This window comes from Punica granatum, chromosome 4 (assembly GCF_007655135.1).
Source record: "Punica granatum isolate Tunisia-2019 chromosome 4, ASM765513v2, whole genome shotgun sequence".
NCBI classification, from domain to species: Eukaryota; Viridiplantae; Streptophyta; class Magnoliopsida; order Myrtales; family Lythraceae; genus Punica; species Punica granatum.
In genome coordinates, this window is record NC_045130.1 from 4,153,679 (window position 1) to 4,288,482 (window position 134,804).

Sequence of the window (134,804 nt, forward strand, 5' to 3'; positions counted from 1 at the left end):
TAAACTTTAATTGATTTTATCATATTTACTTAGTTGAAAGTTAAATAATGTATAAATTTCAAGTTATTTTACACAAATATGTTTTATTTTTGTTGCTTACCAAGTACATATTAACTCTGACATTATTCAAAGTGAAGGATTACAAACTTCATTAATTGAGCTATTTCATGCGATATCGGGGAGAGTAAAATTCGAATTTCGTATTTGTACGACTGTGATTCGTTTTCGTTTATTTATTAATATATTTTAATTATAATATATATTCTATTAGACTTTCGATGAATAAATAAATAAAAGAAATAAATGCGATCACATTAGACGACAATTACATTTTCGTTTATTTTTTAGTGCATTTTAATAAATTTATATTACTTAGAATATATTATATTCGCCTTTCAATAAATAAAGAATGGAATAAATAAATGTGGTCACATTGCTATTTTGTTTTATTATGCAAATTATATATTTTTTACAATATATAATTAATAATTTCCACCTAAATTTTTAGATAAAAATATACATTACTTAACGAGAAAGTAAATAATATAATATAAAATAATATAAGAATATATGTGTTTACTTCATGTTTTGTCTTTCTTTATCCATTTTCATTATTATTTTTTTCTGTTAACATAATTTTCTCTCACGGACCATGAACAATGATGTTCCTTCTACAGAGAGCTTTATGAAAAAGATATCTAAGAGTTTGGAATAAACTACAATCGTATACAGAAAAAAAGTCATGCAGTTCAAAGAATTATTACGGTATGTCAACATCAAATAAGTAAAGTAAATATTTCTTTCTTTTTAAATATAATATGTAATCACTATTTCAATGAATATATTTCAATTATATGAATTTTCATATAAACTTTGATGACCCGCCATTACTTAATAATAACTAAAAAATATCATTCATATTTATATTTTACGATATATAATTAGCAGGTATTGATGACCGTTCATAGTATGGGCCATCTCCCTAGTATATGTATATACATATATATATTTCTTTTTTCCCCCTTTTCTACTTCCATGAATGGATTATATATTATCTATACATGAATGGTATAGTCCTCTTTGATTTATTCCATTAGAAACTGAAATATTCCTCATTAATGTCTATTTTTTGTTTACAAGTTTTTTTCCGGTAAGATTTTTCTTTGGGTAGGATGTACAAGTTTACTTTATTACTACCTATTAATTCTTATACAGCCCAAGGTACCTTTTCTCTTTATCATGTCAGATTTTCCTAGCGTGGACCGGTTGAGAATTGTTCGTGGTTGTATACCGAGGTAATCTCTAACTTCAAGATCCCCTGAGATCTATGGTCCACATTTCACGGACTGACCAAATAAGTAAATCTTTAGAGTAAATTTTAAATTATCGGACTCATTTTCAAATTATTTAAGTTCTTAATCCTATAATATATGATCTATAGAATATCAATAGTTCAAGAGCACAACCACCGTCTTAATTAATTATTATTAATTATCCACGAACTGCTTGGTGGTTGGGTTGGGTTGCGAACAATGAAATTTTGCTTTTTGGCTAAGTTTCTTAAAACATGGCATTTTCCGTTTAATTACAAAATTTATTTCATCCTATTACCTCTAGATAAAAATGCATAGGGCAACATGCAGGGATTGACTAGAGGGGGGTGAGCGGGTATGTGACCCCCCTACCCCAGAAAAATAATTACGACTTCTTAATAAAATTTACATATAATTCTTCAAATTTTAATAAAATTCTTTATATTTGTTCTCCTGATTCGAGTATTTATCTTCTCATCCTTCCCTTTGAGGACCTCGGCCCCCACTCAATTCAAATCATGCATTTGTCCCTGGCAATGTGCATTTAAAAGTAAGCATTAACATTTTTTTATTACAACGGAAACCTATGAATCTAATATATGAAAATAAAAATTTAAATAATGGAGGACGGGTAATCTCACTCTCACTAATGAGATTTGAACTTGAAATCTCTTGATTTTGAGATAAGAATATGTCGTAATATACCGTGTCTCTTTCTTGATACTTTTCATTTTTTATCGTTTCCATTCAATTCCATTTTTACTGATTTTCGATGCCATTGGTCCTCCTACTCACATGGTGAAATTGAAATATTTATAAATTCGAAATGACTGATGATTCTAAAGAGTGCATAATCAGTACTTCAAATTATCCATAACACATGATACATTTCTCATAGGAATGAATAGCGTGTTACAAGTTGACAGATTTGATATAACGCAATTAATATATGTATGTGTATATGTGTGTATGTATGCTGCTGCATGCATAGAGAGTAGGTGAGAAATGACTTTTCTTGATCTGGATATACATATCCATCTATATATATATATATATATATAATTTAAACTCTTTTTAATTAGAGTTTGACAGATAAACATTTGAGTTGTTCCTTAACTCCTTATCGACCTTTTAAATCTCTCCTCCTTATTAATGATTTTTGTCAACTTAAATTCTCATTATTAATGGATTCTTAGATTCATGCAATATTTTTTTATTAAATTGGGCATTCCCAGGTCAAAAGTTTAATCATTCTAATTAATAAATATATTGATTATTTATTGAAAATAAATATATTAATTAATATAAAACAAAGGTAATTGACTAATGTAATTTTTATTCTCCACTTTCATTCTCATGTCATTTTATATATTGAACTCTCACATTTTCGAAATGTTTTATTTCAAGGCAGATCAATTTTGTTACACCTAAATTTAAAAACTAATTTTTGGAAATTTAATTTATAAAAAATTAACTAAAATAAATATAAAAAAAATTGCAGTTGCGCGCGGGCTACAGTGTAGATCAACTTTGCCCACCTCACCGAAACCAAGACCAACATGCATGCTTCTTCACACCCCCGCGCGCGCGTATATATATATATATATGATCATTTTATAGTATAGTGTCTACATATAATTTTCTTTTGAGGATAAATATCGATAAAGATATCCTACGATAACATTAGAAAGTCGAACAAATTAGAGGGGAAAGTCGGACATCAATTAAGGTTAGTCGGCCACTGTTGAGATGGTGCATCGAGATGATCGACTGGGAGATGAAGGCAGAACCAAACTTGGAGTTGGAGAAGACATATTTCGGAGATGGTCGTCAGTGAAGAACACAAACTCTAACTCTAACAATGGACTTCCAGATGCATATGTCACTTTTCAAAAAGAATCACTCGTTTCTCGAAGTTACTAGAGGATTAAGACTAAGGTTCTCTCGGAATACAATAATATCTTGTGAGTTATTGAATTAGCAAACTCGAATAATTTCATAATTATTTTTTTGAAAATATTTTGAATACATTCAGTATAATGACTTATGGCACCAAGAGCCTCTATATCATTGTGCTCAACGGACTCTACGGAAGAAATTCTTTCTACTTTCTCTTCATCCCAAAACGTGTTCCTTTTTGCGTCAAACATGTAGGGATGGCACTAGGAAGGGTTTGGGACGGTTATATCCATCATATACCATACCCGTTAAGAAATGTCAATCATAAATCCTTCCCAAACCCATTAAGATCCCCCAAATACAAACTCAATGAATTTGCAATCTAATTATTCAACTGTCACATCATCAATTATTTTATATACAATAAAGTGAACTTATAAATGGTAAATTTTGGTATATTTGAGGATGTCTTTTTTAAAATAAATAATTGACAGGGCATGTATGGTCTTTTTCTCCATGAATTAAAATTATTCTAAAAAGAAGTTGTAACGCAAAGCGTATGATCTGGTCTGTTAATCAAAAGATTTTATATTCGATTATCGTCGTGAGATTACATGTGCTTCTTTATTAGCTGTTAGTATTTCTATTTCATTATGCTAAAATTATAAACCTCTCTTATAACTGGAAAAATAAAATAAAATTATTCCAAGTAAATATATATGCTATATATCCATTTACTCTGACCAAACTCCCTATATAAAAATGGTTGGGATTTATTGAATTTTTTTAACAAAAATAAATTTATTATCCTATACGTAAAAGAATGGTTGGGATTCTATTAAATATTTGCAAATATAAATAGTATATCATATGAATGAAGGACGTGTTTGGTGAGAGAGGGACTTCAACGCCACCCTTACCAACCTCTTTAAGGATCAAACGCTCTCACCTACCGCCATCCCCATCAAACCTCTGCATATTACGCCATGCCACGTCACGCCACTTGTATTAAAAAATTAGCAAGAGATGGTATATAACAGTGATACACCCCTCATCTGTTGACAAAGAGGCTCCGGATTCGATACCTAGTGAGACAATTTGTACCAATTTATTAGATGTTTAGGATTTTTATTTCAATATATTAGGTCAATAGGTCTCCCTTATAACCGAAAAAAATTATAATAAAAATTATTTTTTCATAAAAAAATTTTAATTAGTCAAAGTATCAATAAATGAAATTAATGTTAAAAAGAAATGGTTGGATGAGAGAGAAGAAAATGAAAGAGGGAATTGAAAATTGAACGGCAATGGAGATTGGAGAGAGATGACAAAAAGAAAAGCATGAGAAAAATAAATGAAAGAGTTAAGAGTTTAACAATTAGGAAAGATTTAAATTTGCTATATATTTTTAATTTAGTTATTAATTAATTTTTTTACTTTGTTAAGGATAACTTTGGAAAAAAAAAAGTTATACAAATTATTTTAATTCTGCCGTGTAAGTAATATATAATTATATAGATATATCAAAAACAAGAAGCTTGTTCCATGCATGGCCATCAATCGATTGCTATAAACATAAAATTTGACATATCATATCATATACTTTTTATTTTTCACTATTATTTTGAATATATAGAGAACTTGAAAAAGAAAACAATTATTCAAGAAAACTTCATTGAGCATATTATGCATCGAGAAAATACCAAACGTGTCCCATTATTGATTTTCATTTGGTATACATAGACACACATTTTAAAATTACTTACACCATGCATACGAGTAAATTACTTAAAATTATAATAAAGTAGCTTGATTTTAATTAAATTGTATGTCTTTTGAGTAAATTATACGTATTTTGATGAATTAATTAGGGTAAATTACTTAGTTTTTCTATGAATTCTTATATCTGAAGTAAATTACACGTTTTTCAAAGAATATTTACTTACTTGGTTAGTAATTAACGGATATATACTTAAACTTTTAGTAAAATATTAAGTGCATCATGTCATCAATGTTGGTGATTACACCTTATAATTTCCACAAATATACGCATATAATGCAAATGTTCTACTAGTAACTACTAACTAACTAAACAATTGACTATTAAATATTAACTACTAATGATGTGTTTGTTTCAACTTAATCAAATAAGTGTTTAAAAAATTATTGACAAGTTAATTATAAGGTAAAATAAACGGGAGAAAGAAAGATGAGAGATGAAGGTCTAAACTACTTAATCATTAAGCCAAAAATCAATTAATGAATAAGTAAAAAATTGACTTAATCTAATAAGTTAATTTTCACTTATTAATCCCTTAACCCTTCACAAATATATTATGATCCTTATCATTTCTCATCTCTTTTTATATATTTTTATTCTTAACTAATTAAGTGCTTAAATTTTAATAACTTAATTTATTAAACGTCTCCTAACTATTAACTATTAACTAACTAAACATTAACTATTAACTCACTAAACAATTAAAGCTCCTAAGTGTTAATGAGAGCTCGACACTTGTCCCTCCATTCTTTTCAAAAGAAAAAAACAGAATAGAAAAAATGAATTTATTTGTGTGGTAGGCTTATTGAATTCCAAGCTTAGAAACCTGGTTTAGATCCCCTTAGTTGCAATTACGGACCTTCATAGTTTCTTTTGTTTCTTTTATTTTTCACGAATTGCATCTTTTTTTTAGCGAACAAATTAATCTTTTTTTATTTTTGCATCAACTATTTATTTGCGATGATTTTTACTTATTCTATAAATAAATACATTAAACATGTATTTTATATAAAGATAAAATAATTTTTTTCTCTCATTATCAACGATGTTCAATATTATCATACGAAATTTTTTATCCTTTCCTTTCCCATAAACTTTTTCAAAAATTTTGTCAAAATCAATTAAACACGTGCAAGCCATGGACTGGAAAAAAAGAAAATTAGAACTTTCCTATACAAGAATTATTTATAGAAACCTTCTAACCTAAAAAAGTAATGTTACAGTCCTTTAAAAAGATCTTGCAACAAAGTGCAGGCTTTTTCACTAGTATATAATATATTAATGTTTCTTTAATTCAAATGTGTGTGTGTGTATATATATATATATGTATATATGCGAAGTTGTTTTCATTTGCAAAACGATGGTAAAAGTAAAAACATGAAATCCTTTTCATGCCTTAGAAAAATGGCTTAGAAATATTCATGGAGAACTAAAATAATTTTTCAGCATCTAATATAATCATTTAACATAATATAAATTTGTTAAAAAAGTGAATATTTTACAAATTAAAGGAAAGAAAAACCTACGGTAATTGGTAATGCCCATCCCGTTTTCTTGACTGGAAAGAAGGGGGGGAAGAACTAATTAATTATCATGTTATCGCATGCATGCTCTTGAAAAGTCCTTTGACGGGCGCACCTTTTTTTCTTAATTATTATTAAAATCACTTAATGATTACTAAGTTAAAGAAAAACAAAATATTTTATAATATCCAGTAAGTAATTAGGTTAGGTATATAATCGCAGAGTTGAGCAAGAATAAACCAGCTCTAATTAGTCTTGCATGAGGTTGGTGGCACGTTCTTATTATTTGCTGGTCATAGTGAGAGATGGAGACATCCCAACACAATATATATATGGACCGAGGGGTTGGGGAGGCAGCTTCTGTCGTTTGGTAATTAAGAGATTTCAGTTACGATATTCGGGACATGAGACTACACATGTCCCTTCATTAGTTATTAAGATTTATATTTCATTATATTAAACCCACGAATCTCCTTTGTAACAAAAAAAATTATATATTTTCGTTCAACTCTTAATTTCTAATGGTTTATATAGTTTTGGGTTCATTTCCAACTCAAAAGATCGAGTTAGTGGTGTAACCCAGCCTTATATTATATACCCATGGATTTTGTGTTCTTAACTAGCGACTAATATGAGCGGGACTTCCTCTTCCATGCAGCTTGGGCGAGGGGAGCCTAATATGAGTCACACTTAAGCTACTCTCGTCCTATGGGACTGGCATGATGAGAGCACACACAGGCATGTAGGGACATGTGTTAAACCTGCTTTGATATTATCTTAAATTTTCAATGGACTCATATGGGTTTAACCCATGTTCAACCGAAAAACTCAAGCTTTTAGGCGGTAGAACTCAACTCTGTATTAACCTATGGATTTTGTGTTCTCCAATTGGCGTTGGATATTTCTTTTTCTATATTCACTCTCAACATCAACTTTGATGATATTAGGGGTGCAAATGGGTGGGCAAGTTCGGTTTTTAAAAAAAATTTTTGGCCACATTTTTTTTACCGGCTTTTTAAGCACTAAAAATACCAAAAGACCATTCGTGGATAAGTAAAAATCAACCACCTGCCATTTCGGTTTTCTCGAATGATTTTTTGAGATCCCGGATACAACAAAAGAACATGTTACACCTTTAAATTCAATTATATAAATAGTCTTAATAAACATGAATAAAATGGGCAAAACAAAAAAAATAAGTTCAAAACAATTTAATAGATAACAAATCAAACAATCTAATTAAGACTAAGGGTTGTAACCATTATTGATAACAAGTCGAAAACAAATAAGTATGAGGCATAAACTAAGAAATATAAAATATTATGCGAGAATATTAATTTCGGATGGGTTCAAGTACCACTTCATTATTTTGGCTGGGAATCGTTATTTTCGGTTAGTTTTCTTTGCCCTTAAAAACCATCCGAAAACCATTTAAGAAGAGGAAAAACTCAAATTTTAGGGTCGGGTAGGTTTAAATTTTTCAGCTTTTTGGATTTTCACCTTTTCTTCCTAGTTGCAATTCCATATATTCACCCCCAGTTTGAGCAAACTTACTTTCTTATTCGCCCCTCGTGTACGAGAAAGTCTTGTATGCAATAGTAGTACCATGTGATAATGCCATAAACCGATAAGAATTTGTCATTTTGATTTTTAGTATGTAAACAAAAATAGAAAAAATTTATAGTTAAAAAAATAATTTATTGTTAGCAAAAATAATCATTTTTTTTATGTATCTCGTGACATATTCCTACGTGATATTGCCGTTGCACACAAGACCTTCTCCTCGTGTAGCATGTTTCCTTAGTCCAAATCTTGAATTCGTTTATTTTATACACACACACATATATATATATATGCATGTATATATACATATGTAAACACTTGGCTTTCTTTGGCAATAATTAATAGAAGTAAAGGAATAAATAAGCAAATAAATGGATAAATAATCAATCCTTCTTAGAGAAACTTGGGGAAGTCATTTTGTTTAAAGCTCCTTAAATTATGAACACATACCGTGTGATTTGTGTTCCTGATCGATCTCTGAAACATAGAATCCGGGGACAAAACTATTAAATATCATGTTTATAAGAGAGTTGGGCACATCACTTTTTAGTTCACACACTTATAAATTGGACATGAGTTCAACAACATATAAACCCAGTGAAACTTTAAGGAAACTTACGATCTTGATCTTTGAAAAGTTAATCTGCATGCTAGCAGGTTTTCGCAGAACATTCACCTTCGATGTGACTTTATATGTGATCGAATCTACATACTCTCATCATATTAATTAGGATGAACCCGCGATACTAGATCAAGGTGATGAGATCCTCACGACACGTCGAGGGGAACAAATCGAAGGCGGTGTGGCAATATATCATGATTCATGGATCAACACATAGCATTATTTGGAGATACTAGTGACGGAAGCTGAAAATTAAACGAGAAATGGTGTCCGGTGCAGCCTATTTTCCAAAGATAAGTATAGGCGTCAAATCATTGGCGGATCAAACCTCCCACTTTGGAATTTAGCAAAATTGTCTGATAATATATATTTTTTTCCGCTATCTAATAAAATGCTAAATAAAAAATGTCAAATTCTTCTTAAAATGTGTTTAGTAAAACCTTCTAGCACACACACAGATCTATATATACATATATTTAGAAGCCCTTGAATGTTGTATAAATTATAATTCATACCATTGTGAATAAATTTTTTTAATAAAAAGAACTTTTAGATTAATTATTAAAAAATATATATAGTAACGGCATACGAAATTCAGCGAAATCTTACTTAAGACTCACAAGAGGTGGCAGGTGAGGTTGAGAGCAGAGGTGTGTTGGTGGTGGTAGGTAGGATTTTTTTTTCTTTTTTTCCTTTCGTTTATTTATTTATTTATTTTGTTGAGCAAAGCATGGCGGTAGATATTTGAATTGGTAAGAGTCCAAGAGAGGTCTATAAGATACAAACTTTAGCCAAAATAATAACCAACTCTGCATCAATACATTACACGCATTGCTACCATTTTGGAAGGCATCAAATTTCCCAACTTATTTTATGGCATGCATCACCTGGCATCGAAATATAAACCAAATCGGCTCGTTAAAGAATAAAACTTTTGTAATCGCGGACTTTCTCCATTCACAATATTCAAACCCGAACATTAGTTATGAGAAGCTCGGTAGATTTTTCGGCTTGTAGGTTTCACATTTCGAAGCTACGCCTTCTTCTGCTCCAAGAACAGAAGATTTTGTCGTCTAAGGGATGCAAATCCGAAACCAAAGTAGAAGGCCGAATAAAATAGTTGGATGCTCAAAATTTATGGAACATACAGATGTACTATCATTTGACAATTGATTGAATAGTTATAGCCTGACGTATTATGAGCTCGCTACATTTTCAGGCAGCTGATGAGAACGAGAGCTTGCCCATAATGTCCAATGCGTGCGATCTATCAGATCTGAACAGATTCGATCCGCGTCACATGAATCAAAGTATCACTTATTGAACCTTAGCTGATAGAAGTCATATATCCCTCGATGCGCACTTTGTCCCCGTCCCCACGTTGTCCTCTATTCTGATACCAGCCTTGCACTGCAGCTGAATGGATCATCAATATGGGGTCCGCCTGTTGTATGGCCAATTCAACACGTTACACAGTTAGAACCCAAGCCGGCCCAACGAAATAAAGATTGGAAAAATCAATTAAACGACTTACTCTATCTTAGAGGATCCAGTTTCATTCTAGTAGCGGATTCATAATTCGAGAAAGCCCAGCACCATAGCCTTAAATTATTAATATAAAACAGGCCAAATACTCATGTAGACATGTTCATGTTCGACACAGAAGTTTCATGGACTTACTTTACTGTTGGTTCCCGACAAGCATTCTATTTAATCATCTGCACGTACTTGAAGAAACCGTATTCCTCGTGCAAGTTTCCCGGCATTCTGTGGGTAGCAGCCATCCCTTGGAGTCGAAAGGATTCGCTCGATGCATTTTGGGAACCCATAATTATCTTTGACAATCTGCAAAAATAGAAAGGATGCAAGTTAAAATTTCTTCGGTAGGTTTTAGGAGGGAAATTCAGCAAGTCTGGAGACATCGGGACAAATGGGTAGAGAAGCATACACACAATAATTGTGTACTGAAATAGTTATTTGAAGGATCCGCATCGAGGAAAAATAGGCAGGAACTTTGATCTCCTTGGTGCTATGAGCAGGAATTTTAAGGCATGATTAGGGCATGGAAAATCAAGCCGAATGCCGATCATTGCACCTGTTCCTTGGATCCCTAAGGAAAATGTTTACATATCACCTCCCCAATATTGTTATGGAAGTATATGCTATAAGAATACTTTGTCACCAGTAGTCTCTGCAAGAACAAGAACCAGCACTAAATCTGTGAAACCGAGTTCGGTCCCTCACAATGATTTCCCGATTGTATATCTTAGAGACTAGCTTAATCACAGCATGGCAATCTCCACATATCCTCAGGTTCTTAATCACTCTGATGGGATTACCCTCAGGAACGCTTATCAAACCAAAAGCAACAGCCAATTTCTCGCTATGATAATATATAGCGTTCTCCTTCTCCTCTTGTCCAATGTCATGCAGGACAAAATCAGTTCCAGCAACACATCCATACTCCCCAACCTTGGCCTTAATCTCATCGAGCTTCCTGTAAATTTCCCGATAGTTTTCGTGCCTCTGATCTCCATTGTTGAACTTGTGTATGAGGCCACCCACTTCAATGTAGCTGAACCCAGGAATCTTCTTCACGTCCTGGTCCTTCATTGCCTCCCTCACCCTCCCTACATCATTCCACCTTGCACGAGCTGCATAAATGTTCGACAATAGCACGAAATCCCCACAGCTCTTTGAACCCATTTCCACCAAGTAGCGAGAAGCAATCTCTGCCATCTCCACATTCCCGTAAGTCTTGCATGCACCCAGAAGGCTCTGCCAAAGAACTGTATCAGGCATCATCGGCATGGAGACGATGATATCATAAGCTTCCTGAATTCTCCCTGCTCGGCCTAATAAATCAACTATGGTACCATAATGCTTGACGTTTGGCACAAGTCCGGAGTCAGAAATAGAGTAGAACAGCCTAAGACCCTCGTCCACTAATCCCGCATGGTTACATGCACATAGTACGGCAAGGTATGACACTGCATCGGGTTTAGCTCCACCCTGACCCATTTGCTTGAAAAGCTCGATGGCCTTATACCCGTCTCCCTGCATAGCGAACCCCATTATCATTGTGTTCCACGTTACCAGTTCCTTCCTACATGGCATAGAATTGAAGACCTCAAATGCCCTATCGACAAACCCGCATTTCGAGTACATATCGATGACCACATTACAGACTTGGACGTGGGCATCGAGATTCTCGTTCCTGATGTACTCATGGACCCTCTCGCCCTCTCCTACCGCACCCAACTGGGAGCAAGCAGAGAGGGCCCCGAGGACGGAGACTTCATTGGGCTTCAACCCTTCATCTGTCATCCTCTTGAACAGGGCCACCGCTTCATGGGGTTGGCTCCCCTGGGCCAACCCGGTGATCAGCGCATTCCAGGACGCGATATCTCGCCTCGGCATTTCATCGAACACCTTCCACGCAGCGTCCAGGTCGCCCATCTTCGCGTACCCATCGAGCAGGGTGGTGAGCAGCAGCACGTCAGCGTAGAACCCGAAGCCCAGCGCATGGGAATGAAGCTGAGCGGCCTCGGCGCGTGCAAGAGCACGGGCGCAGGCCTTGAGGGCAAAGGAGCAGGAGAGCGCGTCAACCCCGCGGGGGGAGGTCCGGAGGGCGGCGACATACCAGTGGAGGGAGCGGAGGGGGTGGGGGCTGAGGGCAGTGCCGCGGATGAGGGCGTTGAAGTCGTTGGTGGAGGGATAAGGGGTGTGTTGGAATATGAGGGAGGCGAGATGGAGGTCGCCGAAGGTGGAGGCGGCGCAGAGGTCAAGGATGCGGGCGCGGGCGGCGGGGTTGGAGAGGAAGAGGCCGGTGGTGAGGAGGTGGGAGTGGAGCTGCTTGACGTGGGAGAGGGACGCGCACTTCTTCAGCACAGCATCAAAATGCATCTCCTCTCTCCTTTCCTTCCGTTAACGTTGGACTGAAGAGAATATTAACTATGTTCCTTGTGGCCGCAATATCTACAAGGCTGAGATTAAAATTCGAACCGAACGTGACATGAACTTACTAAAACTAATCAGAGGGTGAGACAGGTGCATGGATATATCGCGACATGAACTTACTAAAACTAATCAGAGGGTGAGACAGGTGCATGGATATATTATTCTTGTATCCTGAGGCATGGGTCAGTTCGGTGAGTAAATCAATTCAACGTGCCGACTATTTAGAAATAATTCAATACATGTCACTTTATTAACTATTAAAATTTATATTTTATTCGTTCACGAACCCCTCTTGTAATTAAAAAGAAAAAATAATCCATAAAAATGTATTTCAAAATGATATGAAATCCCACATTTCCATTATCGAGCTCATTGAAAAAGCAGCATCACCATACCGAGCATTACTTCTATGACTGAGATGACCAATGTGTCATGTCCGTGAATTCATTCCCATGAAAAATTTACAGTACAAGCTTGAACAAAGATTTTACGATCCCATAGTAAGGATAATTTTTAGGAGGATAATTAGGAAAAATTAGCAAAACTTAAGCTTGCAGTTTAACCGAGACGTCATCGGAAGAAACATAGATCGAGCAAAATTGTCCAGTCACAAGTTCTTTAGGTTCGTTCAGCTGGCTTTTCAGAAGAACAGAAATGGAGTTTGATATCACTATGGAGGAATGAAGCCGGCATCTACAGTGAGCGATTGATGGACTAGTACAAGAGAAGCAACGTATTTCTATAGAAGAAAAATTACACAAAATTTTCTCCCTCTACCCAGATAACCTACAGACAGATCTCTGAAGAGTTGCACAAACAAGATGATCCTCATGAGAACTGCAGGCCGGATCCCAATCTTCATGATTAGTTCTCCCAGGCATAAAAAAATATGATCTTGAGCCTGCATAATGATGAATGACAACGGCGTGATTTTTGCTGCATCATAGATTGGCATTTCTAAGAGGGCTGCCACTGATCTCTTCGGAGCTTCTGCTGAAGCTGGAGCACTTGCTGCTGCTGCTCGGGTGGCAGAGAACTCAGCTGGTCGGATGTCAAGCTCATCACTTGCTGCAGTAACGCGGATTCTACATCGGGTGGGAGCTGTGGCTGGACAAAAGAGACCAACAACCACAAGTCGAAAGATTCAGGATGGTGTTCGAATTCTATTAATCAGCATTTACACAGTAGAAAAGAAGGCAGTAGGTTCGAGTATCATGGTAATTTATACTGCTATTCTTGGGTTCACTCTCGCAAGCTGATACAACATCATGTAATTTGCACAGTTCACTACCTACATCCTTCATAACTAAAAGCTAGAATCATCTGACATGTTGAGCACATGCCCCAGGGTAATGCTACTCTAGGTTCGACATTTGAGCCTTCCTCTCTCTTTTGCTTAATCATCCACCAACAAGACAAAATTCATTCAAGTAAATCTGTAAACCCTCACTCATTGGAGTGGGCTCAAATGGCCTTTTATAAAGATTAAAGATTAACATTTTCACAACTTAACCAAACGACCTCCCAAGCAATAAATCTTTTGGTTAAATGCTAATAATGGTGGACATGTGCAACCAATTGATTACATCAACAAAAGCAAACCAATTAATACCTGAGGTATCTGTTCTTCAAGATACTGCCCTTCTGGCTTGGGAACCGGCGTGAAGGATGGTGGGCCCACTGGAGGGGCTCTAGCTCCAGCAGCAGTATCTGGCCCTCCATTCGGAAAAGCAGCTCCTCTTCCATCTTCCAATTTCATCAGCTTAGAGGGACGGCTACTTTGACCATTCATGTTAAAAGAGGAGCCCTGTGGTATTTGAGATGATCTGGCAGCAGCATCATTAATGATTCTCCCTGGAATGCCTGATGATATCAAGGAACCAGGCTATAGATATAAAAGAACTTTAGTCAGTGACAAATTGCCATGATACAAAAAAGTCAGCATGAAAAGAAGAAGAAAAATCACGCAAAAATATTGATAACCAGCCAAGCTGGGGAAGATGCTAATAATGTTTAATGAATTGGGTTTGATTTGAATAGAAATTCATATTTTTTCCATCAATGCCCGGGCATGTGGCAACAAATAATCGGAGGGGCAGCTAAGGCATGCCAGCTTGTTATGCATACAATGAAGAACGTATTGCTATTAAAAAAAGAAAAAACAATCAAGGAAATATAAATCTCCCTAAAAATAAAAATATTTCCCCTCGAATTTTCCTAGCCAAATGAACAGTGAGTGCTTCTCACCAGTTGTATTAACCACCTAATACATTTAAAGGACTCTACTCAAGATAATCTAACAGCACATTCTGCCACAGATATTGATAATTTCTATGAGGTACCAGTGGCACTTCTTAAGATTTATGATAGGACTTCAAAATCACGGCTAGAAGCGGAAACGGCAGGAAACAAATTTCTTGGTCTGCCCTGCCTTGTCATGCATGCATATGGGGCCAAGATTAGAGTTCTGACTAACTGGCAATGACCAAAATAAGGCAACACAACACCTCCTTTCCATACTCTCAAGAAGAAAAAAGATAGAATATAATTGCAAATAACAACTATTGTGAGGGAAATCAGTTTAATTTTGGCACCTGAAAGGCTGCGTCCGATGTGGAAGGACGAGGAGGAATAAGAGAAAGGGCCCGGTTGCTTGCAGCAGCAAGCCCCATCGAAGGATTATACCCCAAATCTGCAGCTCCGACCGGTCTTGGATGTTGAACTGAAGATGATTGCGTCTGCAGGTTTGCTGAAGAGACAGTTGCCACAGGACCCACCGGTCTGACAGGTATACTACTCAACGCTCCTGAAGGACCAGGTAATGTTCCCTGTTGAAAGGTGGGTGGTTGTGGCAGCTGCACCTGTGGTTGCATTGGAGCTTGTGAGGACCCAGAAAACTGGTTAAGCCCAAAGGAATTTTGAGGCACACTAGGAATTGGTTGGACTTTGGGCATCAGACCAGGCTGGGTCCTCTGCGCAAGTGGGGGGAGTGCAGACAGAGTCGGGAAAGCTTGCTGCTGACTCAGCTGAGCATCTCTATGAGCAGGTTGTGAAGGTTGAATAGGAGCCTGCCTAAGATTTGGCATCTCCAACTGCAGGTATTTGGAGAAGAACATAAGTCATTTTCTTCACAAAATAAACTGTGAAAAGAACAAAAACCAGGTACAGAACACTTGACATGAGACTAACCACTTGTGGAGGCACCAAACCTAGCATTATCTCTGCCTGCAAAGAGAGGAAAAGTTGTAAAATCCCATTTAAGGAGCCAGAATTTTCTTTCAGGACAAGTTATTGGTGTCAAATGGTGACAACAAATAGATTCTGAATGACAAACAGAATGTGAGCTAAAACACAAGATGAAGGAGCTCATCAACTAATTGACAAGCACCTGAAACAGAGCTTTGGACAACTGTGGTCTTGCAAGTAACAGCTGCCGGGCTGATTCTTTATTTTGCATAGCCATGCCCTGACATCGCAGATTTGGAAGAAAATAAGAGGTGGAATTGCATATTAATCTATCAAGAAAGTTGAGAAAATCTCCAGCTATACACTTACTTTTAGCTCCGTCAAAAGTTCAGTCAGTTGGTTCCTAGATAATTTTGCTAACCGAAGTGTCAACGGGTCATTGGCCAGTGCTGACTGCTGAAGACCATTTTGATTCGGTAGCATACTCGCCTGAGGACCACCAAGAGCTCCGGTCATAACAGCTGCAGCAGTTATAGCTATGTGGAGACCGATGGGCTGGTTATGAACAGATTCCCCATGACCTGTGAGACCACCAATTTGTTTTTGAGGATCTATGTGCATCCATCACCACAAAAAGAAGCAAGTCCAAGATTATGTCCCTTCAACATTAGACATAGGGAAAAAAAAGAATCATAAATTGCTTGGCAATGCTTAGGAAATTTACCAGAATTTGCTGCCAGTCCAGGTCCTCCACGTCCCTGCAACAGGAGCATAGCAATTTTAGTTCCTAATCTTTGCAAATACAGTAAACAGAGAAGCCAGCAGCTACCATCGTGCCTTACGACCATCCAGAAAGATAACAGATGGCCTATGCAACTTCAATGCATGTAATTTACCTGCTCACGATTCCTATCGGAACCTTTGTCATTTTCAGCAAAATCAACCCGTAACTGCCTGCCATTAATCTCATACCCCTGAAGATTACGGCGAGCACTCAATGCCGTCTCTTCATCCTTGTACTCGCAGAAACCATAACCTTTGGGTTTACCAGTTTCTCTATCAATGACCAATCTGAAACAAAACCAAGTGAAGACGAATTTACAGATCATTTTCTGTTGAAAGACAGTGGCAAATTGCTTATGACAGAAAATTTGAAATGTATTCCTATAGTGATCTTCCGGGTTAAATATTGTATTAACCATTGAGAGTGCTGCAAAATTTTGATTCTCAAAAGAGACTACAATGAACAGACTTCAGACATGCAAAAGTTATTCTATCATCTGCAATGTAAGGCTCATCAACAACTTGGAGAACCCAAATATGCTTATCAATTCCCTTGAGGAGTGATACAATCTACAGGTATCAATGCCCATTAAAGACCATCATCCATGACGAAGACAATTATGCAGGACCAATGATTAAACAACTTAACGTTGAGAAAATCAAGATATAGAGTCTTCATCCGCCTCCAAGTCTACCCTATATATTGTGTTATCCTTTTTCCCCCCTTTAGTCCTCATTAGGAAGTCTGACCTATTTCTCTCCGGCGACCAAAGTCGACAAATTCTTCCTGGCTTAGTTACTGTTACTGACACAGCACGAAAGATGGCAAACAGGATCAGGCTTAGAAGAAGGCCATATTTAACGTACTTGTCAATCATAAGAAATATCCTTGAGATGAAAGTTACAGTGCATGAGGATCGATTGGGTTACTAGCATGAAGGATTTTGAGGCTAAAACAAGTTTTGTGGCCAAAGGCACTAATTTTAAGTCCAAATTACAAAAGGGCTACACAAACAAGCAATAGAAACAGTAGGTAACGTTGCATAACTCCAAATGAAACACACGGACCTGAAGGATACAACAGGACCAACCTCCTGGCAGATTTCTATGAGCTGCTCCTCTGTGGCATCATAGGGAATGTTTCCAACTGAAAGCAAAACAAGACAGTTAAAAATGTACAAGCATCATCTTGAAATCCAAAACAGTGAAAAGCAAGAATCTTTATCAATTTTCAGAACTTCATGTTCAACCCCACCAGCTCTATCAATCGGAACAACGTCTCAACACGACCAGAATCTCTAACAGAATCCCAATCTAAATTAAAGGGCACGTCAAAAGATTCAAACTTTAGACTGGAAGAACAGTTGGAAAGTCCAAATTTCCGAGCTAAACCCAATCAAAAACAGCAGAAGGAGTACCGGAACCAATAGAGAGAGGGAGTACCAAAAACGCAGCGGTGCTGGGAAGAGGCCATGAGGTCAACAGGAGCAGGAGCAGAAGGTGAAGCCCAGCTTCATCTTCTTCCTTCTCCACATCGCCGCCCGGTCACTATCACCTGTCCCCGCCCAATTCAATCCCCTTCGATGCTTCTATGCTCAGAACTGCTACCGCCCCGTATACGACAGATTGTAGAAGAAGAAGAAGAAGAGAAAATCCAGCTGGGTCGGAATATGTGAATCCGTCTTTGAGCTCAGAGCTCAGCGGAATCGCGGGAGACAGCGACTTCTCTCGACCCGTGTCGAGCTGAAGGATTTGCAGAGAAGAGAAGCTCGGCCCCTCTATCTCTCTCCCTCTCCCTGTAATTTTCTTCTGTTCCTGTTTTTTTTTTTTTCCTTTTACTTACGTTTTTTGGGTATTGAATGATAATTATGATTTTCAAGCGTTCATAAAAATGTTATATTGATCCGAAATGAAGAACCCCTTTTGGACATAAAAAGTTTCATTTTGCTTGTTGCTCAATTTATTGAATTATGTTATTTTTCTTATAATGGAGATTAATAGATCAAATGCGATGCATTGGTTTAAGAAAAAAATAATAATATGCAAAACAGAAGAAAGAAAAATCTCACAGATAAGATTTGTATTCGAAATTTCTATATGAACTTCTTCGTATATTTGTCAAGGTCAAGCTCATTGAAAGTGTATGCATTCGGTTCTTTTAACATTTCACCAATGATACCAACAAAAGTGTTGGTTGAGTGGTAAGTAACTCACTCCGTAAGGAGGAGCCAGGAAGCGCACTTGTTGAGAGGAAGAATAATCATTAATACTCGACCTCCCGACTGGATTAGTCAGATCCCATTGGGCTCTGGATATCAGAGTACACACCGAAAAAAAAACATTTCGCCAATGGTTCTTGGTATACCTTAAAGACATTGATCCTTCGGAATTTCGCATTAAACAACAGCTAATCTTAACTTGATAGATCTATATTGCATCTGAACTGAAAATTTGCACTGTCGAGTCAGTTGCCCAACTCTTGGAGAATGAATCGATCAATATGGTAGAGGAGCTAATAAAGTGGCCTACCGTGTTGGAGAGCTAGTTAGATATCGACTTTGCACATCAAAGTCATTGGATCTAAACCATTCGACTCGATAGTACTGCATCAAACCTCAACTGTCTATTTTGGACTGGCTCGACCATCTTCATCAATTGGTGCATAATAGGAGTTCTGATTCCCTGGCACGAATAGATTGCCAGCTCCTCCATTGAACCAGTATGATCATACCGTACAATCTACGTGAAACAACGAACCTATAACTTTAATTTTCGTCTTGCGATATCTTGAATAATGTTTTTAGACATGTATTGCAGTTTATTTGACATTCAAGCGATCTTGCGCTTGAGAAGCACAAACATCTCGACACCGGGCTTGTACTTTGGGTCCGTGAAGATGGAAGACTCCTCAAGTTTCTTGCTGAACCGCTCAAACACCTGATCGACCAAACCGTCCCCAAACTGCTCCCTGATCAGTCCCTCCAATGTAGCCCGGAAGTGCCGGACCATCATACGGAAACAGATAGACTTGTCGATGACCTCAGGCATCGGCGGGCGGTCGAGTACCTCCATCATCTCGATGCTGAAATTGCCACTCCTCTCAATTATCGCGGTTAACTCCTTCGGGCTTGTGTGGTACCTCGGGAGGTTGAATGAGTCCACCTTGTCTTCGGTGATCATGCCCTGAGGCAAGATTAAGAAAAATTATGAAGTCGGTACTCAGGAAAAACAAGACTGAGAATGCTATTTAAACTCGTGGCCAGGGCCAACCTGATGACCGACCAAGGATTAGCCTCAACCAATAAGTCTAGTACAATTAGTAATCTCAACGGAGAAAAAGTGCCATCTAGAGTATACTAATACCTGATGGACCATGTCCATGAGGGCTGACCCCAAGACGTCTCCAATGGCAGGGAGGGAGCACTGAGAAGGAGGAAGTCCATCTGAAAGACAGGGGATGATAAAGGCCAACAACCCTCCCCCAACTACCTCCTCTCCCCTGGCATTCAGAAACCTCTCCATATCCTCGGAGAACTTCGCGACAAACGCTTCGTATACCTCCACTGGGGCCGTAGCATAGCCGATCCTCCCCTTGTTATAGAATGGTGATCCAGGGTCCACCACCTCCTTCGGGACCTCAGAGAGCCAGTGGAGGGCGTAAGACGAGTGCACAAAGTGGAGGGACCTGCTTGGGAACAGCCTCCCGTGAAAGCCGCCAGGCACACCGGCTGCAAAGTAGCCCCTCTCGCTAGGGAGGGACTTGAAGAGGAGGTTGAAGTCGTTGGAGACGAGGTCATTGAAGAAGACTTGGAATTCAATACATTCTAAGCTGAGGCTGGCGGGGTTCAGCTTCAGCTTGATGGAGTCGACTATGTTTTCAACCGCGATGAAGGTGTTAAGCCCCACTGAGCAGCCTAGGTCCGCTATGGAGAATGTGGTTCTGCCGCCGGGACAAGAAGCAGTACCAGTACCTACGAGTTGCTTCACATTGAGATTCTCGGCAATTGCTCGGGCAATCAGTTCCTTGGCCTTCTCCACTCCCCATCTCTGCAAAATCATGTTCGTCGTAAGAAAGTGAACGGAACGTAAACTGGCATATCTCACGTTAAAAATGGCAGACGAAAGACGGTTTCCTAGAACTAGCAGAGCCTGAGTTTTGTAACCGTGCCTGCAAAGATGAATTATGATGGTAGCTGTATAGGCCATCTCCTCCATTCGTTGGAACTGGTCGGGTCGGCATCTGGGCCATCTCAGCTCCTTTTCCTTCTCTCTGCAGGCTGACAAATTGCCCCGGACTGAAGTAAAGGATATGGAGCTTATTGCAAGGTCCAAAATGAGGTTGCTTCATGGGATTTGATGTCAGGCTTCAGTAGGGACAACAACATAATGTCAGATTTATTTAGAATATTGTTTTGCTCGTAGAATTATTGGAATATTGAATATGAAATCAGTTTCTGTTGGCTTGTAGAAATATTAGAATATTGAATAAAACCAAGGCTATTCTAAAATTGACAAACAACATGTTGCAACAAGGTGAAATGGATGTTTAACTCTTGATTGCTATGATATTTCGATATGAATAAGGTCCTCTGAGATCTGCAGACTAATGTGAGTGTCCTACAGCCATGCCGGAGTTGTCTGATTACTAGAAGTTGCCGGTTCCCCGTTCAATGAGGAATAATCTTCTAGGTCCTGTGCCAGGGGCATATACGCACATGTGAATACCAGAAGAACAGTTGCGCATGATCCGTTGAAGCAAAAACAAGGAGAAGTGGTTACCGGTGATGTACCTGTAAGATTGTTTCACTGGTTATGACCTGCTATATATAAGTGTGCGTGTGTGAATTTCATCGAGTAGCTTAATTAGAAATCGAATGAGTTTGATTCCATTACAAGGAAGAAAGGTTATGTCTTGCCGTTGGAATCAAGAGACATCTTCATTGACCTTCCCGCCAACTTCTACCTATAAACTTGGCCCCTTTCGTCTGCCCCGACTCTTTTAAAGCTCTTCTCACAACCTGACTATGCATTGACGGGAGTCGGTTTCAATTTCCTTTGTTCAATCGTCAGCATGACACATCAGGATAGCCAGATTCAGAGTGGGGAGATGTCTTACGATTTTGATATGCAGCTCATAGGGAACTTCCTGAGCTTTGCGTCGAGAGGGGATCGGGTGGGACTTAGTCAGATGCTGAGGGAGGGGATTTCCCCGAATGTGCAGGACTATGACAAGCGGACTGCCTTGCACTTGGCTGCGAGCGAGGGCCATGCCCCTATCGTCGAGCTTCTTGTCCTCTACAAAGCCAATGTCAACCCCAAAGACCGCTGGCGCCACACGGTAACCTCAAAAGATCCACCTGATCCCTAGTCCTTTATACCATACTTGAACAGGATCAGTCGTATATGACTTGTTTAGTTGCTGATATTATGTGTTGTATTATATATCATGAAGCCCTTAACTGATGCGAGACACTACGAACACCGAGACATATGCAGGATTCTTGAAGTGAATGGTGGCATCGACTTTATCAACGATCAACCAATGGTATTCGATTCTACAAAAGGAAATTGACCGATTGACAGTGATCTGCTTATAGGATAACTGGTTTGTGTTTCTATAGACAGTTAGAAACGAAAAGGACTCGAATGAGGTGAAAATCGATATCTCAGAACTAAATATGCAGCAGTCTTCCATCATAGATCAGGTACAAAAGAATCTTCTAAAAAAAAAAAATCTCGTCCTTCTCCATCCTCTGGTCGATCATCCACTGAGGTTTCGGTTTCAATGTTTTTCTTTCCAGGGTAAGTATGGAGAATCCGAGAAGGTGAAGTGGCGGGGAACGTGGGTCGTGAAGACTGTTATCAAGAGACAAATCCAGCATCGCGTTACAGTGTGCGTAATGATCACCGGCAGCTTTTCTTATTTGCTCAAGTTGCGTCTCGTATTTTTAAAGAAGATGTACAATTGAAAGACAAGGTTCTGCCTGATCTAGAAGCTCAGGCTTGTTTGAAGTCGTAGTGATGTATCTATTATTCGACGGCTTCAATAGGATGAAGCCCGCAAGTGAGCAGACTGAGATTTCGAGTCCAATTTAGCATGGTGCAGGATATTGTCTGCTAAGGACAACACCCTCCTAAGAGAACTCAGACACCCCAACATACTGCAGTTCCTCGGTTCGATCATTCATGGGGAGGAAATGATCCTCATCTCGGAATATCTACCAAAGGTATGCGCCAGAAAGATTAGCGGTAATGTTTGTTTTCCTAATGGCTCTTTGTCGATAAATAGTTAAATCTTCCATGGGATGAGCCGCGTGGGTTGTTCTATTCGCATCATCATGTATAAGCAGAAAATAGGAGGCCAATTTAGGATTTACTTATGGAATGCTACTCGTTCTGAGATGTCTTCAGGGGAACCTCGATGATATCATGAGCAAGAAAACTAGACTCGACCTACAGACTGCTCTGCGTTATGCACTCGATATCGCTCGGTGAGTCTAATCTAGGTTTTTTTTCCTTCACCAATTATACCTTGGAGCCTGCATCTTGAATATAGCAATATGTGATTCGATAGTGATGACCACATATACTTCCGGATTTAACCTTATAAGTGAGAAATAATTTGCAGGGGAATGAATTACCTGCACCAGCACAAGCCATTCCCCATAGTTCACAATCATCTCAATCCCAGGCAAGCCTTAATTTTGGATAGTTAATGCTCCTCGAAATGATACTATAAGATAATTTCTCGCTCACGCGTGTCCAATCGGATAAATTTCTCTACATCCTTTTCCGAATGCAGGAACTTGTTGCAGGATGAAGGCGGACATTTGAAAATCGGGGAATACTGGGTCCATATGCTGTGCGAGCAGATCCATCCGAATCAAGACAACGGTATTCTATTGTACTCTCCTTGGTTTCATCATTTCCCAAAAGAATCTATGAGTTTTTACTAAATCAAATCAAACCGAATTTTTCATCTCAAAGGCCAAAGAAAGATTAAATCAGGCAGCAGGAGCAGCCCTTCTAGCGACACCAAAAGAGATATCCATTCGTTCGGGTTCATACTCTATCAGGTACACATTACCAATCCCTTCTCATGAGATAAGATTCTCGGTATTATGCGGTTTTGAGATATTGGATTCTGGTAAAAGAGCAGATGCTTGAAGGCGGGCATGAATTTCCCGACTCGAACTTCGACTGCACACACGCAGTGCTGGTCGACTTCCAACCAAAGTTTCAGCATAGCAAATGTCCCCTTAGAATTCAACAGTGAGCAAAATCATTGTCCCTTCTTATTGCTTAATCCAGAACCGAACAAGCAAATCTGAATTAATCAGCTTATTCTCTCAATCGGTTCGTATGCTGCAGATTGATCGAGCAATGCACGAGCAGAACCCCAGTCAAAGAACCTTCTTTTACGTCTGTCATACAAATCCTCGAGGAAGTGTCCGAGACTGCTCAAATGCAGGGAAGGGCTCCGTGCCCAGTTTGCTGAGCCACTTCGAATACACAGTTGTTCCCTCTTCTTCCGATGGTACGATGAATGTCTATCTGTCTAAACTACGTGCATAATAGTCAAGGACCATTTCTCAGACATCCTCGATGTCTCGGTCACCTAGATAAGTTCGCGATAAAACGATGTCCTAGATCATTTTCCTAGACACTTCTCGGCACCTCGACGGGCATGCCCACTAAGACATTGTTAATTTGGTAAGTGGCGTGCCTGCAACTGTCGATATATTACAAGTTCCAGAAGATAAATGTATGTTATGAGAAGAAATTGACAGGAAGTAGAGAGGAATGTCAGGACGAAATAAATAAATAAATAAATAGAAGTGCACCGACGATCCCGTGACGGCAGCGGGGTCAGGCTATTCTATATTTCAGCGGAGACACGGGAACCGACGTCGCCCAGCTCTTCGTCCTCTCCGAACTTAACGGTGGAATTCATGAAGCTTTCTTATCCTAAAGTAACCCCACCGAAAAAAAAAAGTCAATGTTCTTATATTATATATAGATATAGATATAGATATATATTTTTCCTCCATTTTAATTTTCGGGTCAATGCCAAATTTTTTAAAAAAAGAAATTTAATTAATGCTTATATCAGTGATCGAAGTCTATCACGTATTAATAAATACTTCACAAGTTATTATTATTATTATTATTATTTTCTAGACAATGAAATTTGGCTCGACGATAAGACGGTCATGTCTTTCCAAGGTGGAAGCTCGATGAGCTCTGTCATAATTGTTGAATATATAACAGAGATCATAAACTAATATGTATAAGGGAAGTACGGTTAATATCCTACGCATTCTTCCCATCAATAGATAGGCAAATCATTGAATGGGCATTATTAGACTTTTTGATTAAGTTATTATATAAGTTATTATTACGTGCTAATCGACATCCTTTAATTTCATGTACTCAAATCCCAAACCTTATGTTTTAAGGTAGAGAACCCTTTACTTTTACATAAATATATATATATATATATATATATATATTACACGTATATATTATGCTTATATGACCATAAATCACATGCATTTATATTCGCATAAGTTGCCAAAACAAGAGTAAAAGAAAATAGAATAAAATCAGATATATCAGCCACATAATTAACGGCAGAACCGTGACTCCCACTCCATGAAATATCGCATGAAATTTTATTGCCATACCAAAACAATCGAGAAAAAGTATTTCACACTATAAAGGGGTCCCACACGCATTTGTCAGATAACTGTATCTTTATTCCTTGACAGCGTCAATTGATCAAACCATATATACATATATTGTATAAATATATTGAGTTGTGATAACAACTGGAAATTGGTATCACAACGAACCTTTTTTTGCTTCATCCCCAATTATTTTATTTCCTTTTCATTTGAATATTCTCTTTACTTCCAAACTCTCTCTTTTTTTTCCTTATATACAATGCCATTAATTCGAAAATTCAATAGAAACTAACTTTTTAAGTATCGAGTTGAATCGGTCCATAAATTAAAAGAAAACTTTCACAGCGTGAATTTTCTTAACTGATAAAATTCGGACTTAAAATCATATTTTAAAATAACAAACGTCGAGCTGCTTAAATTAATGACGGTGTTCTTTTTTTCCAAACTTTACACTACGCGGAGTACTACCGCAATATTTGTCATAACTGTAAACTATATATATTCTCCTAACTGGCCCGTCACTAAATCTTAATATTTTTTCATATTTCCTCAATTATGATATGCACTTTTACATTATTGCCCCTTTGATTCTTCATCCTCTACATATATATATATATATATGAATGTCTACCCAACTTCTCCAAACCATTGACAGCTCCTCTCTCCGTTAATCTTCAATCACGCCTCAACACAAGCCCCCCTTCCCATCTATATAAACCTTTCTCGAACTTCCGATCGAAACCGGAGTCTGTTAGGTAGCTCGAGCACAAACCCGAGTTGTGTGTGTACGTTTGATATCCTATACTATGGGAAACTACATCTCTTGCACGCTCTCGACTCAGACAGCTTCCGGGAACTTGAGATCCGCAGCGAAGGTGATACTTCCGACGGGCGAGGTGCAGCAGTTCTTCACGCCGACTAATGCAGCCGAGCTCATGCTCGAGACGCCGAACCACTTCCTCGTGAACTCCCAATCCCTACGCATTGGCCGGAAATTCTCGGCCCTGAACGCGGACGAGGACCTCGAGATGGGTAACGTGTACGTGATGTTCCCGATGAACAGGCTCAGTTCCACGATCACTGCCTCCGACCTGGGGCCGTTGTTCCTCAAAGCATCTTCATCCTCTAAGAAGGCGCCTTCCAATATCGGTTCGGGGGCCGGAAGAGTGAGGGTCTCGCCTGAATCTGACGAGGTGCCCCTGCGGGGACCTGACAGGATCAGTTCGGAGGCGCCGAAGCTCAGCCTGGAAGGGATCGAGGAGTTCTCATTGCCGGAGTTTATGCACAGGATGTCAATGAGCCGGTCGAAGAAGCCTTTGCTCGAAACAATAGCCGAAGATGATCAAATTTATTCGAGATGAGCACGAGCAAGTGGAAGCTCGGTTAGAAGACATTTTGTGATATTTTAGTTTTCAATTGTATGAATATATCAAGATGTAAATGTAAATTAATTATCCTATCATTAATTGTTCATATAGGTTTTTTTTCCAGCTTTTTTTTGGGGAAAAATTGATGCGTGTTATTAATTAAAACCTTTCCTGTGTAGCTGCTTAACCAATTTATACATATCTTAATTTGAGCTGATTATATATTTATGTGTGTACTGGGTATCACAATGTTGTTTCGAGTTATTAAAAAATTGTGCAGTCAAATTCACTTGGCATGAAATTCGCTCAATCAACAAATCTCGAATGAGATCCGACTTAATAAGATAAATAAAGAGTAAATTCGTCCGTTAATTTGCATATATTCCGGCGATGTTCCGACGATCTCATCGTGCAGCACTATGACACGATCAAGAAGAAGCGCTGGTTGAGCTTCCTCGGTCACTCCTGAAAATCGAAAACTAAACAAGTCTAGTATCACGAAAAATGGGAAAACAAGGAAAATGTTTTCACAAATTTCCCAGAGGAAAAGGAAAACCTTTTTTTCCACACAATCGGCCGTTGCTCGATTGGGCCCAAAACAGGCCCAATGGATAAATTAAACTCAGCCTCGCATGACATATATTTCTGCTTCAATACAAAATGGGCTTGAGGCAGTCTGATCCGAAGTCCCCAGAACCGAATTTGTTTTCCTCTTTTTTTCCTTTTCATAGAAAAATAATTATTAGTTTTCTTTAATGAAAATGAGGAAGCAAAGTTCGTTTCTTTTTCCCTTTTCCTATAATAGTATAGACAAGTGATGATCAAATTGTTAATTATTATATGATAAATCAAATGACTATACACGTTCGAGCGCTACAGTCACGAAAAGCGCACTAGTGAAACGAATTATTGTCATCAACCAGGGCGGATTAAATTGACGATAAATCTAATCTTGACAATCCCATTTTGGTACACATCTTGAAAGGAGCAAAAAATGGGAAAAGATTAAAAAGGCGAAGCCGTGAACTCGCGAGGATTCACTTCCCGCCCATCGGCAGTTTTGAGAGAGAGATCGACTCTCCCGCCATAATGCTTTCCACCGGCTACAGCCGGTGGCCTTGCGCATAAAAGCCTTGGCCTCACAGATCCTCCGAGCCGTACCCAAACCGGAGCCACCGGAATCAACTTTCTCCCTCTTCGCGCCTTCGCCTTTACGGGCTTCGTCTCTTCAACCTGACGGAGGAGAAAGTGAAAATTAGGGTTCCGAGCTCCCGATTGGCTTGAAGCTCAGAGTAGGTTGATTGCCGAGCAGAGTGGTGGTCTGCCTCCGCGGTGTTAGTTATGAGTGCCGTGAACATCACAAACGTCACCGTGCTGGACAACCCGGCGCCGTTCCTGACCCCGTTCCAGTTCGAGATCTCGTACGAGTGCCTGTCTCCGCTCAACGACGGTACCTTTTCAGTGCCCTGAGCTATTTTTGAGCAGTTATGTTGTTCAATGGAAGCTAGGTCTTTTCGCTAAGCGAGCAAGTGGCTGTGTTTGTTAATGGAGAAAAGGTGCGGAAGAGTATACAAATTGATTGTTCAAGAAAATACATCATGTTGAAGTCCGATGTAAAGAATTTCGAGATTTTGTGTATGAAGCGATTTCGATGTGAATCACTGTCGATTGTATGGTTTTGATGAGAAAAAATTATAATTTTTGAGAGGATATGCTTAATACCTGCTGGGCCTTTGATTTATCTGTGGAGGTTGAAGCATGAAGATTACATCTGTAGTGGTCCTGTTCTCGTTCATTAGCTTTGTTCTGTCACTAATTCCATGTTAATTGGCCTTTCATGAGAAAACCTCTGATGGGAAACGAGGAAATGGTGTTACAGCAGTTCAGGCTGTCGATCATGTTCATTTTATCTTGTTGTAGCATGAATATGCGGAAACCTACCGAATGCTGGCTTGATTTTCTTTTCTTCTGCAGTATCCTTTACATTTATTTTGTGCACATAATTCCCGTACCTGAGATTTACTGGTCAGGCTATGACTTTGTGCAAAGAGGTGAATTTTGAATATTTCCGATATTCAATTTTACCTCAGGAGTAATCTGGAATTGCAGCTTCTTCATGAATATTCCAAGATTTAGTGTTCCACCTTGTTTGGGATTTCGAGTGGAAGATTCTGATAGTTAATATGTTTGATTGTAACGTGCTTCAATTTTCATCAATACTCGTATCTATTCGTATCCAAGGAACCATTATCTGAACCCTGTTTGGGTTTCCTCTGTTTCAGATTTAGAATGGAAGCTTATCTATGTGGGATCTGCTGAGGATGAGACCTATGACCAACTATTAGAGAGTGTACTCGTCGGGCCTGTTAATGTTGGGAACTATCGCTTTGTACTGCAGGTGCTCATACTCTTTATCTGCTTACCCTCTCATTGATGTAAAATTTGCATTTATCACGATTTCATGTTCCTAAACAAGGTTCATTAATTTGCAGGCAGACCCACCGGATCCATCAAAGATCCGTGAAGAAGACATCATCGGTGTTACTGTACTTCTCTTAACTTGCTCTTACCTGGGGCAAGAATTTATACGTGTAGGCTACTACGTGAATAATGATTATGAAGACGAGCAGCTGAAAGAGGAACCTCCCCAGAAGGTGTTGATAGATAAAGTACAAAGGAACATCTTATCTGATAAGCCTCGGGTCACAAAGTTCCCAATCAATTTCCACCCTGAGAATGGTGAAAAAGGAGAAGAACTACAGGCGCCTCCACCAGATCAGCCTACTGAAATTGTTGGAGATGGTGAGCAACCAGCTGATTCAGGAACACTAATTTCCGGGCAGGAAGCTTAGGAACCGCAATACTCTTTGATCAGTCTTTCTGTATTTAATAGAGTGGTTTTAGTCTACAATGTAGGAGACGGTTTTGCAAGATATTGATCAAGAAAATTCATCACAGCAGCATGTTTTTGGCTGTCGAAGCAGTGCAATAACTAGGACGAATCAAGGCTTTTTATGTCTCCCATGGTTGGCTGCTTATCGTCTGTTTATTTGCAGTTTCGAGACATTTGGTACGAAGCAACAATGATTAACTGAAGTAGGTTTGCCTTAGATAATGAATTTATACCGAACTCTTTCTGTCCAATCTTTCGTGTCAATGATGTTTCCAGATTATTCGAGTCCTATACACTAAGCAAGTATACATAAGTTTATGTCACTAACATGATTATCTCTTGTGAAAGCAATATGTGCTCTCGAGTGATTACTGGCTGCTACTATGTACAGTTTCTATATCTTCTCGATCTCTTTGGTAGGCACAACATTTACTTAAATTCTGACTTTGGAATAATTCTATCTCGGTGGCTTCGCCATAAGAAGAGCAGTAACAACCAAGCTCTAGCTCGGCATAATATCAGAATCAATGGCTGTTTGATACGCGACATAATGAGGAAATTGCCTCTACTTATTTCAACATCATAGATAAACCGTTGATTACGGTCAAGTCAACGATGAGAGTTAATTCATTGACTATCCAGCTTGAAGAGACGAAAAACAATTCTACAATTTCACATAGAAAAAGAAAAAAAAATTGGAGTCTTAAAATGAGAGATAACATCAACTTTTACCCAAATTGCGAGCATAAAACAACTATGGCCGCTTGTTGTTTTTGAAGTTAAAATCATTTTGATTTTAAATTTAACTTTAACTCAACACACTACGTAACAAAAATACACATTTCCCAAGTGAAAAATTTTAACTTTAATTTTAACTCAACACACTACATAACAAAAACACGCGTTTCCCAAGTCAAATTTATAATTCCAACTCATTTGTCCTTTCCACAATCAAAATCAAAATTACTTTAACTATGAATCCAAACGCATCGCTAATGTTCCATTTCAATGGGCTTTAGTCATTTCAACAAGGTCTAGATCACGAATTACATGTTAATTTATTGGTAATAAATCAACAAGTACTAATTAATAATAGTATTAAAAGATGGGATGTTGAAGTTTGATTCGTGCTTTGGTCCCAAATCTAATTATTTACTAAATAATTGCTTGTAAGATAACTGCAGGAAGCAGCCATATCTCTAGTCACATTAATCAATAATCGTATTAAAAGATGGGATCTTGAAGTTTGATTCATGCTCTGGTCCCAACTCTAATTATTTACTAAATAATTGCTTGTAAGATAACTGCAGGAACCAGCCATATCTTTAGTCACATGACTTGGACGATCCAAATATAAGCATCACTTCCAAGACCAACGTCAGAGCGATTTCAACGAGAAGCGTTCGATGATTTACATTTCAATAAATAACACCTGAAATATACGAATAATTGTATAATGCCTACATGTACAATATTATATAATTGTTTTGCACAAAACAGGATAAATGGGGAAGTACCTTTCGTTTTCTTAAAAAATAAAATAAAATAAAAATTAGTATAAGATATGTTAAGGAAGGATATCACCGGGGTCGGCCCTATGGCTTGGCAAAAAAAGCAATTGCTTTAGGCCTTCAATTCTAAGCAATATATCCATCGTAGACTAAGGCTCCTAAAATTAATTTGCCTTGTTTAGTTTATGTCAGATTTACTTGTTTCCCCAATAGATTAAAGCCTCTAACATTAAATTGCCTAACTATAATAAATTTACCTTGTCAAACTAATTTCTAATAAATCTTATTTTCCTTATTTGTATTAATTAGCCTACTCTAACATAATTAATTTCATACACTCGCCCATATTTAAAATTAGAGATTTTACAGAGGTTGGCTAGTAAAAGCAACCACCAGAGTTATTTTTATTTCAATCATTAGATTTCAATAGGAAAGATCTCAATTGTACATGTATTTGAAATCTTTTTATTTGAAAATTCACCGCTCGTACTTGATTTTTTATACTTTTGACTATGCATTTCTCGACGAAGCTTAGTCATGTCCGTGAACGAGCCGAATCGGATTCAACACTAGACCGAACTAAATCAACTGATTAGATAAATTAAATAACAATTTTATACTTTTTAGGAAAAATAAAATAATTTAAGTCTATCGTCCTCCTTTTCGACTTTCTCCTCCCATAAACACAAAAAAAAAAATCTGAAAATTGCAAATCAAATCTAAGGCCTAAAATAAAAATTTCAACGTTCAATCGATTCCACCTGAGATCGCCTCGCCTCCAATGGCTTCAATCGATTCAAGCTGTCGCCGACCAGCGCCACTCCTCCCCCACAGCCACGCATCCCATCTCGGATCTTGAATTGTTACAATAGAACTTCCGACTGATCTTTCCTCAAGACTGATTAAAAACTTAGTAATAATTTGGCTTAGTTGACCGGAGTTGGACTCTATTAGTTTAGCCGAATGGGATTAAAGTTGCATTTGAATGGCTAAGAGGCTAAATTGGTTGAGTTGACTTCAGATTGTCGGGGGGTTTAATCAGTTTGATTAATCAATTAGGAGGCTGAATTGAATTGGTGCCCGAACGGCTTTTGAGGGTTTTAGGGCTAGATTTTTAATTTTTAGGATTTAATTGAATAATGGATAGTTAATGGGAGGTGTTGTCGCGGGAAGGAGAGTCGCGGTCGGAGAAGGCTTGATGAGAAGGAATTAGAGAGCCGGAGATGGGAGGCGTGGCCGCGGGGAGGAGAGGTGCGGATCAACAACGGCTTGGATCGATTGAACGTTGAATCGATTGAAGGCGTCGGAGGCGATCCTAGACGTAATTAATTGACTATTGAATTTTCTATTTGATTTGCAATTTTGCAAGGCGTTCTATGTTTTTGGGAGCGGAAAGTTGAACAAGAGGACGAATTTGGAGCTAAATTATTATTTTTTTTTCATTTTTTTTAAAAGTATAAACTTATCGTTATTTATTAATGTATTGAACCGATGGATTGGGTGGTCTGGTTTAATGTCGAACCAGATTTGGCCCGTTTACAGGTGCGATTAGGCCTCCTCGAGAATATGTGTGGTAAAAAATATAGAAAGTCAAAGATTAATGGATAAATCTTTATATAAAATGAATTTGAACACTTGTACAGTCTGAATTTTACCTAATCCTATCTAACGGTTGAAAATAAAAGCAACCATGGTAGTTATATTTTGATCTAAACGTGATAGCATCACCCTATTTAAAATAGTTATTTTCATAAATTTTAGTTTTCTCACTATAAACCATTAACTTATTTCTTCCGTCAACTATCCACAAATTCAACAAAAATGCTAAATTCATATCAATATAAGTGTGATTTTTAAATTGGGAGAATTTTAATATTGTTTATTAGTGGGATTTCTAATTCTCTTTGTTCTGCAGGAATTTGTTTTATCCTTTATGATGTTCAATTAAACTAATTTTGTTTTCTAGTCATCAATTTGAGTAACTTGTCAAGTTTTCTCTTCATTTCTCCACTTGACTTTCATTTTTTGGTGATTTTTCTGATAATTTGTATTCTTAACCTTTTATTTGGTTACCGACAATCATTCGATAATTTGCAAGGTGGCAACTTTGTAAATCCCTCCTTCGGCTCCTGATGGAAGTTTAATCCTTTTTCTTATATATGGACGTTCACTGCGCGTTCTGTATACACCTGCAATTGAAACAACCAACAGAACAAGAAGAGAACCTGAAGGGCAGAGCAGAAGGTGAGATGGAAGCTGAGGAAACGGGTGAACAGTGCCGGGGGAAATGGGTGATAACCAAGGGAGTGTTCGTGGAGGAGCTGAAGAAGTCGAGCTCCATCGCGGCTCCAATGGTGGCGGTGTCGGTGGCGCAGTATACGCTGCAGGTGGTTTCGATGATAATGGTGGGCCACTTGGGACAGCTCCCCCTCTCCGGTGTCGCCATTGCCACCGCCGTCACCAATGTAACCGGCTTCAGCCTTCTCGTAAGCCATCTACTATGACTTTGAACCTCTTTTTAATTCAATCCGTCCTACACTCATTTGCTTCTCTCCTCACTTCCTGAGCAAACTACAAAAACATCGTTGCTGTTCCTGATGAGGTGAATGTGTATTATGCACGGTTCCTATATTTTCTGCATATTGAGATACAGCTTAGTTGTTCACAAGTACAAAATTGACCGACCGAATGTTTTCTTTGTTCTTCCTTTTCATTCCAGTCAGGATTATCAGGCGGATTGGAAACTCTATGCGGGCAGGCTTATGGAGCTCAACAGTACAAGAAGCTCGGAATCTACGCGCAAAGTGCGATCCTCTCGCTCAACCTTGTCTGCGTCCCGATCTCTATCTTCTGGCTCTTCATGGACAGGTTCCTCACCCTCATAGGCCAAGATCCTCAAATCTCACATGAAGCCCAAAAGTACTCAGTCTGCCTCATCCCGGCCCTGTTTGGTGCTGCAGTCCTCAAACCGACAGTTCGGTTCCTCCAGACACAGAGCCTTACGCAACCGATGCTCTTCAGCTCTGTCTCAGTTCTCTGTTTCCATGTTCCTCTGTGTTGGATTCTGGTGTATAAGTTCAAGCTTGGCATAGTCGGGGCAGCACTGGGTTGCGGTGTATCAACATGGTTGAATGTTCTGCTGCTCGGGTTGTACGTGATGTTATCCTCAGATTGTGAGAAGACACGGGTTCAATTGTCTAGGGATGCAGTTCTCAGGGTCCGGGAGTTCTTTCGATATGCTATCCCTTCTGCCGTGATGGTCTGGTATTAGTCTGTACTCTTCCATCAATAAAAACTTGAGGACTCGGAATACTATCATTTTCAGCATTGAAAACCGGTCGTTCTTTCACGTTCCTTTCTTATCCTCTCCATTTTATCGGTCATTGTCATTACTCGCAGTCTTAAGTGGTGGTCGTGCGAGCTGCTAACACTACTGTCTGGGCTGTTACCGAACCCGAAGCTGGAGACTTCAGTGCTTTCAATATGGTATAGGATGAACCATTGATGTTAATTACGTGCTATTATCAGTACAATTACTCAACTGAGAACTGACCACATAAGGCTCTCCGAACAGTCTTACGATCTCCACATTGCACTTTACCATTCCATATGGTTTCGGAGCTGCTGCAAGGTCCGCACTCTTCTATACTTCTCGTTTATTGAACTACTGCATTTGCACAGAGGACTGGATACACACCGTACACGAACCGATGAAAAACATTTTGAATTTTGACAGCACACGTGTTTCAAATGAACTCGGGGCCGGGAATCCTCAAGGAGCGAGAAGGGCAGTTTGGGCAACCATGTTTCTTGCAATCATGGAGGCTCTTCTGATAGGAACGACCCTCTTCTGCTGTCGATACGTGTTGGGATACACTTACAGCAGCGAAAAGGAAGTGGTGCATTATGTTGCAGTCATGACTCCTTTCCTTTGCCTCTCCATTGTCATGGACAGTTTGCAAGCAGTCCTCTCCGGTCAGCGAGCTCTCTTTCCATCTTTATGACAAATTCATTTGTTTTACTTCATTTTGATAGTTGGCATGTTGATGGCCCGTACGGCTTGATTAAATGACTTGGACCGGATTAGGTAACCGAGAGGAAACTTGAACCACTTGAAATCGATGTTAAATGATGCCAATTTTTCCAAAACAGTAAGCTCACAGGAAGGTCTCGAACATAATGCGATTTGAGCATTATTGACGCTTCCCTTACGTGAATCTTGATTGGCCAAGTTCAGACAGATGAAACAACCTGGATAAGCAGCAGACATACCAATTCATAAAGAATAGAGAACAAAAAAACCAGGACCTAAATTGTTTTTCAACAATTTACCTCAAACACTTTATTATTATTATTATTATTATTTTGGATAAGTAAAACACGATTTAACAATAGCGGATAAACACGATTTGATCGTTTGCTATTTCACCACACTGCCACATGGACTTGGCATATCTAGCATCAAAGGAAAGCCGGCATGAACCAGACACGATAACTCTAATTTCCAGCCCTTTTGATTCATGTATGGATTGTCCTTTAAAAAGCTATACGACCTTGACAGCATTCTGCTCAAAAAATGGAAGGCCAAACTCATCACAGGACTACTTTTCGTTGATGTTTGCATTACTTAACAGGGGTTGCCAGAGGAAGCGGGTGCAGCACATCGGAGCATATATCAATCTCGGGGCATTCTATCTGGTCGGACTTCCACTGGGACTAATGTTAGGTTTCGTTGCCCAATTACGGGCTAAGGGATTTTGGATTGGAATCGTGTCCGGAACTGCTGTGCAGTCTGCTCTTCTTGCCCTCATCACAGCTTTCACAGATTGGAGAAAACAGGTACCAAGAAAAGAAAGCGCTTCTACTTATATTCATACATACATCTGACATAGAAATGGTGATTTTTTTGGTTGATCAGGAAAACGTGATGTGATATTATGTAACTACAAAATTTGATTGATTTAGTAACATGCTATTCTAAGACATCAAACATGCATATCCATTTCATTCAATTCAGCGTGCCGAATTAACGCGACCTTAAGATGAGAGATTATATAATTTTGTAATTTTGCAGGCGAATAAGGCAAAGCACAGAATATTTCTCGGGAATTCCCCTCAAGAACAAGGTTAAATTGTAGCCATAGATTTTTATCTCATTATATTATTATTATTATTATTATTGAACCTTTTAATTGCTGTCATTGTGAACTACCTTTGCATATGTATATTTTCTAATACATCTGAGAAAATTAATGAAATAATCAACCTTTTACTCGTTCTTATTATTTCATCATCACATGGAACATAACAATTACAAAGAACAGAACATAAATAATTAGATTTTCTCAATAGATCTACAAAAGTAGCACTCCGACCACATTTAGTAAATACCAGTAACACACTACATACCCTTCTCCTTTATTAATTTCCACATCTGGCGGATCGATGTTGGAGCTGACCCTGTTATGGCATATATCAATCGATCATGGACATACGAACTCAGAGAGTAGCATAACTTAGGCGATCTATAACTGCCATAAGCTGATCGATCTTGCTTCAAACTCCTAGTAAGGCGGAGGAGGGCGTCTCCAAGGCGGAGGTGGGGGCCTGTAGGGATCGTAGTAGGGGGGTGGAGGGGGGCCGGGGGGTGGCGGATGAGGGTGGTGATGCGGGGGAGGAGGCGGCGGGTGGTGATGATGGTGGTGTGGGGGCGGTGGCGGATGAGGGTGGTGATGCGGGGGAGGAGGCGGCGGGGGCCCGTACAGGTACGGCGGGGGGCCGTGCGGCGGGGGGCCTGGCGGGGGCGGTGCATAGGGGTCGTGGGGTGGTGGAGGAGGTGGATGATGGTGGTGCCCGTGGAAAGCCATCTTGTTCCTTTGTTGGTAATTGTAGAGGGTATAATATATATAACCTTTTGAGGGATTGACAATGAGGATGAGATTTGGAGTTCACACATTGGGATGTTATTGTCAAAGACTGTTAGTTGGTGACACGAAACATGTTGGACCATTAGATGTCCCATAAATTGATCTCGTACCGCAGAACTACTGTAATATCTAAAGTTAATAAGAGCAAAGAAAAATTTTGAAGACTACATAAATCATAATATGATTGGCTTGATCTACTGAAATCAGACAAGTTTACGCGGATGTCAGAAAAAAGACAAAAGGTTTCCTTAGCAAAGAAGGGTCTAGTTTTGAGTCCACATATATATATATATATATATATATATATATAAAAGGAGAGAGAGATGTCAATGCTCCAAAGGAGACGTGAATGATTTGATGATGCTGTGGTCTTATTAAAATCAAACAAATTTTACTCTTTTATTAACATAAAAAAGAAGAAGAAAATCTTTAATGGTAGTTCCGACTAGATTAATATGGACTAAATGAGTTTTTGAATATGTAGATGCACACATAAAAATATCGAACAGATTTTGATCTATTTAATTATTTTATGTTTAGAAGAATCAATTCTTCGGATAATTCAAATTGTTTACCCAAAAAAGAAAAATAAATAAATTCCAAATCTAAATGAGGTTTCTGACATAGTATCTTCTGTGGATCTAGAATCTGAACCCATGTGAAGTGCTTCATTTTGGTTATGATATTGATGATCTTGATATTGATGGTCTCCCATTAAATTATTCTGCTAAGATTATGGATCTTCTGAGCTTAAGGAAGAAGAATTTCCCTAAGATTTATAAATCCTTCAATTAGGGAAGTTTGAACAATGGAACTATCCTAAACTTCTTTAAAAATTATTTCAATCTCTCATATATTATCTTTTTCCTTATTTCTACATACAAATTGTGATCAAATATCTCGCAGTCAAAGCCAAATCGATATCATAGTAGAATTAGTATGTGCCAATAATTTAATATATCATGATCTAATTGATAAAAAGAAAATGCGATCAAGTAATTCTTCTATCAAATAATATTCATTTATCGATTTGTGTTTCCCAACTTTTTTTTACAACCTTATGAAATAAAAAAAAATAGAGAGAATAAACTTTAAGGTACGGTAACCGCGAGAATATCCTATTATAAGCTGTCTCTATTTGTATTGATTCGATAACAGATTGCAATTACACAATAAAGATTGCAATCAAAGATCTCTCACTATAGACCACCCAACACAGGCATGATCTAATAGGAAATAAGTGGCAACTACAAATCATACTTATTCATGGTAAGATTGATCATAGGACACACAACTTCAAGTACGCTAGCTGGCTGGCCAGTACGCTAGAAGGGCGGCGGAGGGCGAGGGCGAGGGCCGGGCGGGCCTGGTGGAGGAGGGTGCCCAAAGGGTGGCCCTGGCGGAGGAGGACCGGGTGGTGGAGGCCCCGGTGGTGGCGGGTGGTGGAATGGTGGAGGAGGCGGCCCGGGAGGTCCTGGAGGTGGCGGTGCGAAAGGGTCGTATGGAGGCGGTGGACCAGGTGGTGGAGGCCCCGGTGGTGGCGGGTGGTGGAATGGTGGAGGAGGCGGCCCTGGAGGTGGTGGTGCGAAAGGGTCATATGGAGGCGGTGGACCGGGTGGCGGAGGACCAGGTGGCGGAGGATCCGGCGGAGGGGGATGGTGGTGGGGGTGATGAGGCATTGTTTGTATTGAACTGTGATGACAGAGAGGGTACTGAATGTGGAGAAGGAAGGGACCCTCTGGTCATATAAAGAGGGGATAGAAGTTTGTAGAAATCACGATAAGATTTTTGAGCAAGGATTGGAATGGTAGATGTAGATTGGAAGTTGAATAACTTTTCTTACAACCTAATAAATAACGAAATTTTCGCGTGTCATGACACCCTCCGATCGATGCAACCGACTTATAACGAAAATAAATACGCTATTGAAAGAGCATAAACTCTAACACGTAGATGGTTAAAAACGAAGATACAATCGAATTCGCCATTTCCTATGGGTCCATCTCCATTTTCTCAGTTCCTTCATAAGAGGGAAAAGAAAAACTAAAATTTATATAATTTTTGGAAGATGATTAATCATGCGAAAAAGATTCCTCCGAATGTGCCGAAGCAGGAGGTGCCAATTAATTGCCCATAATCTTGCTAAAATTTACACAACCTGCCATTGTGTCTGCTCGGAGGACTTTTCGCAGGATATAGCAACTGATGATATAAACTTTGGGGACCAAAAGGAAAAAAGTAAAACTTCAGGGTCCAAAAGAATTGAAACTTCCCGCGTACATTCTTATCCACCTAACGGCAACGTCTCCGAGGCGCTCCGCCCGCAGTCTCCCAGAAAGAGGAAAAGAAGCTGTCCCTCTCCCTTATTCTCTCTCAGGACTTTCCACAAACACCATGAGCTCTAAGTCCCGAGCTGGCAAAGCCCAGAACGAGCCGTTCTGGGCATTGAAGACGACGGCCGGGAGGCGGAGGAAGAATGGTAAGGAGCATTTCCCCATCGTCGAGTACCTCCGGGAGAAGCATCAGCAGCTCGCGGAGCTCGTGGCTGGACCTGGCGCCGGAGCCGGGGTGGGATGCGGCGCGGGATTCGGCCTCGGCATTGCCGGTGGGCTCGGGCTGGGCGAATGGCCTTGGGAAGACCAGCTGAAGGTAGTTTTCGGGGTCGGGATTGGGTGCGGGCTTGGCGTCGGGGTTGGGTATGGGATCGGGATCGGATACGGGTTAAGTGTTCAATCTCTGTCCAGCAAAAAACCGGTTTCCGACGTAGGGATATTAAACCTGTGAGTGGAATCGTAGTTTTCGGCGATTTTGATTTCATTTTCCGTTTTCTGTTATCCTATTTTCCCTTTTTTGTACTGTCTGAATTTTTGGCCACATTTTTTACTCCATTTCTTGCAATTATCATGTGCGGATTCGGTGATCTTTTATGGGCAACATTTCACTATGCGGGATGTAGCGCAATTGCCATATTACGGCACCGGTGAAACCGCTTTGTGGCAGCTAAACCGATGTTCGGGCGCAAATTAGACTGAGCCTACATTGTGATGTAACTGAAAAGAAAGTAGATAATAAATTTACCCGACGAAAACAAAGGAAGTCACGCAACAAATAATGGGAAAACACAAAAGATAACGGGTCTAATACAGTTATTGAAGCTCCTAGGGAAACAATTGTCAAGTCTGAAATGTAAATATTAACGATGTAAGGCGATCTGACTAATGGTTTCCGCCATGGGAAGGAAAGAATTGATTGTTACTATTGCCATTGTCGTGGAACTGCAGCCCTTGATCGGGAGATGCGAATGGAGGCGAATTCGTATTACCTTGCTGCATCATTGGGTATTGCAGCATCAGCGGCTGTTGCTGCGGAGGCATCATCATCATCATCATCGAAGATGTATTTCCGAGCATGCCCTGCCCCGAGCTGTCGAACATGGTGTTCTCTGGGACTTGGTGGGAGCCACGCATCTGGTCATACTTATCCATGGCATCCATCCCGCTGTGGTGGATCGAGAATGACGTAGACTGAGGGAAGCTCCTGTTATAAGCCGGGACAGTGAGCGGGTAGTTGTAGTAGTAGTTGTTGTTGGTGTTATGATTGTTTGCAAGGATGCTGCTGCTGTTGTTGGTGTTGGTTGAAGAGTCCCCGACCTGGGACCACATCATCGAGCTGTTCATCATCATGTTCGAGTCCATTAGTGGAGGCAAGTAAGGGATCATCAGCTGTTGGAACTCTAGAGGCTTTATCCCGTCCAAGGGCATGTAATCGTTAATATGTGAATGGACCGAAGTGTTGAACTTGAACTCATCCATCTGCATTGGGACCATACCCGATGCATTCATGACAGCGCTCTCCTTGGCTGCTAAGAGCCTCTTCTTTGCATTCTCAAGCTTCATCCCCAACATGGACAGAACAGTTTGGAGCTGATCCAGAGAGAGGCCATTGAGCGGCTCCTCAGAGTAAGGGTACTTGGCAGCCCAGTTAGCAGACCTGATCTTGGCTAGCTCGTTGTCTGCTTTCCGCTTCCGGCCCATGTAGAATTCAGTGAGGCCCATGGCACGTCTGTTGCGCCGATCCACACCCTCATTTAAGTATCGATCGATGACCTGCTTGACCCTCTCGGGATCCTGGGGCCAGATCGTGATCCCCCGGCCTGAGGAGTCATCCGGGTTGTAAATGATCATGCAAGTGTCGACTCCACAAAGGATCGAAAACTCCTCCGCCTTCTTCACCAGCCCCTTCTTCCGCTTCTCGAAGGTTGTCTTGCGCGACCTATCCTTGGTGATAAATTCAAGCGCTAATTTCCCGCGCCCCATCTTCAAACAAGATAATCTTTAAAAAAAAGGGAAAAAGAAAAAAGAAAAAAGAAAAAAGAGGGAGAGATTAAAGTGGGATGGGGATGAATGAACAATAATTACGCGAAATTCCATCCAAGAAAGTCAACAGATAGTAGATTGTTGACTCATAGAGCAGTAAAAACATGACCGCTATGCTGTGCTTTCGAAATCCAACAGCGTCATGATAAGGAAAAGAAAAACAGAGACCAAAAGAATATCGGACTACCGACTTCACGACATCTCGTGCTCATCCGTCTCATGCGACACATTAATTGTATCCACATCCATGTCCTCTCGCTTTCTAAGAAACGAACACGGGAGACAGCCAAACCGATTTGCTCTAAACAAGGCACTAACGTCTTTGCCGATTCAAAAAGGGTGAGAAAACAAAGGAAACGGATTAAAGAACAGAGGAGGAACATTAACTTTCGTTGATTAATATTAATAGCAAACAGATTAATTAAAAGAAACCCAATAAAGAAACTGGAAGTCTTCATTAACAGAACATAGAAATTCAATAATGGCAGAAGCAATTGCCGAACCTTATCGGGACTGTTTTCCCTTTTGGAGAGCGGAGAGTTAATGCAATGAACAGCCCCACTGAGGGCTTTACATCTAATTTTATATAAGGGGGTGAGACCCTCAATTCATCGTCAAGCAAAGATGAAGAGATTCCATCAAGATTTCTCAATTTTCTCGATGGGTGAATTTGGCAAGTGTATATTTACGTCATTATTACACAGAATCACTGGTAAGATTTATTTCTTGATTGATATGTCAAAATGATAGTCGAATTTTTATTCATTACCTTAATTGTTTCTTTTATTACGATATGAATCGATAGGAAATATCGAGGAGGAGGAAAATCAGTAATTAAATGCACGATCATGAATTCACCCAAAAAAATGCATGATTATGAGATTAGATAAATGATACTCTCATATTGGATAATTGTGTAATATAATCATCAAATTAATCGATATTTAGTCGTAAAAAATATTTGTTTGGATTTATGTTTTCGTAGACTTATGATGTCGCATGAACTTGACTCTTTCCGGTCATCAGCTTTCATTAATTTCGACCGAATAATCGAGAACGAGAATCGGACTAAGCAAATAGCCCAAGGCCAGAGTGTTTCTATATGGAGTGACCCGTCTCGTCATTGTGCAGCACACTGATCATCAATGTCAAAACTCGATCCTCGCATACCTGCTCGAAGCAGAAAGCGCTCAACATGACCTTCCTGGAGTATCCTATAATCACATGAAAAATGTATACATGTACACATATGTGCAAGATATAAGTTGATCATCTTCCGCCCGACTCCATTTCTTCCAAGGTCTGACTGGAAGTGCGCGATGTGGACAACCCGATGCATCCATTGCCAGTACCCTCATTTTCTTGGCTTTCGACTCCGTTTCGAGTTCTCTCCTCATTGTTGGGCGAGTCTCTCGCATTGGTTCGCAATCCCTCAGAATCTTGGGAGCAAGTGTGGGGAATCCGCCCTTCAAACAGATGAGCAGAGAAATCTCAGACTGAAATTCTAAATTGCAACTTATTCTCACTTGAAATACTCACGTGGTTGGTTACTTGTAAACCAAGTTATTTTTTTCCGGTGGAATAAAACAAGTCATTACCACTGAGAGAACTGTAATTTCATTTGTAATATTTAGTCTCTTTTTTGAACATCTCTAGACAAATTATCAGCCTGATTCCAGATGTTGCTTACAAGCATACCTTCAGGATGATATGGAGGGGGAAAAAACTGCATGTAGCAAAATGTGGCAACCGCAAGCCCTGCAGGGAAAAGATGAAAAATCCAACTGTCACTGAGCTGAAGATCTTTGGAAGTAACTACATTTTTATAATCTTACAGAAATGAGAATGGCGTTAAATGGACAGACCTAGGAGACCTCCTGCAAAGACGTCTTGCCAGTGATGCCAGTAATCGTCTACTCGGGAAATCCCGATGAGAGATGCAACGAGAAGTGGAAGGAACACAATGCATAATTTGGCAACATGGCCTCTGCGATCGAATGCTTCTATCTTACCGGCCAAGTAAAGCGATAAAAAGCCCAAACCCGCAAAGGACCCTGCGCAGAAATATATGTCCCTGAAAGTGTTATGTAAATAGTATCCTCTACACTTCATCAGGTTCAAAATCCCCCGTCTTTTCATTTAGCATGATGTTGCCATCCACATGTTTTCAAAAGGATGCTTCGACTATATCTTCTGGGTGGCTAAGGCAGAAAGAGCATGCGTGTTATTGAGTATATAGAAGGGACCGCTTACATGAAGTATGGCCGCTTGGGAAACTTCTATGCCCTTCGTCTACTACTTTATTTTCACCGTGACAGATGACATTCCCAAACTGATCATAAACCTGAGAAATAGGAAAACATGTTGTCAGTGAACATAATTTCATCAAACAATTTTGTTTTAGGAGAAGAGAGCAGGTACATACATCTTTCCCATCAGGAAAGCAACGCCAGAAGAAATCAGGTCGGGGCCGACCAACTGCATTCTTAACCGTATTAGTTATCACTGAAGTAACTAAAGCTGAGTATAAAAGCCCTGCAGGAATCAACTAAAATTATTAATAGTCTAGTTTCAAGGAAAAAAAGGACTCCTACTGATGATCATAACTTATGGTGCCAAAATGTAGTTTTACCTAGAACAGCATGATGAAGGTCACAGACATCTCTCTTTCGAAGATAAACAATTATGAATACACCGATAGGTAATCCAACTGCAATCATCTAATATTAAGCAAAAAAGAACCGTAATGTTAAAACTAAAGGATCTTTTGGACTTAAGTGTCAATCTGGGGGAATAATAGTATAATTATAGCTCAAAATTGTTCTATACCGGAACAGCCCAAAAGGGCACTGTGTTGTCCTTCAGTGGATACTTGAGATCTGTCATCATGTCTTTCCCAACATATCGATAAAACGGATGTATGAGATGGATAACGACCAGAGCAAGCCCAAGAAGCATGAGGATCAACCAGTCATATAAGTAGGTCTGTGCGACTTTGGCTCCATGGGACCGAATCAGGTGGGGCCCATTGTTACACTGGTTCTGCCTCATTTTGAGCTGCAAAGGTTTGGTGCATTTCAGAACATACAGTGAACTTCCCATGAACAAATGGGATAACTTGTCTAGCCAATGTAGAAGATTTAGCAACATAGCCAAATGAACAGAAAATGTACGTAGTTCTTTTATCTCAACTTTGCCGTGACTCATCGCTAACCTAAGAAACTTCCCAAGTTTCCCGAATCTTTGGAAGTGGAGGCTAGAGAGAGAGAGAGAGAGAGATTGTACCTCTGAGTTCGTGTATTCTACTAGGGGAGTCTTAGCAGATGAATCAGACTGATCTCTGGTTAATGAAGAATACCCCAATCTTGGGATTGACACATCCTGCAAAACTCAAGTTATTGAGGATAAGTGATTTTAAGTTGAAATTCTCCACTTCTAATTTCCGGAAGCTGAATCCCTTAATCGATCCTTTTCCTCCCTAATCAGTTCGAAGAATTGCCGGAAATGGAACTCAATCTTACCAGGCGGCAAACTATTAATGCAATTGCTGACCCTTTATTATCTAGAACCCTTTTGATGCCAATTCAGCCACGGGACATGGCTTTTTCAGCATTCTCAATGCATTATATTTGAATAACTACGGACTAAGCGAAATCTCTGTAGTTTTTCGAACTTCAGATCCTCTAAGCCCCTCAAGCATCAGATATCTTGGACTTCTTCGACTCTTATGAGATTTGTAAAAAAGGCAGAATCGAAAAACATAAAGCTCCCTCCTTCAACTCTCCCACATTCAATTTCTTCGAACAACTGAGGCATCATACCAAAGACAGAAGAAAGCCCATCACTGACCTGAAGAAAGAAGCCACTGAGGTTCCTCAGAAGAGCAAGAGATTCCCAATCCCTGTTGGACATTTTCAGAAATTAGACAGAGCAATGTCAAATGATATTCCAATTGCCGAAGTGCTTGAACATGCTAATTATTAATATAACCCCCACCCGAAACGGAAGGACTGCAAAAGGAAGCTTCCAATTTTGTCGGGGTCCGACAACTTGGGACGTGGGAAGGCCCCATCATATCATATCCACAGAAAATTCATAAGATAAAGAAACAAACGGTGAGGAAGCATTTTCATGAAGGGTTTGGAATGCATTGGGAGGTTCATTCAAATATTGCTCTGTTACCTGAAAGCATGGATTTTTCCATCGAAATGGAGGTGGAGGTGGAGGTGGGGACGGGGAAGGGTTTAAGGTACTCTGACGACAATGACAGATGTCACGTTTGCCTTATCTGTGTATGGTGACGTGGATTTTGCATGTTGACCGCCACCTTTTTGTTCTTCTTCCACCCCGACTTCACCATTAAATTTTTTTTTCGGTGGAATATTTTTATTTAGTTTTTCTTTCTATTAAAAATAAAATGTTACAAAATTGGCAAAATACTTACCGAAAAGAAATCCTATCCGGGATACCCACTTTTCACATTAAAAAAATGTTTTGCTTAGATAAAACAACATATAGCAATTTTTTGGGTGAAAAATAATATATTTAATATTTTATCTGTTATTTAATGTTTCGATATTTTCCCAATTCGATATAAGTTCATATTCAAAATAGTTATTTTATGAAAATTTAACGGCATTGAAAAGATTAGATTAAATAACAACACGCTTCAAAATCTGCATGTTGATATTGATACCGTTATCATCATTATTGGCGAAACGTAAGCAAGAAAAGTGCTCGCTCATGCTTTCATGTTGGTTAGCTTGTCCTATTAATAAAAGAAAGGTAAGCAATATTTTTTAATTTCATAACAATTAGCAAAAGAGACTTATTTTTTACATTTTACTTAAGTTTTTTTATTTTTTATTAAAAATTTAATAATTGTAAGCTCAATCTTTCACGTTTTCTTTCCGAAGAGGAGTAGCAGTTCAAAAAAAAAAAAAAAAAGGGTCGACCAGAGCACGACACACAACCTTTCTTTTTCCCTTATTAAACTTCTTTCCATCCTTCCTTCCTTCCTTCAGCTCCCATCCCAAAGCTTTTAGCTGAGCTTAGCTCTCCCTTCACCTGCAGATCCCACCGCCGCCGATGGAACCTCCGCTCCCGGTGGCGCCGCCAGCCGCCTCTTCCTCCCCCAAGCTCCGCCTAATGTGCAGCTACGGCGGCCACATCGCCCACCGCCCCCACACCAAGTCCCTCTTCTACTCCGGCGGCGACACCCGCATCATCTCCATCCCCGCTGCCGGCGCCGCCACTCTCTCCTCCTTCACCGCCGCCGTCTCCTCCGCGCTCTCCGTACCTGGCCCCTTCACCCTCAAGTACCAGCTCCCCGGCCACGACCTCGACTCCCTGATCTCCATCTCCTCCTCCGACGACCTCCTCATCCTGCTTGACGAGCTCCCCCGCCTCCCGCCCCCCTCCCGCATCAGGCTCTTCCTCTTCTCCCCGAAGCCAGCTCACCCCGAGTCCCGCCAAGCAGAGCTGACTAAGTCCGTGCTGTGCCACCCCAAAACCGAGACTTGGTTCATTGACGCGCTCAATAGCGCGAGGATGATGCAGAAGGCTGAGAACTGCGCGGCGGGTTTCGGCCAAAATGAGTGCTTGAGCGGCGGCGGGATGATTTCCGGGGCCGAGTCCATTGTGTTGGAGACGAACTCGTCATTCGGGTCAACATCTTCTTCGGTTTCCCTGACGAATTTGCCCTCCGGCAGGCCTCAGGACGAGGACAGTGGGACTAATTTTCCGGAAAATCAAGCTAGATTGCCAGTACCAGATCCAGCACCAAGGTGTCTTATGTGTTTTTTTATGTTTGGGCAAGTGCAGCCCTGTTGACTTTCATTGCTATGCTCATATTGTTGCCAACTTGCCGTTGACTGCAAAATGTTACTTCATAGCGAAACGGTTATCATGAGGACATGAACATATTAAGATTTCGAGATGGAGAGTTGATTTGTCCCAATGTGGTATAATGTAAAGTGCCAGCATTGGATGATTCGGGTTCGGATCCATTTGCAAGGTTTTCATCTTCCTGTAAATGTGCCTTGGATTTTTGTTGTTTGAGTCTATTAAGCAACTACTCTCAAGCTGATGGCTAAATGCTTTGGTTAGACCATCTAGTGCCCTGTCGAGTGTTTGGTGAGGTGACTGGATTATGAGGCCAAGTAGATTGAAATCGAGTTAGGGGGTGTAATTGAAACGTTCATACCTGGGACAGCTCTTGCTTGCTCTATTTCATTTTTTTACATTACTAAGTCGTGTGAAAGATGATTAATGGAAGCATGGTTCTATATGTTTATCGCACGAATGCTGTGTTTACAATGTTAAGGGGCTTTAGTGCCACGGCTTCTGTTAATTAATGGATTTACTGTTTTTTGCAGCGATAACTGGGGGATGAATGCTGTTCCTCACCCACACAGCGGGATATATCATGAACAAGTTGTTAAAGCCGCGGCCTTTGAGAACAGAGCTGCTCTGTCAACAGCTCTTGATCCCGAAAATAATACCGCCCCTTTCCCGTCTTTCGCTTCCTCCCACCAAACAGTCCCACTTTCAGGTTTTCCAGTACAGCCGTTTCCTCACCTTGTTCCCACAGGCACCATGTACTTGTCGCAACGGCAACACTCTGTTTGTCTACTTCCTGTCCCATCAACCCAACCTGTGTATCATCTGCAGCCTCCGCTCTATCATCCTCCAAACCCTCCGCATCCACTCTACGTCTTGCCCTCTAACCCGACCGTTACTCAACCTTACGGCTTGCCGGTCCAGTGCGGGCTAGCAGGACCCACTGGTCACCCGCATTCTGCAATTTCTCCGATGCCTTCTTCACAGGAGGTCACTGAATCTTCTAATCCTGGACCTCAGTGTACACAACAGCATGCTGGTCTTCATCAAGGGCAGCAAATAGTTCATCCTGTAGATTTCGATCAGCGGGAGTGTTCGAGCCCAAAGGATGAGTTCGATGATGATCCAGCTCGGCTCCAAATATACAAATCTCAGCCTCCGCTTCCAACTTTGCCCTCCCAATACCAAACAATGACGAAAGCTACGACTCTATTGTTGTCAGAAGCTTTAGCCCAGCTTCACACTGATGGGGTCAGGCAACCGATAAAACCTTCACAACCATAGTAAGGTATCCAAATAGAAAAAGCTAATGTTTCAATGTAATTGTTCCTGTTGTTTTGTTCTCTCAATTCGAAGGAAGTGAGGATGATGTTTCGTTCGTATTTTAATGTATCACCTCTCCCTGTTTAGGTGTTCGATTTTATTTAATGCAAAAAGCTTTGTGACTCTTGCCCAAACTCAGACCAGTGCACAACAGAGTTTGCCATCTCTAACTTTACTTGATTCCCCATTGTTTCATTCAATGGCGAAGGGAGAAATAAATGATGAACTCTTGTTTAGGAAAGTTAAAAAGCATCATGCACTTTGTTCTAGCCTAGTTCATTTGTCACTTACAGCCGTATTGAGCGAAACTGGAAAGGAACATCAAATGGCAAAATGTTGGAAACATTTGGAAAGTTACATGAGCAATATCGGTTGTTGCTGTGTACAGGGAAGATGACATGAAGTTATAAGACTGATTTACTTCTATTAGCATTTACTGATGTTCAATCGAGATATATTATGTCGACTATTTAGTTGATCTGCCCGATTTTGTCCAAACTATTCAAGGCGTGCCTTGCGGAAGGTCTCCTGTCTGGGCTCCTATTAACACAAGCAAGGGCTATTCTAAGCACACTTCCCATCTCTTCTCCCTTGTCTAGATCATGAGTCAAGATTGGGTCTACTATATCTGAAAGCGGGACCCTCTCCCTGATGCCGGACTCCACCCACTGGATCAGGTCGAATCTAAGAGGGCCCACTTCAATCACAGGCAGCTTTCCGGTTATTGTCTCGAGTAAGATCATCCCAAAAGAGTAGATGTCCCATTTCTGCGACGGCTTTGAGGAATTGGCTGCTTCGGGGGCTTGGTAGTATGACCTCAGGTTCTCTGCCGAGCTTATCATGGCAAGCTCATAGGGTGAGCTCTGCAGCTCTGGTGTGGTCATCACAACCTGCTCCAACTGCACCCTCGAGGATTCCCCTGTAATACTGGCAAGTCGGGCCAGCCCAAAATCTGAGATGTAGGGCTGCATATTGTTTCCGAGGAGGATGTTACTCGGTTTCAGGTCTCCGTGGATGTACCGCTTGGGACTGAACTCGTGAAGATAAGCCAATCCCTTCGCTATTCCTTTTATGATTCTCAAACGAGCTGCCCAGGAAAGCGGATTATAGGAGGCTGTCCCTGCTTTCCCTGTTATCAGGTAAAAAGGAAAATGAGAAAACGTTTCAATAGGAAAAGAAGCAGAACAACGCTTATGCAAGTGGTTATCGAAATGCGCCTGCAGAGTCAATGCGTGATAGTTAAGTAATTTTCCGAGATACTATCGCGAGCAAAGAATCGGAGGTTACCGTGAATCGCTGTGGCAAGGTCTCTGTTGGGGATGAAAGCATAGATAAGCAGCTTCTCATCTTCAGACCAGCAGTAAGCCTTGAGAGGCACAACATTTGGGTGCTTTATCTTAGCAATTGCCTCAACTTCAGTCTGGAAGTCCCTCAGCCTCTGAGTCCCTCCCCCTTCCCCCAATCTTCTGACTGCTAAGCTCTGCCCGTCTTCGAGAACGACTCGGTAGACCATCCCGATCCCGCTCTTCCCCAGAAGAAAGGCTGACGCTCTCAGAAGCTTCTCGAGATCGAAGCTTGATCGAGGGTCCAATGAGACAAAGTTGTACTGGTCCATCTTCTCTGGTGGAAGGTCGACAAGGTCGTTCCTCTGGCAGAAAATGAGCTCCCTCCGGAACTTCAGTCTTGGCTTAGCAGGAGTCTCAGGTTTCTTGCACCAGCAAGAGAATCCCCACCCAGCAAAGCAACTCACGATCATGGAACTCAAGACGATTAGGATTAGCATTCCTTTGCTGAGATCACTGCCTTGTTTGTCGAAGCTGTCCTTTGAATTCTGGGACGGGAAATACGGGACGGGTTGAGTACCGTTAGTGGGACAAGGGGATTTCAGGGGATGGCCGCATAGCATTGGATTGCCTGCAAAGGCAGTCGGTCCCAAATCGAGGAAAATGCCGACATCGGGAATTTGCCCTCTCAGGTTGTTGTAGCTAAGGTCGATGTAGAGCTCTTCGGGAAGGTTCCCGAGGCTTGCCGGGATTGGGCCTTCAAAGGAGTTGTGGGACAGGTCGAGAGTCCCTTGCAAGCTCAACAAGTTGCCCAATTCAGAGGGGATAGAGCCCGAGAATCTGTTCCGGCTCAAATCCAGCGACTTCATCGACCCGAGATTCCCGATCTCAGAAGGGACCAATCCGGAAAGCGAGTTCTCTGAAAGAACCAAACTCTGCAGACGTTTGATACGGAAGAGCTCGGGTGGCAATCCCCCTCCGAACTCGTTTTTTCTCAGGTTGAGGTGCCGTAGACCCGAGAGATTCCCAAGCTGAGGAGGAAGGGAACCGGCGAGTTTCCTGTTCGGTAGGCTGAGAGACACAACTCGGTCCAACGACTCACTGCAACTGACCCCGGTCCAAAAACACGGGGTGGAGTCCGAGGAGCTCCAGTTGGCTTGAGCGAGAGGAGGGCGAGCCCATCGTCGTTGAGAGAGCTCACAGTCAATGAGATGTCGACGAGAACAAGAGCTATCGAGACTAGGAAGGACAAGATCATGTCTGAAGGTTGCCGGAGTTATAAGATCTCAGAGCTGCTAAAAGAATGGCTTCATTTGGCTTATAAAGCTTTCGAGAATCATTTCTGAAGTGACAATATGAAGAAAAAAGAAGATAAAAAGGGAGACCCGAAAGTTCAGACTACCATAGAAAGTACCAGTCGATATACGTCCGGTTTACATCGAATTACGTGATGTCGAATACGGTTCAACCTCGAACTATGATCATTAACAGGACTCGCGCAGCAATTAACGATGTTTCGGGACATTTTGGGATGTCTCTTTCGTCATAATTTTTGACATAATCATTATGCATCCAATCAAGTGATTCGTTAAAAAGGGAGATTAATCAATCATAAAACCAAGCAACCCATGCAGTGATTCCTTATTCTGCTCGGAAATTGAGGAGCAGCGGTCAACGGTCGTATGATGATTGGTTGACTTTGCATGTATTGCGTCATTGCTCGAGCGTGATTGAAGGCGCTGTTTGGTGCGGGAAAGCACAGCGGGCTCAGCAGTCCATGGGTTTGGTAGAATGCATCTTGACTTATCACATCGATTGATCAACTTTGGCCCCCCCCCCCCACTTCCATATAATAGACTGGTTTCGCTTTTCTTCTTTTTTATAGGTAAATATCACGTCTAAATTTCTCATGTGTCCCGAACCCGTGAAAATCCAGAAAATAAACTCAATCAAGTTTCACTTAGCATCGGAAACGCCAAGGGTAAGAGAATTTAAAACGAGAATTTAGGCGCTCTTTATACTGGTGCTATGTTTGGATTTTTTTTTTTATACAAGTACGTAAAATGAGAAAAATCTCCTATTTAAAGCCTGAGCAGTGCGCTTTTTAGGTAATGTAAAAAAAAAAAAAAAAAGGAAAAATTACCTAAAGAAGCATAACTATGCATTTTTTCTATGTTGTACCATGAACTATACTTTTTTTTTTATAGAAAAATACATAAATTATTTATCATTTTGTTACGCTCTCCGTTAATTCTAACCGGTTGTGCTAATGTGACATTTGATGGTGACATATGATGTATGATTTTTGACTAAGCAAGCCCCATGAAAATTTGTTATTAAAAAAAAAAAGAAGAAAATGAAGCCAAAATGGAAAAAGGGGGAGGAGGAGAATGGAGGTGCTGGCGACGCCGCTCTACCTCCAGTCACTGTAGCGCCTATCCACCTCCGCCGACTCTCCGTTTTCGACAAGCCCCGAGCCTCTTCCCCGACTGCAACGGCAGGCAATTCTCATAGAATTGATTGCCTCGAAGAACTCATCATCCTCATTCTCTTTGTCTGCCTTCTTCATTGGCAGCCACCATTTCTCTGCCAACTGCCAAGATCATTATCTCAATCAAAACCCACAAACAGAAGCAAAAGCTTTAGAGAGAGAGAGAGAGACAGTCAAAGAGACTAGAGATCGACACCCTTAAAGCATCATCGTTGGGCTGGTTTTCCTTAGTGATTTAATGTTCATCAGTTTCCCGCCCCTTTTTCCTTCAAGAAGATTTTCGTAGTAGCTCCATGGATTTCTCCTACAGTGGCTCGTTCTCCGATCTTGCCAACAGAGATGATGGCTTTGACTCCGAGTCTAAACCCGTAAACAAGATCAAAAGCCTAGCCAGGATCACATTAACGTTGCCATGAACATGATGAGAAGTATGATTGATTTCATGTGATGGGTACAACTAGATGCATTGAAGGACCTCTTGCAATGGAGAATGGCGCTTTGTATCCTTTCCAACTGCTTCAGCAGAGAGTCATCCCTTCTCCATGACGACGGCTGTTGTTCGAGGCCGATGCCACCACCGACGACGCAGAGCGACTCTTGCCATTTCCTCCTCCTCCCCCGTTTCCTTTTCCAATTCTTTTTTTTTGAAATTTTTTATAATGATTTTATAATTATTAAATTTTCCTTGGAGTCTACTAAGCCAATAACCGTGTGCCACGTGTCACAGTCAAGTGCCACGTTAGCACAACAGGTTAGAATTGACAGAGAATATAACAAAATGCTAAAATGTACGACGAATCGATAGTTTATGCATTTCTCTGCAAAAAAAATATATATAATTCGTGATAAAACCTAAAAAAAATGCATAGTTTATGATTTTTTAGGTAGTTTCCCAAAAAAAAAATGTAACATATACTTTTTCTTTACAATTCTTATTGTGTTGTAAAGTCTATGTAAGATGTTTGAATCACGTTAGCAAATGCGAGGGGCGACATGCGTCCAGATCGACCGAATAAGCGACTCTTAACTTGGAACTCATCTTTCTAATTTAGGGGGACGAAGGTTGGACTGATATATCGATATCCAAGAAAGAGTAAATGTGGCCGAAAGAAAGTTAAAAAAAAAAAAAAAAGAAGAATATTTGCTCCGCTAAATGGGGGATGACAACGGGCTTGGGTCGGCCCATTATGCAAAACTGGGTTGATGGTAGCTCGCCCCGGCCCACTAAAGGAATGTCGTGGAAATCCTATCCCGCTGCTCGAAGAAGGCTACATTTCCTTTACAGCATCCTGCAAGCAAGTAACCCTCGTCTCTTCGGAGACATCCGATAAAATTGGAACGATACAGAGAAGATTAGCATGGCCCCTGCGCAAGGATGACACGCACAAATCGAGAAATGGTCCAAATTTTTTTTAAAAAAAAAACTTATTTTTTTTCAATTAGTATTCTCTTTTTGACCAAAAAAACGAAATTAAGTCTCCTCCTCCGTGTAAATTACATGATCATAGATCCAAATTATTTATAAAAAAAAAAACTTATTAGTAGATGGTAGACTGAACCTTGATTGATTATCCCAGATTATCATCATATATATAGAATAATAGAATATCATATTACAAATATCAGTCCCTGTTTAATTTAACGAGATATATAGAGATCTATGGCATAAAGAATATATAAATATGAAAACAACATCCGTGAAGGAGCACGAGCATTGATACTGTATAATTAAAAAGATCGAAACAAAAGACCAAAACCTTAATTTAGAAAGTGATATAATACAGTGACACATCACGTTCTTTTTGAGTAATCAAATTAGAATTCCATATTCGACTCTCATCGATATTTCTAATGTAACCGGAAAAAAGAAAAAAAAAAAAAAGGAATCTTATATGGAAAGAAAGCCATGCATGCATCCTGGCGTCTTGAAATAAGCCACCACTTCGCGTGTCCCGGGTGACAGTGTCCCTTCCGTCACTCACACTGCCCCCACGGTCACACCAATCACACAGCTCCCTTCTCCTATAAATTCCGCCTCACTCTCCCTCTCGCAATTCGATCTCATCCTCTCTCGATCTCGATCTTCATCTCTCTATCTGCGTTTGTCTGCTTAGTTAAAGATGGAGAAATCATCATCATCGAGGCCAATGACCCCGGCCCTCTTCATCACGGTGGCTGTGTTGCTGCTGGCAGCAGCAGCAGCACCGAAGGCAGTGGCGGTGACTTGTGATGCAAAGGAGCTGCTGGCATGCCTGCCGGCATTCGAGGGATCGCCGACTCCGTCATCTGAGTGCTGCAGTAAGCTCAAGGAGCAGCAGCCGTGCCTGTGCGGTTACCTGAAGGATCCCAACCTCAAGAAGTACTGGGGCAGCCCTAAGGCCAAGACGATTGCCGATGCTTGCGGCGTTCCCTATCCTCCCCAGTGTTAACAATTACAAATATTCATAAGAATCAAACAATAAAATTGAGAAAAAAAAAATTTAATAGATACGGAGGAGTACATCAAGACGAAGAAGAAAGAATCATGCATATATGGCGGCATACAGATGAATGTCGTGCGTACGGAATGTTATGTCCCCGTTATAAATAACAAAATTGCTACTGGAATTGCTATCTTCAAAGAGTCTACGGCCTACAGTACTGCTTAAATGTCTCAACATCCTCGTACTGCTATTACATGTGTTGATCATGTGCTTCTGGTTGTGGTGTCCATAAAATTTTCATGAATAGCTTGACGATTTTATAGTGATACCACCGAATGGAGAAAACCGATAATTGTTCATGTTTATTGGGCATGACGCAAATGTTTATATTTCTGGGAGCGAACTCCATGATGGAAAGCCAGAAGAACATATACAAGTAGGCAGGCCTTGCCGTGTCAAAAAAGATTAATAACGCCGGATATTTCGTTTCTTATTCATTAGGCATGCTAAGTCTGAAAGCACATGTCAGGAAATGCGAATGTGAGAAAGCACGAGAAATGAATATACATCTAGCTAGGTCGATAAAGTCGCATTTAGACATCGAATTTTCATGTTCCTGGGTGTAGATTATCCAATATTTACATGAGAAAAGAAAATGTGGAATATTACATCAATCATGAAACAAGAAATGCTCCCGTTGGTTGGAGATGAATATATGAGAAGAGGAGCTTGTTCGAATTCAGTGACCTGTCCTTTGGGGCCCCGCGTGCCCATGCGGGTTGCTCATTTCTTTTTCTTCTTTTTTTCCTAACCGGAGTGTTCAGGATTTACCCGATTATTTTCTTGGATTCCAGAAAACTCCTGCGACGCCTGGGACGGGTAAACTGGGCCAATTGGCTTAGCAAGTGGCTTGAAGGAGTTTCGAACTTGAACTGTAGTGGCCACTTATATTCCTCCTTCCCGTGAAACCAAATCCATTGAGATTGTCTATGCCAGTACCTCAGGTCAAGGACCCATCCCTTAGGAAGTACTGTTAAATTATTTAATTAACACACCTGAGAAAATAGAAATAATTATCTAGTGGAAGAAGAAGTATTATGGCGGACGACGTTGAGCTGAATATGGTCCGCATTTTATGTTACAGGCCTTACTGAAGAATTAATCATCTAAACTTTATCAATCAATGGAACATCATAAATTATTTCGTTATGAGGATTTCAATTTACCAAGAAGGTTCTGCTTCAAGGAAATGTGGACTCGAGACCCCCATACATTTCTCTCGTCATAAAAAAGGCATGGCAACCACCCCAACAAGGCTCCCCTATGGATGAGCTTAAGCTGAAGATCATCGAAACGAGAGAAGGCATTAAGGAAGTGGAACAAGGAGTCTTTTGGCCATGTCCAAGCCCAACTGAGATATTTCACCAGGGAGCTTGACGTTCTTCAGGAAGCTGCTCCCTCGGCACTAAACCTAGCCAAGGCTGCTGAATTGGAATCACAGATCCATGAACTAATGAAGAGAGAGGCAAAAATCCATAGTTAATTACATGGCTGACATCAACCGACTCGAACACCAAATTTTTTCACCTATCTACAGTTCATTCAATGCCGCCACGACGCCATTGAATTCCTGAAAACTCCCTCCAGTACCTGACCTCCAATACCCTAACAATTGCCGACATCTTCATCATCTCACATTTCACAGACCTCTTCACCACTGAACAACCAGTTCTCGACCAGTCTTTTCACTTCCTTTTCCTTCCACAATATCCTTCGCAGACGAAACCTCTCTATCCACCATTCCCTCTGACTTGGAGATACAAAATGCCGTCTTCGGTCTGGGACCTCGTAAATCCCCAGTCCCAGATGGCCTCCCGGCACTTTTCTATGGCAAGTACTGGAGGATCACCGGCAGGGACTCGGTCAACGCTGTGAGGAGCTTCTTCGGAGGTAAATTTATTTTAAAGCACCATAATCCTTGATTCCGAAGGGAGAAAGTTTTGCCACTGTCCATAATTATCGCCCCATCAGCTTGTGCAATGTTTTCTACAAAATTATTTCAAAAGTCTTGGCTTCTAGACTCAAAATGCTTCTGCCACAGATCATCTGGAACTCAATCACTGCCCACTAAAATCATGCATTTTCTGAAAAACCACCAGGGCAATGAACACTTTGTAGCTATAAAAATAGACATGGAAAAGGCTTTTTGATTGACTCGAGTGGCCCATTTTTTTAGAAACCTTCCGAAATTTGGGATTTTATGATACTTGGATCCAATGGGTCACTCAATGCATTTCCACAGCCTCCTACTCTGTCCTCATCAATGGTACACCCTTCGGCTTTTTCAAATCTTCCCGTGGCATAAGGCAAGGTGACCCACTCTTGCCCTTTTTGTTCCTTATTGCTACTGAAGCTCTATCTCGGCTTCTCACCCGAGAAGAGGCTCTTGGTAACATTGAAGGAATCAAATTAGCGCAGCTAATTCAGTTTTTCACAAACGAACGAAGCACATCGAGATAGACTGTCACTTCGTTCGTGAACTCATAAGTTCTCAAGTTGTTTCTACTTTTCATGTGCTTATGAGACTACAAGATCTTCACTAAGACCCTGGCACAAGACTGTTTCCGATTTCTCTTGGGCAAGTTGGGCATTTGAGACCTTTATGCTCCAACTTGAGGGGAGAGTATTATGAGATATATCGAGATTTGCGGAGATATCGGAGATATTTTTATATCTTATTGTATCGTATTTATTGTCTAGCCTTATTAGTCCATGTAATTAGGCAGTCATAGATATTTGCTTCTTTGTAATCATACAATATAGGTTATATGTACCGACACATTAAGTTAATGAGGATTCAAGCATTCATTCAGAAATTAACACAAACCTCACCAACTAAAGAGCCCTTTTACCAAATTAAACTTTCCCGATGTTCACAGCTTGCCATATGATGCTCATATTTGAAAAAAGAGGTAATCTCCCTTATTTCCCGAGCATTGGATCCGTCTAACAAAGTAGGACATTATGCGTGTGTAGGCAGAGTGCAATTAAGGAATTCAATATCATCACATTGTCATGTTTGCTAAGCACCATGTTGGTTGTGTTTCCTTTCTCATGTTCGGTTACAGCCTGAATGGTAAGTCGTCCACGCTTAACTTATGCACACATTCATGGACATATCATGAACAAGTAAGATCTAACGTCCAAATCACGATAATATGGTTCAATAGCAAATTGAGTTTCCAATTTGCCGACTTCACCTGTAACAAGAAGAATTTGAAACTCACTGAAAACGCTTTGTGACCAAGGCAAAAATGACTCTCAAATGGAGTAAATTTTTTTAATAAACTAAGAACATATCGTGATCTCGTTCAACTATTCAAGAAGCATCGTTCATGTGCATTTGCAATTTACTTGTTTATCCCTCGGATGGTGCCTCGCGCGCCCCTCAATATAGTCACTCCCTCACACCAATCACATTACCCTCCCCTCCCTCCTTCCCCCTATAAATTCACACTCACTTCCCGCTGTCAATTCACCTCTTCCCAATTACCCCTATCTCTCTTGCTAACAAGAAAACAGATGAAGCTGATGAAATCATCCACCACGGGCTTCCTCGCAGTACCTCTGCTGGCGGCGCTGCTGCTGCTGGCGCCCAGGGACGTGGGGGCGGTCACGTGCGTGGCATCAGAGCTGGCCTCGTGCTTGCCAGCAATGACATCACCAGCAGCTCCGACGACGGAGTGCTGCACAAAGCTGAAGGAGCAACAGCCCTGCCTCTGCGGATACCTAAAGGACCCGACCCTTAGGATGTACTGGAGCAGTCCCAACGCCAAGAAGGTCGCCAACACTTGCGGCATTCCCTACCCTATCAAGTGTTAGTAAATGAATGAGCCTAATAAAAAGAGGAACATGGTATTAGTAGTACGTAGCAAAAAATGTCATGGCCGAGTGTTGTATGATATATGATGATATCATGATACGGCTTGCCCGTACATCAATAAATTATATTTTTTGATGGAAGAATAATGTCGATTATGAGTGATCGATAATGTGACTCCATCCGTACTGTGCTGATATCGAAGTTACATATGAATTACACTGGAATACATGAGTGACAGTTAATTTGCTTACTACCCGTGTGCTTTGTCCCCCGATTAAAACTCAAAGCCCACATTAATGAACATACATCTAGATCGATAAAATCAACTTTAGACATTGAACTTTCGTGTTCTTGGGTGTAGATTATCCAATATTTACCGGGAAAAGAAAAGGTGGAATATTATATCAATCAAGAGACAAAAAATGCTCCCGTTGGACATGAATATATGAGAAGATCGGGAGCTTATTTCAAATTCAGAGGCATGTCCTCAGGAGCTCATGAGCTCCACTGGCTCTGCTGGTATTGGCACGGTGTTTGCATGGGGATGGAGCTCATGAGCTGTGCCTACCATCACTGATGGTGCCAACGCACGAGTTCTGTGGGAAGCTGGATGTGCCGAAATCCGCGTGCCTGTGCGAGTACCTCAAGTCAAGGAACCTGCCCTTAGGAAGTACTTGAGCGCAAAATCGAATAATTGACTAGTGGAGGAAGAAGAAGAAGAATTATGGCACATGACGTTGAGCTGAGCATGATTTGTATTTAATGTTACAGCCAAAGTCATTACATCGAATGGAAAGATCGGAATTTTTTTTTCGGTGCGAATATGATTAAAGAGTCAAATCTGAATGGATCCTAGCCATCGGTAATTGGTGATCATATATGGCAACTTCTGAAGGGGAATCCACTGAGGATTTCAATTTAGCCAAGTATCCAAAATGCTGATGGCTTTTAAGAGGGATTTTTGAGTTATCTTATCTCGTCATCATATGACATGAAAAAGCAATAATTAGATCTTAATAAATAGATCGATATTATTCATTGAATCAATTGTCATTAGACGATGACGCACTAGTATTTCAAGTACTAGATTAAGAGTTCAACTTCTTGAAAACTTGGGAGCAAAAAAGGGGAGAAAGTCTCTCTATCTATTGTTGAACCCGGTTGCAGTAATAGTACTATGATTATATAAAACATCATTGGAGTCGCGCTTGGATCTTGCTGTAACTATGGGTCAAATTGGACATTCCACGCGGGACTATTATCCATATGATTACGTCGTGTGAGAGTTACTATGTCGTTCATTCTCAATTCTTTTTTTTTTTAAATCATTTAAAATTTTCTCAGCTTTTATAATTGCTAGGCAACCTATATTTATACTCATGGATCACTATAATATAACGGTTTCTTTCACGATATTCTTTCATTCCCTGTTTTCACTCCTTATCTTAGGCAATCCGACGTGACGCAAACCTCACCAACTAAGGCTTTCACTAAATATCAAAGAACGCGTAGTGCAATGGCGTATACTTATGCCTTGTAACTAAAAGGTTCTAGATGCGATATTTGGTGGAACTATCTGTACCTTTTTATTAGTTATTATGATTTTTATTTTATTATACTAGATCCACCTGCCTTTCTTGTAAATTTTTTTTAAAAAAAAGAAGGGCTTTTGCTAATTTAAGCTTTCCTGATGTTCACAGCTTGCCCTATGATGCTCAGTTTTTTAAAAAAAAGGTGGTAATTTCCCTTATTTCCCGAGCATCGGTTCCGTCTAACCAAGTAGGACGTAATGCATGTGTTGGCAGAATACAACCATGGAATTCAATATCATCACGTCGTCATATTTGCCGAGATTACTATATCTAGTCATTACCTTTAATAGATAATGGTTTTCAAGTTTTGTACTCAAGTCCATCGTGTTTTCTCATGTTAAATTACTGCCTAAATGGTAAATCCAAGTTTAACTTCTGGATACATTCATGGATACGTCATGAACAAATAAGATCTAACTATTCAGCCAGAAAAGAACAAATAAGATCTAACTATCCGACGATAATGTCATTCAAGAGCAGGCTGAGCTCTCCCAATTCACAAGAAAAAAGAATTTGAAACTTACTAAAAACACCTCATGGTCTAGACAAAATTGATGCTCGAATGAATACTATTTTAATAAATTGGGAGTATCCCGTTGTCTCGTAAAAAAGAAATCAATTATTCGGGAAGCACCATTCATGTGTATTTTCTATTACCTGTTTACCCCTGGGATCGTGCCTCTCGTGCCCCTCAATCAAATTATATATATATTCACTCCCTCACACCAATCACACCACCCTCCCCTCCCTCCTCCTTCCCCCTATAAATTCGTACTCACTTCCCTCTGCCAATTCGCCTTTTCCCAATTGTCCCGCTCTCTCTTGCTGACAAGAATACAGATGAAGCTGAAATCATCCTCCACGGCCTTCCTTGCAGTGCCGCTGCTAGCGGCGCTGCTGCTGCTGGCGTCCAGGGACGTGGGGGGCGCGGTGACATGCATGGCATCGGAGCTGGCCCCATGCTTGCCGGCAATAACATCACCGGCAGCTCCGACGACGGAGTGCTGCACGAAGCTGAAGGAGCAACAGCCCTGCCTCTGCGGATACCTCAAGGACCCGACCCTTAAGATGTACTGGACCAGTCCCAATGCCAAGAAGGTCGCCGACGCTTGCGGCATTCCCTACCCTATCCAGTGTTAGTAAATGAACGGGCTTAACAAAAAGGAAGAACAATAGTATTAGTAGTATATGAATCAAGAAATGTCATGGCTGAGTATCGTGATGATATATGATGATATGGCTAGCCTGTACATCGACATAATTATATTTTTCTATCGAAGAATAATGTCGATTATGAGTGATCGATAATGTGACTCCATCTGCACCTCACTGTGTTGATATTGAAGTTACATGTGAAATATTGAGTGGTTGTTAATTTACTTACTATACATCCATGAGCATTGTCCCCCAATTAAAACTGAAAGCCCACATTAATGTGAAAATTACCGCATGGTGAAGTCCTGATCCCGGAATAAATATGGGAGTCCCGTGGAAGAGATGTCACGTACTGTCCTACACATGAGAAAATGGTTTAGAATTGCCTTGGCATGCCCGGAAGAATTTGCAGGAATAGAGAGCATTGAAGATTACTTATGTCGCGATACGTGGTCAAGCAGAAGTCATTGCTCAGACGATATAGTATTAGTATATGACTGGTGCATAAACTTTAATGTCATCGTCACTTGACATTGTTTCTGCATTTGCCCGCCAGCTTCTCTGTACTCCAACCTAGAAAAGAAAATAGATATAGTAAGAGAAAGAAATAGGCTATAATTAGGGTCTCTTACAAATCCTGAATGGCCGCTGGCTCTCCATCGAGTAAAACAGTATTGATTTTACAAATTAACATGGATGGAGCTTCGAGAGGCAATCATGGTTTGGGACCAACCCGGTGGTGGTCTCATTCTTTTTGTGGATGGCCATTGCTTGCATGGGTGATTCCGCCCAGAATGTCAGGTTAGCATCAGCAGTTGTTGCTGAGGTTTGGGGCATTAAGGCCTGGATTAGAGTTGGCTTGGGCGCTAAGGACACAGGAAGATTGTGGCTGAAGTTGATTCGGATCTATGGTGTCGCGTCTAAATTTTGGACCATGGTGACTGCGCTCCCCGTATTTTTATTTTTTTTGTGACTTCGGTTCGTGGACTTTTGGCTAAAGAGTGGCAGATTCGAGTTTCCCACATGTTTAGAGTAGACAATGCATGCACAATATAACCCGCTCTAAGGTCGATAAAGCTCCCATAGAACCTTCACACCTTGAACTCTCCATCAGAGGCCATTCAAGCCCTTCTCTTAACCCACTCTTGTGTTTTTTTTTTGGGTAAGAAATTTAATTTTTGTCTATTGGGCTAAGGCCCCGTACTTTCTTTTTTTTTTTTATAAAAGAAAAGGAAAAAATCCGTTCATCTAGCTAGATTATTAATTCCTTATATATAAATCGACATCCATATATAATTAAAATTCCACCATTGACATAAAAATAACCCAAGAAAAAAGCTTCACGCGCTGCACATATCTTAATTAAAAAAATTGAATGAACAGTATTAAAATTGCCCCTTTACTTCTTAATTACTATTTATACACACCAACACATTATTCTTGCATAATATTAAGATAGATCATTACCTTTCAAAATTGTGAGCTAATCTGGTGTAGATGTGAAGCTACATCGAGTTACCTGTCGAAATTAGCACAAGGTAAGCATTCCTCTATGGAAAAGCTTTGTACTCGGGCGAATTCTGATGTGCCGAGTCTTTCTACTCCGTCAGAATCGTGCATATAATTTTCATGAGAAGTTATACAACTGCCTTTGGGGGTCGGCGTACTAGGCAAATTAATCTGCTGTAATTCGAATTAAGGATGCAACACTTCTCTTCTTCGTCAATACTATACTAGCTAGCATTTCTATATGATCAAAAGATTCAGAACCATAGTCCTATTATTCAATATGGTTTACCATGGAATGGGGTTGCATTTATTGCGTCGAAGAATTACTCACCCCACGAGTTCAATGGACAAGTCTAAGATGGAGGCTTCCATAATCTAAGCAGATTCGGCGCATCCACGCTACACTTAAATTGCTCCTCTTCCATGACATCCAATAAAACCGGTACGATTACGCTTAATTGCATGGAAAGAGGGGGAAACTATTGACCTTTATTTGTTAGTTTTTTGATGAATTAATCGACCTTTATTTGTTAGTTATTAATTGTGATCATTAATAATCATATCGGTTTTCATGTAAGCGCCAACTGCACAAAAGAAAAATCGCGGAAGGAGCATGTTTCTTTTTCACATTTGAGTGTTTGATCTGATATATATCGGTTCATTACTAGCTACATCGATCTTAATATTTAACGACTGATGTATATCTTAATACTGTTATGTTAACAGGCCATAGCCTCAAAGTTAGGTGGTGATTTCATTTTCTCCGCTCTCCGAAACCTTTCCACATTGATTAGCAAATTTTCTCATGGAATGGAGTCCTAATGGAATACTCATGGTGTCGATTGTAGCATCAACTGAACAGTCAAAAAGTAGTACTTTTCAGTCTTTTCTTCCTTGCTGAATCGATCAACCTTAAAAAAAATCGACAAGGAAAAGAATATATCTCTCAGTCAGACCAGACCGTAAAGATTTATCGTGTTCATCCCCGACATCGAGCATACATGTTCTCCTTTTAACTCACTTACAGAGTGGATCAGTCAAAAGTACGTGCAAGTTGTACTGAACACCAACTAACCATTTTTAATAATTTAAGAAAAACGATCCAAATCCTGGATATGTCCCTGTTTACAACTCCTGCACGGACCGGATCGAAGGAGCCCGACCGGATGTATACGGGGACAGCTTGTCGGTCTTGACTTTGCTTGGAGCAAAAGGTTCTTACATAATCTAATCGAAATTAAATTCATGGAGGTTGATCACTCAACTGCCATCTCCCTCAACCACTCACTCATACAATTAAACATTTTCCGGTAAGACGTTCCCATCCCAAGTCAACTGAACATGTCCCATTACTCAATTCACATTCCCTCTGCCTCCTCTCTGTCTTCTATCAATTTCTTCTTCTTCTTCCTCTCGCTCTGCCCACCATTTATCTTCAACCTCCCACACCCAACTTCGGGCTTCACCCGTATGAACCCGCCATGGCTCGCCATTGCCACCGTCTCCTCCTCCTCCCCTTGTTTTCCCTGCTCTTTATCCTGATCAGGGTCCCGCAGTCTTCGGGGAGCAGCAGTTGGTTCTCAAACTGCAGCAGTTCTTTCAGCTGTGGGGACATCCGGGACGTGAACTTCCCTTTCTGGGGAGGTGACAGGCCTTACGGATGTGGGCACCCAGCGTTGGAGCTCACCTGCAAGAACAACTCCACCTCTGTCTTGATCGGAGGGCTGAAGTACTTGGTCCGGGAGGTGAACTCGGACACACAGCTCCTCAGGATCGCGAGGCAGGACTTCTTGGAAGGAATCTGTTTGAAGAAGTTCGTCAACACCACACTTGACCCGGAGCTCTTCGATCTGGTTCCCGGTTACACGAACTTTAGCTTCATGTATGGCTGCCCTCCAATGTACTACCCTTTCCCGACGCAATTCAAATGCTCCAGCAACGGCTTGCAGAACCCGGACGGTTATATCTTTCTGGGAGATAAATGGCCTTCGGCTTGTGTCACCAGTGTCGTCGTTCCCCTCTATGATACCATGCTCTCTCCTTTCGAAAATAGTTCAGTCGACTTTCAGTCTGTATTGCAGGAAGGATTCGAGGTTAAGCTGAAGGTGGACAGTGATGCTTGCAGTGAGTGTGTTCAGTCTAATGGAGTTTGTGGATACGATCTTATCGCAAATGGGACGACCTGCTACTGCTCGGGTCAGTCTTCCGGTTCCAAGTCCTGTGCTTTTACGTTCACACCATCCCCTGCAGCCCCACAGGCACAGCCTTCTCCTCCTCCACAGCCAGGTATTTATTGCAATCTTGTGCTCACGTTTCAGATTCAATAGTTTTGGTTTATCTTCATTTTCGATTAGGAGATCGGCAATGATGTCGTTTTTTTTTTTTTAACGTGGGTTTTGAGGCTCAATATACGTCGATGCTTGATGAAGAAAATTCTGGATGCCTCGTCAGTGGAAGTCGAATACAGTTTAGTAATTCTTATTCGGCCAGCTGTTATCGATACTTTATGCTACCCCATATGGTTGCACGAGAAAAATCTCAGTGATAATATTCACAGCTAGGATAAGTGGATGATGATCTTATTTACTTTAGGAAGACAAATGAAGACGATGGAATAGTCGGGAACAAATCCCGACCATCGATGTCGTCTGGAGCCAGCACCCAGCAGATTCAGCTCCTGAATCGTTCAGCTTCCCGATATTCTGACTTTTCGTAGCGTTACCTACCAAGCACACCTAAAGTTGATTCCGTTGTCGTATGTTTCCCTTACAGCTGTTATTGATGTTACTTGCAACTCAGGGAGGGAAGCAATTTTTTATTGGACACGAGAAGCATTTGTTTATACCCTGTACAGTGCACATCTTAATCCCTTACGATAAACATCTTAAAAAATTATATGGTGGAGATGACTCAGACAAACCATAGGCATTAGATTGATCCTGCATCAATGTGAGTGGTAATTCATGAAAGAACAGAGTCCAGATTAATGAATGTTTGCGTGAGGCAATCAATATACACCATGAGGAAAATCATTGTTGCCCGAGCTTGTTTTTCTTTATTCCAAATTGTTTTGCCCGTGTTTCATGGCAGTCTCTCAAGATACATTTCCGAAGCAATCTCTGTGTATGTTCCTACTCATTTTGTTGGTTTTGGCATAGACAATTTTGAGTGATATTTGTTTCACCCTTTTGCTTTTGCAGCGAAGAAAGAAAAGATATCCATTGGCATAGGTAATGTACTTTCCTAGAAACGACCCATTTTCGTTGCAGGTAGTTTCTTAAAATTGTCTCTAACTGTCTATTCATTCTTTCAGGGATTGCCATAGCGGGAGCTGGTACAGTTGGAATTCTGCTTGGATGGTGGCTCTTTTTTCTATTACAAAGAAGTAAGAGAGCGAAAAGATCTTCTTTCCCGACCACGATGAAGGACCTCCCTCCAACTCCTTCGAGCAAGAGCCTTCTTGTTTCTGCAAGCAGTTGTTTCTCTAGAGCCACGCCTACGGATCCCTCTTCAAAGTCCGAACTTGGGAGCAGAAGCACTTATTTCGGAGTTCGGCTTTTCAGTTACAGGGAGCTCGAAGAAGCAACCTACAATTTCGATCCATCTAAAGAACTTGGAGATGGAGGTTTCGGAACTGTTTACTATGGTAACGAATGCTGCTCAGCATAGCATGCTTTCTGAAGTGAGATCAATGCTTTTTTATGATTCCTAATTTTCAGAAATGTTGATTGTATGTTTGCAGGTAAGCTCCGTGATGGACGAGCCGTTGCAGTTAAACGCCTGTACGAGCATAATCTGAAGAGGGTCGAGCAGTTTATGAACGAACTCGAGATTTTGACACGACTGCAGCACCCGAACCTCGTGAAGCTCCATGGATGCACCTCGAGGAGGAGCCAAGAGCTTCTCCTGGTATATGAATATGTCTCAAATGGGACGGTGGCCGATCATCTCTTTGGAAGGAACCGAGCTACTTCGGGTCCTCTTCCTTGGCGTGCAAGATTGGATATTGCCATAGAGACAGCAGACGCTATGGCATACCTCCATGCATCCGATGTGATCCATAGGGACGTGAAGACCAACAACATCCTACTGGACAAAAGCTTCCATGTGAAGGTAGCTGATTTCGGCCTGTCAAGGTTGTTCCCAACAGACGTCACCCACGTGTCGACAGCCCCACAGGGGACTCCTGGATACGTGGATCCCGAGTACTACCAGTGCTACCGTCTTACTGACAAGAGCGACGTGTATAGCTTCGGAGTAGTCCTATGCGAGCTCATATCGTCAAAACCTGCTGTGGACACCAACCGGCATCGCCATGACATAAACTTAGCTGGCATGGCAGTTAATAGGATTCAGAACTGTGCGTTGCACGAGCTTGTCGATCCCAGTCTGGGGTTCGATACGGATTACATTGTGAGGAGGACCGTGACCCTGGTGGCAGAGTTGGCTTTCCGGTGTCTGCAGGATGATAGAGATGCGAGGCCCACCATGGCCGAAGTGCTCGAGTCTCTCAGGATGATCGGTAATGAGCGAGTGAGCGAACAGAAGGTAGAGGTCATGGAGGAAGTGCTCGGCGCGTTAAGAGGATTTGGGGATGAGAAGGCAACTTTTAGGACTAGGAAACCTGAGGTGATCGACATTCGGTCCGATGATGTCGGGCTACTGAGGCAAGTTCCTCCCCCGATTTCGCCCGACTCCACCGAATGGACTAGCACCTCCCTGACTCCTAACTCTGTTTAACGTTCGAGTCGAGGTTGCGTCTTCTACCTTGGCTGACACTGTACAAGATTGTCCATGAGATACTACTCTCTAGCAAGCATAAAGCATAACATCAGTTCTTCCAGAGCTGACTCAATTATTCACTTGAATGAAATCAAGCAACGATCCATATGTATGAAGACAAACATGAAAGACACGAATTTCCGAATCCAGAATTTGTTCTCTTTGTGCTTTGCAGGGTGAAAAGGGGAAAGGCTCATGCAAGCCAACCGCTCATATGGAGCACTAAATCACCTTATCGTTTTATCGATAAAATCATGAGGTGTCTTTTAAGTTTGTTGTATCGAGACAAATTCTTGCTCAATTATGGACTTAGACTCATTGTAATATTTCACAAATTCTTGCTTAATCTATTGGAACAGTTCCCGGTACTTTTGTCTCATTTCTAATTCATCGTTCATTTCATCATCCATGAGCACGTCAATCTTAATTTTTCCTTCCATTTCGCCTGATTTTTCTAGGAAGGAAAAAGGAAAGCAAAGAGCATAAATTCACAAAATCAGGAGAGGTTGCCACGTGTGATGAAGTTCACAAAGGTCCCCACTAAGTCCATCTCGATTTTTCTAATATTGAAAAGTTCAATAAGTTGTAATTTATGTCATTCGTATCCAATTGATTCGCTGCACGCAAAGCCCTTTCTGTATAATTTTATTCTAATAAATTAATTTAAAGAAATAAGTATTGAATCGCTCCGACGAAGCCAAATTGGTATGGTCACAACTCCGTCACTAACTCGAAAAAGCCCCTTCTTCCTCTTCACTTTACGAATTTTCCTCACTTTATTCCCTCCCCCCTCCATCCCTCCTTCCCCTTCCTCTTCCCCATAAAGAATCTCTCTCTCTCTCTCTCTCTCTCTCTCGTAAAACGATTTCCACTGAGACGCCATTGAGAATGACAACCGATCTCTCTCCTCTCGCCCCTGTTCGATCATAAGGCGAGCCCCAACAGATTCCGCCACTTCCAGATCTCTGCTCCATCGGTTGTTGGTCAGAGTTGAATCGCCGTGCTTCTCCCTCGGATGGCGACCCTGCAGAGGTTCAAGCTGCTGGCGACGCAGTGCGCCGTCGCACCCAGCCCGACCCGGAGCCCGGCCGCCAGCCCCGTCATCCACCTGCGCCGCCGAAAGACCCTCCGCATGCTCCTCGGCCGCACCGATCGCCGTAAATTCCAGCGCACCGACCCCCCGGTCCCCCGACGAGATGGCCCGGCTCCGGAGCGTTCGCGGGAATTCAGGGTGCGGCACAAATTGAAGGATTTGTTCGTCTCCTCACCCCCGCCGCTCGAGGGCGGAACTTCGGGGAAAACGTGCGAAGACCGCGACCACTTGCTGACGGAATCTCCTAGTAGTGAGGCCGCCGGGGAGTTATCGGCTCCCCGCCGTGTTAGTGGCCCGCTGCGGCCGCTCTCGGCGGCTCTCCGGTACCGGCTGCTGAGGAAGGCCTGGCGACCGGTTCTCGGAGCAATCCCCGAGTAGTACTGTGAGATAATAATAATACTACTAGGTTATATTTTATTTTCCTAAATTTTCCCTCAAATTATGGTTTTTGGACCAAAAAAAATTGTTTTCCTGAGTGAATTAATGTAAATCTATTAACTAATTTTGTTGTAACTGCCGAACAAAAGTCTACGAGGCGTGAAGTCTACGGCTGCCGATTGGGCTTGGTGGCACAATTTGAATAGTTTTAACAATAATGAATTGGATTGAATTTCCAATTTTTTAAATATGAAAAAATTGTTGTGATTGAAAGAATTTTCTATCCGGAAGACCTTATCGACGAGGTCATATGAACGCGACGGTATATTACTGGAAAAAAAATCACAAATATTGATATGACATGATAAAATGACTAATGAGTAATGACTTGTACCTAAGAGTTTGATGACATTTTTTAGTTGTTGCGTGATGATGGGCTAGGAAGATGGCATTGTTATTATGGCACATAATTTACTAATTTAGATAGGTAGGGTCGGGGGGGGGGGGGGAGAATATGAAAGTGCACTAGATTATGATTGATGAGAACATATCTAAGACAAAGAAGCCATGTCGATCGGAGCATTTAATAATGAAAGTTATCACTTCATTGCTTCCATGTCTAGTGCGTTCGAAGGAGTTCGTATACTTGCACTTTACAATATGATTATAACTTAGATCTAAAGAAATTTCATATCCCTCGTCAACTTAAGAAGAACTTGTTTTTCTTAAGCAAAGGGCAAAGGAATCTTAACATGCTTTATCTGTGTGGGCCTAACGGGGGCAAAAGATGGAAAAGTTGTTATGGAGGACGGTGATATTACGCAGTATTATGACACAAGACACATAAAAAATATTATTTTTTTATAATAATAAATTATTTTGTCAATAATTTTTTGTTTACATATTAAAAATTAAAATGATAAATCATTATTGATTTGAGATATTGTCACGTGATATTACCGTTGTATACAAGATTTTCTTCTAAGGATGACAAGAGAACTGCCCATTCTTATTGTAAGGAAAAAGGTCAAGCAAGTGATAGTGTCCATCACAAGACCACTTGCAAATTTATGTTTTTTCCCCCCTTTATTATAAGTAAAAGTTGAGCAATAATAATGCCAATCTTACAGTATTCCGTTTACAATGTTTGAGCTCAGTCGAGAACATATCGGACGAACTAAATAATAATCGCAAGCATTTACCTCATTAGCTTAACACTATTAAATACGTAGTATAATTTACATAAGTCAATATCCCTAAATTCAAACTCAAATAGCACACTTCTATCAAATATTTTGACACAGTAACGTAAATGTGATTTGAACTTGAATGTTGTGATTTCCAAATTATATAGGAGTAAATTTGAAACCATTAACCATCACCATTGATGCATTATATACATTTATGTATGTGAATATCAGTGTATGTATGTGGAAGTGGAATAATGAGTTTGCACTTATTCTCATTTTTGTTTCTTCTCTTGGCATTATGTTCTTGTTGCATGAGAAGAACCCTGTGCGCTACAAGTCATGGACATCGTACTGAAAAACTCTTACATGCCGTCCTCCGGCCGCAGCACAAAAGAAAGTGGACATGCGCCTTGGAGAATCAAAACCCTAAGACCATGCTGTGGTAGCCAATGTACCAGCTACATTTAGAGCATTACCACTATTGTTGTTTTCATGTAAGAACCATAAGACTCGGTCTCGAGATCTGGTTAGGCGATCGACTAGGGTGTGCTCAAGGGAAATAGGCTCGAAGACATGGTCCTTCGAGCCTATACCATTTTTTAAGGCCCTTTGGTAGATTGTCTCGGCCCTACCCTATCTCATTTCTTGACACGAGGAGAGCATAGAACATATTCGAAAGGGGGCAAGACCAAGGCCCAGTCCCCTTTTTATGGGCCCAGGCCCATACTGATATATAGATAAAGCATGATTTAGAGCATGATTCCGGGAAATGAGGGAAAAATAGTCCCAAACATTATCATAGAAGAATCCCATTTAATGAAGAGAGGGAATAATACAGTGGTGCACCTCTCGTCTGGTGATCAAGAGGTCTCAAGCTCGATACCCAGTGAGATTACTTGTGCCTTTTTATTAGATATTTAAGATTTCTATTTCAATGCACTGGGTCCATGAGCCTCCCTTGTAATAGAAAAAAAATCCAATAAATTTTGGAAAAACTTGTTTTTTTGATAGTCTTTTCATACCATATGCTATGCGTCAAATATCTAGTTGTCGTCGTGTGTTGAGAAAGACCCCGTGTTATCCATCGAGTGTCGAGCATAGCAATATTTTCTTCTGTTATTGGAGTGGTGGGTATTATTTAATTGGAGTGGCCATTCAACTTTAGGACTTTCTAGCTAACGATTAGAGAGTACTACATATTAATCATACAACCTTTATTTTTCTTTTCAAAAGTATAATATAATATATGTATGGACTCATTATAGCACCTAATCAATCTTTTTTTTTCCCCCTTAAAACATGTCTTGTTTTGAGGAATTCGACCAATGTTCTTTCTCTATCATTGTTTTTCCGTTTTTCAATTTCTAAATTTTTTTTTGGGTGAATTTCTTTATTCTAATAATATTTGCATGAAATAGAAGTGGGGACCAAAATTCCACTATGGAAAAGCCAATAAGAGACATCCATTTCTAGGCCTTGGTGAATGAGATGTTTGTCCTTCCTAAATCACCCTTTCTAAGAGCACCTCAATTCAATTATCTTTATTATTTATTTTATTTGTAAAGGGGGGCCCTCCTAGACTAAAGTCATCATATCCCAACCCCATGTGGACAAAGTAGTGATTGACTTCCAATTCAATACTACGGGGGCGGACTTATTATGACATACATCTCACTTCTCATTTACTTCATATAACTAGATCGAAAAGCTTACGGAATTGGCGAAGTTTATTCCGATGGATCGTATATTATTAGAATCGGGAGATAGAACTCTTTAGAAGTAATACATTATATATATCGGATGAATATTATGGTGCTTCTGTGGTTCTTGATGATCGTCTTCTTTGTTCGCCACGTGGACTCCGCTTGGCCGTGTGATTGAAAGGCAAGGCAACATGCCCGTGTCCCCCACCCACTGGTTTATGCAACATGCCAATATATCCATTGAATTTATAAGTGATTGGCCTCACTTTCAGTATAAATATTCCAATTCAAAAATTCTTGCTTATAAATTACAATATCCAAAGTCACTTGTAAACTCATTGGTTTGTCTTAATTTTTTTAAGATGAGATTCTAAATTCTCACGGCACCGCACGGTTTGTTAATTATAATCAATTGTCAAAATTCTATTTCTTCGAGTATTTTACTTAGAGGCATATGTTCGAGTTGGTAAGTCCGGACCTTATGTTATCCTGAAATAATTGAGAAAATTTGGAGGCAGAGTTGATGATATATTTTCGTGGTATTGACTTCGTATTTTGTATTCTACTTCCCCTTGAGCTTGACAATGATGGATGTACTTTAGAATAAATATTCGATAAGTATTTCTAGCTCAAATAACTTTATAACATCCAATAAAAATACATATAAATGATAAATATGGCCGATAATAGTTCGATGAACTCCCACTTGCGTGTATTTGATTGTTATCGCTTATTGAGAGTGGATAAATAAATCCTCATTAAATACTTAGTCCGTGGTTCAGGCGGAGGACGTTATATATACCGATCCACCGCATCAACAACGTACACGTGGCGGTTTCATGTGGGTCCCATGCCTCAATGATCAACATTCAGCAGAGACCCACATCCAAATCATGAAACAAGAAAATGCTTAGGGCCCACGTCACCGTCTGCTCTTATCCTAGCATAGAGTATTATATAGCTCTCTAGTTGAGGAGCTCCGTCCCTCCCTCATTTTGACTGGGGTGGACGCAGGACGGTTCGGCACATGAAAGCGCTGAACTGATAGTTTCGAATTTGTTCAGATAAGAATTTTATGAGCCGTATTCGAATCGAAATCGAACCGATATTGAAAAATCTTTTTAAAAATATAAATTTATGATTTTATTAAATTTCATTCATTAACATATCACAAATATTAAAATATATCAGTTAAATAACAATCATTTATAAGGAGGAAGTTAAAAAGAATCCATCTAAATTTGAAATTTTATTCTCTTTATTTCGCTTTTTGACCTTCTATTAAATTAAATTTTCAAATTTCATATCTAATATATATAATAATGATATATATTATATATATATATTCGAGAAGGAACGGTTAATCGCGATTTTTTAAATTTGAAAACTGTAACTGTCCCGTAACCGATTTTTGTTTTGAAATTCTGAACCGAATATTTCTTGTAACTGATTTAATTCGGTTTTTGTGGTTCGAAAACGAAATAGTTTTTTGTGAGACGATTCGGTTATCGGGATTTTTTGTACAACCACCAACCCGAGGGCGTGCACCAAAAGGAATAGAGATTTTGAATTAGTAGGCAATTATATTCCTGGATTTCAACAAGTTTGACTGGTATAACTACTCTTGCAAGGTGTAGCCCCAACCAAAGTGCTAGTGGTCTTACTCGATTTCTCCAATGTCGTGTTCGTGTGGATGCTCCGACATATTTTTACCATGAATAACTCGTTTTAAGAGAAAAGCAGTTGCACGAGAGGCAATTTAAATTCGAAACGTCAAGGTAATTGATCCAATTGTTACCGCCAAGCCACCAAATCTTGGTGGTGAGAACTTTCAAGTATCATGTAAAAAAAATTATTATTTTTTTTTTAAAAGAGAGAGAGAAAACAGCCGTAATAAATGATAAGATGAATTTTAAACCTTAATGTCTTCAAAGATAACCTGTCAATTATGTATAAAAAGTTCGAAATACGATGGGCAGATATTGATTTTTTGTGAGTGACATATAGTTGCCCCCGTAAAAGAAAAAATATTATATCCTAAACGTTGTCAAGAACTTGCGGCGACATAGCCAAACAAACACAAAGGTGGTATCTATACAGTATATCCGTTTCTTAGTATGCAGACATATACGTATACCGTATCTATATACGTATATATATCCTCAAAGTCGCCGTCAGGCGACGCCTCTCGCGGTCATCCCCCTTCCTCTCGCGGTCTCTCTCTCTCTATAGAAATAAACGGACCGGAGAGGTCCGTAACGTTCAGATTCCTTGTCTTAATAACTTTGACACGGCACCTCCCTCATCCTCCTCCCACTTTGAATAGTGCCACGCGCCACCCCCTCTCAATCCACGCGCCACCGCTTCTCCCCTTCAACTTTCCATCTCTCCCTTTTATCTCCCCTTTCCTACTCGCACATATACTCCTTTGGGTATCTTCTCTCTCCCTCTCTTCCCCTTCTGCTTTCTCTCTATCTGCTCTAAGCTGTGTGTTAGATCTGAAAGACGGAGAAGCTTTTCTCTGGGGGCGTTTGGGCTGCATGAATCGGTCGCCTCCTGGCATGAGAAGAGGATGGGCGGAGTCACGTCGACCATTGCCGCGAAGTTCGCCTTCTTCCCGCCGCAGCCCCCGTCCTACGCCATAGTCGGAGGTGAAGGAGGCGGCCGGCGCCGCCTTTTCGTCCAGGACGTCCCTACCAGGGAGGACATCGACGTGCTCAAGCTCAGGACTCGACGCGGAAACGACATAGTGGCGATCCACGTGAAGCACCCCAAGGCGTCTTCCACTATGCTCTACTCCCACGGTAACGCCGCCGATTTGGGGCAGATGCTGGAGCTCTTCGTCGAGCTGAGCAATCGACTCAGGGTTAATATCATGGCGTAAGCTACTTTCACTTTTAGCGCTTCAAGAAGACCTTCGTTACTCACTACACAGCCATGATTGAGCTGATTGATTTTGGGATCCCAGTTACTGTTTGATCTCTGAGCTCTGAATTTCGGGTTCATCGCCATAGTTAAGGATTGCTTGAGCTTCTTTTAGCTTGAGCTTTTTCGATCATACGAATTTCTCGGAAAAATTCCATCTTTTTTGCCCTTTTTAGGTTCCGAATCTTGCCTTTTCTATTATCTTCATTGGATATTGTTGTTTTTTTTTTAATGCTTATGTATGTGTTTTTTTTTTTTAGTAATTAAAGCAGAGATTATTATTGTTCCCGTCTTTACTAATGCATAAGAAATTGGGTTCACAATGAATTGATTTCAAGATCCAATCCTTGTTTCCATTTTTTGAGCCAATGCAGTTTTTTCAACTGTTCTATGGATGAATGACGACTGATTTAGCGTTTGTAGTAGTTTTGTTTTCCTTCGTTTACTTTTATACTCTGTTGATGTGATAAATTAGTAGCTGGGACAACAAATTTAAGTTTGGGCCGCTTCTAGTACAAACGGAGGATTCCGTTAACACGAGCACTTCGACTTAATTTCCAATGGTGCGAGACTTTCTTAGTTTATTGGCTGCCCTATTTTAATGCGCTTTACTGTATCGGTTGGTGATATATCTATTTTTTGTGACACTTATATTTGTGGGGTTCTCAGGTATGACTACTCTGGTTATGGGCAATCAACTGGAAAGGTTTGCTCTGAAGCTTCCTTACTTTTTAAGCCAATATCTAAGCATTTATCTTAAGATCTGGATACCTAATTGTTCATGGTTTCAAGTTGCTCCCAAGTTGCACCATTGAATATGTTTGTGTTTGAATTATTGTTGTTATTAGACGAAATACTCTGATGATCGTTTCCCGGTGGAACTTAATTCTGGTTTCTATCTTTTTCACGAAACTTTAACAATTGGATATTCCTCATGGCGATTTCTTTCCCCTCCTAGGTATCAGACCATCAATTGTGTGAATTATCTTCTTATAGTAAATCCAATCTACAAATTCTGAATCCTAAAATGGCAATTGCATTGCATAAATGCTTCATTTTGTGGAAAGATGGTATATTCTGATTTTGCAGTGCGTAATTGGTCTAGATTAAGGACCACTGATTCAGTCTCTAGGCTCCTGATCTCGCCTAATTGAACATTGTTCTCTATACACTTTTCTTACATTCTACTTCTATTTTTGCTGAATCCATATGGTGCCTAGTGACCGTTTCTTCACTTGCATCAGTTGAAGGCATGTTTATTTGAGTGAACGTTGACTTTTCAGCTTTGTAGTGATTATGTATAATTGTCACGTAAGTCATGAAGGTTGTGAAGCATATAACACTTCTGCAGTTATACCAAACTTAATTGTTTAGGCATTTTTTTTCAGTTTAATGCGATAATACATTACTTAATTTCTAGTTGTTTCTATGGTTTGAAGATTAATGGCCGTCCTTTCAATTTATGCAGCCAACTGAATGTAACACGTACGCTGACATTGATGCGGTTTATAAGTGCCTCAAGGATGAGTATGGGGTTAAAGACGAGCAGCTAATTCTGTACGGTCAATCAGTTGGAAGTGGGCCCACTGTTGACCTCGCATCCCGCTTACAAAACTTAAGAGGGGTGGTGTTGCATAGCCCAATTCTCTCTGGCCTCAGGGTGTTGTACCCTGTGAAAAGAACATATTGGTTCGACATCTTTAAGGTAAACTTTTTCTCAGAACTTATTTACCATATGTTTATTCACCCTTTTCTATTCGCTAAGATGGGTACACTTTCCTTTTCTTTCTGCAGAATATTGACAAGATCGGTATGGTAAATTGTCCAGTCCTTGTCATTCATGTGAGACTCTCTTCTCCTCTCCTATGCTGCTCTGACTGCAGAAACTTTTGAAATAATTTTGGCCCTACCCATCTAACTAAGGTTTAACTCCTAACTTTTGACAAATCCAACTTCTTATTCTTAAAATGCAGTGGATGCATCAAATGTGTGCGACTAGCACATGTGCAACTAGCACCCAAGAGTTAAGATGGCAAAAATAGACATGACAATTGAACTTGGATTCATATGTTGAAAGATAAAGCGATATATTGTAGTGCTAGTCTTTTCACTGCACAAAATGGATTGACCTTGAAGCATTATTTTTCAGGGCACAGCAGATGAAGTGGTTGATTGTTCTCATGGGAAGCAGTTATGGGAACTCTGCAAGCAAAAGTATGACCCCGTTTGGATAAGTGGGGGTGGACATTGCAATCTTGAGCTTTATCCCGAATACATAAAACAATTGAAGAAATTCGTACTATCATTAAACAAAACAAGAACCAATACGATTGGTTCAAAGAAGACCGACACCACAACCTCAGACTCTGACAGTCAAACCAAGGTCTCAGATGGTGGAACTTCAGATACATTCGAGTTGGCGCCAGACCTTCCGGAAGTATCCCGAAACAGCTTAGACAGTCGACTTGAGAAATCCAAGAAATCAACCAAGCCAGAGAAATCACGGATGAGCACTGACCAGGTTGACAGATTTAGGAGAAGAAAGGGGTTGTTAGTCTGGTGAAATTATTTCAAGCAACCGGGCGATTCCCGAATAAGACATCTCTCTCCGATACCCAAAAGCGACCCCAAGAAGGTATATATTCTTTATTATCTTTGTAACAAGGCATCGACATTTCATGGGAAAATATCAAGAGTGTGAAATTTCTAACTTAGACGATCTGCAGCTTTCCTTATGTAGTGTGCTAAGTTAAGGGAAAGTAGCATTTGCTGTAAATTTAGTGGCCTCATCAGAAGACGAATAAGATATTTGTTTCTCCAACTCGTCCTTTGTGTTTTTTTTTTTTTTGATTGTGCGATGGGAGGTTTTCATATCGAAGAAATATGGGAAGCCAAGTTTCACCCATGTGATGATACATTGTTTGCCCGAGATGCCGATTGGTTGTTGACCTTTTAATTTGTACAAACCCGGTGTTATCCCATGTTTCCGCAGAATATTCTTACAGCTTCTTTAGATAAAATGTGCTTAAAGGGCTGAACTCGGACCATATATATATGTATGTAATGCTACTGAGAAAGAGACAATATATGCCGAGCAAAAAAAAAAAAAACAAGAAGAAAGAAACAAAGAGACATTATATGAAAGATGTGATGTTTCTCCAAATGTCATATTTTTACAGAGCAGTCTCATACATAGCACGCAGTCTGAGCTAAAACATAGAATAAGTTGACAGGTGAAGGTCACAAGATTACATCGAGCGAAATCAGTGGGAACCAACATTTACATAACCTTTTTGGATCCATCATCCATTGGGTCACGGAGGGTTTCGAACATCCAATCCATCCAAATGGTGTAATGCCCGTAGTTGTGGCGATAGGTCGTGTGGTGAATCGTGTGGTAGCCTGCTCCCATTACGGGCCACAGCTTGCCATGTATGCAGTCGTGAATGTTAGCGGTCCAGATTCCCTCGAGGAATAAGAGGGCTACGTGGGTCGTGAAATGGGTTGGTACAACGAAGAGGGCGATAACATGCGGCACAGCCTGTAGTATACCATCAAGCGGGTGGAATGCCAAACCTAGAGAAAATTTTACAGAAAAGAGACCCAGTTAAGATGAGGTTCGTTTTGGATAAATGGGCAGGAACCCATTCATGCTTCCCCTTGAAAGTCATCTACGAAAAATATGATCCATCATGTATGATTAGAAGAAGCTAATGCAAAAACAAGAACGTTTAAGCTAGCCAATGGAAAGCAGCGATAACATGTAATCAAGGAATACCGGCCATCCTCGAAATGAAACTTCCGAGCGCCAAATATGAATTAGGAAAATTCGACCGAAGTCTTACCAGCAAAAGGCGAGAGGGTATTTTCCTTGTTGTAGATATGGTGAGTTGCGTGAAGGTACTTGTAAAGAGGTTTTATGTCATGTAACTCCCTATGCATCCAGTAGATACCAAACTCCACCAGCACTAGATAAATCGACATGTACACGAGATATGCAGGCCAACCAACATCACTTATACTCGAAATGCACCTTGTCCATCCATTCTCAACCATGTATTCGGAGACTGTGGGAAGGGCACTGTACCAGGGCATAGCCTTCATTGCCACATATATCTGCAAGAGCATGGCTTTCTTTGTAGGGATCTCATCTGCATCAAACACATTGCAAGGGCAGCAGATGAGGTAGCATGCAATTCAAAAAACCGAACCCAGAGGAGGTTCTATGCACTCTATTCAGGTTAACTAACAGTGACAGCATAAGGCCACAAACATAATTAGATCACCTCGGTAGCTCAACAGAGAAGATAACTGATTCAATGATTAAAGCATTGGCCCGATAAGCGGTACTACTGAGACGAACATTGTGTTTGTCCCACCCAAATCGAGCGGACATATTCCGAGAGTCGGAAAAGATCCTAATACTCAATCTAATTGGAACACCAGCACCAAAAATTAATCAAATTGTGCAAGCTAAGATAAAAAATGGAGTATCTTTCCAGCGACAATTCGAAAATGTCTTTCGGGGAAAGCACATGACATCCCCATGTGCCCTGTTGAGCCAACGAAATGTCCAAACTGTAAAGCAAGATACAGTAGAAAACACCATGCGGGGGGAGGAACAGTAAAAAAATAAAAAAATAAAAATTTACATCTTGTAGCGCCTCTGTTGCAAAAACCAACACATCGGTACAGAAAACATGTGAACGAAATCGAATCGCCTGGTTCATGCCTCTTTACCAAAAGACACAACTGCTCGATCAATCGACAAGCGTCAAATGGTAGACAGTTACGGAATCCACAAGCATCACGCCCCAATCCGGAAGAATGATTATTCCAGCTCACACAGCACATGGAATGCGCCGGCGGAAAAGGAGACAATTCGAAATGAATCACGAGTGGAGAGAGATGGAGAATTAGGGGACCTTTGGGGACGTAGACGTTGCGCTTGAGGAAGTAGATGAAGAAGCACCAAAGGAATCCGGAGATGAAGTAGACGAGGGTGCCGCCAATGTAGTTCCGGATCCACGTCTGGATGGGGTGGGGGAGTGACTCCCAGGTTCCCGCCGGCATCAGGCTACCCAGCACAATGCGGTTGTAGAACGATGTCTCGTCCACGAACAGCTTCAGGTAATCGCCGCCTCCGCCGCCGTCCATCCGGTTCCGCCGCCGAGATCCAACCGTCGGCCTGGATTGGGGGGAGAGAGAGAGAGACAGAGGGAGAGAGAGATATTTTGGAGCTGTGAGACTGGAGAGAAGACGAGAGGGGCTTGCAGGTGGAGGTGGAGGTGGAGGTGGCGTCGTTATTTGCACAGACACCTCCAAAGATAACTATATATATATATATATATATAATATGTAATGGTGAGTTTAATTTTATAGGTAAAATATCTTTGATTTTGATTTTGATTTTAATTTTAATTTTTATTGTGAAAAAAGACAAATGAGATGAGATTATGACTTGGGAAACGCGTATTTTTATTGTGTAGTGTGTTGAGTTAAAGTTAAAGTTAAAATTTTTAACTTGAAAAATGTGTATTTTTTTTGTATAGTATATTCAGTTAAAGTAAAATTTTTTTTTATTGTGAATCCAAATAAGGGTTAAAAATCGAAACGGCAAAATGGTATTTGATAATTCTCAACTTAACATCAATCTTGTCTGTTAATTCCAGTTTAATGAATTTTATTATATATTATTTGAGTCATATTCGTATATATTTTAGTCATTATCCATACTATTTGTATATGATGATATATATAATTATTTTTTTCAAAAAATTAAAATGTTTTCGTGAAATTTTTTTAAAGTTAATAATGTGTCAAATAACTTACAAATACGAAACCAAAATTGTTCATTTATTTTTATCATCTTTCTACTCACTATTATTTTACAACGCGCGGAGATCAACTAGTTTAGTTGTTAATTGACAAAATTTCATGCGTACAGGGCTTAAAATTTCTTGTAAGCAACTTCTTGTAGCGGGGGAAGCCGACAACTTGAGTTAGTCTCAACTGATTAAATTGAAAATATCGGTGGTCTCATCGGAAAAAAAAAAAAGAAAGTATAACAACAAATAGCAGACAAACCCTCGAGACGAGGAGCGTCGATCGAGGGAAACCTCCTTCTGTCGGTGACATGAAGGGCTTCATTGTAAATGATGGTTGAATTCGGCATTTTTACGTGATCCGTATGGCTATGCTCGTTCGGTAAGCACAAACTACACAGTTGCAATTGACAATGAAAAGAAAAAGATCCTTCTATCTCAAATGCCCTCGCAAAGTTTCACCGATAGGGTCATTTTTTATTGGGTTTAAACCGAAAAACTACGTCGATTTCGTATAATAAGCTTAACATTTCCAGCCGGTAGGATGGTCGCCCTTCCAGAGTGCTTGAAACCATAATATGATCTAACTCGAGCTCGGGCTGTGTCAATGTTATGACTCGAAAAGATGACAAGGAGGTAAATCGGCATTAGTAATCTCGTTACTAATCTTCATGGCCCACAGGAACTGAAGGAAACCTACATTATATTACATGAAACGGACAGTGCGGGAGATGGTCAAGGTTTTACATCAAAATTGACGAAGCTTGTGCACGCCTGCACGTGAGGTTACGTACAGCATCTGTCGGCGTGACCAAATTCTCAATATGACAATAAATAACTAATTTTTTCATTATAAATTATTAAACAAAATCCTAATTTTATCCATAGTTTAGTGCATGAGGACGTCTATATTGTCCTTTGGCGGATAATCACTTTCTAATCAAAGAAAATATAATGCAATGACGCATTTCGTATAGTAATAAAAAAATTCAAGATTTTATACTCGTTTTGGAATTATTTATATTTTTTTATTAATTATTAAAATTTATAATCTATTATATTAGATCAATAAATCTCTATTATAATCACTTTCAAATTTTCCTTTTTCGTCGGTAAATCATAAGAAGAATATCTACGTTCGCATGCGGAAAAACTAAATTGATGTAATCAATGACCAAATTGATATGATCAAGGATCAAATTGATGTGATTAATGACGAAATTAATGTGCTCAAGTACTAAATTGATGTGACCATAGACGGAATTAATGTGACCTAAAATAAAATTAATGCAACATTTTTCTCATGACTCAATTGATGTAACTTGCAGAAATCATAAACGAAATTGACAGTTGCTCTACCAAGTTGTGCAAATAAAAAAAATTATATTATATTATATATATATATATTGGATATATTTATTTTCTTAAATCATTTTTATCTTTTTCCCAAGCGGACGTTACTGTTAGAGATATTTTCATTCAAAGACAACACTATTAGAAAGCATGTGGAAAGACAACTCAATTAGAAAGCGTGTGGTGGTTTTTGGACGAAGGGATTCTCATAAAGTTCATGATTTACGCGTTTTATCAAATTTATCATATATTTTAAAAAAATATATAATATATTTCATGATTTATATCTTTCTTCAAATCTATCCCGTCATTATGTCTCCGTCAATGTTTAATGATCTTGTCACCATAATCCTTTTTATCCGTGATAGATTTGAGAAAAAAATTAAAATCATAGGATAAATTTGGAACCTAATAACGTTTCATTAATGGAACATGTAACGTCGAGATAGATTTGGAGCAAAATGTAAACCATAAGATATATTAGATACTTTTTAAAACATACGATAGATTTGACAAAACAGGTAAATCATGAGTTATATGAGGTAAAAATCCCTTGGGCAAACAAAAAGAGGAAATGACGCCGAAGATCAATAATTAAGAGGGATAATTAATCACTCGCCATGTTTAATGAGATTTTTTAGGGTTCACATCTATATATATAAAGTTGTATTCCGAACTAATAAATCGGGGTATAACCATAAATGGAGAATATATTATGTTATAATCAGATTATGAGATTATTTAAATTAAATAGATTTTTGTAAATAAAATTTTATCAATGACTGAATCTTTATACTAGGAGGTTAATGCTCTAATTCATGATTAGGTTAATGCTTGATAACGGATTCATGTCTTAATATTCATATATGTGCCGTTTTTATCGAGACAATACACAAAAGTTATGAGTAAAAGGATTTTTTAATTTTTTTTTATTTACTGCTTTCAGTCAAAATATTCTCCTCGCCGATCTTTACGAATATCATTGTCATAAAAGTGAAAATATAATATCCTTTTTGTTTTATTCACCCAAAAAGAAATTGTTTTGTCTTTTTTTTTTGTTTTTGTTTAAGCCATCAGAAAAAGCTCGGTCTATTGACGTAATATATTTTTATTGAATTTCCACATTAAATAAGACAAATCAATTACAAATGTATTATTAAATCATTTCAACTAATATTAAACTTTTACCAATAATTACTTAAAATTATTGAAGATTATTATATTTTAATATTTTTAATACTAATCGACATATCTTATTACTCTCAAGTCTCAATCATATAGTTAGCGACTTAAAGTTTAAATAGTTATAATAAAAAAAATATAAGAAAATTATGAAAGTGAATCCCTGCAACACACCGGATAACAGTGATCTATATCTGTGTACATATACATAGGTCTTAGTCATTATAATTTACTGCAGAATTCCTAATTTCCTACCCAAAAAAAAAAATTCACTGCAGAATTTTTCAACGGACTCGATTGACATGCCGAGTGAGCAGTCTCTTGATCAGGGCATCAAAGACAACTAGCTCTCGAGCAAAATCCGCAAAGAGAAGGACAATCTCGAGGTACTAAAGCATATACGTAGATTCTATTGTACAATTGCCATCGCATTCTTTAATAGAGCCGACCGTCTCAAAGCCTTTTTTTTTTTTTTCCTGTTAATGCTATTGGTGTCTTCAGGCTTGAACTTAGAGAAGTTAATATTTCACACAAAGGTGGGCTCATAGTTGATTTAGTATTTATGTGGTACTTGACCACAATGTACCTAATAGGCCACTAGGGTATTGTCAACTCTAGGACGAAATCAAAACATTATCTACCTAAATTAGAGAAGAACATAAACTCGACTAATAGGCCACTTAACAAAATAAAAAAATAATAAAAAAAAAGAATTATAGATACAATGCAGTTGGCGAATCGTGCTTCACTGTGCGGACTCTATTTGCAATGCAAGGGATCGAATTATTATAGCATCTCATGACCATAACTAAGTAGACATTGTTAGGAGAATTGATTAAAAATGAAAAAAGAAAAGGGAAGGAAAATATAAAGAGACTTCCAGTTCCATTGTACTCATGTAATGCCATTTAGATTGGGATTGATATCCGGCCCGTTCGGCCCAATACGGCCCAAACGCAGCTGAGAGCCCAAAACGCACCGTCTTCCTTCTCCCCTGAAGTTCTCACCTTTCTTCCTCTGTGTTCTCCATCTCCATTGCAGAGGATCGGAGATGGAGGGAGAAGACGAGAGAAGAGAAGCAGCGATAGCATCGGCTCCCGCTCTGCAGCCTAATTCCAAGCCCTCTGGCGTCACCAAGGGCCAGCTCTCCAAATTCCAGGTGAAATTCTTTCTCCTTTCATGCTGAAATCAGCCTCGGCTCGCCCCCTGTTTGGAAGACCATGGATTCGTGCGCTCAACTCTCTCATGACATAATTTCCCAGCTTCAGAAGTTCCTATGTATGTTCAAGATTGGCATTCGCGGTCTATAAAATTAAGAATCTTTGACGAGTAGGAGCATGATTCACGGATGTGATGAATTTCCCCGATGCACGTCTTAGGCCTCCTCGTGCTCCAATTTGTGAACTTCAACCCTGTCACGATCACCTTAGCCAGTGATATTCTTCCCCTGATCTTCATGAGCAGGAGCTGCACAGAAGGCGTCTGCAAATTAAAGCAAAGTCAAAGAAGCAGAAGGGACTGAAAGGTTCGGACTTGTGGTTTTCGATGAAAAACTTCGCTCTCACATCATGAAGATGGTCTGATTAGGATTTGGTGGTTTGCAGGTGTGACCAGCAAGTTCCAGTGGAAGTATGACAATGACAAAGATTGTCTGGGGGATGATTCTGGCCCTCAAGGTTCAAGCGTGCCCGACTCTGGAAGCCCTACCGAACAGGAGAATGTAGCAACGGATGTCGGATTGAAGACGCGCCAGAAGTTGCATTGGGGGTATCTTTCTATCCTAATCCTGCAATGAACACCTTTTTGTTTCCTAAGAATTCCATGAGTAAGCATAGAGGGACTTTTCTCCTGAATTAGGACACTCGATTTTGATTAGCAGCATATGCCTACGTACGCCTACATATGGCATTTTGGTTAGCAGCATTGCAAAACATTGGACAGAAATCAGTTGCCTCTCGTTTGTTTTTGATTAAACATTGAACCCGACCGCAATTCTTACTTGAGAATGCCCCACCCAGAATGGTTGGTGTATCATTTTGTGTCATGTGCGTGTCTACTGTGGAGAAAATCTATCCTATACGGTTTCTGAAAGAATTCTTCTGGATATGGTAAATCAGAAGCATCGGTTGGTATAGGTCATACAGGACCTATACGGGACCTACAACAATTAATTTTTGGGGAGTCGATCTAAAATTTGGAAAACATAACCTAACCGACTTCCACGGATTGCTATCATGTGCTCTAGTTATACTCATCTTTGTGCTTATTCTCAGGCTTGATGTGAAGGAAAGATGGGAAAGGAAAGCGAACATGTAGCTGTATGCTGCCACGCAGAATTGTGGAGCTCCCAGACCATCATCATAAAGTGCTATTTGTGTGACGGAGAAAGTGCAGGATGTGTTCTCTTAACGCACGACACGAGGAGAGCTTCCCATATGTTGGAGGCATTTGAGATGCGGACTAGGTGAAGCCATGAGGATGTTGTATTCTTCTTGTGCGTAGCACTCCCATTTTGTTGCTTTTAGGTGTGATGACGGAGTGTATTTTTATGTACAGAACAATGACTAGTGAAACATGGAAAGCAGACGTTAAACCGAACTATGTCCATTCTTATTTCTCCTGGTTAAGTGAGTTCCCTGCTGCTGTGCAAAGAGCTTCCATCCCCTTCACACAAACAGAGCTATTCCCTTCTTTGGAATTCTCTGGGAACCAATCATCAGATGCTATTCAAAGATGAGCTCAAAGTTTAAACTATCATATCATGAGGGCAAGAAGTTTGTTTGATTGAGATTTTATACTCGTCCATGCATATAATTTATGACATGAATTCAGACAAATTGAGTCAATCGTTGGCTGATATAGGATGGGATGCCTTTACATAAATTACATGTCTCGGCGAAACGGTTGTCGGACGGGATGCCTTCATATATGTATCGGCAAACGATTTGACTCAGTTGATCGATGTCGGTTCTGTTGTCGGTCATACGTTTGAAAGAGAAAGCCCACTTCATTGTTTTTTGTGGTCTGGTGGGCCGTAAGGATATTAGGAAAAGTGGCCCAAATGGGCTCCTATGTAATATCTCTATTCTGCCCCGAAAAAGGGAGGGGAAAAGAAAAATAAAAAAAAATCCCTCTCTTCCGCCATTGGCATTGCTGAGCTGCCGAGCGGAAGCTTGCGGTCCTCTTCCTTCTCTGCAACGGTGGATCCTACCATCATCTTAACTGAAGTGCTCAAACCATTGGGAGGTTCGTTTTCTTGTAAAAGCTTGTCACTTGTCGAGTTCTGGAGCATCAAAATTCTTGCTTTATCCTCTGCTCTGTCACTTCGACTGAAAATGGTCCATTTCTGTTTCTGGCGAGGCAAATGGTTACCCTTTCATTTCACGGGTTTGGAGGGCAATGCTCTCCTCTTTACTGGGAGTAGTCGTTTTTCTACTATAATAAATGGGAAATATCCAAGAACACAATCACTGTTCTGCAACTTGGATTTTGTTCTTGTCATGGCTAGCCGTGGAAATTTGAGGGTTTCTTTGGATTGCCATGGTGGAGTTTACTGAATGCGTGGTTACAATATGTATTGCTTTACCGAATTGGCGGGTGAAATTTAGTTTTCATGGGGGCTTTATAGTTCATAAAATGAAATACTACACATTGACAGATGTCTGCTTTGTGTTTAAGACAATTCGATGAACTGTCAAGCTTATAAATCTGGCGAAGAATGTTCTTTGCCTGATATTTCGAGACAGGTTAATGGAATTGGCTTTGTTCTCTGTTACCTCGTTAGGTCAATGTTGTGTGCAGTATCTGCTCCGAACCCAAGCAAATTATGGCTAAGAGGCCCTCATTCCCATCAAGCTCTTCGAAAGCCAACAGTTCCGATAAGGCTTCGTGTATCAGCTTCTTCATTGGATAATAGCACCAGCACTGAAGTGAAAGTGGAGTACACTCCCTGGCTTATTGTTGGACTGGGGAACCCCGGAAACAAATACTATGGAACCAGGCATAATGTAATCTTAATAGCACTAGAGTTTGCTTCCTGCATTTTGTTCTTTTTTGTTTTCATTGGAGTAGTAAATGTGTTTTGTTTCTGTTACTAGATTGGTTTTGAAATGATCGATCATATATCTCGAGCTGAGGGCATCTCAATGAACATAATCCAGTCGAAAGCCTTAGTTGGAATTGGTAATTTTTCAGACTTGATTATCTCGTCTCTCTTCCCACTTTTTTTTGTTTTGTTTTTTTTGAGTTGGGTGGTCTGGTTGATGATTGGATTATTTCCCATGAGAAGTTCAGGTTCCATGGGGGAAGTGCCAGTGCTGTTGGTAAAGCCTCAGACTTACATGAACTTCAGTGGCGAATCGGTGGGTTCTCGCCCTGTTAGTTCTCTCTTCTAAAAATAGTCTTGGTAAATAAATAACTTACATTCAAATTGCTACTTTGAATTCGCTAGTTGTACCCCAAAAAAGAACATATCGGTTCCTACAGCAAGCTAATGGGTTAAAGGATTGGTCTACAACGAGGAGAGCTCCTGCTAAGTTTGAAATGTCGCCGATATTAATTCAATTAAACCATGTGAAAGTCTTTTTAGGTCTTTGATCAGTGATATCAGTTGTGCTTGGGGAAAGTAAAGAGGTGTCTTGGTTTCCTGTTATATCTTTGTCTTGAGTCTCTTGACATCCTTTCCCCTCATTTTCTTCTAGTGTTGTGTTACTGAACTTCTCAACTATGTAGTCGTGACCTGATTCAGGCGCATCCATTTTTGACATGTTATCTGGCCTGTGTTTTTTCTTTTAAGGTTGGGCCTCTCGCTGCATACTATCAAGTTCCGCTGCGTCACATTCTATTGGTATGTGTGTGCAGTACATATATATCACAATTTCGTAGAAGTTGCAAAGAATTTGTTCTTCACGAATTCATTGTGAAAACATTGTACATGTCCCAGTAGGTTTATGACGAGATGAGTTTGCCCAATGGTGTATTGAGGGTTCAACAGAAAGGGGGGCATGGTCATCACAACGGGTATGTACCAGATCAATGTGGTATATCTGAGCCATTCTCAAAGTGACTTTTCTTCGAACTGCTAAGTTTAAATATCTCGGACTCACTGAAGAAGTGAATCTCTATACTGATAAATGAATGAGTGAATCCCATGAATTTTGAATGTCTCAGTTTGGAGTCTGATTGGAACCTTAACATAAATAACTTCTTTTCTGTCTTGCAATTTTCAATTACTTGACTTTACGGTATAAATCCTCTTGTGACGATTGATGGTGGCTGACCTTTTACTGAATAAATTTGAAACGAATGAAGAAAGTAAAATTAGATGACAGGTCCTCTTGAAAAAATCTGCATCTTAGCGAATATTAATGTTGGGAAGAACAATCTACCTAAGTAACAGATGTAACTTTGCAGAGTGAAGAGTGTTGTTGCCCACTTGGACGGTCGGCGCGAATTTCCTCGGTTGTCTATAGGTGAGCCTTCAATTCTCTTCTCTTTTGCTAAGAGCTCTCCTTCCTATCAGGTTATTACGGTATCAGCTTCCATCGTTTTGCCAGGGATTGGAAATCCTCCGGGAGCTATGGACATGAAAGCTTTTCTTTTGCAGAAGTTCAGTTCAGTGGAGCGCGAACAGGTACGTATGTTTTCTTTTCTCGTCTACAAACGTATTCTGAAAGCAAGGAGCATCTGCCATTTATTTCCCCAAGTTCGGTATTGTTTTATTGTCGAAAGGATTTATGACTTTATTTGGCTAATGTTCTTATATCATGGACAGATTGATAAAGCACTCACACAAGGAGTCGAGGCCGCTCGGACGTTGGTCCTTCATGGGTTTGATCAAAATATCGACAGATTTAATCTAGGCCAGAAGTACAAATATCACAAAGTTTAGTCTCCATATCAAACAAGATGTACTTTTTTTGATGTATATAGATGCTAGACTAGTCGAACATTTTGTACGTTTTACATTAATTTCTTAATGATGTCCCTCCTAGTTCAGCTGCTTCGGCAATACGTGTATCAACGATCGAATCCAATGAGAATAGAGGCTGAAAGAGCATTTGACGAGATCGGCACGAAATGAGATGTCCTAGAGGATTAGTAGAAGAGCTCATTGAACATGATCATCATCGTTTCAATCATCAAAATCGGGCTGTGGAGCTGGAATTGGGATCCTATGAGATCACAAACCATTCTAACGGGACCTTTCTATAGAAGGGCCCTACCAATTCCCTCCACCTCAAATTCAATGGAAGAAAACTAATAATTAACGTAAAGATAAAGGCATTAGACAACCACAAAAGAAGTTTTTTTTTTCCCTCCTTTTTCTTTCCGACCGTTGCAAATGCAAGCTCTGGTTTTCAATATCTAACCATCCTTTTTCCTTATGGATTAGAGACCAAGAGCTATATATCTCCTTACATTCGAGAACCTCCGAGAAGTGGAGCAGGCCGGCATCAATTCGATCAAGAAATGGCAGAGGTTACACCCCTGCAAAATTCCCACCAGCACAATCGAATCTTTCAGCCACTGTTAGACGATGCTTCCGACCCAGTTACTCCGCTTCTTTCGTGGAGCTCAGACTTGGAGAGCCATGACTTTACCATGGAGAGGGGACCGAGATACCGGGCGTACTCTGAGCTGAGAGAATCGAAGCTGAGGATGAAGCAGTCTGGGCAACGGCCGGAACAGGAACAAAAAGATGAGGGTCAAGACACCAAACTCACCCCGGCGAAGAAACAGGTCAGATTCCAGTTGGATTCGGGAAATCCAAGGAAAGGGTCATCAATCTTGGCTCAGTCTGTCCCTGACTTCTCCTCCGCTCTGAGGAAGGAGAACCGAAAACCCCCCAGCAGGGTGTACGAGCTCACCCCACCATCGAAGAGCTGGTCTAGAGTGAACAGCGCGGGGACCAATCCAAGAGGAAGCAAGTCGGCGAGTGGGGTAGAGAAGAAGAGCGGGGGGTTGATGGCAAGGAAGAGCTGTGTGAGTCTTGAGGAATTGAAGGGATTGGCCTCTGCTGCAGGGAATGCCATTAACAATGGAAGTGGGGCTGTTTCTGGACAAAGAAAGTTCATGATTTGAATTCTTTCACGCCAGATTGTCTGCCCTATCAGATGCAATACCTTGTATTTCCGATTCGTAACTATTGGTGCCGAGAGAGAGAGAGAGAGAGAGAGAGAGAGAGAGAGAGAGAGAGAGAGAGAGAGAGAGAGAGAGAGAGAGAGAGAGAGAGATCGATTTCGATCTTGTAGCTCGAATGTGGGGCTTGAAGTTGTGCTGTAACGAAGGGAGTCTGTTTCTTTATTTCATCTGTGATAGATATTCGAACAATAAGGATTGAGTGATACATTCAATAGCAATAAACACTAACTGGAACAAAGACATGATTTTGGAAAGCTTCTCGTGGATTCACCTGCCAGTTTCCTTAATTTGATATGCAATAACTAATCACAAAATGGGGCAGGAAATGCCAGTCACGAGTTTCGGGCAGACTACATACAAGTTTCAACAAAATGCTGCACATCTATAGAATCCACATATCCTCTCTGCATAAGCCGAAAACCACTTCCAATGGTAAGATGACTTTCCAGGAATGCAGAGAAGAGAGCTAGACCGTTCGTGCTCAGCTGTACTGCAGAATGTCATCTACAATTTCTTCCACCATACCCTGGAGTATATCTCTTTCAATGTCACATCCATTCTCAAATGCCTCGATATCGAAATCTACCCATTTGCCGAGAGAATGATTCATCTCCCACTCTATCATCTCATCAACACTCATCCCAGTTAAACCAGCCCACGTTTTAAGTCCACCTTCAACTTCCCAAACCAAAGTGTTGTCATTCAAACGTCGAGGAAGTCTACTCCACTTTCGGTATCCAAAGTCAGAGCATGGATGATACTTCGAGTCTAGACATTCTAACAGGCAGTCAAAAAGAAATTCCTTGAGTTGCTTTCCCTCTTTCAAGTTCACTAAACCATCCAACCAACCAATACTCATCCATGCAGAAATGGCAAGAGATTCGAGTTCATCTAGGAGAGAGGGGCTCACGATGATCTCTTCTGTACCGAACATACTCGGGTGAGTTGTACCAGAAAACAGCATTTCAGTGTGCAGAATAACTTCCTCGGTGTAGGACAGTTTGCTTCCTGATAACCTAAGCCCAGCAAGATTAAGCTGACTGAGCGCTCTGCTGATGCAGCCAATAAGATTGATCATGATGTTCCCATGGGCACTATGTTTCTCCAGTGTTGTCGCAAAGTCAGAAAGATCGCCATCAAGTTCTCGTGGTTGCGGAACATCGCAGGAGAAGTCTATAAAGTCAGTCAGCAAATTGAGTCCTGAAAGGACACGCAAATGTTTAAATTAATAAAAGGAGTCGGCAAAGTAATTGTGTACTAAAATAACCAAGAAATGTCTGTTTAGCCAAAGTTTATTCACATAGAGAACCAGAAATCAATTATGAAAGAGATGTCTTTTCTTATGTCATGTTTGATATGAAAGAAACCACAAGAACCACATATGATCCAGTTTTACAAATCAATAGATTCTGAACATGTTCAGTTATCTGCACCAAAAGCAATACATTTGAAAGGTTTATACCTGAGCTATCATCCAAACTACTTGAAACACAACTATCATTCGAGAACGAAGCATCAAGAACCGATCCAGGGCTAAAATGATTGGCGTCGCATGGAAGTTCAGCCACTGACCTCTCTTTCCTCGATTTAACCTGGCACCAGGAAATGAGCTGCAACTTTGTCAAGATTCAAGAAATAAAACATGCATTTTTTCCTGAAATAAATGAGAACATAAAAGATGTGCTTTCAAATGAAAGAAAAACAAAAAGTTTATAATATGCTGCAGCCTTGGCCAAAAAAAGGAAAAATAATATGCTGCAGCAAATATAAAACAAAGGTAATTAAGGCAACTGCACCTGGAAAGCTTTGTTGGTCTCAGGCGTATCAGTTTCTTGTGAAAGAGTGGGATCAGTAGTTAAAGCAGCTATCAATTCTTGAAGAATCATAGCCGTAGATCGCTTGGGCAAAGTCGACCCGCTGGTTGATTCATCTTCTTCTTGGGAGATCAGTTCTTTTAGTTTCTGCTCCAGAAGGGCGCCTAACGCATCCCCTCTCAGGGCCAACTGTTCCTGGAAGAAAGCTTTTTTATCTCTTCCCTCCAACACTAAGTCTCCTGAGTCATCACTCTCACGCGATCTTCTGTCCTCAGCTTCTGTGGAAGAACTGGTCTTTTGCTTCCACGGAGAATTAAATGTAAAAGAAATAACACTACTTTTATCACTGGTTTTGCCATTACCAGTAACTGCAACGGGCGTAACTTTTCTCTGTTTCTCAAGCGTAGAATCGCGGATATTTACGCTTCCAACTTGTTGATTTGAACTGGCAGTCCTCATCCTCCGAGCAGGAGACCTTAGATGCGAGATAGAATCATCTCTTCGGCCACGAGATCTTCTCGTTTCATCAATGCTAGAGCTCTCAGCCTTACTGGGGACCCTTGGACGGGTCTGACCACTGAGGCTTCGGTTCAAAGCCACAAAATCCTTTGTGCCGGAGACAGAACTTGCGGCTGAAGACACCCTTCTGCTCTTCAGTGGAGCGACTGAGGATGATTCTTCCCTCTGCGGGGCACCCTTTTTAGTACGCAAATGCCAGGGTTCTTGGCACTCTGGAGGAAGTCTTTTAGCTTCCTTTAGAGATAGAGACTCCTCTTGCCTTCTCTTACAAAACACCTTCTGTTTATCAACAGGAACAATAGGGGCCTTTCTATGACCAACAGAATCCCGATAGGAAGCATTGGGTAATCCAGAGGAAGTCAAACCAGCAGGAGCATATTCCGATCTGTGATTGTCCATATATTGACTAATGTTTGTATTTTTTAGCATATGACCACAGTTAATATATGGTGTTTGCTCTGTGGCTGAACTTTCTAAAATCACTTGATCGCTAGGAACATAGTGCATAGATTCGGAATAAGTTAGTACATTTATCCTGTTTTTGGCCTGCAACCCTGGTTCCAGTATCTTAGTAGCTGCACCTATTAAGCGAGATTTGTGAGAGACATTCCTCAAGGAAGAAATCCTTGGGCTTTTCACAGGAGATGCCAGCTTTGGGTGATTCTGCTTCCTGGATCGGGACAGAGCTCCCTTAATATGCAGAGCCTCGGTTCCGAACCTTGTCACCGCTCGCCCCTCGGAGAGTCCAGTCTTCTGCAGCTTCTGTGGCCGTTCATGTCTCATCTGTCCCTTCTCCAGATTTATCTCTTCCCTTCCTAACCCCTTGTTGGTTAGCTCAGATTTACTGGCTATATAATCATAAATTTCATGTGATGATGCCTCGTCCACCTTTTCTTGAGACACAGAAGGCATAGACTCGAGACCCATGAGCCTAGCAACCAACCCAGGCGTTCCCATCTCATGCTTTCTCTCAATGTTGATATTCTTGGTTTTTCTCGAATTAGGGAAACCCGCCTTATTCTCATCGGCAATCTGACAGTTCAAATCAAATGCCAGAAAAGGGAAAACAGTGAATAGGCTATTAAAACTGCGACCTGTAGAATTAGCGAATCTGAAACGAATCAGTGATGTACATGGAGAGAATCTCACATAATGAAGTTTAACAACTGGCATCTTCTCATCTCCCTTAAAGTTCCTCGTCGCTTGTTTAGGACGTGCTGTAACATGCGAGAAAAGAAGAGTTAACAGATGGTCCTGATCAGTCTGAAAGATTATAGAAACTATTTTACTGAACATACAACACATTGGTAACTAAGCAAACATAAACTCTAACTCGAACATTCCGGATTTGCTCATTCTTCGATTGGAATGCATCAAAGAATGATGTCTAATAATCGAGAAGAGCCAGATGAAGGAGCAAGTACCGGGAGGAAGCAACTTCCTAGAGAAGAGCTTCTTCTTGGAGAACCTCCTGTGCCAGTCAAACAGCTGAAACAGCCCAACACAGCCACCCGTCGGCCTCAGAGCTTGCCTTTTCTCCACCACGGCCAAAGACGGCACCACTTTCGACGTCCTATCACCTACCATCATCTCTCCAAACACCATAGCTAGAAACCTCAACCTCCAAGTCCAGCATACGATTCTAAATCTACATCTACAATCTAAAATGCACCACCTCTCGGGACCTTCAAGAACTGCTCACATTTCCTCCAAAACAAAAATCTGGAAATCTCAGGACGAGGGATCCGAGGAGAGGGTCTCTGCCCTGATGAAAAAAGCATTTACTCTCTCTGTCTTGTTTCTGCTAGGCCCAGAAGGGAAAAGGCAGCTCCAAGCCTGAAACTGAAAGCAACAACTAACAAGTCATAAAGGGAGGAGGCATAGAACTTATCCGAACGGGGGAAAAGAACAGTTGTTTGTAAATGTGAACTTCAATTACAACATAACAGTACCACTCCATTACTTTCCAAGAATATCCCTGCCCAACACCACATGAACATCTTTATCGAGAAAGAAGAACAATCTTGGTCCGGTACATGAAACAAATTTCACAAAAAACCATCCGGGTATTAAAATAAATGAAGGAGATTTCATGCATTTGGTCGAGAAGTTCACGTACTTTAATAACCTGTATGAAACTGACATAGATAAGAACATGAAAAAAAAAATCGAACTTTATACTGAAATCGCAGCACGGAGAGAGCTCTGAGCTGACCCACCAGTGCAGTTCGGGCGACGGAAGCCAGAATGAAGCTGCAGGGCAGGGAGCAGGGAGGAGGCTGATTTAGCAGTGGGGGAGGAAGTGAAAGCTACAGAGCAGGGATTTGATGATGACGACGACGATCAAATCAAAATCAAATCAAATCTAAAAGGGAAAAGGCGAAACGAAAAGGGGAAGTACAGAGGGATTGACGGGATTCCCTCCCGTCAATATTCCTGCGCAATGCGGTTGTGGGGTGGGGGTAGATTGAAGAAGCTCGAGGCGGAGGTGGGGAAGGAAGGCCGCCCGGCGACTGGTTCGTTCAGTCCGCAGAGGAGCCGATGAGGTGAACGGAAGTCGGCCCGCCCTATCACTGTTTCCCTGTCAGTAACTTGGCAGTGAGAATGAGAGTGGTGAGAGGAAAGCGCGCGTGGGATAAAGAGTAGAGGGGGAGAGAGAGAGAGTGCAGCCCACGCGCAGTCCATATCCAAATTCCAAAGGTATCAGTCCTGAATCTTTATGAAACGTCCTTTCTCTTTTATTTCCTATTGTCAATTTTATTATTTATTTAACAAAGAAAGGAAAACAGATATTTATGGCGCTCTATTTAAATAATATTTTTTATTAAGAGACGAGTGATCGAGGATTTTCTCTTATCATATATTGTTATTATCGGCATAAAAGTACAAGTTCTTATCTCAAAAATCCAAAGGAATTATTGGTTGCGACAAAAAAGGTACCATAATTAATGTATTCATCACATTATGGTCACTAACAGCTACAAAAATGTTACTTACCAAAAAAAAAAGAGTAAAAGAATGTAGGATGATTTAAATAATTTATCATATTATAATAAGGAGTTAATGAGAAAAAATTCTAAACTTTACCGCTCCGTTTGTTTTCAAAGTCGTGATTTAAGATTTTAACTTTAACTCAAAACACTACACAACAAAACACACATTTCAAAAGTCAAATTGGTGGGCCCCATATATTATTAAAATACAATCCCATTATAATTAATTATCTATACCTTCCATTCATTTCATATTTCAAAAGTCAAACTGGTGGGCCCATATATTTTTGTCTTCTTTTACAATCACAATCACAATCACAAATTCGTGACTTCAACTCCGAAAACAAACGCATTGTACACGTTCTATCAATTTTACCATTAATTCCAAACATATTATATAATTAGTAAGCCTTAAATTAATAATAAATTAATTTTTGATTGGAAGAGTAACCCGTGATGTACACTGTTTCTTTTTAAATAGGTCGATTGATATAGTAAAAAAAAATTATAGGTCAAGAAACATTTTGTCAAATGACTCAAAGGAGGGATGCAAGTTGCATTTTGATCTTTTTTTTTTCAATCCTACAATTAGCATATATTTGAACATTTATGTGAAAAGCAATGCTATTCTTTCACACCCTTTGTAAATCGGATAATAAGGCGATCTATGACTATAAGTATGGGTGGACACATGAAAGTGATATCGTAATTGAATCTCAACTTTCAAAATTTGGATGTATGCTCGAATAATTAATTTAAAATCTCACTCAATACGACATGAATTATAATTTACACGATATCCAAAGATTATTCAATGAATGCGAGTATTAAGAGGATTATTAGATAAACACTTACGAAGATTTTAAATACTCATTTTTCAAAGATTTCAACGCCCAATGAGGAAGGAGAAAAACGATCACGTGTAATAGAGACAAAATCATAAAACTCCTTTTCGTGAAAATAGTAATAAATCAAAATCAAAAGAAAGGAAATTGTTGCGGCCAGCTTCAAAAAGTCAAGTCTACGGCCCTGTCTTGTCGGTAATACCGCTGCCAACGAGGAGGAGGAGGAGCGTGTGTACTTTTCAAAGTTCAAAACTTTTTGAGTTTATCTCATGCGCCGCGAGTAAAGAAAAATCCGAACTCGCCCTCTCTGCTCCACGCGTCGGTGAGGGGGGCGTTATGGTAATTTCAGGCAGGGGCTCCTTCAACTCAAGCCCAAGGTTAGGTTCCTCGAGAAGGTACACGGTCTTCGGTTTCAGCGCTGACCTTCGCGAGTGACGGTGAGGGAGGGAGAAGCAACGTGAGGCAAAAGCTGCGTCGTTTTGCTCCAGAGAAGTCTGTGAGCGAGTCCCCACGTAGAGACTAGAGACAACACTCTAACCCTTACGAGGCAAATGTTCTCTCTCTCTCTCTAGTTCATAGTCTATAATATTTTCGAATAAATTACGAAGGCTTAGGCTTAAATAAAGACCCTTAATTAGATTATTACAATTGATTAATTAACCAAGCATTATTTCAGAATTGATTCGAATTCGACCCAACATGCTCTTATCCTTGACAACGGTAGGATTGTTTCACACATTAAAGTTTTATTGGTAATGAAGTTAAATCATACTCCATTTAACTCTAATTTACTTTCCCTTAATTCAACAATATAATCATTAATTTTTTAATCTTTTCTTTTAATTTAATTATAAATTTTTATATATACTTTTTCTTAATTATTATTACAATCAATTTTTTAATGTTAAATTCTCCCAACTATTCATTATTTTTTTCCATCAATTTAACAATACAATCATTATTTTACTATCTATTTTTTTAATTTATAGTAAACTCTCATATATTTTTTTAAAATTATTATTACAATCAATTTTTTAATAATAATTTTTTCAATTACTTTTGTCTTCAATCAATAAAGTTAAATCAATCATACTCTACTCCGTTATCAAACTCCACTTAATTACACCATGAAAATCAAGTCACAGTCACTAATTCTAGTTTAACCCTTCCAAACAATAAAATTGTAGCTACGGTGGAATAAACAAAACAGAGAAGGCTTATTAATACGTTTGAGGATTAATTCAACTGTGTCCACTATAATATGAATGTGAAAAATATACGGTAATTTTTTTCCCGAATGTTATATTATTAGACACTATTTGCATAAGCCATTATTGAAATGAATAAAAGAAATTAAAGCCTGGAATCGAGTTTGAGGACACACCGCGAGTCTTGACCAACCTAATTATAATTTTTTTTTTCGATACAAAGGAGGCTCATTAGCCCAATATAATGAAATAAAAATTTTAATATCTGATAAATGGGGACGAGTAGTTTTACTGTGTAATAAACTTTGAACCTCTTATTACTATGTAAAAGCGTACGTCACTGCGCTACACATTTTTTAATTATTGTACTATTTGTTTTGTCCCTACACATTTTTTTTTTCGGTAGATTTGTCCCTACAAAATTTAATTATGCGATGTGCATGCATTTTATACATAGCGATAGGGAAAAACTGTTGATTTTTCTCTGCAGGGTAAATAATAAAGGGAGATTTCTTTGTTTCGTGGTGGTCGCCCAGGGCCTTCGTAAAAGTTGAAATGCACGTGTAATTATCATGTATATATTATATAATCCTCATTTTGTCTGCTTAATCATGGTAGTTTAACTTTATGCTATTGTTGAGCTTTATATTCATATTCATATTAATATATCATATGATAATAAGTATATAAGAGAAGCTTTCTACTTATAAATTAAGGACAAAATTGTTCTTCAACAAAGACTACCAAATTATTCCAGACAGGAAGAGAGTTCAATATATAGTGGACGCAGAATTAAAGGGTTTCATGTGTATATCTCTTTATTTCACTTTCTTTATTTTTAAACTGGGCTTATAGATTTCCCTTATAATTAGAGCATATATGAGTCATGCTTCGAAGAGAAAAGAACAACCTGGTCAAAGCAAAATGACAGATATGAACAGTTATATATTATCCAACAAAATATAGAAAACGATAGATATATATATATATATATACATATATTATATAACTTGCTGTTCAACATTCTTCGTTTAAGACAACATCGGATCAGAAATTAATGCCATGCCAGCCCTTCATGTTTACTTCTCAAAGTTTGTGCTTATATATTTGCTTAGGATTCTCCCTCCATGTGTTAAACTATAACCGCGTTATAAGCTTCCCCTTTGTGTCCATAGCTTCCATCCCCAACCCCCAAAAAACCAAACACCCAAAGAAAAAAAAAAAGTACTCCAGGTTTCGGAAATTATCGTCGCGACATACAATATTTACATGGAGAGCCTCGTTGGTATTACATAGCTTAGGAGAGGGCGCTTAGCTATAAAATGTGCTTTTACGAAGCATATCTCATTGTCAATCGAGTTTGGATTCATGGAAAACAATGAGCTTTCTAGGAGAGCGATCCTAGCTACATCATCAGATTCGGGACGTTTGTAATTTGTTTGCAATAACACGTGAGAAATAATATATCTTTGATGAGATCCACTTAGAGATTCTTTGATTATTATTATTATTATTATTATTATTATTATTTATATATCATGATATTCATAAGTCTATCGGACTCTGACTAACTCAGTTCGAGCCGAATCGACCCACTAAGGGAGCAAAGCTCTACAAGCATCGATTTTTCTTCGATTATTTTTTCCCTAGAATATGTGTATCCACCCATCCTAGCAGGCTCTTTTATATATGAGGTTCTATATATATACATGCATCGATTGAGGAACCCGTAGGTGGGACTGATCGAATTTTTCCTGGGATTCTATGGTAATCTTTTTTAAATTATTTCTGATGAAAACATTATTCTTAATTTTATTTTTCGTTTTCTGAATGATATATTAACTAAAGACGTCAAATACCTAAATATTAATCACTTGGTGGTAGTCGTGTTTTGTTGCAGGCTCTTAGCCGTAATATTGCCGGCTGGCAACAACTATATGCTTATAATCGACCAGCAGCATATATACATAAGATTATAATCATATAACCTATACGGCTTACACTTTTGAATCCTTTATATATATATATACGAATTTACAAATCTTTTTATTACATCAAGAGTAATCTAAAAATTCATTTCTTCTGTAATCGAAAAAAAATTCACCTCTTCTCCAAAAATCTCGAGATTGATTTTAGTTGTCCATCTATGTACTAACTAATACATTTCATTTAATTAGTTTCCAATCACGTCTATATACCATTAAATCACATACAAAACCTCATCACCCAGATAGTTGATATGTCGATAAACTTTCATAGAAGACAAATATAATTTAAATTACATATATATATATATATATATATATATATATCTGCCAAATAAATGTTTACAACGATTTTTACACCGAAAAAGAAAATGTTTAGAGCGATTTTCTCTAGACAAGATATTAAAAAGATCATAAATAAGAGAAAGATTGATGGGAGAACATGTGTTGAGGAGCAACCAAAAGAGGATTGATTTTTGCAATATGATCAGCGGTTGAACATTAGTTACGCCTGATTCTTGCACTTCTTACTTAGACACAACGAACCGAAGCCGAATACATCTGGGGGAGGAACATTCAGGGCAGGACTGATTCGGCCGTAATTCCGGCCGTTTATTGATCCAAGGCTCTTCTTCTTCTTTGACGGTGATATAGAACTCTGCTTTCGACAATTATTCTTCTCTGACAAATTACTTGTTTTCGATGTCGAGCTCTTGAAGGCGGTCGAGTAGCTTCTCGGCATGAAAGGGATAAAACACAAACCCGACGACTTATTCGAACTTGCAGAACTCGAACTGCAGCTTCTGACGAGCCTCCACAATGAATGGCAGTGTGGCATGTCGTCGTCCGGTTGCTCTATCTCTACTAACTTGGCAAGTGTAGGCCCTGTGACGGCACGTGCTTGAGGCACCGGTAGCATTGGTGGACGACTTGGCAGAATGACTGATTTGTCATTAATTTGTAATTTGGCGGGAAAATTCTGCATCCTCCTCCTCACGCCGATCGCTTGTATCTCCCCATTGCAGAAAAGCTCCTCCGCCGAGGAGGGTTCAAAATCCGAACTCTCGCAAACCGAGAATTCAAAATCGATGTCCGAGTCCAAGAGGGTCGAGCTTGGTACCGTGGGATGAGAAATCAACATATGTGGATCCGGTTGGCACAGATTGTAAGAGAATGATATCCGGGGGCTGTAAGTTGTCTCGACTGCTGTCATCTCACAATACCTAAGAGTAATAACTGGCAATCTAGGGACCAGGCACTCCGATAACGAATGCGAGAAGGCTTGGGTTATATAAACGGACCGAAGGAGAGCATTAAAGCAGACATACCTAAGAGTAAAGGAAGGACGAATCATAGCACTTTGAAAAGGAAGTTACCCAGTTCACGGGAAACCTGCAGCAATGGATGCAATATCATTGTCTTCTGGAAGGTCAAAGAAAGATCTTTGCTGGTTTCATATGTTTCTGGTAATTTGAGGAAGCTGTTGAAAGCAAGAAAAATCAGCAAAGGTCTCATAAAACTCAATTCGTGGAGGGGAAGGAGGACTCATGGAGAAAGGAAATTAGGAAAGTGGGGTTCATGATCTTTGGGGACTTTTATTATTATTATTATTATTATTATTAAAAAGGTAGAAAGTGAAGTTTGTTGATTCTACATATTGAGTTATGGGAGAAGACCTGATCAATTTGTCCAAATACATGGGCCAAAAATAAGATAATCTTTATTTTATGCTCACCCAAAGAAATTAAAAAAGAAATGCGTGAGCGTGTTTTTTTTTTTTAATATAATGGGTGACTGAGACTAATTTATATTTGAAATTCATCTTCGTAGTTACGAACTGCAATGGGTAGAAATAGGAATTTCGACCTAGCCTACGAATACCAATTACCCTGGCCTGACCTATTTGGAGGAGGTTGAACCTTATCTATACTACGGTCAAGTCAAGTCTGGATCTCGTGTAAAATCAGCCTTCTATGCCCGTATATTATGTATAATATAACTATATACATTATACTTACATAATAACCTGTATTTATAAAATTACTTCTAGTATTATTTTACCTCTTAAATTGTCTATTATATATTTATAATAGTCTAAATATATATAACTAGTACCTCACCCGCATTTTGGTATGTGTGTTTTTCAAAAATATTTGTTATGCAAATCTGGGTGGGCCGGGAAGGACCCGCCCTGCAGAGGGTAGGTCACAGGTCAGGGCGGGTCTGCAAGCCCAGGGCTCACGTCAGGCCCTGGATATCTAAATACATGCCTTAACCTGTTCCATTGTCATTTCCACTAGTAAGTCTTCAGTTCCTATATTGCAGGTAAAGTTTGTTTATTGAGAGCTCAATAAAATATTCATTTCTAAAACTATAATGTTTCAAATTCAATTTTCGCCAATAGATTTTTATATGCTTATTTTATTTTTCATTCTCTTGTTACTTGTTAGATTCTTAAACCTGTCTTTTATAATTTTTAAAAGAAAAACTATTTTATAAAGGTATGGAGGAGAATCCAAGATTCTGATATATCCACTGATATGATATTGCAAAAGGCAAAGTGCAAAAAGTCGAGAGCTTAACTGAATTAACGCGTGCATGTATTTGCCTTGTGCACGTATGCGTCTACTTGGTGTGTTTAACAAGTGAGAACTCGGACACGGGCCGAGGGAAATATTTTCGACCTAGCAAGGCGAGCAGCAGAACCGTATGTCAGATGTAATTAACCATGGGCCTTAGGCTTTACCGCGTCCTTTCATATGCTTTTCCCGGGTAACTCTGCACGCGGTCGAAATTTTGTGGTAAACTCCCACATGCATTGTCCAGAAAAAACATATATAACAGTGCCAGTTGCCGAATTATTTCAATCTATGGCCATGTTCTCACCGATGAAGGAAGTTAAACTGGTCTTGCTTAAGCAAAGAAATATACCAAAAAGTGGCTGCAGAAGCAACATATACAGAGACGGGTTCAATATTGTGCATGTATTGTCTGCAGCATATAAGTTCAAATTTTTGCCATCCATAAAACTTATTAATTGATATAGTCAAATTAAATTATTTATTCCTTGGCAGTTGGAATCGGAAGATCAGTGACGCAATCCATATATATATAAATATAAAAATTCTTCCACTTTTCCATTCGAATTTAACTTTAATTTATCCTGTCGTGCCAGCCTCAAACTAATTCTAAGATGCTGTGAACAAACAAATACATGAACTAAATAATATTTACGGTTGTTTAAGAGACTAAGATCAAAGTACACTCCGTCCGATACATAAATTGTTAATTTGAAATGTAAGCGCTATTTGAAAGTCGAGATGTCTATATCAATCTATACGGAGAATTTGGTCACAGAGATTCCGTAATATGATAAAGGAATCGGTTCAAAATGGCCGTCAAATATTTAAAATTGATTATGTCTAATGTGATCGTGTGCATCAATGTCTTTTCTTGGATTACTAGTAAGATCTCCCCTTCCATTGCCTCAGTCTTATGAGTTGTTCCCTGAACAACTCTTTGTGTGTATTCATGTCCACGTGACATTGCCCTCACCAAAATTTATTCGATTTTTAACATAAGATATCTGTAATATTGGCGTTAAGCCGGATGTCTGTCGAATGATTAAGATAGATACACTGACATATGCAGAAGAAAATACGTGGATAATAAACAGAATGACGGCTCAAATTTAATAATTTTTATTTTACTGACAGTTTGGATATCAATAAATAAACGAACAATTCAAAGGGCCAGAGGCCAAGTTGTCCAACAGCTATACATACAGTTGTGGGGAAGTTTCCACAGTTACCATATTTTTATGGCTCTTCTCTGGATTAAATTTCATCTAACGAAGCTACATTTTTGTCCATTAGGAGCTCAACTGCAAAACTTGATAGGCCTACAGTCGAGCCGGCCGGTCTGACTCTGCCTATAACAACTAGTCAATCGCAATGGTTGTGAAGAGCGAGGCTGTTTTCTTTGATATAAGGGAAAAATACAGTTTTGGTCCTTTACTTTTGGATGATTTTCTATTTTCATCCTTTAACTTCAAAAACTTTTTCTGTTTTGTTCATTCCATTACTGACACCGTTAAACTGTGCTGAGTTGGAACCACATCAGCTGTACCCATTCCACGTCATCAAGTTTAGCCCCTCATTGACCTAGACCCACCTTATCAACTCTATGGTAGTGAACTTGCAAGGACGGCCAATGCGGCTGATGTAGATAGACTAGCAAAGCACAAGATGTAGGTTGGCGAGGCAACGGACTGCCTCTGAATCAAGGTGGATCCCCACCACGAAGGTTGAGGAGTCTTGAGGGTAGCGGTGGTTTGAAGAGAGTAGTCAAAAGAAGGCGGTCTGCGATGGAAAGTTCTATGCGGAGTAGTCTTGGTAGGCTGTGGGAGCTTGAGGGACGAAGACTCCACGATTAGAGGTTGAATAGGCACATGTCCATGGTGGGTGTTGAAGGAAGAGATAACCTACGTTGCTGTCTAAGTCAGTCAACAAAAATCGAGTCTTTTGAGAGTGTAATTAGGGAGAGACTAGAGAGAGAAACAAAGAGTGAGAACAAAGAGAGAGCACAAAACATTTCTAGCAAGCAATTTATCAATGATGAAGGTTGGCTCCCTGAGAAACAATACAAAAATCTTGAATGTAAATTTTCATGGTAGGTAACGGAAGAAGAAAAAGAAGAAGATGACTTATGTTAGTATCTTTTTGGGTTGGAGTTGCAGAACGGAAGAAGTCAAATTCCAACCTCTTGAGAGGCACTCAATCAATTTTTCATCTAGGGATTTATTGACTTATCTTTTTTTTTTTCTTTTTTTTTTTAATGTTGATGATGTGGAATGGGTGGTGCTGATACGGCTCCATTTCAACATAATTTAAGGTGTTAGTAACGGAAGGCGCAAAATAGAAAAATTACTGAAGGTAAATGATGAAAATAGAAACAAAAATGAAAGAGGACTAAAACAGAAAAGTACCCAAAGTAGAGGACCAAAACTATATTTTTCTCTTGATATAACAAGGGCATGTCTACATATGGTATTTTGACCCTCGGCTTCTTTAGTCATACGGTTCCAAAATTCAGTTCATATTCCAACCGACCTGCAACGGGTAATGAACGTTTCAAGTATTCGAATTCTATAATGAACTGATGGCACACCATTCATCAAACTAACACAATCTTCACATAGGATGCATTCAAGCGGGAATGAACAAAGAGAGCAACAGACAAGGAAACAAACGAATCATCACATCACTTCCTCTTACTGGCCTTGTCTTTCCCACTGAAGAACACCGAACTCAACCCAAACAAATTCCCCGAAGGCACATTCAACACAGGATTAACCTTCATCCCGTTCCCCCTCCTCAGTGGCGGCTTCTGATAACTGCCACTGAAAGATGTTGATGATGATGAAGAAGAAGCTTGGGATGGCTTCAATGGGGAAGAAAGGTTGGCATTCTTAAGAGACTGCTTCTTGCTGCTGGAATTGCTGTCACTGTTTTCCTTGGAGAATGTTGAGTTCTTCACGTAGGGAGCCGCGGACCCAGTCGAGTTGCTCCTTGACAGGAGAGGCAGAGGGCATATGCTCAGGCTTCTTCCATGGCCACTCCCAGAGTTCAAGCTCCTGCTCCTCTTGAACCTCCAGAAGGACTTGGACCCCGAACCCGAACCCAAACTTGGCTTTTCCTCTGCTTCAGTATTGATTACTCCACTCGAGCCGCCGCCCTGCTTCCTCGATTCATCTGGCATTGGATGATCCTTCCAGGCAGATGATGAAGCGCCGGTTGCCTTCTTCTTGATCTGGATCGGGAGGATTTTCCCATCTGAGAAGATCTCGTCCGCGGAAGAGGGCTCCTGATCAAGCGGGACGAAGTCGAAGTCGAAGCTCGAGTTGGGCCCCATGGAGTTCGACCGGAAGGGCCGGTGCTCTATGGGCAGGATGTCTGAGAGGGAGAGATCATGGGAGAATGAAATCCTTGGACTCATGCTTGAATTCTCCGAGCAGAGGTCGATTCCCATATTTTCCGTTAACAGTTCTGGAGAAATCCACTTAAACAAGATAGGTGAAAGAACATAAATCCTAGGATTCAGAGTTCATGCTGAATTAACCATATCTTTCTCAGTGAAGTTCTAGGACTCATACTAGGCCGCTGGAAAAATCCATAAGACATGTAAACAATCCTAGGAAAACAAATCAACCTTGGACTCAACATGGGAGAATCAACATGTGGGTTTCTTATGGAAGTTGAAGAGGGAGGATTGAATAGCTTGGGATTGTTAATGGACCAGTTTGCTCTGATTTCAGTGGCAAGCAGAAGGGAGATGTGAAGAGATTTGAAGGGAAGATTGAGTGGGGGAGTCTAGTTGAGTGGTTGCACTAAAGGTTCTTCTTTTTTTTTTTTTTTTTTTGGCCTCAGGGACAAACAGCACAGCATGTCTCATTGAGGTGACCCCCTTCTACCTGTTTCGTCGTATAATTTCCTAGCTAGCTAGAGAAAATAATTTCAGCCTCATGTTTCATTACTTTTAAAAAGGAAAAAAGATTGAATAATTAATTTTCTTTTGTTGGTGTAAGTGTGATTTTTTATGGTATGGGCTTCCATTAATATCTTAAGTATCTAATACTTTATCGACACAAGATGTGACTATTGATGTCATGATAGTGTATCTTCCCTTCCATGTCCATTTTTTTTGTAGTAAAGTGAGAGATCAGTACGAACCGATGAATGTGGCTAGTTTGAAAATGAGATACGGTTGATAGAAAGGTTAATGATCGAGGAGATATCAGCACTGACATAATAAGCTATGACATGTAGTTGATATTCATAATGGAAGATGAGGATTGGAGAAGGACATTATTGGTCGGGAAAAAGTTTTGTCCAAATGACATATCAATCTAAAAGCAAATTGCTTGCAAATTCTCGAAGAGAGTGGGGACAAATTATGTTTATTTCACCGGTGTTTGTACTTCAAAATCCTAATAAATCTCTATCAAAATTAAAGACGAGATTGATCGGAGTAATCATATTTTATATTTTCAGAAATATGATGAATTTCTTCGTGAATTGTGAAGTGCAGATGGACCACTCGTAGTCTCGTTTCCTGCGGACGAAGCCGATCTGAAAAATGAGATTGAGATTCCATTGCATCCTTTCTGATCATTCTCTGCACAATCCCTTGGCTCTGATCATCCCTACAGAGGGATCACTTTAAGGGCTGATTGTTGATAAGTCCTACAAAGCAAAAGTACCCCAAAGTTGGATGGGCCCAATGGCATAGGACTAATGCACCAAACTTTTGATCGTCCCCCCATATGTAATTCCTATCTTTTCCGTTGCCCCATCTCTAGCCACATGCCATGTGAATAGGTTCTCTTATTCTTTCGGGCGGTGGTTTTGAAGTAGACTTGTAAATTAGAGGTAATTCAAATGCTCTATATGTAGTGTAGGCAAAAAAAGTTCATATCTAATTAAGCATCTCAATCGAGAAGAGCTCGGCTCTCTTTTACGAAGTGGCTCTTCTCCATAGGTTCTGGGGACCAGCCGCGATTATTCAGGCAATACCGATAAAATGATTTGTTACATGTTGCTCAAGCATTTGAAAACGAAAGAAGCGTGTCTCGTTTCTTATTGCCGACGCTTCCGTTCGAGAAAATATTGAGTGAGTAATACACAACTGAGTGATTGTGCAAAACTCCACCAACGAATGACAAATGTCCCACTGAATAATTCTCTATATTTTTTTTTACTTTACACGTGTCATTCGAGGATAAAATTTTACATAACCATTTAGTTGTGCATTATTCATCCAATATTTTCTCCATCTGTTCACTATATATTGAGTGAGGGGCTTATCTCACTTGGGGCAGTTGCTGGGTCCCAAGCGCACAAGGGCAACATGAGGCTATTAGCTTTTATGGGTAGGTTCAATTGCATGATTGGGGGATGGACTCGGTACATTTTAGGGGCAAATCAAGGGGACAAATGTGGACCTCTCGTGGGGTTATGGAAAGAGAAAAGAAGAGGTTCATGAAAGCCTAGTGCCATACAAATAAGCCATGAATGATGCATAACAAACGTGGGTCGGGCTTGTGCAGAATCTTATCTCGATCGGCATAGCAATTATACATCGCTTAATTAATCCGCTCTAGAACTTGAATCGATAATTGTCTTGTCTCTTACATGTGGATAAAATAATTCATTGAGCTGGATAATGGGATAAATTGATTGAACTCCGTGAACTCATATCCACACGACATTCAAAAGCTATTGTCACGAAACTTTCTTTTTGGCTTGGGATAGGACTAGATAGATCTATACTATGAAAACTTGTCTTCCACATGGACAGAAGAAAAGATCCACATTTGTGCTGTCCATTCCTTACAAATAAAATAATTTAATCAACTAAAGCTGTTCATTGAATAGTACAATCAGTCTTAACTCTCATAAAGAGGAAAATACAAATTTGAGTTCTGAAAGTACATTTTTCAGGATATGAAGTAACCTTTGATACTCCATCTTCCGGAATCGTGAGATTTTTCATTTACCGAAAAAAAAAAATCAACTATTTGTGATTTTGAGATGAGGGGAAGCTCCTCTTGCAAATATGGATTTGGAAAAAGGCCACATCCAATCTATGTGAGTGCGAGCTGGGCCGTGAACTATTTAAAAATCCTAGGCCCAGCATCTCATCTAGATCATGGGCTTAGAGCAACATCTGACTCATTCGATCAATCACGACCAGTTACATGGACGCGACTCCTCTTGCTTTCACTATATTTTGTATGAGGGTCCATTAAATTTGGGCCGTCCAATAGTCTCATGAATGTGACCCCTACCTCCCCGTTTCAATGGAGAAATTCCCGAGACATGCACTTGTTGCGACGAATATATCTCGTATGGTTCATCACATGACGTTATCTCGATCAATCTCTAGTGATGTTAGATCAATGATTCAGGTCCTACTTGTCAAATTGACGAGGCCGTCGAACGACCGAACGACCCGACTCATTGTTGGTATGACAAAAGGCGATCCTTCTGTGAGACCTCATTCAGCGATGAACGACGATCATGTAATTGAGCTTATTTTATCAATACCATCTCGACAAAAGAAATTAAAAGGAAAAAAAAAAGTAAGGAAAAGGAATTTATTATCATCCGAGTCAAAGTGTGGAAAAATTCAAAAAAAATTCAAAAAAAAAAAAAACACCGGCAAACACGGAATCAGATGATCCGGTGATTGGCAATCAAATCAAAATCTCAAGGGGTGGAAGAGAGAGAGAGAGAAAGACAAAGTCAAGAGAGGATCGTGAAGGCTTTGTGATTGCGGGTGCCCGCCAGCTTTAAAAATGAACAATATCTCATATATCTCATGGAAATGAGTAATCAATGCTTAGCTTGATGCCACCCCCTCAATCATGTCATGCGGCCACTTGCCCGGTCAAAAAGTCTATTTCCCCTTACCTAAATTTTGACCTTCTTTATTTTTCTGTCATTTCTTTTCTCTCTTTTCTCCGCCCCAAGAAAATTTTATTAAAACGAGTGTTGCTAGATATATTCCCTTAACGTAAATTCCTCCAAATGAGAAATGCCATTCGTGCCGAATTCGACAGTGGCGATTAGACACGAGGGCATGCCAATCATTTGGAGCGAGTTGGGAGGGCAATTTAATGACCGGACATATTCAGAGGAAAAATATTTTCGAATAAAAATATTTTTCCTTTCAAAATTCCACTCGCAATAACATGAATTGTAATTTACACAATTTTCAAGAACTATTCAATATATATGATTGAATTTTTGAATTAGGGGAGTTTTTAATCACACCACTTAGGAAAATTTAACATTTTTATTTTACAAAATACATTGCTTTTTTCTTTAAAAAAAAGAAAATTGTACTATCAAAGAGGGTATAGTGTATTGACGCACGCTCTCGCCTGATAATTAAGAGATTATATGTTTGATATTCAGACTATTTATGCTCATTTATTAGATATTTAATTTTTATATTTTACTGTAGTAAATTCATGGATCTCCTTTATAAACAAAAAAAAATGAAGCAAATATTTCAAGTGGGATCCAAAATTGAAAAACAGGTAAACTCATACTTTCCAATATTTTCATGCTTGTGTCGACGACTTCTATTATGTGAATTTGATTGTAAAAGGTTTGCTTGAATATCATGACTTGAATATGTATTGATTATGTATAGTTGTCATAATGAATGAGTTGGATTTCGATAGAATTCCATAGTAATTGGAGATTCTCATTTCTATAATAATGGATTTAAAGATTATCCAAAATAAACAAATCGGTGCCATCATTTTTAGTCAAGATATAAATTAGAAAAACCGAAGAAAAAAATTACATTAACGCTGCAATATGCATTATAATAAGATTAATTAATTAAGATGATAACATAAACAATTAAAGCACTAGGCATTTAACGTTTTCGGTAACTGCGTTAACTTAATTATTAGAGATAAACATACTTTAACGTTAGCGAAGGAAAAAAAAAAAAAAAAAAAAAAAACGACGCCGTTGACCGAAGCATAAGGCCCGTTGTTAATTGATGTACCGCTTCCCCTATCGCCTCTATAAATACTCATAGCTTTGTACACGTGCTTTCTTCCTCCCCGGCCTCGTTGCTCCCTCTGCTTCGAAGTTTCTCCGTTTCCGAAGCCGAAGGTACTCTCTCTCTCTCTCTCTCTCTCTGCTCGCATAGGAAGATCTGCTCCTGATTGCCGTTCGAGCACATCTTATCCCTGTCGAATCCCCGTCGCGTGTGTTCGAGCTATGGTTTGATCGAATCATACAGTCCAGCTGAAATTCCATGCTGGTTTTGCCGTGTGATTTAAATTGGAGTAGGCAACGATCAGCTCGGTTGATGAAAGTATGCTCCACGAGTTGTGAATTTCTGCTGCAACGTTACGGGAGAGATGATCTATCAGGATATCGGTCTGGATGATCATGTTTGCTTGATTTCCGTTTTTGTTGACTATCTGCATGAGCAGCTGCTCTGATTGATAAGCTTCACGTGGTCTTTAGTAGCGTTTCCCAGTCAGTCTAATTATATTTTTCTTCAATCTCGCGCTTTGCTTCCTTCTTATCTCTGATTTGGAGTGGAAATAGCCAGGGAGAGGTCGGTAAAATTCAAATGTTTTCCAATTTTTGTACAGACCTCCTGTTGTATTTGTCCATGACAAAGATGATCTTGGAGGTTTCATTGTTCTAGATCATGATCTGCCTGAATATGCAAAACTTGAATTCAAAACTGGCGTCCGTCGAGGCTTGATTTACGTTTAGTAACAGATTTTTGTCGTGTCAGCTGCTTTTGATGTCTATCGTGTAGTGGATGACCTAGCACGAGATCATATGGTCCAGCATCTGCAATTCTACTGTCTTTTTCCATCCAGATCTGCCTCTTTTTTTTTGTGCTCGGTTTAAAGTAGCTAATATGCATTCTCAGGCTCGGCTTCTATTTCTAGGCTTGACATGTTCATACTGGCAATTGACGTGATTCTATTCTTTAGACTTGGTTATGCCACTTTTAATAGATTAGCAGCTTGAATAATCCATGTGGTTGCAATTTTCCAGGTTTTGTAAAACTTAATCTTAGATCTGCTGGACTAATCCCATTCTTGTAACTTATTGTTTATATTTGCTCTTAAATTAGTCCTACAGCATAAGAAAATAAGAACATCATGGTGGATTAGTTTATTGCTTATTGGGTTCGTGTCATCTGTTTTGCTTGATCATGTCATTGAAAGTTTGTTCTATTTTCCTGCTGCAGGTGTTCTAGTACGGTAAAATGGAGCATTGCAGAGGATTCGAGCAGAACGCCCTCCTTGCATCTCGTGAGGAGATGAGAGGCTTCGTATCTATTCTTGATCGGAAGGATTTCATTGTTTGCCCAAGGCCAAGACGCATTGGTCTTTCTTCGCACAATTCTTTGAGGCCTATGAGATGCCATACGATGTGAGTTTAGTGTAGTCTTATCTCAAATTATGATTCCTGTGATCGTTGTAGAAATTATTATCAGTACTAAATGAGCTTCGTGGTCACCGATTCCTTTCTAATTAACAGCTATGCGACTGAGTCCTGCAATTCGAAGGCAGGGGTGGAGCTGCTGGACCTTATTCTGACAAAGGTTGCATAACTTGCCCAAAATTTATTCTTCTCATATGCTGATCGTAAAATACTTAGCCTCTCTTCATAGCTGACTGGCACCTAGTGATCTCTACGTAGAATGATCTTTACTGGTCAGCCTTTTTTGTCAGTGTTAACATGTCCATTGCCTCCCAATATTATGAGCATTGAAGCTTCCCCTAAGAAGAATGTAAAATGCTTTAATTTTACTCCTCCTTTGGGATAGGGACCGTCCCACACATCTTAGGTACTTCACATTTGAACCTTCCAGCAAGGCAAATGGTCAATCTATCACATTTTCCCAAGTCAATTGTGGAGTTTGTTCTTATTTATTGGTTTTTAGTTATCAATTGCACTAAACCAGGCTGTAATTTCTACAGGAGGATCCTGTGTTTGAGCCGCATCATGCATCTGAAATAGCATCACCACCACCATTTTTTTCTGGATCTCCTCCAAGCAGGGCTAGTAACCCCTTGATCCAAGATGCCAGATTCAGGGATGAAGGAACCAAGCCGATTTCAGCATTTTTTGGTGCCTCGCCATCAGGTTTACCTTCTCCACTATCATCTGCACATGAAGGGCGTATCAGAAAGCCGTTTGGGGCTAAACCTGCTGCTGCTGTTAGGGTAGAAGGATTCAATATTCTTGGCAGGGAAAGCAAAAATGCTGACATCCCTGCAGCTGTTAGAGTAGAAGGTTTTGATATTCTTAACAGGGATCGCCCAAATTCTGGCATCCCTTCCACCGCTAGAGTAGAAGGTTTTGATATTCTTAACCGAGATCGCCGAAATTCAAGTGTTTCTGCTGCTGCTTAGGACCTAACCTTCCGACTGTACATAGAGAGGGAAGCTATATCCTCACCAATCTCTGTAGATAAGGATTTTCACATATTTCAGAAGAGAGGACTAAGGCGCTACTTTAGCAGTGCGTGTAAATAGGATGAGATTTGTTTCATGTTACCTGTAAGTAGGATTACTTTGGATGGAGAAGTGGAATCGGGGCATCCATTCTAGTCGAAAGTGCTTGAGTATTTGAGAGAGTTCGTTGTGATAATATGGAGATGATTAGTAATAGTAGGTGAGTTTAAGTTTTCCTGCAGATCACATCGAGAAACCCTGTACAGCTGGCGAAATTCAGGCTTGTAAACGTATGATCTTACTACTAGTCCTCAGTGGTATTCGGTATTGTCCAAGTTTCTTTTATCCGCTCAGTTTCCCTGGCGCCAAACGATGTCTGCCCAATCATGTAAACATACGGACCTCAAATTGCTTCTGTGTTAATCTAAATACCATTGAGTGAAAATATGCAGCTTGAGTAATGTGCGTCCGTCGCTGCTCTTTTCTGGTGACCAGCATGGTAATTTCACGGAGATTGTCTGTCGGAGACCTTGGTTGAAGTTTGCCTTTGATTTTGAAGTTGACCGGCTCCATGGCAGGTTTTCTTTCATGTGAACATTACTTTCAGGAATTCCTGGAAGAAAGTTTGTTCTGCAAGTTTGCTTCGACGGCCTGCAAAGATATTTGATGTTCATAAGTTCTTAGATGATATAGCAGAGTTTAAAGTTCTTGGACGATATAGCGGAGTTTATGCGAGTCGCATCGTCTCCAGGGCTTGTCGCGTCATCTTGATGGAACTCTCACACGTTTCTCTCCTAGTCACTCAAATTGACTTGCAACTGCAATAATTCGACCCAGCTAAATGATCAATCCATCGAGAACGACAATGAGGGAGGACAGATCTCCAGGCTTTTCACAGAGATGGCCGCGTACTTTGAACTTAAATTACAAGCTTCCATTCGGGACCGCTTACACGGGAAATGTTTTGATAAATATCTCCGAATCGTAGAAGATCCCATATGGTTCGAAATTTCTTTTCAGGAATGCAACAGACGAGAGGACAATATATAGCGCAGTGGCAGTCAAGACCAGTGGAAGGTTGGGAGCAGCTGAGACCTTATCAGTTTCTTTATCTTAGCAGTCAATGGACATCCACAGATGTAGCTTTCACAGTGTTGAGCCCGAGAGGCCCATTCCCAACTAACATTTTGGCTTCTCCATCCGTAATGTTATGGCAGCCATTTCTTAAAATAGACAAAGAAGAAATGTCCATCACAAAACATCACTTTTAGTGACCAATTACAAGACAGAGCACCAGACGATCATCTGAGAGGACTTCCACAATCAGTTGGGGTGATGATAGGAGGGAACTCGTCCAAAGCATTCTCAGCCACGACCTTGGACCCGGCTCTGTTTGTAAGATGGTTGAGATGATCTAAATTCGGTAAAAAACCTCTGTCCTAATTAGAAAGAAAGCCAGGAAGAAGAGTGAACATTGGTCGTAGTACGGTTAATCTTGAAATCACGATTAAATTAATGTTGATGTGAGCCTTTGATCAACTACTAATAAATGAACTGTCCTCCTATGTAAGTTTATTACTTGGAGGATTAACCTGTGATGACTCCTTGGTTACGTTGGAGCTAGACATCATATATAGACGAGCCTCTCGTGGAGCCTCTCGTAGCTGCTGGGACTGTATTTTCCGTGCTGTTGCTCAAGTTCGTATTTTCGAACTTGTGATTGTCTCCTCCATTGAGCACAGCTCAGTTCAAGCGATCATACAAAATATATACTAATCGAGTATGAATGTTAATAACTGCAGTGAAGTATTCACAGCACATCATGGGGTATCAGGTACGGGTCTATTGCTCGAAGAATTGTCGGTGCATTTCAGATTCGCCAGATTACATTCTTGCCTTGCAATTGCGGGAGCGATGAAGTTTGGCAGCGGGAGGATAGTTAGACACACACACACTCGAATCATGAGGAAGAAATATTTTGTGATGATGAGAAAATAAAATTATTCATTAATTAAGTTCTCACATTGCATCAGCAATCCGAAAAGCCAGAGGAATAATGTCTCATAACACTGAACCAGAAAACAAGCAAACAAAGAAATGAAAATGGAAACAGAAATGGGCCTTCTGATCCACAGCTTTGTTTTTTTTGAAGTACAGTTCATCAACAAGACGACCCAATTCCCTTCAGCGACCATTATATGTTTCATCCCTTCAGCTCTGTGCGTAGCGCGGGGGCTTGTAGGCGATGAAGGAGATGCACTGCACTTGGCGGACATTGTCGAATCCGATGATACGGATGAAGGCGTCAGGGTAGGCCTTCTTGGCCTCCTGGAGCTCCTTCAGCACCTGGGAGGAGTCAGTGCACCCGAACATGGGCAGCTTCCACATTGTCCAGTACCTCCCGTCGTAGTACCCAGGGGACCTGTGGTTCTCACGGTACACGAATCCACTCTACAAACACAGCCAAAATCACACATTTCACTTTTAGCTAATGCTATATATATATACATAACAAGTATAGCAATCCAACAATCTCAGTCTAATTAACAAGAGATACGAACTAATCCTCCTAATCAAGTCATTTATTAATTATGTTCGTTCTTTCTCTTTAACGGATGTGAAATGTATATAGTGTTTAACATGATCCAACATGTACTTATGTTCAATATTGACATATGTTTGTAGACATATAATAATATAGGTTATATGTGTGTGTGTAGAGAAGGGATGGTATGTGGATATTGACCCCGACGTCGAATTCCAAGCAAGGAACCCAGCCCATGCGGAGGAGGTAGTCAACTTCCCTTCCCAACTGAGCTTCGGAGAGAGGAGGGAGGTAGGAGAGGGTCTCGAACTTCTTCAGCCCAAGTGGTGGCCACACCTATAAATACACACAACCAACCAAAAAATAAACACAAGAGAAGCATGCAGTGTGTCGAATCGAAGGATAAAAAAAAAAAACATATCGGGTTTTTCCCAATTAAATAAGCTGTACTACTTCAAAGGGAGGATGTGCTTGCTTGTTAGCTAGCTAGCTAGCTAGCTTCTCGGTTCATCGATCCACGACATGTCGTCATGTCGCAGATGATGGTATGTATCTCACGTGGTGTGTACCTTCATGCACTGCACTCTTCCGCCATTGCTGGCGAGGGAGGTGATGTCGGCGTTCTTGCGGGTGACGGGGAAGGCGGAGGCCGACTTGAGGCCGGTGAAGGGTGCGACCAGGGTGGCCTGGGCCGGGGTCTTGGCGTTGCCAACTACGGCAGATGAGAGCATAGAGGAGGCCATTTTTCCCTTCTCCCTTCTGGTTGCTCCTTTTGATTTCTTCCTTGATTTCTTCCTTAACACTCTCTTCTTCTTCCTTATACTATGACCCCCAAGACATCCCATGCCTTAAATAAAGGGATAAAACCCATGCCACCGCACCATCCGACGGCCGGATGGAGGCCGGGGATGGGGATCGGGGGGGAATATCGACCGTTGGATGGATGAAGTGATGACAAATAAAACATATATTGGCCACATGAAGTAATGAGGGGAGGAAAATGGCTCTTTCCATGACCATTTGATCCAAGTTAAGCTAGCCTTATCGTTACCCACCACAGTGACAGTGCCACGTGGCGGCATTACCATGATATCTTATCTCATCCTAGGGAGGACATCAAATGTGTGATGGTCGTTGGTTTTATTTTTCCTTGCTTACTCTTCCATTCCTCTCCTCTCACTCTCTCTAAAGTTGCCTGCTCTTCACATATCTCTGACTGACTATTCACCGTTCCATGTCTCGAAGGACACAATGTTGTTAGAACTCTCATACTTTGTTCAATTTGTAGCACCATATATTTGGAGGTGTATTAATGCCAACGCGCCGTATTTCTCAAAACTACATTTTTAGAATGGCTCACAATATACGTACAGGCGAAAAGAGTTTGTTATTGAAACCTGAACGTCTTTCAGTAACACGGTCGAAGTTATGGTTTTAAAAGAATTTAATTTCTGTTCAAGCACAATGTACGCGTGTGATATTATGGGTTGTACTTCTTGAAGGGTTCAAAGCCATGTCAAGTGCCGACTTTAACTTGACTGCTAGAGGCTACAATGTCACTAAGCCCAAATCTTATGATAGGAAGATCGAGTCGTGAGTTTCGATACAACAGCTGCAACGTATGCATTGCTACTAGGAGTTGGGATAATATGATAGACGAGGCCTCCCATGATGGCAGGCCGTAAACCAAATGCCGGGTTTTGGCTTAATTTGGAAAATAAAATAAAATAATTGAAACTGTGATTTTTGAAAATCAAATTTTAAACATTTTTTCAAATTTAGGAAAAGTGCGAAACGTGGTGATTTATATTATAAGCAGTTTTTGAAAAAATAATAATAATAATGAAAAGAAGAGGACAAAAATGAAGGCCTCCAAATAGTTCTGAACAATAGCGAGTTATTTATTATTGTACTTAAAACCAGCCCATGAAAGAATAGACTTGGGCCCAGGAAAAACATAATGAGACCTGGGCCCAGTTTCTTTTGGGCCCATTACCGCATCACTGGAATTGACTGTGTGTGAAAAGCCGATGGCGGGCCCATGACCAGCACTGCCTCGTTAAAGATGTGTGTCAGCCCTCAAAGGAACAAAGGGTAAGGGACGCTATTATCTTTATTTATTTATTTATTTAAGGAGATCTATCATCTATGTGTATAATATAAGAAAACAAAAAAGGAAAACTAAATAAAGGAGCATCAATAGTCCGACGACAGGAATCGAAATTGAAAACTTCCAAATTATCATGCAAGAGTGTGTTGCACTACGCCTCATGGGGAGTGCTAATTGATTAAACTAGATGAAAACCCGTGTGTTCCGAGAGAAGTTTTTTTGTAAATAATAATACAACAATTATAAACAAATTAATTTTAAAAATAATTAATATATAATAATTGTACTATATTTTCTCAATTTAATATAATTAGCGATATTATTCACCGAAAAAAGACATGGTTATCTTGTATAAGAAGTTTAACTATACCAATGATAAAGTTTACTTTTACCATTTTATAAAAAGATATTGCGAAAATTTATAATATATCCAGTATATATATAGATTTTTCCTAATATAGATAATATGAAAGATATTTATTGAGTTAAATAAATATAGATTTTTTTATACTCAATTCTGGTCAACTATATTTTATATATGTTTACTTGGAAAATATTTTTTATAATATTTAAAGGGTTAAAGATATATAGATTATATGTATGAAGTCATATATATAGTATGTAATAATTCACGATTTACAATAAATAATAAATATATATACCGCATAATTAAATTGTTAAAATATTATCCTCTCCGGTATAAATTTATATATTCACTTTGTTGAGTATATATATATATATATATATATATTTTCATAATGGCATAGGAAGTACTTTTATTAGACGATATATATATATATATATGTATGTATATATTGTGTTTTTGAATTTCAAATAGGATGATCTTGAAATTCTTGAAGGTGTATAAACCTTCTTTGAGAAATAACGATAACAACAAATTTATTTGAGATTTTCTTACACTTGCATGCATTAAAGAAACTTGATTTCATTAGATACAATAATAATTAAATGAATATTATAATTACTCAAAAATACCAAGACATACCTCTTCATCCATGAAAATCATATTAAAACTAATGACTTCATTAGTCTTTGTGTTTACGGTATTCCACAGTCTTGTCAACCTCACTGCAATTGTCCATGTGTCTTTCTAAGGGTTTAGTTCTTTTATCATGTGATAAATCAATCTAGTGTTTCAAAATCAACAATATTATATACATTAAAAAGATAAATATATCAAAAGAAAAATATCAAGTTCAATGAGAAGGAAAGATCATACTTCGTATAGGTTTGGCCAAACTCAATAAAAGAACCCTGCCCAAATAATACGTATAGGTCTTTTTGCAAATTCAACATAACTTCAACCGAAGTCAAAGCTTGCTCATCCTTTTTCCCTGGAGTAAAAAAAGTGAGATGGGAAGAGAGAAATGGCAGAATTACGTGTGACTGTAATTTAGCAAACAACATGAGAATAAATAGAGAAAAAAGAAAAAAATCTTGGAAGGTATAGATCCCACGCTAGTTAGGGAAGCTCTGAAAGAAGGTACGTGATTAATGGTGAGCGTGAATGGGAAGAATTGAAAAGTTTTGAATTGAAGGTATATAATCAACCAAACTCCTGATTTACTTATAGAAACAAGTTTGGATATAAAATTGGAAAATAACTGAAATATTCTTTTTAACAGATTAGTAAATATAAATATTACTTGTATGTATAAGAACCTAGTCTATATATATTCAAAATATATTCTTTTTGCCTTTTTCAGAATATAAAAGATCTGATCCTAATATTCTCCTGAAACGGAAGTCTTATTAGACTAACCCAAATTTATCCTCATAATAAGGGTAAAAGTCATCCCAAAACTGAACAACTAATATTACTAGTCTATATATACTATTTTGTCTATTCTGAATCTTTGTGCGATATAATATATATACATACATATACACGTTGAATTTCACACGTACAAAATCTCGAGTTATATTGATTCTTAATGAATAAGGAAACCGTATAATTTAAATATAAAAAGTGTTAAACTACGTTATCCCATATGGAAAAATTGAAAAAGAAACTACAAGCTTATATGAGGTTTGAGTCCACTAACCTATCAGCTTAAGCTTTTGGGTTGCAGATGGGCTCAAGTCTGTGTAGGCCCAGTGGGTATTTTATATGGTATAAAAGCGGTTTATGTTTCCGCGGGTTCATGTGGGCTCACACCATGCCATATTTAATTTCGAGGCAGCCAATAGTGCGTCTCATGTTAATCGGGCCCAAGAGTGGCCTGGTCCAGTTCCGAGGTAACCAAAGGTGCACCTCTAATTAGACCCGAGTGTGAAGCTCGATGTTAGTTTCATATTTGTCCCCCCATTGCACGAGCACGGAAGATGATGTCTGGCTCGTGGTCAGTTGTTAAGGGCGAGTATTTAAGGGCACGTGGCACGTGTTGGACCACACGTTGCCATGTGAGTGCGGGTGTTAAGATACGTTATCCCACATAAAAAAATTGAGAAAGAAACCACAAATTTATATGAAATTTGAGTCTAGTAACCTATTAGCTTAATCTTTTGGGTTGCAGATGGGTTCAAGTCTGTGTAGGCTCAGTGGGTATTTTACAAAAAGTTTCCTCAATACATAAGTAACGACTTTCCAAAGCGAGAGAACTTCGTTTGATGCGGTGGCGGCGTGAAAATTCGATTTGTGTTTCATTTTCGTATATATAGATCGTATATTCCCATTCAGGGGACCATGTATAAGCCATCACTTGCCGCATGCTCGAGACAAATAAATGAGGCTTGGTTTTTTATCATCTAAGGTCATAAAGCATGTTGTGAGGAGGACATCGGAGGATTGAATACATGCATGATGACGATGTCATATCAACGCTTTGGATGTTTTATGTATTGATCGGTTCCACCGGAATAGTCTTCCAGGGAAGAAGGTGTGGTGGGGCAAGTGCATGCACAACAATGTGAATGATGCATATAGTGGAGGGAATTAGGACTGAGAGTGATGTAATGATTCATCCGTGACATGTATAGTCAAAGGGGAGAATCGATGAATAAGCATTTGAGATACAATACCAAGCAAGGACGGTCATGCTCGATAGGTAATCGGACTGTATGATTTCGTCAAATCTCTTTCATGATTGACTAAATCAGTGTAATCATGGCCCGTGATGTACTTAGCCCCCAAGGTCAACATCTACTGTTTGCTTAGCAAAACATATATAATAGTGAATTTTTTTAAAGATAAAGATCGGGTCCTGCCGCCCGCCACAAAGCTATTTTTGCATGAACATTGAGTTCCATTTTAATATGATAAAATCACGAGATATTATCAAAATATTGCTTAAGTATACTTAAGGTTGTTAGAGAATCTTGATCGTAGGATCTTCTCATTCACCAGAGTACGTCGACAGTGCATGTCCCCATCGTATATCTTTGAAAATGTTAGTTGGGTCAAAATGTCTTTGGTGATCATGGAGATTTTTTCTCTAGCACTTGCAGAATGTATAGAAGAATGGAGAATAATCTCTTTGATCTCTTTAAGAAAGTGCATGTGAGTCTCGTTGTTTCAACGATTCTCTCGATCATTGCAAATCCAATAATTTCTCAATATGGAGTCAAACGGCAACAAGTATAGAAGCCAAGTATTTTCGCAGAAATTAATCATGTCTTGCGTGTATTGCATTGTTTGCTCATGGAAAAAAGAAAACCCGTATAGTTTTTAACTTTTACTTTGACATCCCATCTGCATCTGTGACGATAATTACGGAGCTCGTTCCATAGTCAAGGGAGTGATTTTCGAGCGTTATAATGGATCAAGTACTGTCATTAAGCTGGTCTGTGCATTCTAGTACAAGGATTAGTTGAAGTGAGAACTTTTGCTAACGCATTGGAAGAACAAGATACGCAATCAATAATATGACCACTTTAAGCTTAATATTAAAATTGTTTTTGAACGAGAGAATGATATATATAATGATATATATATATATATATATATACTGACTTAAATGTTATGTATCGTATCTCGAAATTATGAGATGGCTCCTCCTGCACTCCTGTCTCACCGTCACACTTTTGATTTCAAGATGTTTCAACGCTGTTAATTAAAAAATATAGTGACTTGATAATACCATAAAATTCCGCGAAATGGTCAAATATCGGCAGTATTTTGTTCTCAAGTTTGATTTGCCATGGAAAATTAAATAAAAATTCATAAAATAAGTTCCATCAGTTTCTGTCTGATTTCTAGTAACATCATTAATCGGGGAAAAGAGAACGGAATTATTTATTTATTTATTTATTTCAGAAGCAGAATCAATCCGTGGTCGATTCTAGAAGGCAGGTTTATTAAAGGGCAACATTCCTTCAACCGAAATCCTTTTATTTAGGTTGCGTTTGGTTTCATAGTAGGATTTTAAAATCAGATTTTGATTTTGATTTTGAGTGGTATAAATGGGGCCCACCCTTTGACTTTGTATGAGTTATGTTGTTTTATTGTGGAAAAAAATAGTATAAATGGGACCCACTCTTTGACTTTATATGAGTTATTTTGTTTTGTAGTGGGTAGAGTTAAGTTAGAATTGTGATTCTAAAATAATATTGGGAAACCAAACAGGTCCTAACATGTCAATATCACAGATTTCAAAACAACAATGAAATAGTGTGAAAAGCCATTTAAAATCTGAAAATTCACCAACGCTTCAAACTTTATCTTTAGAGAATAACTAGGGAATGTCTCATCTGGTTTAGCGAAGAGAGTACCCCATGCCCTCTTTACCAAACCGGTTCCAATAAACTAGACCATTTCTACGAAAATTGTATTTTTTATCGTGTTATTTGGAGAAAATCACCCTGTGATATACAGTCAAACGCTATCCCGCGTACCTCTGTTAAGGATATGATTAATTGTGTTGTTAGCCCACTGTATACACTAATAGATAACACTTCGGGTAAGGTTAAATTCTCTTTATATGCTGCAATCACTTTCTATCAGTTTTGGAACTCACGTAATGATGTCTTACATGAAGGAAAGCCAGGAGATCTGCACCAAACCATCAAGAGAATCAGAACCAGTTACTCGGATCATATTAGGAGTAGACAAAATGAAAGGCTCCAAGAAGGAAACCCATCCACACCGCCTCTACAACTCGATCCATCGCAAGAACCCATAGGGCTTGACTGGAGCGTCATCAGCACGGATGCATCATGGAACAATAGCAGCTCATGCCTATCATGAGTTCTACAACACCCGTGCAGCCCTGCAACACTCTCATGGTTCAAGATCTCGCGCGAAAAACAAGCCACTCCAAGCAGAGGCCTAAGTCGCACTCCTTGCGGTGACAATAGCAACGAAAAGAGGACTGACTAAGATTTGGCTACGTAGTGATGCCTTGCTGCTAGTAGATGTTATTTTGCATCCACATATCTCACCGTGAGAAATTAGGAGCTTGGTATCGGATATTATTTCTAGTCTTAGTAGCTTTACGAATTGGATCAATTCCTGGATTCTAAGATCGGATAACACCCTAGCTTATGGCTTGGGCCATTTCGGTTCAATGTCAAATTTTGATTCGCTTTGAATTTTCCAGGGATATCCAAACCTTCGAAACAATGATGTCGCTTCCGTGCTTTAATATAAAATTTGCATTATTCAACATAAAAGAAAAAAAAACATTCCTTTAACCGAAAGAGAAGATCTCCCCTTTTCACCGAGTAGCCATCTATGACAAAATTGGACCATTTCAAATTGACCATAAATCTCTCTCTCAACAGTTCAAAATGTATATAAATTTTTCTCATGGTCCCATCGACGAAAGCGTTCGAGCAACAGTCAAAGTTCCTAACTTTCTTCATCCCCGAAAACAATTATAGAGACGTGCTGAGTGTAAATAGTGCAAATATTGCACATGAGTTTCGGAACAACCACGAACATTATCTCGGCGTCTCTTCCAAAATATGTCAATAGTTTGAGATAACAGATATGAAAACAGTCGTTGAATTCCGGTTTTACCATGCCAACCGCCAATATGAGAAAATAATAACAACACGTGAAAAAACATATTTCATGATTCTCATGTTAGATACATCAGTTCAGGGTCAGGTTCCTTCTCCAGCCATGGAGAAAAAGGGAACGAATTATTGTGGTTAATTTCACGGGTTTAAGGGTTCGAGACATATTGGTACCCCGTACTTGGGCTTTATCGTGAGGATTATCACTGGAGCATGGTGATACGTCTCCAAAACTCTGAAGCGAAACCTTGACAATAGCATGGCGAGTATGATCTTAACCTCCATCATGGCAAAAGACTGGCCGATGCAGTTTCGGGGCCCCACGCCAAAGGGGATGAAGCGGCCCTGCGAAAATGACTTAGAGGACTCGAACCGTGTGGGATTGAACTCATTGACATCTTCTCCCCATAGTTCTTTGCTGTGGTGAATTGCCAGCACTGGGATCCATACGGATAATCCCTTGGGGATGCAAAGGTCACCGAGGGTGATATCTTCGAATGCCATTCGAGGAAGAATTGATGCTGGGGGATAGAGCCTTAATGACTCGTTAATTACCATATGAAGCTGAAGAAAAGAAAAATAAATAAATAAATAAATAAATAAATATATATATATATATATATTGACACCAAGAATACGAATACATAGACAGTTATTTCATAGTATAAATGTATGCTATGCAGACAAGAATCGCATATCGAGCAATGGGCTGGAAAATGATGTATTGAACGGGAAAACTGTGTTAATACCAGAGTAAGTTTGGATAGATGATGGACCGAGGGGGCCTGTCCGTCACAAACCCGTATTACTTCAGCACGAACTCGTTCTTGCCAAGTCAGGTTTCTACCGAGCAACATGATCGTCCAAGTGAGTAGAAGGGAAGTTGTTTCATGTCCAGTAAAGAAAAATGTCTTGCATTGGTCCATTACTAGTTGAAGATTTAGCTCTCCCTTCTTTTGCATCCCATGTAATAGAAGACTGAGAATGTCGTTCCCCTGTAAGGATGTCCGCCCTATCTCGATCGATTCTTCACGGGACTCGATAATTTCCTTCAAGAGCCTCTCCAATTCAGTCTTCTGTGCTTTTATTTCTCTGTTGTATTTACTCGGAAGGAACCTGCAGAAAGTTATATATGCATGGATAATATTGAAGGTTACCACTTTAGTCCGAAAGAAAAGAAGTAGGACCTTAGGTTAACGATCTGAACCGAAGCAGCTACCTTGAATTCATCAGGACAAAAAGAGAATTTACGCACGCGTGCGATGCTACGTACAGAAGAAGGACGAAACCGGTAAAGAACGGAGGCAAACAATTTTCATTATAGAAAATTGCTATTATCTTGACGAGGGTTATTATTAGTGAAAAGTGCTAATTGAAGATACTTTCGGCTTCGTTTTAGACTCTGCGCTAATATATAATGGGATATGTTTACTCACAAGAATAAGAGTCATCTGCAGAGAAAAAATCAGAAAGACTCACCGGCTTCCAGGAGGGCATAGATGCCGGCTTGCTTGAGCACAAAGGCGCTGAAGAATCGTTAACATATGAATTATTTGCTTTCCATTCTCGTAGCTACTCCCAAACACTACCCTAGAAATTATATCCGCTGTCAGCTCCGTCATGAACCCTCCAATCTCGAACTCAGTTTGGCCCAACGCCATCGCATTTCGCATACACTGCAGCATGTCCTCGGTGCATTTCTCAACATACTCTGCATAAGCCTATTAAAACCATATGGTCATCTCAAGTGCCGAATCGCATTTTCACTAATTAATCATGTTCAACAGTTTATTCTTGCCTTGAGCTTTACTCCAGTGAATGCCTGGCCGAGAATGCATCGTTGATGGTACCAATCTTCACCGTTAGCCATTAATAATCCTCTGCCAATAAAATTTTTCGAGCCTTCCTGTTGAAGCCATGACTTACCTGATACGCTGCTGTACTTTGACAGCATTTCCTTGACGAGCTCTGTTTCAGTCAAGCATAAACGGGGCTCGAATCCGTTCCAGTATATGAAACGTTTTCCTGTAACACGACATAGACAATAACACGGCCATGCTAAAACTTAAAACACGTGCATGCTATGTTCTCATGTTACACAAGAATCTGCGCGGTACCATATAGTTTGGACCAGTGGATGTAATGTGGCAGAAGGCGGCCGGCAATATCATGGCTGATGCCACTCATGCAACTGGAGGTGGATTCCGAGACGAGAGAGGATATGTTGGAGATGTTGCCGAGTGGAAATCGGGGTTCAGGGCCGCGGACTCCTTGCATATCCATTATCCTCTTGATGCGTAGGGGAGTTAGAATGTAGTATGAGATGGCGTCATAAGCAAATCTTATGAATAGACATAGGAATGAGACCAATATTAGAACCATAAACACGACCAAGGCTTCGGTGGTTGGCATAATTTTGTTATATTAATTCTTCCCTGATCTTCTTAGTGATGAGATTTCCCCTGAGAGAGAGGTATATATATATATATATATATATATTGCAGGGAATAGAGAGATTTGGCATAAAGAAATAATTTTTTATATCATATAGAATTTTCAATGGCCTTATATGGATTTAGACTCATTTTCGTTTAAAAACTCAAACGAATAAGTTATGATTCCCAAGTTATATATTAACTCGCCCTTTAAGTCGCCCGAGCATGAAAGATAAGCCCGGCTCGAGGTCAGTTATGAAGGGGACGAGTGTTACGTGGTGTTGAAGATGTTAATCCCATATGAAAAAAATAAAGGAATAACTATGGGGTTTATATGAGGATTGATTACCACCACTTTCAACTTGAGCTTTTATGTAGAAATGGGCCCGAGCCCTATAAGTCCAATGAAAATTCAATATGGTATCAAAACGCAAGTTACGCGTATACGCACTCACGCGCGTACGCGTACTCATGCCATGCCCAATATATCCGAGTGCAGCCAAGAATGTACCTCGTGTAAGTCGCTCGAGCATGGAAAATGAGCATGACTCGATGTCAGTTGTGGAAGAGTGCAAGTGCCACGTGGTGTTGAGGTTGTTAATCCCACGTGAAAAAAATAAATTGAGGATGTTAATTTCACATGAAAAAAAAATAAAAGAATAATTATTAGGGTTTATACGAGAATTGAGTATCACCACTTTCAGCTTGAAGGATTATATAGTCGGTGTCGAGGAATTATTAAAGTGACTAAGCTTTCGATAGATAGGGGATAAAGGTATTCAAAGATCTTGTTGGTGAAGAATGTCATCCTTGGCGGAAAGGCCGGGAGACTAGAAATGACATCCCCCGTTTTTGTGTTGCACGGTATTTGGATTCGCTTGGCCATCATTTATTATTATTTGGAATTTTTGGATTGAATATACTTCGAGGCTCAATTATAGGCTCTGTAGAAATTTCAGGTCGTATGAACACGAGTTTTACATGCCGCTGGAGTCGCATCATATTAGACTCAAATGTGAAAGTCGCAATCATTAAGTGTTAAATCCGAACATGGGCCCACGCATAATCCATTGTCCTCCTTCCCTTGAGCGCGAAAAAGAAAAGCTTTGCCTCATAGTCAAATGTCTCCCATCGTTGGATCGAAATAAATTTTTCGATTAGAACGAAAACTCGTAAGTCTAATATAATAAAATAAAAATCATAATAGGAGTATGAATATTCTCATTAAATATCGAAACTAGAACATTTTGATTATCAGGCGAGAGCGTGTTTCACTGTACTACATTATTTTTTGATTGAGTGAAACAAATTTAAGTAAAGAATCATGAGTTTTAAGGCTTTTTTTTTTCTTGGATAGATAGTTTTAAGGAATGTTGATATCACTGTCTGTCAACTCGAACTTTTGACTTGGACATAAGCACAATAATTTATATATATAAGTTAAGTCCGTTCAAATCAATCATATATATATATATATATATGTATGTATGTATGTGTATATGTAATAATGAATTCTATGGCACATTATTAGAAACTAGTTGATCCACCATCGTCTTGTGCGGAATTATTATTTGTGATAGATTTTAATATATTTTATCATTTAATTTGATTATAAAATTTTAATTAGTTTAGATTATATAGAATTTACTTTTTTGATAACTTTCAAAAACATTGAATATAAAATATTTATTAAATACAACACATCGAACTAACTTTATTAAAATACTTAAATAACTAAATTTAAATATTTCCTAAATAAACTAATATAATCTAATTAATAGATTTATTATGATTAAAATTAAATAATTAGATTTCTAGTTACTAAAGAATTTTTAAATTTTTAACATCAAAATTATAAAAGTCATTTTGATTTCTAAATATCACATCTTCCAAATAATAATAAATCAATCACCTAGTTTAAAATTTTGAACTCAAATAATATAATTTGCTTTGAATTTTAATTAAAATTATTTATAAATATAATACTTTTCAATTTCTTGATGCATTTAATTTTTGCAAGAAATTTTAAAAAGTAACTAACTTTTCTAAAATTCTCTTTACATTTTCGAGCAAGTAATTTGTCATGAAAAAATTATTTTGGAATTTTTACTTAAGTTTGTAAATTATTTCACTTTAATGTACTAATTTAAAATTCGATATATTTCTGCATACATAGATAGTAAAGTATATAACTTTAAACTATTTCAAAATCACTATTTTTGAATAATTATTTTCTTTTTAATTATAATATGATTATTTATGTTTATTTTTAGTTTTAAATCAATTTTATGATTATTTCACTTTAATATACTAATTTAAATTTGATATATTTTTACATACATTAGATAATAAAATATATAACTTTATATTATTTCAGATTTTTGAATAATTAATTTCTTTTTAAGTATAATATTGAATGTGCATGTTTACTTTGACTTTTAATTTGAATTTGTAAATCATCTACAGTAAATTAACATTCAATATACTTTTACGTAATAATAGATATAGTAAAGAATATAACATTTATCATGATCTTTGAATAATTAGTTTCTTTTTAATTATACTATTGAATATTTTTGTTTATTTTGAGTTACCTATATTTGTAAATTATTTCACTCTAAATTAAATTTCGATATATCTTTTATATACATAATATATTAAAGTATTTAAATTATTTCAAAATTCATGAATTTTGAAAAATTAGTTTTTTAATTATAATATTAAATATTTATGTTTATTTTGGATTATAATTTATAACTAAAATTTGGTAATTATCTTACTGTAATATATTGGGTTAAAGTTAATTCGATCTATTTTCACACATGTATATTATATGACTATAAGTTATTTAAAAATTCATGATTTCTTATTAATTAGTTTATTTTTAATTAAATTATTGATTATTCATATTATTTTGTGATTTAACTTAAATTTGTAGATCATTTCGCTCTAATATACTAAATTAAAATTTAATATATATTTTATATACATAATAGAGTAAAGTATATAACATCAAATTATTTCGAAATAAATATTTTTGAATAATTAGTTTTTTATTATAATATTGTATATTTTTGTTTATTTTGAGTTTTAACTTAAATTCGTAAATTATTTTATTCTAAATTAAATTTTAATATATCTTTTACATAGGTCATTAATCTAGTTTAATGAAATAGAAATCCTAATAACTAATAAAGCGGCACATGTTGTCCCACTTGATATTGAACATGGATTCTCTTGGTTAGTAGGTAAGGGCGTACGCCACTGTTTTATACTCGTTTTTAGTACATATGACTTTAAATTATTTCAAGTTTCACGATTTTTGGATTATTGCCTCATTGACCTCTCCTTGTTTCTCTTTGGAGATTTCTAGATCAACCCTGAGTCTTTCACAACCCTCAAGTACCCGACTCAGTTGTGGTTCGCCTCACCAGCCACCTGTTAGTGATATGCCATAAAATCTGATTTATGTATTTGGATAATTCCTTTTATGGTAATAAAGTTTATTCTATTATTCGTATATTGTCTATATTTATTAGAATAAAGTCCTTAAGATATTTTGAATGCTTAATTCTTAAGAGTTAAGAATATGAGTAACGAAATAATTCGGTAAGAATATTTTTAAACTGTTCATGATCGTAGGAGACTTAACTAAACATTATTTCTCCAAATAGATCGTCACCCCTGTCTGTTTTCATGATTAGTATACAGATACTAATGAAGATGGAGTAGTGAGTCTCATGCTATCTGATAACTGTTATCATGACAGATATGTAGATACTTATATGATAAGTAGTCGAACGTGACGTTAAGATAATATTCATATGGTAATTTACTAATGTCAATTAATGTTATCTGGATCGTATTAGTGCATATAGTCCTTAGATTTGAGATGGAACGCTATCTCAAGTATAGGCGATTAAGATTTGCTACTGCTAATGTATTTGTGCTCAGCATGAATATTCGACAGATAGTGGTCTTAGTTAGTTATACTTGAAGTTAGGTGTCCGATCAAGGCGGGATTCGCTAACCTAAGTAAACTGGAAAAATGTCTTATGGATATGAGTTTTGTTATGGATCGAGAAATCCTCGGCCAGGGTAGATAGACTCAAATAGAAAAGAGTTTCTGTTCAAGCACTATAGATCTAAAAATGAAATTAGAGAGTCCATATAATCGGCTATAGAGTTTGACATTTACCGTAGCTCTGGCTAGATCGGGATCTTATAGTGAAAGGATTCAATACATGGCATATACGATCAGAGGTTCATCAGAATGTTTTAATTATACATTCGTCATCATTTGAATTGTCACGATATACTGCTAGGTGTCACTCGTGAACTTTGGGAACCAATGGCATTTTGGGAATTATACTTTTTGTTACAGAAAGAGTTTCTGGAAGTGTCAAATGAGTTGATACTATAATCCCATTACCATTTGATGATGAACCTAGTTAGTCACACACATTGAGCGTGTTTAAACCGAGAAAAGAATTAATTCTAATTAAGGAAGTTAATTAAGAATTAATTATCGAACGAGGCTTGCAATATGGTTGCAAGGGTGCTAGCACATCCTGAAGCCGAGTTCAATATCAAGGATACATCTAATTAAGGAAATACGATGATTTTCTTATTTGGAGAGTTTCTATAAATAGATTGTCTATTGATGGAAACTCGTGTCAAGGACTTATTGATCTTTCTTTCTTGCAACAATGGTAAGTCATTGAATGACTTAAGTGTGAGGACTCATTTGTGATTTATTAATTAATGTGGATTAATTAATAATTACATTTTAGTCTCTAGGGTAGAGATATATATAGATATGTTCTTATAGATAACCCTATAATGCAATCGATCATCAACCGATATTAGAGAGAAAGAGAGAAGGTTTTGACTGAGGCAATCAACAAGCAACTCAGCCGCACAAATCCCAAGGCTGATCAGAGTTCTTTTCGGTTATGGTTCGACGCTTCGGTGTTGTCTTTGTCGTCCTTAAAGAGATCATTTCATTCCGTGACGATTCCGTTCGAGATCGGTGACCTAGATCGGAGTGTACGGGTCGAGAGGAGTCTAATCTCGGTGGAGACGTGCTCGTGTGGACGAACTAGAGACCGGACACTTGGATGGTTAGTTTGATCGACTCGAATCAACAAGGTTAGTATAAAAGTCTAAAATTTTCTTGTAGATTCGATATGTGATGTTATCTATTCGTTTAGAAGGTGATTCTTATGTCAAAATATGATCTTGAAGTTTTCGATTAAACGAGCATGCGATAAAAAATTGATTTTTACCGTAATTAATTTTTCAGCTGTGCACGTGCTCGGTTTTCTAACACCACTTGCTACACCTAGCAGTCGCGGTTTTCGTTGGACTTGGACCATGGGCGCTCAGATGATAGAAGCATGAAAACAACGCTTGGGAGTCCCATACGATGGCAAGTTATTCATCTTCGGAGGCACTAGATGGCAAGTTATTCATCTTCGGAGGCACTAGAAGACCGCTGCGATCTGTTCGGCCACGAATTCCCCTCTCCTACGTCTGAATTCCGAGTCCTCCGGAGGAACTTCATTCCTTTGGGCGGCAGCACCCTTTTGATATTTACCGATGAAGCTGCTTGTCGGTCCATCTAATGACTTGTCTTCCAAGAGAGTGACAGTGTCCGGGCAGGTGCAGGGCTTGAAGAAGAATGAGGTGGTAACCCATGCTTTCTGGCAGTGCTGCTCGGTCGAGGACACAGCTGTATGACCATCAGCATCTTCATGAAACTAATAGATCTAACAGAACTGTAGAGACGGGCATGTAACGTACAAACCGTGATATCCACCTTTAAATTATGACGAGATCCTCCCTTCCCGTCTTCATCATACACACACATATTTATAGACCTCACCAAATGCTGGACCGTTCCATTTTGGAACATCGTACCGCTTGTATTGACTCGCAGTCTATCAATCACATCCCTCATGCTTTAAGATCATGTAATATCTACGATATACCACTATAAAGAATATCTTGAGTGGGCGTGGAATGTTACATATTGGGATTCTTCTATTAGCTTTTAATTAATGTGATCGATTGATATCTTGACCGTATGCATTAGCCAACAACGTCAGGGCAATGATGAATGTACGTACCCAAAAATCTCCAATGAAAATTCTGTCCGAAAAGAGGATCATCTTACCGGTAAGAACTTTTCCATGTCGGAGGTGTCAAATGAAGTATCTAAATCAATTGCGACGTCTAATTAAATCTCCAGGTCGACAATATAATTCACATAAAGTTGCCTTGTCTCAATTAGAATTCCATGAAATTGGATTTGTTTGTCTGTGTACCTGCTGCTGTCGGGCTGCATTTGGTCGTGTGGCTTGGACAAGATATAAAGGGATTGAAAATCCCATGAATATCAAATAATCCAATCACTTGTTTGATACATGTCAAGGCATAAAATTAGGATATGAAACCGAAATGACCAAGATACCCCTAAATAATTGAACTATACACTATTAATCGAGGAGATGAGAAAGGAGACTCTGTAAAATAAAACAATCATCCTCGATCAGGAACTGACGACGAGGTTGTCGATTCAATTCTCCTTCACTATTCTTCACTATCATCCTACTACCGTCTATGCACATGGGCCTCTTTCGCCGAACAAAAAGACTACTAACCACAAATGAAACACAGATAAAAATTGTATTGATTCACAGCCGGTTGTTCCATCAATGTTAATTAGTTCATCAAATCATATACAAGCAGGATCGGAGGATTATACAGTGGATGTTTGGAAATTATTAAAGTAATTAAGCTTTCAAGAGACAAGGGATAAAGGTGTTCAAAGATTTTGTTGGTGAAGAATGTCATCCTTGGCGGAAAGGCCGCTAGAAATGATAGCGCCCTTCTTGTCTTGCAGAGTATTTTGAAGTTGGATTCTCTTGGCCACAGTTAAATTCCAGTCACCATTATTGAGAGTTAGAATACCATACGAAAATATTGAATAGAGAACTATAAAGGTCATTTGTTATATTAATTAGTATAAAATGAAATAGAATAGGATGAGTTTTATAAAGAGAGATTATTTTGTCATGCTCTTTTTTTTGTGTTGAGTTAGAACAAGTAAAGAAGTGTAATTAAAAAAATGATATGCATATATTTAGATATAAAAGCTTGAAAGAAAATATATAGTATTTGGATGAAAATTAGTTGGAATGATGGAATGAGTATTACTTAAATTTATGAACGAACAAGCATTCCATCAAAGTTAGAGGAAAATGCCATCAAAATGGAGTGAAAGGATGAGATACTCATTCCATTCCTTGGACATTTTTATTCCGGTGTACCAAGCTCGTAACGCAAGGGACTTAAGTACCATCTCATATTAATTTGAAATATTTGATTGGATATAAACCCATCAACATATAGATCCACTTGAAATTTCACTTGGTATTAGAGACGTTTCCATGTGCCCATGTGAGCTCACGTCACGCCAGGTTCGAATGTGAAACTTGTGATTGTCAAAGCATAGTTTGGAAGTGGAAGCTATCTCACAACCGATTGTTCCCCCTTGCTCGAGTGCGGAAAAGAAAGTTTGCCTTGTAATCAATTATCTGTCATCATCCGAATGGGATGAATTAAATTAAGAGCCACTAGTTTAAAAGAGACTTTGCTATCACCAACAATCAGTTCAAGCTTTTGAATTAGAATAAGCCCAACAACTTAAAAATCTCTTGTGAAAATTTCACAGATCGCGTTTTATACTTCGATGACGAGACGGTTGAACATTTCATTTGAGATCACATTTAATATGGCTACGAAATTTCAGTTCTATTCTTTTATCTCAAACGTATAGTATGACTTGGCCTCAAGTATAGAAAGCGTTTATTATGCACTTCTAACATTTCATCAAAGTCTCATTCACGTGATTGTATCAAAGTCAATCAATTATCCACACGTTTGAAGGTGGAGAGACAAATTTTCATCTAGACTATAACTGCTTCTTTTACACTGATTATTGATTGAGTTTATACACGGTCGTGCCTATATAATATACTCGTTGAATATTTTCTCAAATTAGTCTCATGAATAATAATTATCGTCTGCGAAGTTGATTTGTATGCTTTCTTCCTTGGTGTAATGTCGACTCCAAGCATCGACGACTCTTCCATACTGAATCATGGAGGAAAATCAGTACTGTTATGAACTTCACGCGGACAGCTCTGAAATGTTCAATGAAACCTACAGAACGATTATTCCTCAATTTTTAGTAAAAGACTGTTAAATCATTATTCAATAGGTCGTTGAATCCCTCACTATTCAAATAGGTATACACGTACCCTTTTATAATGAGGAAAAACAGTATCGGTAAAATCACGGGGACTAATGGTCAAATCAAATGTGGACTAATATTAATTAGACCAGTTATTAATTAATTAATTTGATTGAGAAATTTCTAAGCAAAGGACAACGAGGTTTGAAATTTATATGCAATCAATATTCAACTTCCGTATAGCCATCGAACTCACCTCTTCTTGCCCAATAGAAGAAGCCGTCGTGCACTGCTTAATCACTGATCTCTTGGGGATGGACAATTACAAGGAGTGATTTATACAAAAAAATAAAAAAAATAATAAAAAAGAGTTCCTTACTATTTAGTTTAAATTCTCATAAATGATCGATTCACTGATATAAATGTACAAAAATCCTCGTCAACATGATGTACAAAGTTCCCTGATAACAATCACCTTTGGTCCGGTATCGTGGTGCTGTGCTTTGTTTCTGAGCTATTATACACATTTGTCGCGGCAACACGTTGTAAAAATAATGATAATGATAATATAGATGGAGCTTCCGTACTTAATTTCTTCTTCTAGAAATGATAAATGTACATATATATGAAAA

At 39.4% G+C, this 134,804-nt stretch overlaps 26 protein-coding genes and 1 non-coding gene across 36 annotated transcripts; 16 read left to right on the plus strand and 11 right to left on the minus strand.

The window, feature by feature from the left end:
- Positions 1–9,796: 9,796 nt before the first annotated feature.
- On the minus strand, positions 9,797–12,798 carry LOC116205821 (pentatricopeptide repeat-containing protein At1g34160). 3 transcript variants are annotated; one of them, XM_031538494.1, is made up of 3 exons: positions 10,653–12,798; positions 10,381–10,545; positions 9,797–10,144 (listed from the first exon to the last, which is right to left on the minus strand). In XM_031538494.1, the coding sequence occupies exon 1, from the start codon at positions 12,604–12,606 to the stop codon at positions 10,879–10,881; it is 1,728 nt and encodes a 575-aa protein (XP_031394354.1). In that variant the 5' UTR covers positions 12,607–12,798; the 3' UTR covers positions 9,797–10,144; positions 10,381–10,545; positions 10,653–10,878. The 3 variants fall into 3 exon arrangements, with proteins under 3 accessions (XP_031394354.1, XP_031394355.1, XP_031394353.1); XM_031538495.1 differs by having other exon boundaries at positions 10,429–10,545; positions 10,649–12,798; XM_031538493.1 differs by having other exon boundaries at positions 10,649–12,798.
- A 416-nt stretch (positions 12,799–13,214) lies between these two features.
- LOC116205158 (cleavage stimulating factor 64) lies at positions 13,215–18,469 on the minus strand. 2 transcript variants are annotated; one of them, XM_031537660.1, is made up of 10 exons: positions 18,073–18,469; positions 17,698–17,776; positions 16,743–16,917; positions 16,571–16,604; positions 16,216–16,427; positions 16,049–16,126; positions 15,850–15,885; positions 15,255–15,752; positions 14,273–14,545; positions 13,215–13,767 (listed from the first exon to the last, which is right to left on the minus strand). In XM_031537660.1, the coding sequence occupies exons 1-10, from the start codon at positions 18,101–18,103 to the stop codon at positions 13,618–13,620; spliced, it is 1,566 nt and encodes a 521-aa protein (XP_031393520.1). In that variant the 5' UTR covers positions 18,104–18,469; the 3' UTR covers positions 13,215–13,617. The 2 variants fall into 2 exon arrangements, with proteins under 2 accessions (XP_031393520.1, XP_031393519.1); XM_031537659.1 differs by having other exon boundaries at positions 16,216–16,457.
- A 618-nt stretch (positions 18,470–19,087) lies between these two features.
- Positions 19,088–20,695, minus strand: LOC116205853 (loganic acid O-methyltransferase-like). The gene is made up of 2 exons (XM_031538539.1): positions 19,993–20,695; positions 19,088–19,812 (listed from the first exon to the last, which is right to left on the minus strand). The coding sequence occupies exons 1-2, from the start codon at positions 20,686–20,688 to the stop codon at positions 19,459–19,461; spliced, it is 1,050 nt and encodes a 349-aa protein (XP_031394399.1). The 5' UTR covers positions 20,689–20,695; the 3' UTR covers positions 19,088–19,458.
- Positions 20,696–21,265: 570 nt separating this feature from the next.
- LOC116205698 (integrin-linked protein kinase 1-like) lies at positions 21,266–24,736 on the plus strand. The gene is made up of 11 exons (XM_031538343.1): positions 21,266–21,967; positions 22,082–22,174; positions 22,251–22,334; positions 22,431–22,522; positions 22,736–22,856; positions 23,041–23,120; positions 23,258–23,320; positions 23,432–23,523; positions 23,617–23,705; positions 23,789–23,901; positions 24,001–24,736. Exons 1-11 carry the CDS (start codon positions 21,701–21,703, stop codon positions 24,125–24,127), a joined length of 1,221 nt encoding a protein of 406 aa, XP_031394203.1. The 5' UTR covers positions 21,266–21,700; the 3' UTR covers positions 24,128–24,736.
- A 1,205-nt stretch (positions 24,737–25,941) lies between these two features.
- LOC116203141 lies at positions 25,942–26,882 on the plus strand. Its single transcript, XM_031534805.1, has one exon. It carries the CDS (start codon positions 26,123–26,125, stop codon positions 26,675–26,677), a length of 555 nt encoding a protein of 184 aa, XP_031390665.1. The 5' UTR covers positions 25,942–26,122; the 3' UTR covers positions 26,678–26,882.
- A 788-nt stretch (positions 26,883–27,670) lies between these two features.
- On the plus strand, positions 27,671–29,827 carry LOC116202475 (probable histone chaperone ASF1A). Its single transcript, XM_031534047.1, has 3 exons — positions 27,671–28,133; positions 28,966–29,081; positions 29,176–29,827. Exons 1-3 carry the CDS (start codon positions 28,025–28,027, stop codon positions 29,533–29,535), a joined length of 585 nt encoding a protein of 194 aa, XP_031389907.1. The 5' UTR covers positions 27,671–28,024; the 3' UTR covers positions 29,536–29,827.
- Positions 29,828–33,177: 3,350 nt separating this feature from the next.
- Positions 33,178–36,699, plus strand: LOC116204529 (protein DETOXIFICATION 14-like). Its single transcript, XM_031536662.1, is given in 8 exon segments — positions 33,178–33,573; positions 33,807–34,351; positions 34,487–34,573; positions 34,662–34,718; positions 34,824–35,062; positions 35,722–35,739; positions 35,742–35,926; positions 36,162–36,699. Coding segments are annotated over 8 exon segments (1,515 nt in total). The 5' UTR covers positions 33,178–33,246; the 3' UTR covers positions 36,219–36,699.
- A 2,534-nt stretch (positions 36,700–39,233) lies between these two features.
- Positions 39,234–39,937, plus strand: LOC116204531 (fibroin heavy chain). Its single transcript, XM_031536664.1, has one exon. It carries the CDS (start codon positions 39,409–39,411, stop codon positions 39,796–39,798), a length of 390 nt encoding a protein of 129 aa, XP_031392524.1. The 5' UTR covers positions 39,234–39,408; the 3' UTR covers positions 39,799–39,937.
- Positions 39,938–40,132: 195 nt separating this feature from the next.
- Positions 40,133–41,471, minus strand: LOC116204530 (MADS-box transcription factor PHERES 2-like). Its single transcript, XM_031536663.1, has one exon. The coding sequence runs from the start codon at positions 41,328–41,330 to the stop codon at positions 40,230–40,232; it is 1,101 nt and encodes a 366-aa protein (XP_031392523.1). The 5' UTR covers positions 41,331–41,471; the 3' UTR covers positions 40,133–40,229.
- A 914-nt stretch (positions 41,472–42,385) lies between these two features.
- LOC116202768 (lipid phosphate phosphatase 2-like) lies at positions 42,386–45,571 on the minus strand. Of its 4 annotated transcripts, XM_031534380.1 has the most exons (10): positions 45,387–45,571; positions 45,240–45,291; positions 44,676–44,771; positions 44,220–44,447; positions 44,023–44,110; positions 43,816–43,925; positions 43,644–43,734; positions 43,256–43,444; positions 43,081–43,148; positions 42,386–42,856 (listed from the first exon to the last, which is right to left on the minus strand). In XM_031534380.1, exons 4-10 carry the CDS (start codon positions 44,439–44,441, stop codon positions 42,611–42,613), a joined length of 1,014 nt encoding a protein of 337 aa, XP_031390240.1. In that variant the 5' UTR covers positions 44,442–44,447; positions 44,676–44,771; positions 45,240–45,291; positions 45,387–45,571; the 3' UTR covers positions 42,386–42,610. The 4 variants fall into 4 exon arrangements, with proteins under 4 accessions (XP_031390240.1, XP_031390239.1, XP_031390237.1 ...); XM_031534379.1 differs by lacking the exon at positions 45,387–45,571 and having other exon boundaries at positions 43,816–43,868; positions 45,240–45,378; XM_031534377.1 differs by lacking the exon at positions 45,387–45,571 and having other exon boundaries at positions 45,240–45,378.
- Positions 45,572–46,379: 808 nt separating this feature from the next.
- Positions 46,380–48,795, plus strand: LOC116205287. Its single transcript, XM_031537843.1, has 2 exons — positions 46,380–47,176; positions 47,768–48,795. Exons 1-2 carry the CDS (start codon positions 46,479–46,481, stop codon positions 48,513–48,515), a joined length of 1,446 nt encoding a protein of 481 aa, XP_031393703.1. The 5' UTR covers positions 46,380–46,478; the 3' UTR covers positions 48,516–48,795.
- Positions 48,796–48,821: 26 nt separating this feature from the next.
- LOC116203055 (receptor protein kinase-like protein ZAR1) lies at positions 48,822–52,406 on the minus strand. Its single transcript, XM_031534720.1, has 3 exons — positions 52,265–52,406; positions 49,842–51,122; positions 48,822–49,683 (listed from the first exon to the last, which is right to left on the minus strand). Exons 1-3 carry the CDS (start codon positions 52,404–52,406, stop codon positions 49,025–49,027), a joined length of 2,082 nt encoding a protein of 693 aa, XP_031390580.1. The 3' UTR covers positions 48,822–49,024.
- A 1,230-nt stretch (positions 52,407–53,636) lies between these two features.
- LOC116206473 lies at positions 53,637–53,739 on the plus strand. The gene has a single exon (XR_004156704.1). It is a non-coding gene; the product is annotated as a U6 spliceosomal RNA (small nuclear RNA).
- A 633-nt stretch (positions 53,740–54,372) lies between these two features.
- LOC116203327 (non-specific lipid-transfer protein 2-like) lies at positions 54,373–54,978 on the plus strand. Its single transcript, XM_031535019.1, has one exon. The coding sequence runs from the start codon at positions 54,449–54,451 to the stop codon at positions 54,755–54,757; it is 309 nt and encodes a 102-aa protein (XP_031390879.1). The 5' UTR covers positions 54,373–54,448; the 3' UTR covers positions 54,758–54,978.
- A 3,292-nt stretch (positions 54,979–58,270) lies between these two features.
- Positions 58,271–58,774, plus strand: LOC116203264 (non-specific lipid-transfer protein 2-like). Its single transcript, XM_031534938.1, has one exon. It carries the CDS (start codon positions 58,334–58,336, stop codon positions 58,631–58,633), a length of 300 nt encoding a protein of 99 aa, XP_031390798.1. The 5' UTR covers positions 58,271–58,333; the 3' UTR covers positions 58,634–58,774.
- A 5,453-nt stretch (positions 58,775–64,227) lies between these two features.
- On the plus strand, positions 64,228–68,040 carry LOC116205427 (LEAF RUST 10 DISEASE-RESISTANCE LOCUS RECEPTOR-LIKE PROTEIN KINASE-like 1.4). The gene is made up of 4 exons (XM_031538036.1): positions 64,228–65,176; positions 66,091–66,120; positions 66,204–66,536; positions 66,633–68,040. Exons 1-4 carry the CDS (start codon positions 64,372–64,374, stop codon positions 67,628–67,630), a joined length of 2,166 nt encoding a protein of 721 aa, XP_031393896.1. The 5' UTR covers positions 64,228–64,371; the 3' UTR covers positions 67,631–68,040.
- A 334-nt stretch (positions 68,041–68,374) lies between these two features.
- LOC116205430 lies at positions 68,375–69,391 on the plus strand. Its single transcript, XM_031538041.1, has one exon. It carries the CDS (start codon positions 68,688–68,690, stop codon positions 69,141–69,143), a length of 456 nt encoding a protein of 151 aa, XP_031393901.1. The 5' UTR covers positions 68,375–68,687; the 3' UTR covers positions 69,144–69,391.
- A 4,854-nt stretch (positions 69,392–74,245) lies between these two features.
- LOC116205428 (alpha/beta hydrolase domain-containing protein 17B-like) lies at positions 74,246–77,892 on the plus strand. 3 transcript variants are annotated; one of them, XM_031538038.1, is made up of 5 exons: positions 74,246–74,916; positions 75,631–75,667; positions 76,430–76,666; positions 76,756–76,884; positions 77,111–77,242. In XM_031538038.1, exons 1-4 carry the CDS (start codon positions 74,609–74,611, stop codon positions 76,852–76,854), a joined length of 681 nt encoding a protein of 226 aa, XP_031393898.1. In that variant the 5' UTR covers positions 74,246–74,608; the 3' UTR covers positions 76,855–76,884; positions 77,111–77,242. The 3 variants fall into 3 exon arrangements, with proteins under 3 accessions (XP_031393898.1, XP_031393899.1, XP_031393897.1); XM_031538039.1 differs by having other exon boundaries at positions 76,756–76,803; positions 77,121–77,195; XM_031538037.1 differs by having other exon boundaries at positions 74,256–74,916; positions 76,756–76,803; positions 77,111–77,892.
- A 203-nt stretch (positions 77,893–78,095) lies between these two features.
- On the minus strand, positions 78,096–80,285 carry LOC116205429 (delta(7)-sterol-C5(6)-desaturase-like). Its single transcript, XM_031538040.1, has 3 exons — positions 79,887–80,285; positions 78,807–79,112; positions 78,096–78,537 (listed from the first exon to the last, which is right to left on the minus strand). Exons 1-3 carry the CDS (start codon positions 80,116–80,118, stop codon positions 78,242–78,244), a joined length of 834 nt encoding a protein of 277 aa, XP_031393900.1. The 5' UTR covers positions 80,119–80,285; the 3' UTR covers positions 78,096–78,241.
- Positions 80,286–84,321: 4,036 nt separating this feature from the next.
- On the plus strand, positions 84,322–85,952 carry LOC116202928. Its single transcript, XM_031534566.1, has 4 exons — positions 84,322–84,480; positions 84,786–84,846; positions 84,926–85,088; positions 85,595–85,952. The coding sequence occupies exons 1-4, from the start codon at positions 84,373–84,375 to the stop codon at positions 85,635–85,637; spliced, it is 375 nt and encodes a 124-aa protein (XP_031390426.1). The 5' UTR covers positions 84,322–84,372; the 3' UTR covers positions 85,638–85,952.
- Positions 85,953–86,406: 454 nt separating this feature from the next.
- Positions 86,407–89,331, plus strand: LOC116202926 (chloroplastic group IIB intron splicing facilitator CRS2-A, chloroplastic-like). Its single transcript, XM_031534564.1, has 9 exons — positions 86,407–86,567; positions 87,106–87,328; positions 87,419–87,503; positions 87,615–87,682; positions 88,117–88,167; positions 88,267–88,340; positions 88,734–88,792; positions 88,877–88,953; positions 89,095–89,331. Exons 2-9 carry the CDS (start codon positions 87,110–87,112, stop codon positions 89,209–89,211), a joined length of 750 nt encoding a protein of 249 aa, XP_031390424.1. The 5' UTR covers positions 86,407–86,567; positions 87,106–87,109; the 3' UTR covers positions 89,212–89,331.
- Positions 89,332–89,499: 168 nt separating this feature from the next.
- On the plus strand, positions 89,500–90,631 carry LOC116202927. The gene has a single exon (XM_031534565.1). The coding sequence runs from the start codon at positions 89,793–89,795 to the stop codon at positions 90,402–90,404; it is 612 nt and encodes a 203-aa protein (XP_031390425.1). The 5' UTR covers positions 89,500–89,792; the 3' UTR covers positions 90,405–90,631.
- Positions 90,632–90,706: 75 nt separating this feature from the next.
- Positions 90,707–95,495, minus strand: LOC116202925. Of its 2 annotated transcripts, none has more exons than XM_031534563.1 (7): positions 95,199–95,495; positions 95,017–95,050; positions 94,222–94,639; positions 93,947–94,014; positions 92,261–93,829; positions 91,927–92,056; positions 90,707–91,664 (listed from the first exon to the last, which is right to left on the minus strand). In XM_031534563.1, exons 3-7 carry the CDS (start codon positions 94,400–94,402, stop codon positions 90,946–90,948), a joined length of 2,667 nt encoding a protein of 888 aa, XP_031390423.1. In that variant the 5' UTR covers positions 94,403–94,639; positions 95,017–95,050; positions 95,199–95,495; the 3' UTR covers positions 90,707–90,945. The 2 variants fall into 2 exon arrangements, with proteins under 2 accessions (XP_031390423.1, XP_031390422.1); XM_031534562.1 differs by having other exon boundaries at positions 95,017–95,106.
- Positions 95,496–104,823: 9,328 nt separating this feature from the next.
- LOC116202614 lies at positions 104,824–106,323 on the minus strand. The gene has a single exon (XM_031534213.1). It carries the CDS (start codon positions 105,856–105,858, stop codon positions 105,091–105,093), a length of 768 nt encoding a protein of 255 aa, XP_031390073.1. The 5' UTR covers positions 105,859–106,323; the 3' UTR covers positions 104,824–105,090.
- Positions 106,324–110,417: 4,094 nt separating this feature from the next.
- On the plus strand, positions 110,418–113,288 carry LOC116204097. The gene is made up of 4 exons (XM_031536182.1): positions 110,418–110,525; positions 111,631–111,815; positions 111,924–111,987; positions 112,367–113,288. Exons 2-4 carry the CDS (start codon positions 111,649–111,651, stop codon positions 112,799–112,801), a joined length of 666 nt encoding a protein of 221 aa, XP_031392042.1. The 5' UTR covers positions 110,418–110,525; positions 111,631–111,648; the 3' UTR covers positions 112,802–113,288.
- Positions 113,289–114,819: 1,531 nt separating this feature from the next.
- On the minus strand, positions 114,820–116,327 carry LOC116204098 (ribulose bisphosphate carboxylase small chain, chloroplastic-like). The gene is made up of 3 exons (XM_031536183.1): positions 115,958–116,327; positions 115,590–115,724; positions 114,820–115,294 (listed from the first exon to the last, which is right to left on the minus strand). The coding sequence occupies exons 1-3, from the start codon at positions 116,231–116,233 to the stop codon at positions 115,055–115,057; spliced, it is 651 nt and encodes a 216-aa protein (XP_031392043.1). The 5' UTR covers positions 116,234–116,327; the 3' UTR covers positions 114,820–115,054.
- A 7,026-nt stretch (positions 116,328–123,353) lies between these two features.
- On the minus strand, positions 123,354–125,931 carry LOC116205562 (cytokinin hydroxylase-like). The gene is made up of 5 exons (XM_031538191.1): positions 125,595–125,931; positions 125,276–125,502; positions 124,957–125,198; positions 124,227–124,593; positions 123,354–124,041 (listed from the first exon to the last, which is right to left on the minus strand). Exons 1-5 carry the CDS (start codon positions 125,887–125,889, stop codon positions 123,619–123,621), a joined length of 1,554 nt encoding a protein of 517 aa, XP_031394051.1. The 5' UTR covers positions 125,890–125,931; the 3' UTR covers positions 123,354–123,618.
- Between the last annotated feature and the right edge of the window lie 8,873 nt (positions 125,932–134,804).

What these genes read in the sequence shown, in the direction of transcription:
- LOC116205821 (XM_031538494.1), bottom strand. Translation starts at nt 12,606, where the DNA reads ATGCATTTTGATGCTGTGCTGAAGAAGTGCGCGTCCCTCTCCCACGTC.
- LOC116202926 (XM_031534564.1), top strand. Translation starts at nt 87,110, where the DNA reads ATGTTGTGTGCAGTATCTGCTCCGAACCCAAGCAAATTATGGCTAAGA. An exon ending in GGGCATGGTCATCACAACGG is followed by an intron (nt 88,341 to 88,733) that starts GTATGTACCAGA and finishes GTAACTTTGCAG; the next exon opens with AGTGAAGAGTGTTGTTGCCC. An exon ending in ATTTCCTCGGTTGTCTATAG is followed by an intron (nt 88,793 to 88,876) that starts GTGAGCCTTCAA and finishes TCGTTTTGCCAG; the next exon opens with GGATTGGAAATCCTCCGGGA.
- LOC116205562 (XM_031538191.1), bottom strand. Translation starts at nt 125,889, where the DNA reads ATGCCAACCACCGAAGCCTTGGTCGTGTTTATGGTTCTAATATTGGTC. An exon ending in CCACTGGTCCAAACTATATG is followed by an intron (nt 125,503 to 125,594) that starts GTACCGCGCAGA and finishes GTCGTGTTACAG; the next exon opens with GAAAACGTTTCATATACTGG. An exon ending in CTATGCCCTCCTGGAAGCCG is followed by an intron (nt 124,594 to 124,956) that starts GTGAGTCTTTCT and finishes AACTTTCTGCAG; the next exon opens with GTTCCTTCCGAGTAAATACA.
- LOC116204097 (XM_031536182.1), top strand. Translation starts at nt 111,649, where the DNA reads ATGGAGCATTGCAGAGGATTCGAGCAGAACGCCCTCCTTGCATCTCGT. An exon ending in CCTATGAGATGCCATACGAT is followed by an intron (nt 111,816 to 111,923) that starts GTGAGTTTAGTG and finishes TCTAATTAACAG; the next exon opens with CTATGCGACTGAGTCCTGCA. An exon ending in TGGACCTTATTCTGACAAAG is followed by an intron (nt 111,988 to 112,366) that starts GTTGCATAACTT and finishes TAATTTCTACAG; the next exon opens with GAGGATCCTGTGTTTGAGCC.
- LOC116202768 (XM_031534377.1), bottom strand. Translation starts at nt 45,302, where the DNA reads ATGTCCAACAGGGATTGGGAATCTCTTGCTCTTCTGAGGAACCTCAGT. An exon ending in TGCCCTTTTGGGCTGTTCCG is followed by an intron (nt 44,111 to 44,219) that starts GTATAGAACAAT and finishes GCTTAATATTAG; the next exon opens with ATGATTGCAGTTGGATTACC. An exon ending in CTTTGCAGGAGGTCTCCTAG is followed by an intron (nt 43,149 to 43,255) that starts GTCTGTCCATTT and finishes TTTTCCCTGCAG; the next exon opens with GGCTTGCGGTTGCCACATTT.
- LOC116205287 (XM_031537843.1), top strand. Translation starts at nt 46,479, where the DNA reads ATGGAACCTCCGCTCCCGGTGGCGCCGCCAGCCGCCTCTTCCTCCCCC. An exon ending in GTACCAGATCCAGCACCAAG is followed by an intron (nt 47,177 to 47,767) that starts GTGTCTTATGTG and finishes TGTTTTTTGCAG; the next exon opens with CGATAACTGGGGGATGAATG.
- LOC116205427 (XM_031538036.1), top strand. Translation starts at nt 64,372, where the DNA reads ATGGCTCGCCATTGCCACCGTCTCCTCCTCCTCCCCTTGTTTTCCCTG. An exon ending in TTCTCCTCCTCCACAGCCAG is followed by an intron (nt 65,177 to 66,090) that starts GTATTTATTGCA and finishes TTGCTTTTGCAG; the next exon opens with CGAAGAAAGAAAAGATATCC. An exon ending in TTTCGGAACTGTTTACTATG is followed by an intron (nt 66,537 to 66,632) that starts GTAACGAATGCT and finishes GTATGTTTGCAG; the next exon opens with GTAAGCTCCGTGATGGACGA.
- LOC116204098 (XM_031536183.1), bottom strand. Translation starts at nt 116,233, where the DNA reads ATGGGATGTCTTGGGGGTCATAGTATAAGGAAGAAGAAGAGAGTGTTA. An exon ending in GAAGAGTGCAGTGCATGAAG is followed by an intron (nt 115,725 to 115,957) that starts GTACACACCACG and finishes GTGTATTTATAG; the next exon opens with GTGTGGCCACCACTTGGGCT. An exon ending in GCTTGGAATTCGACGTCGGG is followed by an intron (nt 115,295 to 115,589) that starts GTCAATATCCAC and finishes CTGTGTTTGTAG; the next exon opens with AGTGGATTCGTGTACCGTGA.
- LOC116202614 (XM_031534213.1), bottom strand. Translation starts at nt 105,858, where the DNA reads ATGGGAATCGACCTCTGCTCGGAGAATTCAAGCATGAGTCCAAGGATT.
- LOC116205853 (XM_031538539.1), bottom strand. Translation starts at nt 20,688, where the DNA reads ATGATTTTGCAGAGATGGGGAGTGGAGAAGGCCAAGGAACTGATTGCC. An exon ending in TCATGGACATGGTCCATCAG is followed by an intron (nt 19,813 to 19,992) that starts GTATTAGTATAC and finishes ATCTTGCCTCAG; the next exon opens with GGCATGATCACCGAAGACAA.
- LOC116203141 (XM_031534805.1), top strand. Translation starts at nt 26,123, where the DNA reads ATGGGAAACTACATCTCTTGCACGCTCTCGACTCAGACAGCTTCCGGG.
- LOC116205158 (XM_031537659.1), bottom strand. Translation starts at nt 18,103, where the DNA reads ATGGCCTCTTCCCAGCACCGCTGCGTTTTTG. An exon ending in CCAGCACCGCTGCGTTTTTG is followed by an intron (nt 17,777 to 18,072) that starts GTACTCCCTCTC and finishes TTTTGCTTTCAG; the next exon opens with TTGGAAACATTCCCTATGAT. An exon ending in TGGACTGGCAGCAAATTCTG is followed by an intron (nt 16,458 to 16,570) that starts GTAAATTTCCTA and finishes GGATGCACATAG; the next exon opens with ATCCTCAAAAACAAATTGGT.
- LOC116204531 (XM_031536664.1), top strand. Translation starts at nt 39,409, where the DNA reads ATGAGCTCTAAGTCCCGAGCTGGCAAAGCCCAGAACGAGCCGTTCTGG.
- LOC116205428 (XM_031538037.1), top strand. Translation starts at nt 74,609, where the DNA reads ATGGGCGGAGTCACGTCGACCATTGCCGCGAAGTTCGCCTTCTTCCCG. An exon ending in ATTGGTTCGACATCTTTAAG is followed by an intron (nt 76,667 to 76,755) that starts GTAAACTTTTTC and finishes TTCTTTCTGCAG; the next exon opens with AATATTGACAAGATCGGTAT. An exon ending in GTCCAGTCCTTGTCATTCAT is followed by an intron (nt 76,804 to 77,110) that starts GTGAGACTCTCT and finishes ATTATTTTTCAG; the next exon opens with GGCACAGCAGATGAAGTGGT.
- LOC116202928 (XM_031534566.1), top strand. Translation starts at nt 84,373, where the DNA reads ATGGAGGGAGAAGACGAGAGAAGAGAAGCAGCGATAGCATCGGCTCCC. An exon ending in GAAGCAGAAGGGACTGAAAG is followed by an intron (nt 84,847 to 84,925) that starts GTTCGGACTTGT and finishes GGTGGTTTGCAG; the next exon opens with GTGTGACCAGCAAGTTCCAG. An exon ending in CGCCAGAAGTTGCATTGGGG is followed by an intron (nt 85,089 to 85,594) that starts GTATCTTTCTAT and finishes GCTTATTCTCAG; the next exon opens with GCTTGATGTGAAGGAAAGAT.
- LOC116203327 (XM_031535019.1), top strand. Translation starts at nt 54,449, where the DNA reads ATGGAGAAATCATCATCATCGAGGCCAATGACCCCGGCCCTCTTCATC.
- LOC116203264 (XM_031534938.1), top strand. Translation starts at nt 58,334, where the DNA reads ATGAAGCTGATGAAATCATCCACCACGGGCTTCCTCGCAGTACCTCTG.
- LOC116202925 (XM_031534563.1), bottom strand. Translation starts at nt 94,402, where the DNA reads ATGGTGTTTGGAGAGATGATGGTAGGTGATAGGACGTCGAAAGTGGTG. An exon ending in CAGTTGTTAAACTTCATTAT is followed by an intron (nt 93,830 to 93,946) that starts GTGAGATTCTCT and finishes TTGAACTGTCAG; the next exon opens with ATTGCCGATGAGAATAAGGC. An exon ending in TAGTTTGGATGATAGCTCAG is followed by an intron (nt 91,665 to 91,926) that starts GTATAAACCTTT and finishes GTGTCCTTTCAG; the next exon opens with GACTCAATTTGCTGACTGAC.
- LOC116205698 (XM_031538343.1), top strand. Translation starts at nt 21,701, where the DNA reads ATGACACATCAGGATAGCCAGATTCAGAGTGGGGAGATGTCTTACGAT. An exon ending in ATCCAGCATCGCGTTACAGT is followed by an intron (nt 22,523 to 22,735) that starts GTGCGTAATGAT and finishes AGCATGGTGCAG; the next exon opens with GATATTGTCTGCTAAGGACA. An exon ending in TCTCGGAATATCTACCAAAG is followed by an intron (nt 22,857 to 23,040) that starts GTATGCGCCAGA and finishes AGATGTCTTCAG; the next exon opens with GGGAACCTCGATGATATCAT.
- LOC116202475 (XM_031534047.1), top strand. Translation starts at nt 28,025, where the DNA reads ATGAGTGCCGTGAACATCACAAACGTCACCGTGCTGGACAACCCGGCG. An exon ending in CCTGTCTCCGCTCAACGACG is followed by an intron (nt 28,134 to 28,965) that starts GTACCTTTTCAG and finishes CCTCTGTTTCAG; the next exon opens with ATTTAGAATGGAAGCTTATC. An exon ending in ACTATCGCTTTGTACTGCAG is followed by an intron (nt 29,082 to 29,175) that starts GTGCTCATACTC and finishes ATTAATTTGCAG; the next exon opens with GCAGACCCACCGGATCCATC.
- LOC116205429 (XM_031538040.1), bottom strand. Translation starts at nt 80,118, where the DNA reads ATGGACGGCGGCGGAGGCGGCGATTACCTGAAGCTGTTCGTGGACGAG. An exon ending in CAACGTCTACGTCCCCAAAG is followed by an intron (nt 79,113 to 79,886) that starts GTCCCCTAATTC and finishes TGTTTGATGCAG; the next exon opens with ATGAGATCCCTACAAAGAAA. An exon ending in TACCCTCTCGCCTTTTGCTG is followed by an intron (nt 78,538 to 78,806) that starts GTAAGACTTCGG and finishes AATTTTCTCTAG; the next exon opens with GTTTGGCATTCCACCCGCTT.
- LOC116203055 (XM_031534720.1), bottom strand. Translation starts at nt 52,406, where the DNA reads ATGAAGAAGGCAGACAAAGAGAATGAGGATGATGAGTTCTTCGAGGCA. An exon ending in GGAGGTGGATAGGCGCTACA is followed by an intron (nt 51,123 to 52,264) that starts GTGACTGGAGGT and finishes AGCAGCTCTGAG; the next exon opens with ATCTTATAACTCCGGCAACC. An exon ending in CCTTGCCACAGCGATTCACG is followed by an intron (nt 49,684 to 49,841) that starts GTAACCTCCGAT and finishes ACCTGATAACAG; the next exon opens with GGAAAGCAGGGACAGCCTCC.
- LOC116204530 (XM_031536663.1), bottom strand. Translation starts at nt 41,330, where the DNA reads ATGGGGCGCGGGAAATTAGCGCTTGAATTTATCACCAAGGATAGGTCG.
- LOC116202927 (XM_031534565.1), top strand. Translation starts at nt 89,793, where the DNA reads ATGGCAGAGGTTACACCCCTGCAAAATTCCCACCAGCACAATCGAATC.
- LOC116205430 (XM_031538041.1), top strand. Translation starts at nt 68,688, where the DNA reads ATGGCGACCCTGCAGAGGTTCAAGCTGCTGGCGACGCAGTGCGCCGTC.